Source organism: Pleurodeles waltl, chromosome 11 (assembly GCF_031143425.1).
Source record: "Pleurodeles waltl isolate 20211129_DDA chromosome 11, aPleWal1.hap1.20221129, whole genome shotgun sequence".
Classification (NCBI taxonomy): domain Eukaryota; kingdom Metazoa; phylum Chordata; class Amphibia; order Caudata; family Salamandridae; genus Pleurodeles; species Pleurodeles waltl.
In genome coordinates, this window is record NC_090450.1 from 604537282 (window position 1) to 604681460 (window position 144179).

The 144179-nt window shown below is 45.2% G+C and overlaps 1 protein-coding gene across 1 annotated transcript; it reads left to right on the top strand.

Moving 5' to 3' along the window:
* Positions 1-134321: 134321 nt before the first annotated feature.
* Positions 134322-137445, top strand: TCIM (transcriptional and immune response regulator). The gene has a single exon (XM_069214116.1). It carries the CDS (start codon positions 136078-136080, stop codon positions 136396-136398), a length of 321 nt encoding a protein of 106 aa, XP_069070217.1. The 5' UTR covers positions 134322-136077; the 3' UTR covers positions 136399-137445.
* The last annotated feature ends 6734 nt before the right edge of the window (positions 137446-144179 follow it).

Consider the following 144179-nt stretch of genomic DNA (forward strand, 5'->3'; position numbering starts at 1 on the left):
TCAGAAGATGAAGACCAGTAACAGATCACCTTCACACGTAAAAGTACCCGGAAGCACTAGTCCCTGCCACATGGCCACCTATTACCAAGGTCCTGCGCTTCCTAACATGCCAGTCTAGCAACAACTGTACTCAAGCACTGTTCTGCAAACCACTGTCTATCTTGTCAGCCTGACCTATGATTGTCTCTCACTAACTCATTGGCAAATCCTGTCCCTCTGCACTGTCTGACACTTCACCCCAGCATGTCCAATAAAATGTCCTTTTGCACTTGTGTAGGATCACAATGGAATATGTCACTATAATGGACTCACAGTCATAGACAATGTACATATAGCACTACAGCACTTTAAAAAAAATAGCACTTACACAACCACTTTGACTCTGTGTAATGTAACACATCAACCGTGCAGTAGATCACTGAAATGTGCCTACTGTCAAATTACGTAGCTTGTCAATACAACTGTCCTGATATTATGTAGGCTGCTAACTATGCACAGTGGCCTTGATTCTACCACACTCTGCCCTTCCTGAGGGTAATATCTGAGGAAAAGATAAACTATACACCATAATGCTGTGTTGGACAGATCAACCCTTCCGCAAGGGATATCTAAACCATAAAATGGTGCCTAGAAAATGTTGCTTCAATGCAAAACTAACACATGTAACACTACCCACAAATATAAGCAAACAGTCACCAAACTGTATGAATGGAGGTGTATGAGTTTACATCCAAATAAGTAATCATGCTGAACAGTGTAACAAATGATCTATGTGAGTTATGTACACTATACTACAAGAGAACTTACTACCACTTACCTTATAAGGGTTTCCTTGGACATGAGACTGCAGTCAGACATAACACAGTGTCCCCAATCATAAATCTGGAAGCGCTGTATGTGACATTGAAAACATATATTATGAAAATAAAACACTTTGGGATCCATAGCAACTGTGATTCGTGGTTGCAATGAATGGCCTAATCTTTGCAAGGTAGCTTTGGGGTAGCTGCCAATGTTACAGCTCAGTTGGTATTTGTTAGCATCATAGGACACACAATGTAATTCAAAAGAAACACTGTACACTCATGCCAAGGCCCTGATCTACAAGCATGTCACACATACTGTAAAGGGTTACCTACATATTTATTAAACAGTAAAAACAGAAGTGAAAACTCTGGGAAAGCCTTACCTACCCTAATCTACTCTAACTACTCATTACCCACAACTGTCCCTACTAACCAAAGCTAAACTTACTTATCACATTTAACGAAACGTTCTAAACATCAACCCCCACCCCCCTTATGAGACGGGACATATGGAGAACAACAATTTTTTTTTAAACACACAAGAACCCCAACATTGGCCCCCACCCACCCACCCACACACTTAAAAATAAACGGTAGAAATATTTAGGACCCCCCCACGCCCCCACACACAAACACTAACTAAACTAACATCCTATACTAACCTAACACTAAGCCCCCTAAACCCACAAAGTATACAAACCAGGAAAGAGGAGGGAGGTGAGGGAATCATGTCCATCTAATCTGCTACAGGTTGGACCTCCAGAGGGTCCTCTTGATTGACCGCACCCGCCGGTTGACATGTCGCACCTCCTGCCGCAGTCGACTCATCTTCCGCATGACACGGTCCAATTTACGCTGCATATGTCCAAAAGCAGTAGGGTCAATGGCTGCAGCTGGGGTGGTCTAGGTGCCAGCCAAGGAAGTGTGGGGCCGTGTAGTGTCCATGGCTGTGGGCTGCCCTGCAGGTGGTGCTGTGCTTGGGCCTGGAGCACTTGCTGAGGATGTTCCTGCAACGGTCCCAGCTGCTGGTGTTGCCACCTGGGTGGTAGTGGTGGTGGTGCTGGTGGTGGTAGTGGTGAGCAAAGAAGGGCCGCCTTGTGGAAATGCCCTCCAGGCTCCGGAGGCCCATACATGCTGATATATGCGGGCCTTTTTCAGTACCCAGACGCAACGTGAAGTATGTGTTGATACCTCATTGCCCGCCGTTGAAACTCCCTGACGTGGTTGGGTGTCATATTTGCAGCTGTGAAGACAAATAGAAAATCTAACATTAGGTACTGCATTGTGTGAAATAGCACAAGAAGTAAATCAGACAATACATCTATTGTACTTGTAACAGCTCATATCATCATACAGATCATTGATTGTCCCTGAGGAAGTACATGACAAGCCAGCCTACAAAGGTCCTATCACACATAGCACATCCAAACCCTACAAGATGGGTAACAACTGGAATGATTTTGGCATCTATGTTCTGCCAGTTGTCAGCTAACAATCATGCTGCACATCCTCCACCACTGCCAGGGCACAAATGTCATTGTACGGGATGGAAATCTAGGGCCACATGATCTGCAAGTTGTAAATGGACTTGCTAGTATAGTACTCATGTGCAAAACATGAGTGTGTATACTAGGTTCAGACAAAAGATTCACTGATTTACATGTCTGTGTACCAAACTTGTATCATCAGTCCTAGGTACACTATTCACAAACCTATGCCTGTGTTTGAGGGTGGGGGGGTGGACTAACAACTAACAATTTCAAACAACAAGGACACCCAGGACGCTTAGGAAAGCTGGACATGTGTTTGGTTCAACACACACACCACAGGTAAGGAGGATCTCCAAATAGGAGACAGCAAACCCTTGACCAATCCCAGCGCCACTCATGTTTGGAAATGCAGACCTTTATCCACATCATTTACTACCAGTAAGCCATGACTTACAACAAACACAGAGATGCAAGAACGCCCCTGGCCATGAGTTGCATGCACACCTAGGCATTGCACTCAAGTGCCACATACTTGTAGCACTACATGTGGAGCTACATGCTGCTAGGAATTTCAACCTACAGTTTAATAAGTACATTAGTGAATTGGGAAGCAGAAGTCTGTGGGTAAGCATTTGGCCGCCCCATTCTGGAGAATTTGGGTCTGACTGGCTTATTAAATCATAAATTAGGTCCAGGGTGACTCTTTCTGATTCAAGTGTTATCCACATGACCCATCCCTATTCACATTGCGGGGCATACAGGACTGACCTAGAATCCCTAAATAAGACAATAGGATAAGGATTGGCCAACTCAAAGATGGTGATAAAATGATTTTCCACTCATGGAACAAAACAAAAGATTGGCCAGTGCATCACACCTTGCTATGTGTCCAACACGCAGGAGTCAATCACACATCCCCAGCAAACACAACAAATATCAGACATATCAACACTTACTGGAGTTGTCTGGATCCTAGAATCGAGCCACCTCGCCAACAGTGTAGGGTGCCGGTCCACCTGTAAGACATGTAATGGAGAAATGTGCTCAATGTCTGTGCACCGTACAACAATCCTAAAGACAAATACTATGTGTAAGATTACATAAGAAAGTAAAGCCTCTCAGACATGATGATACTGCATCCGATATAGCATGGCTAACATGTACATACCATGGGTCTCCAGTGAGTGTTACACACATATCTGCACACATGCAGTGGCCCTAACTATCATAACTATCATGTGGTGGCAAACATGCTCCTTCATTAGTGAGCAGACATAATAATGGAGTGTATTTGTCTCATCATGTGTATCCAAGAGAGACATCCAAAGCCACTTTCTGTGAGGACTGATTTACCAGTCAACCAGCCATCGTGACCATGACAAATTTATGACACACAGGTACAATGTACAGAGGTCCAGGGACAGTTGTTAGCCCTCATGTTGTTACTGTTTCTTCATTTGATGTGGCCCTGCTATGATGAGTTGCGCCAACCATAGAGATATGAACCCATGTGCATACCTTTGGCCAGCCATCCCTAAACAAAATGTGGCACTACAAACTCCAAATACCAGTCTAAGATGTTATCTGAGCGCAGCTAGGACTTGTTCCCTATGTGTCCAAATCCAGATCAGACATGTATCCGAAATGAAGGAGGGGCACAATAATCCCTGAAATTCTTGGAATTTCCTTGATCGGTTTCCTTACAGACTCACCAGACACACATGAGACATATGTTCGGGCCACATTGCTATCATCAATTGACGTGAAGCCTGCACTCATTTTCAGCATCATGTAGTGTTTCAAAAGTCAGTCTAGCTGTTGTGTCAACATATGTTGGTAATTATTTGGAAATTTCTATACCTCACAGGCAACTGTGGCCTATATCTATACATAATTGTCTCCTGATTTCTGTTGCTGTTTAGACACAAAGGTGGCACTAACTTACATAATGCAAAAGTATTCAGTAAGTTTGCGGAGCTCTTGATTCCTAACAGCTTGCAATTGTGGTCCTTAACAAAGTAGATATATGAACCTGTATGATAAAAGTAGCATTCCACACACTCAACAACATTGCCAGCAGATATTGTAAAAATCATCTGATGTCACTACAGAGCATTCAAACGTGCACATTTACATGATTTATACTCATCAACAGGGCCAACAATCACAATCCCCAGGTGGTCCAACAGATCTTGCTCCCTGGAGATAAGTCAGCCCAGCGGTGCTTCAGCTGGTGGTCGTTCCTTGGTGTCCGATAAATCCGTTGCAGATGATGCAACACCTTGGCCAATCTGAGCCTCAGTGCCTCAGTGTGATACCCCTGTATCACCTGCCCACCTGCCTCAATCATTAGGGGTAGGAAATGGCACACCAGCCAAGTAAATCCACCCAGCTCCTACTCACCCATCTTGCCAAGACGAGGCCTTCCCAACATCTTTGCAGCAACAGAGAAATAGGGGATAAAGGGGAACAAAGGAGAATAGGGGGAAAGTATAACCGGAAATACTTAAACTAAACATCTAACACAGCCCAACTATACCCAAACTAACACTACCCACAACAGACTCCCAACAAAACAAAGAGAATACTTTATAACACAAATGTACACAACAAAACACTCAGACAGTATACAACAACAAGTTTTTATTCACAAAAAGACAATAAATAGACCATACAGGAGACAAAAACACAATTTGACCAGACAAAACTCACAACACAGCCACACAGTCAGGAAGTTAAACAGACTACAAAGTGAAAGTGAAAGTACACCCGCTGTACATAATCTGTAAACAGGATATCCTATTACATCACAGTCCTCCCTAAAATGGCGGGCGTTTTTATCGTTATGTGTCAAAATAGTTTGACGCATAGAGTCTGTGCGTCATTTTTTTCGACGCACAGGAGTAGAATTGAGCCTGCATCCATATGTTTGGAAATAGTTTTACACTTAACCAATTTTCTGAGGTACAGTGCGGAAGATACAGCTCAGGGGCAATGGTTAGTTCAGGGCATTATGTGTCGTTTTTCGGGCATAAGCGTCATTTTTTGATGCTTGTGCGTCATTTTTTGACGTGCATGCCTCAAATTTTCAGGCATTAACTGGGTTTGGGTCATTTTACCATTTTAATGTTATATTACATTTGCGATAAAACTGAGATAGGCTGATTGCACCCACTTTGGTCATGATGGTGTGTGGGCACATGTGAGACATCATACTACTGCGGACCATGATCCGCTACTTCATGTACAGGATTTTCACTCTTGACTGATGCACTAGATGGCCAAACGTGTGGCCTACATATCTGTATTGCACAAACTGGGCATGTTTGGCGTCAGGAGAGGATAGCAAGGTGACGGACATAAGTACAATACCTCAATGCCTATGGCTCAATGTGTGTGCATTGGCTACTAATGTAGTTGTTGACCCACTGTGTGAGCATCACAAGATGCATCATTGCAAATATGCTTGTATGAATGTGAAGTCAATGTGTCCAACCCTCAGATGCAAGTCAGTGTGGAAATGAGAGAGGACATGTGTTAGTCATACATGTAGCAACATCTGTTGTGTGCACTTCCTAGTTTTTGGGTAACGTAAACACCACAAATGACAAAGCATGCACTGGATAGATAGCAGACGCTTGTTCATGTCAATGGTCCAAAAGTTGCCCATCACATGTCCAGGAAATTTGGATACTGCTTCCTAGGCACTTGTTGGTGAACACACCATGAGTCAGGCACATGTACAGACTAAGTGGGTACCATGTTATTAACACGGAAAGCCAAAGGTGAACCAAAAATGTAATATCACGCCACAGTTGTGGTCATATGATGAGCCACAACTCTCCTGTGGCAGTGGAGGACCAGCAGACGAAGCAGCACGTGGCCACATATTTCCAGTGATCAATTGCACAGAGGTGTATGGTTCATGTGTGTGGTCCAATGTTGATCCTGTATATTTTTAGGGGTCTATGTTGTCACAGTTACATTCAGGTCTCATCATGAGTCAGTAGCGGCTATTCCTGTATCCACTGAGTATCCTTCAGAGATCAATGGGAGTAAAGGCAATGAGAATATAAGAACCTACATGGGGATGGTCCCACCCTGTCACTGCAGACATGTTATGAGACTGTCAACAGGGCAACCTTGGTGTGCTGAGTGAGATCATATCTCAGGAGTCTTGTTCCGGCAGGTGTCATTACAATATTTGTACACAGGTTGGCCTGTAAAGTTCCCACTGAATCTGGGAACATCATAGCCTCTGTGTTGATTCATCTGACAGCTATTCAGCACGCACAGCCCATCAATATGTTGTGAGCAATGTGATTCAGCGTGTGAACTGTCAGGGTCCTAACATGTGTGGACTTTTCATGCACATTATCTGACGTTGCTGGTTCTGCTGGAGGCACCATACCCAATTCCAGCATATGGCCATGGTACACTGTCACACTTTGTCACTCATGCACACATGAGACCCAGACAAGGGATAGGCCATGATTTGGGTATTTGGAGACAATTTCCCAATTATGGTACGATAAATAAGCAGATTATGCTATACAATGTATTTGAGTATGCATTGAAGAACCACCTGACAAAATACCCCCAGAGGAATGTGAGGGTTGGGAAAGCAAGTATGATACATATGTAGCCACAAGAAACCTTTAGGGTAACGCACAGACAGGTGCCAGTCAGGCTGACAGGATGAAGGGTCAATCAGGATCCAGCAATTTCACAAGGTACATACTCAGTGCTCTGACTAAGACTGGTCAGAGGAAGAACAAGACAGTTGACATGGAAAACTGTGTTTGTCCTGTGTTTTGGAAGGTGACACATAAACCCAAGGGCTGTGTTACACAGATTATTTTTCTAGCAATGCCTAACAGTGTAATTGACAAAATGGAAGCTTCTATGCTGTTCCAAGCATCTGCAAGGGCAGTGCATGTTCAAATGGCTGGTCTGCATGGAGGTGCTCACAGGTGTGTGCTGCATCAGTTTCTCACAAGTCCTGTAGGTGAGAGTTGAGTTCAAATGGCCAACAGTGCCTTTCACATGAGAAGCAAACTACAGGTGAGAACAGGGCTTAGAGACTATTAGCCAGTGCATAATTTAACCTGACGTCCATGCAGACAGATGTACAATGATGATGGCATACCATACTAAAGGGTGAAGCACACTGGATTACTATTGTTAGTCTGTGTGTGTGTGTAGAGGAGGGAATATCTGGGTACACATATTACCATTCCAGGGACCTCTTAAGACAGGTGGGGTGAGACCAGGAGCATGGGTGTGTCAGGACTTAGGACATGGGCTGACATGTACATGGAATGTCATGTGCCAAAATGCTTCTCATAGGTGTGGCACTTGTGCTGTCTATGTTCTGCTTATATGGAATTCTAGTCACAGATAGTCCTTGCAAAGATAGGTGCTGTACGACTTACTGCTGTCAATGGTCTGGTCATACAATCCTATTACCAATGCAATAGCACATCCACTGCCTCATGTATGAGGCTTTTTTTTCACCTTATTGACTGATGGTTTCTTACTTGTGTGCCATATTCTGCGATGAACCATGTTGCCAACATGTATGGGTGAAATAGGTGTGGTCCTCTGCTATTGCCCTTCAAAGGAGAAATGTACAGGATATATGTCATTTACAGTGTGTGTGAATGTGACTGTTGTATAATACGCATCACAATTGCTTTGGAAATTTCTGTGTCCTGATGGGTATGTCAGCAATGCTCCATGAGGCTACACTCTTATTCTGATAGTTAGAGATAAAGGTGAGCAAAAATAATTACCCAGACCATGATATGATGATTATTATAGGTGTTTATTTAAATATGTTGATACAGTGGTGATGGTGAGTTGTTTCAAAAGAAATTGTTCACAATATGTTGGCACCTACGCAATCCAGCAGCTGTGTTTTGTTGGTCCCACTCATGTTGCAGGCCAGCATCCTCCTCTTCCTCCTCTTCAGGCATTTGTGGCTCTGTTTCTAATAGGGGAATGTTCCTTTGTACACAAATGTTGTGCAGGATGGCACATGTTAAAATGATCTTGCAGATCATTTCTGGTGAGTATAGGAGGCTGCCACCAGTGATGTTGAGGCACCTGATTCTCGACTTGAGGATGCCAAAGGTCCTCTAGACTACGGTGTGTGTCCTCCTATGTGCCTCATTGTAGGCACGCTCTGCTGCAGTGCTTGGGTTGCCAAATGGTGTCATAATCCATGGATGGATCCCATAACCCTGATCAGCTGAAAGAGAAAATGATTGAGATCATGTTGATGTAGCTTTCCGTATTAATATCACCTTGCATGGCAGTAGTTGTCTTGTGTTGTCTGTGACTCATTTGTGTTATTGTGTTGATTCCTAGGCTTCTAGGATGTACCATCTGCATTGGGTTGTTTCCTTGGCTGAACGAGTGTTTGCCTGCTGACCGGTCGTCAGCAGTATGTTTTGGGATTTGCAGTACAGTGTGTACTCCCTAGCATTGTGACTTTTGATACAGGTGTTCCTGTGACTTCACTGGGGGTGAGATGATAGTTCCATACACAAATTCAGTTTGACAGTGGTGGTAACACGCTAGCATCTATGTACCCTGGACATCTCATACATTTAGACATATGCAATGGATTAATTTAAACATCAGTGAGACGCTTACATTTTGCAAGGTGACAATTAGCCAAACCTCTCCATACGTTGTGATCATTGACGTCTTAACATTTGAATGTCCACTAATTTCAGATGTGTGACAGGTTCACTGCAGACCTATCAAACATGCCTAGCGGTGTCACGACCTCAGTGTGTTCCTGTTCACATGTTGCTGTTGTGGTGTATGTGTTGTTTGTCCTAGAGGGTTGCTGTACAGTGTGTACATAAGTAGGTTTCTGTACTTACCATCAAGTAGTCCATTGCCATATCGTCCATCCTGGAAGTGTTGATTGATGGTACAGTGTTGGAAGATGAATGAGTCATGGACACTCCCAGGATACTTTGCCACGAAGTTGGTGATCAATCCTTGGTGATCTACAATGACCTGCACATTGATGGAGTGTGTGTGCTTCCTGTTGCGGTATAGATGTTCAGTTGCAGCAGGTGGCACAAGGCGTACATGTGTGCAGTCAATGGCACCAAGGACGTGTGGGAATCCATTAATGAGGTAAAACCCCTGTTTTTTCTCCTGCTGCTTCTGCTGTGTGTTTGGGAAGCAGATGTGGCGGGGTGTGAGTCTGATGATGGCATCCAGTACCTTGGGCAGGAAGGCGGAGGATGATGGCTGTGAGATCCCAGCAACCAGGGCGCCAGTGGTTTGAAAGGAGCCACTTGCCAACATGTGTAGTACAGCTAGCAGCTTGGTTTCTGTTGGGATGGTGCAGGGTGTCAGCAAGCTGGGTGCCAACTGTGGCTCAATGTTGCACAGCAGCTGCTGAATGGCTAGCCAGTTCAACCTGCACCTCTGGATGATGTCATGTTCCCTGAGGCCAAGAAGGGTTGTCCTGGTGCAGAATATCCTCTCCTGCCTTCTGTGTTGCCTTTGGGGTCCCTGCTGGTGTTGTGGAAGCTGCTGTTGTTGTTGCTGTGCTCTGCGTCTGCGTGCACGCTGGATGAGAAGCACCTCCATGTCTTCCTTTTGCTGCTCTGCTGTTGCTTCTGTGTGTTTTGATTAAATACAGGTGTGTTTGCCCCATTTTAACACCTGCCCTTACGCAAATCGGCCTGTGTGTCATTTTCTGACTCCGCCTCCCGGCCTTGTGGGATTTTTGCCAAGTAGCATAAATACGACACACGGGCGTTTAAGTCATTTTTTAGATGGGAACGCCTACCTTGCATATCATTAACGCAAGGCGGTTTCCCGCATCCAGAAAATGAAGCACACAGTGGGATTTTGACGTCCACGGGCGTCAAAGTTTAAATATGGGGCAAGGTTTGCGGTGAATGTGCATCAACATTTTTGACGCACATTCGGCACAGACGGAGTACAAATATGACCCTTAATTTCATATGGAAAAAGTCTAGTAAGAGCAATACAAAATAGCCTAAGTCATGCCCTGAAGAATGGGTAATCTCTGTCTCCACAGCTACCTGTGCCATGGAGAAATGTGCCATTGGATCAATGTTCAAATAATGAAGGAGAGTTTGTGTCTCAGAACAACAGCCTGTGAACCCACATGGATATACATTCATGAAATTGTGGATTCATTTTGATATGATGGCTCATTTTGTTTCATAAGAAAGACAAGCATACAATAAAGTACCAGAGCAAATGTTAACATTGTTTAAATAAAATACATTTCCTTACTCCTGCTTCTATAAAGTTTCATAGTTGAGCGCATGTAAAACTTTCATAATTTCTAAAGTTGGAGAAGGGGCAAACTTGGTACCAATTTCAGTTGCCCTGGGAGTGACTGTAATTGCTCCAGAGTAATCAAATTCATTTCAGTAATTCTGAGTTACTCTTTGACTCAGAGTTGGCAATAATAATGCAATTATGGCTGCTAGCATAATTAAGAGTAATTTGGGGGAAAACATCCTAACGCAAGAGCACATTTAGAGAGCATGAGCAGCTGCTCACACTTGCAATTCACTTTCCGTTGCATTTATAGCAATTTCGTAGCACAACATGCATCATCATGTCCATTTTGGATCCAAGGGGGCATTTTTCCATTAAGAAAATAGCACTAGATCCAGAATTACCTTTCTTATGCAATCCCGCAATAATCTCACTGAATTTTTAGGTAATTCCATGTGATTACATACACTGAATTATGCACGTTATGCTGACCCCTAATCTTAGTGCAGGTAATTCACATGGAGTTTAGTCTGTGGAGCAGATTTCAAGTGAAGTTACAGCAAGGAGCAATTTAATAACTTTTATCAAGTTCCAATCAACACCACTACTCAGCTCATGTCTATAGGTTTACAGGGAAAAAAACGTTGTTGTTCTTCTTTTAAAAGGATATTGCTTAGATTTCTTTTGTCACAGGTTTATTCTTTTTCCAAAACAACACAATACAGTTGTTTTGATATGATCTTTTTGCTTGCAATCTGTGACCACTTTTGAAATCAATGTGCTGTATGAAATTGTGTTCCAGTGTTCAATAATTCTGTTTTTCCTCCCAATATATTGCACTTGGTAAGAAACCTTGTGCATAGAAATTACATGTTATTCACAGTTAGTGTATTGTTTCAACTACCACATTCTATTACCCTTCATAGCTATTTATTTGATGACTTCACTAAACTGGCATATAGCATATGTTCTACCACCAAATATTAGGGGAAACAATTGTATTCCGTAGGTCCATTGGTTAATATGGGGGTCATTCTGACCGCGGCGGGCGGCAGTCGCCGCCCGCCATGCGGTTACCGCCGAATGACCGCACCGCGGTCAAAAGACCACAGCGGTCATTCCAACTTTCCCGCTGGGCCGGCGGGCGACCGCCAAAAGGCCGTCCAACGGCCCAGCGGTAAAGCCCCTGCAACGAGGAAGCCGGCTCCGAATGGAGATGGCGGAGTTGCAGTTGTGCGACGGGTGCAGTGGCACCCGTCGCGATTTTCACTGTCTGCAAAGCAGACAGTGAAAATCTTTGTAGGGCCCTGTTAGGGGGCCCCTGCACTGCCCATGCCAGTGGCATGGGCAGTGCAGGGGCCTCCAGGGGCCCCACGACGCCCATTCCCGCCATCCTGGTTCTGGCGGTGGACACCGCCAGAAACAGGCTGGCTGGAAGGGGGTCGGAATCCCCATGGCGGTGCTGCAAGCAGCGCCGCCATGGAGGATTCCCTGGGCCAGGGGAAAACGGCGGGAAACTGCTGGTTCCCCTTTTCTGACCGCGGCTTTACCGCCGCGGTCAGAATAGCCCAGGAAGCACCACCAGCCTGTTGGCGGTGCTTCCGCTGCCCTCCGCCATGGCGGTCATGGACCGCCAGGGTCGGAATGACCCCCTATGTCTTTCATTTGTCTGCTGACTAAGCAATCACGGATAACTGACTCTATTTTACATACAAATATATGTGTTCTAAATTGTTGGATGCATGCATTGGGGATCTTCAGTTCTTGATGACTTTTCATATTTTGTTACCAGCATGTTGTAAGTAGTTACCTCTGTCATAGAGTTATCTGACGTTTTGGGTTTAGGCTTTATGGAGCATCTATGTTATTACTTAGTGAGATTTTATAGGAACATCTGATAATCTGTAATATATGCATCATTCCAATTTAGATTTAAGAGTCAGTTTGTTTCATAAACTTTATTCGCCATTTTCAAAATAGCCAATAAACAACATAAATAAAACATTAAATTCAACCAAATCATTAAAATCATTCTCATACACAGAAATATAAAACATCCATAATGATAAATGTTGGAAAGTAGATTACTGATAAGGGCAGGTAAGAACCTACACTTAGCAATAAGTCACTAACCCCCAGTAGGTCCAGTTAGGTCTCAAGAAATTATCCCTAGCTCAACCCTTGGTAGCTTGGCAACGAGCAACAAGGCTTAACTTAGGAGACAAAGGCCCTCATTGAGACTTCGACAGACAGAAAAGTCCACTCGCTTAAGTTCCGATGGGAAAGTTGCCACCAATGCGGCTGCCTCCCCGCCGGGGTTATTTTGAGTTTCCTGCTGGGTCAGTGTGCAGAAACTGACAGCATTGTCACCGGCTCGTAACTGAGTCGGGGGCAATGCTGTAGTGCATAGGGTGCATCAGCAAAGCAGACAGTGAACATTGCGATGGGGTTGGCTGGGAGGGCCCCAGGACTGCCCATACAAAGTGCATGGGTAGTTCATGGGGGCCCCAGCTGCTGCTCCACCGGCTGTTTCATGGCAGTGCTACAGCCATGAAACCGCTGGCAGAAAGGGGAGTAGTAATCCCCAGGGCAGCACTGTTTGCAGCACTGCTTTGGTCTTTGGTTGGCAGTCAGGTTACCCCCCTGTCCAAGCATGGACCCTCACTCTAGTCAGGGTAAGTCACACACAATCCAAATTATCCTGTGCCCTTCCTCTGGTTGCTTGGCACTGAGCAGTCAGGCTTAACTTAGAAGGCGATGTGTAAACTATTTGTGCAATAAGTCATCCAATAACACAGTAGAACTCTAACAAATACACCACACAGTGTTTAGAAAAATATATAAAATGTATCTGATAAGATGCAGGTCAAAACGATTAAATTGCAATAAGTATAAGTTGAGATATCACTGTAAAAATGATATAAAGTGTCTTTCGTTTCTTAAAAGCAATAAATGTCTCTTGTAAGCACAAAGTACCTGGTTTGCGTTCAAAATCACCACAAAGAAACGCAGAGGAAGAGATGTGTGGAAAACAGGAAGGTGTGCGTCGATTTCCCGGGCCGCACATGGCAATGCGTTGTTTATTTTCCACGCAGGGACGGCTGTGCAAGGATTTCTGGCTCTCGGTCAAGGATCCTCTTCGGGTTGTGGGGTTTTCAGTCACCCCAGGTACATTGCGTTGAAATCCGGTGCTGACAGGACGAAGCCACAAGGGCTGAGTTGATCCGGTGGGCATTGCATGGAACTTTCTACTGAACGGCAGGCGCTGCTTCGATTCCTCTCTGGAAGTCAGGCTGCATCATTCCGGCTCAGCTGTGCATCAATCCAGTGGGTCATGAGGTGAATTTTCGGTCGGTATGCTGGCGATGCGTCGATCTTCTCATTGCGAAGTCGGGCTGTGTCGTTCCGGTTTGTTGTGCGGTGAATTTTTCACTGCGATGCAGGCTGTGCATCATTTCTGGCAGGCTGTGCACCGGTTTTCACTCCACAGGGATTTCTTCTTCCAGGAATGACGTTGTTTTGGTCCTGAGACTTCAGGGAACAGGAGGCAAGCTCTATCCTAGCACTTGGAGAGCACTTCTCAGCATAGCCAGAGGGCAGGAAGGCAGCAGGGCAACAGCAAGGCAGCAGTCCTTCACAGAAAGCAGTCAGGTGAGTCCTTTGGGCAACCAGTCAGTTTTTCTTGGCAGGTTGCAGGTTCAGGTTCTCTTCTCCAGAAAGTGTCTGAGGACATGTTTAAATACCAAAACGTGCCTTTGAAGTGGGGGAGACTTCAAAGAGTGGCTTAGAAGTGCACCAGGTCCCCTTTCCGTTCAATCCTGTCTGCCAGGGTCCCAGTAGGGAGTGTGGCACTCCTTTGTGTGAGAGAAGGCCCTCCACCCTCCCAGCCCATGAAGACCCATTCAAAATGCAGATGTATGCAAGTGAGGCTGAGTACCCTGTGTTTGGGGTGTGTCTGAGTGAATGCACAAGGAGCTGTCAACTAAACCCAGCCAGACGTGGATTGTAAGGCACAGAAAGATTTAAGTGCAGAGAAATGCTCACTTTCTAAAAGTGGCATTTCTAAAATAGTAATATTAAATCCAACTTCACCAGTCAGCAAGATTTTGTATTGCCATTCTGGCCATACTAAATATGATCTTTCTAATCCTTTCAGATCAGCAGCTACCACTCCAACAATGTATGAGGGCAACCCCAATGTTACCATGTTTAAAGGGAGAGAGCATATGCACTTTAGCACTGGTTAGCAGTGGTAAAGTGTGCAGAGTCTAAAAAACAGCAAAAACAGTGTCCAAAAAGTGGAGGGAGGCAGGCAAAAAGTTAGGGGTGACCACCCTAAGGCTATCAGGTCTAACAGTCCCTGCTTACAGTTATTAGCACCCAGCTCTAAGGGCATTCAGAGCATATCTTAGGGGAGACGTATATGTAAAAATCAGGTAGTTTAAGACTTTGGAATTACTTTTAATTCCAAAGTCGAATTTGCATATAGCTTTAGCTTAAAAGCAGCCAGCAAAGCAGGCATGCCTTTAAAATGACACTGGGCACCTCAGCAATTCACCTATGGGTGCACTACCTATACAGATGCAGATTTACTCTAGACATTTAAAACATCCTTCAAAGTGATTTCAGTTCAATATTTGTAACTCTAATGTATTATTTTTATGGGGAGAAGAAAAATAATAATTTCAGGGATCCCAAGCAATACCCGTTTCGGCTACCTGAACTATATCTGATACAGGTAATAACACAACACATGTAAAAACCTTGTCAGAAACACTATATCAAGGTAAATAGTAGGGGTGGATTGTTACTGTTTTGTAAAGATAATCTCTCCGCAATTGTTTCTTTGTAGCATTAAGCGTGTTTGCTGTATGCTGCCAGGTTGAGAGTATAAATATAGAATGGGGGGAGTTAGAAGCCAGATAGCTGTAAATGATGAAATGTTTTGTGTTGATGGGCATTCTGATTGAAAATGAGTCCTTCCCATTGCCCAAGTGGAGAAGGGAACTGGGCTTCCCTTTACAGATATCCAATTGAAAAGATCTGCCCACTACCATTGCTTATGGTCCAGGTCGCGTGCTGGTAGGGACTGTGCCATGCATTGTCCAAACCTCCCTTGTGCTGCTGTTCCTGTATATGTCAAGTTTGATATTAGAGGGGATTTCTGAATGTCTTCACTGGTCCTAATACACCAGGAATGTGCTACACAGATGTATGTATCTGCATACTAATGGCCGAGCATTTCCAAAATGATGATACATGAGTGATTGCTTTATCATGCTGGCAATTTCAGATGCAGCCTGATTTATAAGCAAGCACTACTAGCCTTCTAACACACCATTCCTTCTTCCTCTCCTTGGTTTTGATGCCTGCGCCTAGGCTAGTGAGACGTCAAACTCATTAATGTAATGTGAGGTGGATTTGTAGAGCACTGCTTGTAACCCATGAGAGTATCCAGGCGCTGAGATATGTTTATTAAGAGCCATAAAACATGCTGCAGATGGTGATGGGCACTTGAAAATTATAAATATTCTCTTTTATGAGGTAATGATGGCACAGCTATTTAAATTCAATTGTCTATATATAATCTTAGAACTAGAGGTAACAGCACTGAGTTGTGAAGCACCCCATTGTGTGGCTGCATGCACAGTAGTATTTGTTCTGGAAACTGGAACAGCAGCTCCTTTTGTTACTTTTAGGGGCAAACTGACACCTTCTGCTGACTTCTAAACATTTTTCACCATGTGAAAGGAGGGTGTTGTAATTTGGAAGGGCAAGACTTTGTGTCAAGCACTGCTTCTGAGGCATTTCTACCCCCCCCCCCCCAAAAAAAAAGAAAAACAGGAACTTTTCAGCCTACCACCAAAGCCCTGCTGTGTTTTTACATCCTGTAATGGACATTGGCTGCGAATAGGTTCCAAATAAGACCTGGAAACCGCCTGTATGCAGGAGTACCCAGGCCACCCTTTTGATCCATCATGCAATATCCGCTTCTCAATGGGTTACAATGTGAAGGGAGTCAATATTGTGTGCACGCAGTGGCATCATATGCAGTCATGCTGGAACAAATTTCAGAGTGGTATGCTGCCATCAATGTTACATTACTGAAGTCACAGTGGATGTGAAAATTCAAACCATCACACAAAGAACACAAATAGCTAATTTATTGAGCAGGCAAGTGGTGAGGGAGTACTATGTAGCTGGTGATGCATTTTGGAGCACACTGTTGCAGATATATTACTAAAGTATTGTATGGTAAGGTACTGTCATTTGGAGACAGCATTTTGTTATTTAATTTGTGACTAAATTTGCATAGACATACAGTTTCACTGATGAAACTATATAGAGTACACATGTGGAAATCAGTTTCAGTGAATATTTCAAATTACATATCACTAGAGCCAGATGAACGACCTATTGTGACTTGCAATTTGCAATGTGTTTGGGAATCACAAACTGTGAGTCACAAAACAAAATGTACAACAGTGCACTATTTGTGATACCCAATGGGGTCGCAAATTACCTACATCACCAATTTGCGACCTCATTGGTAATGGCGGCACTCGCAGGGATGGTGGCCTAGTGGGGATAGCAGACCACCATGCCTGTGAGTGCTTTTTAAATAAAGCAATTTTTTTTTAATGCAGCTGGTTTTCCTCAAAGAAAAAACGGTATGCATTTCAAACAAAAAAATTAAAAGTTTTCTTTTCATTTTTTCCGAGTAACCAGTGGTCCGTGGGACCTCAAACTGCTCTGAAAAATATTTTCTCTTCCCTTCACAAAGGCGAAGAGGTCCGTGGGGAGCACTTCCCGTTTGCGAATGGGTTAGCACCAGTTTGAAGTTGGTGTTAACAGGGATTGTTTTGTGATGGCGTTTGCGGTCACAAAACAATCATACATATCACTGCAACTCACAAGTATGAAGGGACACCCTTTAGAATGCCCCTTCCTAATTGCAACTCCCAAACTCTTTTTGCGATTCGGTAAATAGATTACCGAATCACAATAAATTGGGTTTGTACATTGTAAAATGCTTTTTTGTTGTTGCATAACAGCCCGATTCTCAGAATTGGGCCGTTTGCGACAAAACAAAAGCTTTGTACATCTGGCCCTTACTCTCTCGATTTATTTGATCTTTTAGCAATGTTTATATCCAACACACTTCAGATTTCCAAACATTTGCTTTATTTGTGTATTCCTACATCCTGATATATTCTATTTGCAAATTTTAAATGGTGCTGTGTGTTAGAAAAAATTATACACTATGGTCTTTCCTTTTGCACTCCATATGCACAAAGAAGATTGTCACATATTTCACTTTACAAAATCCTTTCACGTTGCAGGCAGAAAAAGAGCAGTAAACACAGAAGCAGCAATTTGTCAGTAGGCATTACCTGTCTTTTGACATCTGTCTTTGAAGCACATCAAATGTGAAAACATAAGCTCAACATTTAAAGGCATGGTTATTGTATCATTGACCTTCTGAACTCCAGCATGGATTTCTGGGGGTATTGCAGCACCCCCAGACCCCTTACTTCCAGCAATGACCATATGTGTTGACAGGCTTACATCCCTTCTAGTGGTATCTTACTTGGCTGTCTAGCGTTGCTGTGTATTAGAACCTGCCCTGATAGTCTCTCAAGAAAATGAAGATCGTTGTGCTTTCAGAGTTCATTCCAAATATGATTACGGTGTGTTCCTATCACTAAGTGATGGAAAACGCACAGGCAGTTCTAAAGAAATACGCCAGTATCAAAATTCGAATCTGCACGTAGACCGCAGGATACTGAGAGGAAGAACAAACCATTTCCACACTGGGATTCCCTGATGGGCCAAAAAAGGCGGTGTGGCATGGTTATCGGATGGGACCAATCCAGTGGGCTGTTCAGAGACAATGGACAGCCAGCAAGCGATGAACGTGGGTGTGGAGACACCAGGAAAAGGGTGGCTATAATTGTCTGTTTCCTTTTCTGCTTATGATTCCAAGCTCCCCTCGAAGCTTCTGTTTTCTGGAAGCCCGGGGAAGTTTTACTTACGCTCCGACCTACACACGAATCCCAAACAAAAATTGAAGGTTTTGAAATAAAAAAAGTTGAAGTTATACGTTTTTATCTGTTTCTAATCAGTTGTCAAGCAATTACATTTATCTTTTTCACATCAGAATGCTGTATAATAAACAACACAAAATCAATGTTTTATGGTATTTCATTGGTTATGACTGCAAGCTTATTAATAAAGAACTTAAAACGAATAGTCACTAAATTGTGGTTATTTTGTTTCTTTTTTAATGTTTTCTTAGTATATGAATGTCTAAAAAAATATCCAGGGGCATATTTATACTCCGTTTGCGCCGAATTAGCGTCGTTTTTTTCGACGCAAATTCGGCGCAAAACTAACGCCATATTTATACTTTGGCGTTAGACGCGTCTAGCGCCAAAGTATGGGCAAATAGCGTCATTTTTTTGCGTGAACGCCTTCCTTGCGTTAATGAGATGCAAGGAAGGCGTTCCCGTCTAAAAAAATGACGGCGTATTTATACTCCCGGGCAAAAATCACGCCCGGGAGTGGGCGGGGCAAAAAACCCCGCATTTGCGCCACTTTTTAACGCCTGGGTCAGGGTAGGCGTTAAGGGGCCTGTGGGCTCAAAATGAGCCCACAGGTGCCCTCCCCTGCCCCCAGGGACCCCCCCTGCCACCCTTGACCACCCCAGGAGGACACCCAAGGATGGAGGGACCCATCCCAGGGACATTCAGGTAAGTTCAGGTAAGTATAATTTTTGTTTTTTGTTTTTTGGGGTGGCATAGGGGGGCCTTATTTGTGCCCCCCTACATGCCACTATGCCCAATGACCATGCCCAGGGGACATAAGTCCCCTGGGCATGGCCATTGGGCAAGGGGGCATGACTCCTGTCTTTACTAAGACAGGAGTCATGTAAATGGCGTCTGGGCGTCGTTAAAAATGTCGCAAATCGGGTTAAGACGATTTTTTAGCGTCAACCTGACTTGCGCCATTTTTAAGACGCCCTAACGCCATTTTTCCCTACGCCGGCTCTGCATGGTGTACGTGGTTTTTTTCCACGCACACCAGGCAGCGCCGGTCTGCTTGCGCCGCTAACGCCATTCAATAAATACGGCGCCCGCATGGCGCTTCAGAATGGCGTTAGCCGGCGCAAAAATTTTTGACGCTAAACTGCGTTAGCGCAGTTTAGCGTCAAAAAGTATAAATACGGGCCCCAGTTTTTACTGATAAGTGGGTTTGTAATGAGCAACAAATGGTAAAATATAAAAAGCTATTTAGGGTACTATTTTTAGCATAGATGTAATGAATTAATCCACAGTGACTTACAGTGAATTATTTGTTGATTTTTAAACTCAGTATCCAATAAATCACACAGGTAAACTGGTGTTTGTGGACTTCTTGCAAATATGTGGGTAGCCTTTTGCAGAAGGTTTGAGTAGATACATTCCGTTACCAGGAGGCAAAACTTTAAAACTCACCCCAATTACTTGTCCTAAAATTTGCAGTTATTTGCATGGTGCGAAATATCAAGCTCATCGGCTGTCTGCATAACTAGGGGGGCAATTTGACCTATTAATACTCCTGCACTTTCTGGAATGAGAGCTAAGGTTTCTTATTGTGTCCTGTGAACCACTGAAGACTGGTTGTGTGAAGTGCTAGAAGAGAAGCCCCTGTCAGCATAAATATGGCAGAAGGAACTTAGAGAGATCAAGCTTTAGTAATAAATTAGCAGCATAGAAGTACCATATGACAACTAATAAGTCTGCAATTTAAACGCCTAGTAGAGAAAAAACCATAGAAATGAAACTGTGCGCACTGCCTTTCGTATTTCTGACACCATATTGAACATGAAAATATTTTGCATTAATTTTTTATTGAATTAACAATGAATATTAACATGAGAGTAATACTTTTAGGTAGACACAGTAGAAATAATACATATTTGAATAAATACATTGATTTCATTATGAAATAAGTGTTTAGAAAAATAAGTACACGTTTAAAAACTGATTTGACATAACATGAATCCTGTAACCAGAGAATGATGACAACAAACATTAACTGTGAACTTTTCTGTAAGTATCAGAATTTAGTGGTGCCACCTACAGTGGTTGGATGCTGAAATCAACGTCCAGTGTGTGCCCACCAGGAGAACCAATCGAATTAATTTTGGTTATTTTAATTAGTGAAGAACTTTAGATCTGAAGTCAGTCTTCTTCAGTCTTCTCCCCTGCTTGGTACTGTTTAGAACTCTGTTGGCGTTTGTCTATTCTGTTTAAGTCTGTTCCCTCACAGTGTCTCTGAGTTTCCCTATGAGTTTTCTCATCATAGTCTTAACTGCCCTATTCTGTTATATGATTCAGTACTAATAAGGCCAACTAATTCTGAACTGCTGATCTGTCCTATGTGTAGCTCGTGTTCTGCACTGTCCTGATGCTGCTGACAACTGACTCCAGAAGATGATGAATTCCCTGATTGATGAATTAATGCCGTCTGTTGACCCATGAGGAGAGTTATAACTAAATGTGGTTTCTTGTTTCCATGTTTGCTTAGCAACCTACACCAGCATATTTTTATTGTTAGTTATCCTAGTTAGATGTTTTCCAAATGATTTTTGCCTTCTTTTATTTTTATGTTTGCCCGCATGTGTTAGCCCATTCTCAGACTTGTAGATCTCAATTCTGGTTAGAGTTAGGAATGACCCAGCTCTGACATTAATTGTTAAAACTGCATTTTGATGATTTACTGATGTCACTGAGAGAGCGTAGTTTAAATATTATATACATTAGATGTGAAATGCTTATACTTAACAATCCTGCATTAATAATCATAAAATATTATTCGCTTGGATGTATTCTAAACATACTTATAAGTGAGAAGTTATTATTGTACACATATATTAATGTCGAAAGTAAGAAAATAATTGCTTACATTATGATTAATTGAAAATGTTAACACCTACGAAGAATGCATCTATATTAAAACTCATAGGCCTTAAGTTAGCGTGAGCCGAAAACTTAGCTGGGTAGCCCTCATATTAAAGCATATTTTTCTGTTTCTCCAGTGTGCTGATTTGCAAAAGGACATGACCCAGCATATTCTTTTCTTTGTTTTATGTTGCAAGTTAGGTTTCTTCTCATCCACATGCTAGATGCTTTAGTATAAGTTTTATACGTTTTTGCAACAATATTTGAAACACTCAAGGACAGTCAACCATGGAAAAGAGAACTTTTGGCCTGAAGAACATGCCAGAGAATGAAGTAACCCGGAATGTGCCACCTACGAAGACGTCAATTATGAAGACCAATCAAAACGTTATAAATTATTGTGAAGTGTCAAATTGGATTACCTAATGTATAATTTGATAGGTTGAAGATAGTGGGGTATAGCAATTATCCAATAGAATTTTAGGGGAAGGTATTGCGAAAAAGGCATAAAAACCTATGACACAGAAGACTCGAGAGAACTAGGTAGGGAATGATATCGATTGCATCCAGAAACTCTGTCACTCTGTTTGGTGATTTGAGACTTAAAACCATCCTCATCTATAGAGTGCCCCATTACACTTTTCCTCCTTATGAGGGAAGTGTCCCCCGTCCCTTAGACTAAATAGATTTACGGCGATCTAACTGATGTCCTGAAGACGAAGAGTGATCCTGTATGCTGACTCATTCAGAGGAGGGTAGTTAGGACAATTGCTAACGTAATTTGTCTATCTGCCTTTCCTTTCTAGGTACCAACTGCTGTATTTTTTTTGGGATAGAGACCCTAGTTAGATGTTTTCTAAATTAGTGTTCTAAATTGTTTTGCATGAAGTCCAACATGCTGATGCTAATTAGTGGTTAGATTAGGCGTTCACCTTGACTGATGCAACAGACGTGACTGGCTTTGTGCTATGCTGAACTAAGACGTTTATGATGTTCTATGCACTCTGATCTGTGTATATCTTACATTGGTGCTTTTATGTTTGTGATCTTTGCATTATCAAAATCTCGTCACAGTTGCCATATCGTGACTATGCTCTTTTGCTTCTTGGTTTTGAGATTGATACTCTTATTATTAGATTGTAATCAATAGGGAATAAAATTAATAAAACTTCAATAAAGGTGTGGTTATTCATGACTGAAAGGTCATGGTTGCGTCGACAGTTTAATCAATGTCTAAAGTAACGTATATTGTGGTGATATATGTTGATAATATCATTGATATATTGCTTGACATATTGATCAGTTATCACGTCCTACGGTGTCTCACCACTGGGTCAAAAGATTCATCGGCCTAAAACGAGTCCTAATGTGTATAAATTGACATAAAGGGACGCGTTAACAGTTCTGGTAGCAGAGCGATGGTTTGGCCCTTGGGGGCCCTAGGACGGAGATTCATTGCTTAATTTGTTTTTCTGTGATAATGCAATTCGGAGGTATGATGGGTTTCTAATTTCACCATGGCTTTCCTGGGATCTCGGAGCCTGCCTAAATGAGTTGGGAATGTTTTCGGCGCCATAGTATATGTGGTTAGGGTTCTTGCGCTTGCCTAAGCTTATGCGTTTTGCAGATGATTGTGAAAAATCGGTGTGTATTTAGGCCAAATTAAGTGTTATTTAGTAGGAGTGGGCGTACTCTACAGTATGAGAGTAGGGAAGTCGGCGTATTTCATGTGAATGTAGTGCTTGATGCTCAAAATTATTCACGTGGTTGGTTGTTGTGTACGGACCTGTTGAGGTCTAAGACTCCGGAGTATGAAGATAAATGTGGTTTATGTTGTAATCTGTATGGTTTAATAGGTCAATCGGGCGTGGTTGACAAGTCGAGTTTGAGCTATAATGTGTGTATGAAACCTTTGATGGAGATTTGACAAATTCTAAAGTGCACTAGAAGGAGTCATTGACAAGTCGAGAGTAGAATTTGCGGGTCGAATTCTGCTTACGTATGCGGGAACTGAGAAGGAGAGAGTAGCGGCTGAGGCTTCAAGTGAAATCTCTGTAAAGTTCTGAAGCGAATGTGTTACCCTTCCTGTAGTAAACCAACAGATTTGTGTTGTCATTTTAAGGTGCTCGCAATAATTTGCATTAGTTTGTGTGAGTTGTAGGGGTTCAGTGAGGAGCGGACAAGCCGCAAGACTTTGTCAGCTGCAGTGTGTGTGAGTGTGACGTCAGTGGTGCCGCGCAGAGATAGGTCAGATGTCGAGAGGGGTCGCGGACAGATTGGCTGCCGTCCGTGAGAGGCAATAGGTTGAGAAAGGCAGGTGAAGAGTGTCCTGGGAACTAAGCCATTTCTGATTAAAAACAAAATAAGAGAATCGCAAAAATGAATTTTGTCAAAGCATTCAAGAGCGCTTTAAAGGGAGATGTATATATTGTTGCAACCTATGGGGTACCTACACCACCTGAGGGTACTCCAGCTTATACAGTTATGGAAAAGAAAGGTGTTGCGCCTTGTTTATGGATGAAACAGTGGCGCAAATTAACAGAGAAAGAAGGGTGTCTAGTGTTCCCAGAGCATGGGACGTTTAACCCAAAGGTGCTAGAAAATTTGAGGTGGATGTTAAGTATGCAGAAACAACCTCCGAGACCGGCACCATATGAGGCTTTGGCGATTTGGGACTTGATGGCTCTTAAACATAGACAAGAAAGGTTTCAGAGAAGACTGAGGAGGGCAGAAAAATCCTATGCAGAGGCTAGATGGGATAATGAGAGCAAAATGTGGAGACGGGGAATTGTAGACGGGTTGAAGTTATTCCCAGCGATAACACAGGGAGAAGAAACGCAGGGAAAGAAAGCCTCCTGTAAAACCGACAAAGACTCAGGCGAATCTAAAGAGAATAAAAGATCCTGGGAAGAGGAAGATGATTCAGACGATGAAGAATTTATGGATAGATTGTTACATGATCGCCCGCCACCATATGCGGTGAGCGACAGTGCTCCAAGTACTAGCTTGGATCCTGGGAACCAGACGCAGGAAAAGGGAGTTACTGATAAGGTACAGACTAGAGATAGAGCTTTGATACAGAATGGTGTCAGTGTACCCACTGCACCAGACATGCCGATACAGTTACAGCCTCCACCGCAGATAAAGAGAATCTACCCTGATGTTCCACTACTTGAGACTACTACAAATTTGATAGTGCCGCCGAACCCGATATATACAAAGCCAAAGCTGATACAGATTGAATCAACTCCGAAATTAATGTCTGAACCACAACCACAGTTGATACCAGGATACAACCCTATAGCAGGACCACCATTAGTACCTGTTCCGGGTACATTGGAACAGACCTATGGTGTTGAGGCTCCAAGAGGTCTGGGTCCACGTCAGACACCTGCCGCAATATCGTTACCCATTACTGTTGGTCCCCCAGTGCCATTATATGCACAAGGTAAAGCAGGGGTGTGTGACCAGGGACTGATGACTCAGGAGGCGATAAGAGGAGGGTCTATGGGAACTCCACAGATAATGGCCCCTGGAGAGCAAGTAAATGAACCACTAAGACCCTTAATGGACCTTAGTCTGGTAGGGGCACCTCTCGAAGCAATGCGTCAAGCAGGTCTGGGAGTTTTAACTCCCCAAACTATGAGTACGAATACTTCACATTCTCCAATGATACATGCAGGGAACATTTCACTGCAGGGTTTTACAGTTCAACAGTTAAATGAATGGTTAGAAAAAACTTATACTTCACAGAAGACTGCAGTGGCTACAGTTGAATCTGAGAAAGAAAAACAAGATGAATACCTGAACTTTGTACGACTAGGGGCGGAAACTGCCGAGTTAGTAGAAGGGACAATGGTAGTAAATAGATTGGAGTCATACACAGAGGCAGAATTGAGATACTTGTGTCCCAAGATTACCTAGGAAGTAGGCAAAGTACATCAGAGATTAGAAAACTTAGCAGACAAATACAATATTGATATCGGAAACACTAAGGGCCTTATTTATACTTTTTGGTGCAAAACTGCACTAAGGCAGTTTTGCCCCAAAAAGTTTTGCACCGGCTTGCACCATTTTTTAGCACCAGCTGGGCACCATATTTATGGAATGGTGCAAGCCGGTGCAAAGGGTAGGCTAGCTTAAAAAAAAATTACGTTAGGCAGTTTTGAGTCAAAATAAATGATTCTGACCAGATTAGCATCATTTTTTTACGCTAAGGGGCATATTTATACTCTGTTTGCACTGAATTAGAGTAATTTTTTTTTAAACTCTAATTCAGTGCAAAACTAACTCCATATTTATACTTTGGTGCTAGACCCGTCTAGCACCAAATTTATGGAGTTAAAGTCATTTTTTGGAAGTGGAAACCTACCTTGCCTTAATGAGATGCAAGGTAGGCGTTCCCGTGCAAACAAATGACTCTATGGCCTTAACACCATATTTATACTCCCATGTAAAAATGGTGCAAGGGAGGGAGGAGGGGTCAAAAAATGGGGCAAAGCTTGCTTTGCCCCATTTTTTAAGACCTGGGTCAGGGCAGGTGTTAGGGGACCTGTGGCCCTATTTCCATGGTGGAACACCATGGAATGAGCCCAGAGGTGCCCTTCCTAGGCCCTAGGGGCACCCCCACCCACACTAGAGGGACTGCGAGGATGGGGGACCCCATCCCAGGTAAGTACAGGTAAGTGCATTTTATTTTTGAAAGTGCCATAGGGGGCCCTGAAATGGGCCCCCATACATGGCACTGGGTGCAATGGCCATGCCCAGGGGACCCCTGTCCTCTGTGCTGGCCACTGGGGTGGTGGGCATTACATCTGCCTTTTCTAAGGCAGGAGTCTTATGGCATGGTAGGTTTAGCACCATAAAATGACGCTAATCTGGTTAGTCATTTTTTTTACTCTAACCTGCCTAAAGCCATTTTTTGGTGCTAAGCCCTCTTCTTCTATACTGCCAGCCCCACCCGACTAAAGTCATTTTTTAAAACTCTAGCCTACCCTTTCCACCGGCTTGCACCATTCAATAAATATGGTGCCCAGCTGGTGCACAGAAATGGTGCAAGCCGGTGCTAAACTTTTTGGTGCAAAACTGAGTTAGTGCAGTTTTGCAGCAAAAGGTATAAATAAGGGCAATATCTTGTAAGTTTGCGCCACTTTTGTGCCATAAAATGACGTTAATGCGGTGCAAAAAAAGTTTAAATCAGGGCATTGATGCTAGATGGGTCTAGCACCAAAGTATAAATATGGAGTTAGTTTTGCACCGAATTAGAGTAAAAACAAAATGACACTAATTCGGTGCAAACAGAGTATAAATATGCCGCAGAGTATAAATATGCCCCTAAATATGGTGTTAAGGCCATAGAGTCATTTTTTGCACGGGAACGCCTACCTTGCATCTCATTAAGGCAAAGTAGGTCTCCACTTTCAAAAAATGACTTTAACTCCCTAAATTTGGTGCTAGAGGGGTCTAGCACCAAAGTATAAATATGGAGTTAGTTTTGCACCGAATTAGAGTAAAAAGAAATGACACTAATTCGGTGCAAACAAAGTATAAATATGCCCCTAAGCATTTGAAAAGGAGTTACAGACTAGATTTTGACTCAAAAGATTTTGAACATATGAGATCTGCAGGCATGAAAGCACATCTGAGAGAGCTGTTGCAGAGTGCACAAATTTGGGGTGCATTGGAGAAATGGGAAGGCCGAAGGGCAAAGAAAAGAGATAAGGGAAAGGGTAATAGCCTAGGACCTAATCAAGCAGGAACCTCACCTGATTTGGAATCGGTAAAAATATTACCTATGAGAGAGACAGCTGGTGGTGTTTTAGTACATGTGCCATGGACTAGAGGAGATATTCTATCCTTTACTAATGATTATCCCAGATTGAGAGAGAAACCGATCGAGAGGTATCAACAAACAGACAGGTTTGTGAAACTTGCAAAGTGTCTCTGGGAGGACCTGAACAATTTATTTGAGATTATTGTTCTGCCTGATTTGTGGCTCGAGTGCAAGAGAGGGGTAGATTGGCCGACGAAGGAGCCGGCGAGAGATAAGGTGACTGGAGCACCTTCAGAAGAGGTGATGAAGTATTATCATAAGGTGATTGAGTTTTTGAAACAAAAGGTGTAGCCGAAGGTAACCGACTGGCAGAAAATCGACCGGACTTCTCAAGAGGTTAAGGAGTCAATACATGCTTATTATGAGAGATTGTTGAAAGCATTTAAGCATTACAGTGGTACTGAGACTATCGAACCGAAGGACATGAACCACCTTGTGTTTAGATTTGTCGAAGGATTGAGACCAGAGGTTAGCCAAATGATTAAGAATCATTTGATTTGTTGGCAAACTAAACCTATTGATGAGGTGTTGCAGTATGCAAAGTACTGTAGTGATGAGATTGAGTTGAAGCAGAAAAAGCTGAAGGGAAAGGTGATGGTGATGCAGATAAGGGCTGCACAGGCTGGAATACAGGGAAATGGTGTTCAGCAGATGATACAGCAACAACCACAAATGAATGGTGTGTTTCTGGCACAGCCGAGAGGTTGAGGCAGAGGGTTTGCAAACTGCGGTTTAGACATGAATAACGTTGTTATTCAAAATGATGTTCAAGGAGCGAAAAAGACTTCACCATGTCACGCGTGCGGGGGCGTGGGGCACTGGAAACGGGAGTGTCCGAATATGGTGCAGGATGGTGCAGTTCAGCAAAGCACTAATGTTGGTACCTTACAAAATTCACGAGGCCCAAAAATAAGACATCAAAACCCGAATTTCCAGAATAATCTGGTACAAATGCAAGGGATACAGCCCATGCAGCAGATGCAAATGCCACATTTTCAGTCAATTCAAATGCAACCAGTACAACAGCAGATTCCTATGGTGCCTAGACAGCAAATGCAATTACCAATGGCTCCAATGGGACAGCAACAGGTGATGCTTCCTCAGCAGGTCACAGGTCAGGTAATAAATCAAAACAACACTGTACAACAGTTCCCACTACAAGGTGAAAATGGGATGAATGAGGATTGGTCAGACGATAGTTCAGACAGCGAAGAGTGCAGACTTGCAGCATCCCTAGAGGTAGATCAGAGAGGCCCATATGTAGAGGGAAAGGTGATGGGCTATAAGGTTTCATTCTTGGTTGACACAGGAGCTACACGCTCCACAGTTTGAAGTGCAGAAGTCCCAAGATTGCCTCTCTCGGGGCGTACTATACGAGTGGTTGGAGTAGCAAATCGGTACCTGACTAACCCGATTAGAGATCCAGTGCAAGTTGAAATTGGCAACTTTCAAGGGCTACATAGATTTGTTGTATGTGATTCAAGTCCGGTATCCCTTCTGGGAAGGGACTTACTGTGCAAGACAAAATGTTCAATTACCTGTTCCAACGATGGAATTGAAGTACAGACAAATAGTGACGATGAGGGAGACGAAAGTCAATTTTTAGAGGAAGAAACAGGGACAAATGAAGATTACCCTTTGATTACTCTATTCCCAATGCATACTTTGATTGATCTGCCTGTTGAACTGCAAGGAACGGTCACCAAGAAAGTATGGGATTTGACCGGAAAAGAAGTAGGATTGATAAAGGGAGTAGAACCAGTCAAAGTTCAGATAAAACCGAATGCAGTGTTCCCACAAGTGCCACAATATCACATGACCCAAGACGTTCTCATTGAAGTGTCACAAATAATTGCAGACTTTCTCAGACAGGGAGTCCTGAAAGAGGTTTTGAGCAGTCCATGTAACTCTCCCATAATGGGTTTAAAGAAGCCCTTTGGAAAAGTTCGAATTGTGCAAGACTTGAGAAAAATAAATGAAATTGTGTTAAAATGTTGCACTGTGGTACCTAACCCAGCAGTAATAATGTTCCAGGTTCCCTGTGATGCTGAATGTTTTACTGTAGTAGACCTATCACAAGCCTTCTTTTCAACATCTCTTCATGAGGACAGCCAATTTTTGTTCAGTTTCAAATTCCTGGATAAGGTGTACAGTTGGTGCAGAATTCCTCAAGGGTTTTCTGAATCACCATCCATCTTCAATCAGATATTGAAAAAGGATTTGGAACCTCTTGTGCTGCCTTTTAATTCAACTCTTGTGCAGTACATTGATGATTTGCTAATTGAGTCCAAAACAAGAGACAGTTGTAAATACGATGCCATTGCATTACTAAATCATCTGGGAAAGAATGGGCACAAGGTGTCACCCAGAAAGTTACAATATTGTCAGAAAGAAGTAAAATACTTGGGACATTTGATTGAGAAAGGGTCCAGAAGAATATCAAAAGAAAGGATAACAGCTGTTTTGCAAATGAATCCCCCAACAACAAAAAGAGATGTCAGGATGTTTTTGAGAATGGTGGGCTACTGTCGCCAGTGGATACCCAACCTCTCAATCATTTCGAAGCCATTGATAAAACTGACAGGTAAAGAAATTAAGGATGAGCCATATACTATAACCCTATCAAAAGAAGAACTTGAGTCGTTTTTGGAGTTAAGAGAATGTATATGCAGGGCACCAGCATTAGGAATGCCAAACTACGAGAAACCTTTTCTGTTGTTTTGTCATGAATGTGATGCTTGTTCTTTGTCTGTCTTAACACAGGTCCACGGAGATGCAAATCGCCCTGTAGCTTATTTTTCAGCTACCTTGGACCCTGTCGCAGCAGCCTTACCGGGTTGTTTGCGTGCAGTTGCAGCAGTTGGTCAGAGCCTTTTACAATGTGAAGGCATAGTCATGGGATACCCTCTGACAGTAATGGTTCCACATTCATTTGAGATTCTGTTGACTCGAACTAAGACTCAGCACATGACAAATGCACGTCTGACTAGGTATGAGAAGATCATACTGGGCTCACGGAATGTCACTCTTAGAAGATGCACTGTACTAAACCCGGCAACTTTGCTTCCAAATGAAAATACAGAAATTAAAGATGGCGAAGAATTTGAACATGATTGTCTTGAGGTGACTGAGCTGTGCACCAAACCTCGTCCAGATGTTCAGGACACTCAATTGAAAGAAAATGACTGCATTATGTTTGTCGATGGGTCCTGTCTAAGAGATTCTGCTGGAACACTGAGAGCTGGTTATGCAGTATGTACTATAACTAGCATTGTCGAAGCCTCCTGGCTCGAAAAAGTGTTTTCTGCACAAGTGGCAGAATTGATTGCTCTAACAAAAGCATGCCACGCAGCTGTAAATTTAAAAGTCACTATCTATACTGACAGCAGATACGGATTTGGAATCGTACATGATTTTGGCCAGCTTTGGTCACAGAGAGGTTTTATGACCTCCTCTGGTTCTCCTGTGAAAAATGGTGAACAAATTTGTTACAAGCAATTCAGTTACCTCTCGAAATTGCCGTGGTGAAGTGCAGTGCTCACATCAGATCACAAGATTTTGTGTCTATGGTCAATGGCTATGCAGATCAAGTCGCAAGATTTTGTGCATTAAACTGTATATCATTCAAAGAACAATGGGAATTGTTACCACAATCTGAGAATGATACGTGTTTAAACTTAGCATTACGGGTGGTTGACACCTTAGATGAACTAAAAACATTACAAGGTCATGCGAGCAAGGAAGAAAAACGCTTGTGGCAAAGAATGCAATGTGTACAAAGAGCTGATGATCTATGGGTTTCAGAGGAAGGAAAATTGGTCTTGCCAAATAGCCTTCTGTCACAGTTTGCCCGGCTCTATCATGGGCAGGCACATCTGGGAAGGGATGCCATGATCAGGTCCTTTAAAATTGATTGGTTTAATCCAAAATTCCGACATGCCGCAGAAATCACTTGCCACAGGTGCGTCATCTGTCAACAGATGAACGCCTGAAAAGGAAGTGTGGTAACTTTGAGCCATATTGGGAGAGCTGGAGGTCCGTTCAACAAAATGCAAATGGATTTTATCGAAATGCCTGTTTGTGGAGGATTGAAGTACGTGTCAGTGATTGTGTGTGTTTTCAGTCATTGGATTGAGGCATATCCCACACGTAGAAATGACAGTCTTACAGTTGCAAAACTACTACTTAGGGAACTGATACCAAGATTCGGGTTTCCGGTTTCTATAGAATCAGATAGGGGTAGACATTTCGACAATGAGGTGATTAAACTCCTGTGTGCCGCACTCAACATTGAACAAAAGCTGCATTGTAGCTATCGTCCTGAAGCATCAGGACTAGTAGAGCAGATGAATGGTACTTTGAAATCAAGGATGGCAAAAATGTGCGCAGCAACTAATATGAAGTGGCCAGATGCCTTACCTCTAGTGCTGATGTCAATGAGAAACACCCCAAACAAGAAAACAGGATTGTCCCCCCATGAAATCCTCATGGGCAGAGCTATGAGATTACCAGCAGTACCTGCAAATGCTCTAGTGAATATTACAGATGATATGGTGTTGGATTACTGCAAAGGTTTGGCTGACGTGATTCGCTCTTTTTCTCACCAGGTGGAAGCTAACACGTTACCGGCGATCGGCGATCCAGGCCACTCTCTACAAGCCGGTGATTGGGTGGTTGTCAAGAAGCATGTGATGAAATCGTGTCTAGAACCACGTTGGAAAGGGCCATATCAAGTAATATTGATGACTACTACCGCTGTAAAGTGTGCTGGAGTTCCCAACTGAATACATGCCAGTCACACGAAAAGGGTAACGTGTCCTGTTGAAGAGGAACTTGAAGTTTCCGGCACAGCAACTTTAGAAGGAGAGGTCTCAGGGTCAGAGAACAGTCAAGAAGGAACTGAGACTACCGGAGGGCCCACTGAGAACAGCCTTGTCCCTCAAACAATCAATAAATTCGAGAGGGGTGACAGAGTGCCTATCTCAGTAGAGGCAGCAGGAGAACTAAGTCAAGGAGAGGTTCTCCCAGAAGTAGACGGATACGGGTTAGAGCCCGAACCCAACATAGAACCGGAAGAAGAAAGAGAAGGAGAAATTGTAGAGAAAAGTCAAAACGTGTCAGGATCTCCTGAACCAGTTGCAGGTCCGTCAAGTGAAAACACCATATCACAAGAGGAGGGTGCTGTCCAACGTACTGAAGGAAAACGTCGAGAAAAGATGCATAGAGGCGACAATTGGCCAGACAAGCAACTCCTTAAAATAAGGGAGGTATCAAACGACACAATAATAGAAGAGAGTGATACTTCTCAAGCAGATGATCTGATTGAAGGAGAACAACAAGGTGAACGAAGGTTAAAAAGAAAAAGAATCGCAAATAGAAGATATACAGGTCCTGAATGGGCATACGCTACAACCTCTGAATGGCAACAAGAATTCCTAGCATTCTGTTTTGATCGAGAAGTACCAGGCCAATATTACGGTACCTGAAAGAGTTCAAAGGAAAACTTGGCTAAATTTGAATTTTTTAAAACTGAAAAGAGAGAGACTTTAGATACTACTGGAAGTGACACCAAAACCGGATTTGACTTTTGAAGAAACCTGATTACGACAAGCTGCTAACGTGAATTGACAAAAGAGGTCCTGGAGTGAGTGAAGACGCTGTAATATACGAAGAGAAAAAAAAAAAGGGGGGGTTTATCCTCAAGTTGATTGTTGATCAACTATTCTGATTCTATACAAACATGGCTTATAATAGAAACAATAGCAAGGGGAGTAAGGTGTGTGGTTGGTTAAGTCTTATAATAGGTGTTGTGTGTACAGTGATCATAGTGGGAGTGATTGTGGGAATGCCATGGAGAGAGAAAGAGACTATTAACGCAACTTCAAAACCTGAAACTACTACACTAACACCGTGGGAGAGATTTGAGCTGGATGCAAGACATATGCATGAAGGGACTAATGCAAAGGGAGAACTTTCTACTAAAGTCTTCTATCGCTTACTAAATGAGTATGTGGAAACCATGAATGCGAAAGATTGTTATGTATGTACTAAAATTCCTTCATCTGTGCAGGAGGGAGTTACCTATCATAGTCTCCCTCTTACTTATGGAATTAGTTGCAGCTTGCTACTAACAAGATTCTATAATCAAGAGCATGTGCAATACTTCTATTCGAATTTGGATGTTGTGTTTTCTTTTGTGCCTGTGATTGAATTCTTAAATAAATTAGCTAAAGAGCACGATATAAAAATAGTTAGAGGATTCTTTGAGCCAACACTTACATTTGGAACTGCTTATGCACATCGCAACAATTTGACTTGCTTACTGTCACCAGTAGAGAAAAGCTTTCTAGATCACACAGACGATAGACGCAAAGCATTGAAATAAAGGCTAGAAAAAGGATTAGAGAAACGTACATATGCAAATGATTATGCTTACACTGCAATCAAGACGCAAGGGAAATTAGCTTTAGATGCATTACACGTAGGTAGGCTTTGTGTACATAGGCCAAAATCTCATCAAGACAATTTGTTTGTGGGTACGAGTGAGTGTAGGCATGTGTTTTTGTTTCAGAGCAAATGGACCTTTATGCTGAATGGACAAGATCCAGCAATCCCTGGAATCTATTACATCTGTGGACTAAATGCTTATTACCGTCTCCCTAAGGGGTGGTATGGGACATGTTATTTGGGGATAGTATTCCCAAAGATATACCAGATTGATGACTTAAAACAAATACCTAAAACATCTGAATTACAACATCCTAGACAAAAACGAGAATCAGTGGCGGCTGTCTTTGGTGATATATTTGGAGCCATAATCCCATCAGTAGGGGTTATCTTAAATTCCATGAAAATTCAAAAGTTGTCTACTATAGTGGATAACATGTTGACAAATTTTACAGGGGCAATACTCCTGATGGATACTGAACTTGCTGCAGAAAGAGCTATGATTCTTCAAAATCGGCTTGCTTTAGACATTCTTTTAGCTAAAAGTGGAGGGGTCTGCAAGATGCTTAATGAGCGTCATTGTTGCTCATTTATCCCGGATAACAGTAAGAAAATTAGAAGCATGCTTACTAACCTTACTAGAGATAGTACAGATTTGAAGGATTTGAAAGAACTTGGTGTTTGGGAGAAATTTGGAAAGGGAATTGCCCGAGTTGGAAGCTGGTTTACCAACATTTGGAATGGGGTACTTGAAAAAATTTGGATGGGTTTACTAATTGTATTGGTTTGTCTATTGGGATTATGGGGGGCATGTAAAATTAATGACAAAATAAAAAGAAATTGGACTAAAAGAACCAGAAGAAATGAAGAAAGTGAAAGAGAGAAAATGTTCAATGAGATATGGGAAAGCTCACATAAAGGGCAAGATGTTGAAATGCGTATTATGCGCAAGGTGAAATATTAGATCAAAGAAAGATTTATGTGATGACGAGCGTCATCAGAGGAGGGACTGAGAGAGCGTAGTTTAAATATTATATACATTAGATGTGAAATGCTTATACTTAACAATGCTGCATTAATAATCATAAAATATTATTCGCTTGGATGTATTCTAAACATACTTATAAGTGTGAAGTTATTATTGTACACATATATTAATGTCGAATATAAGAAAATAATTGCTTACATTATGATTAATTGAAAATGTTAACACCTACGAAGACTGCATCTATATTAAAACTCATAGGCCTTAAGTTAGCGTGAGCCGAAAACTTAGCTGTGTAGCCCTCATATTAAAGCATATTTTTCTGTTTCTCCTGTGTGCTGATTTGCAAAAGGCCATGACCCAGCATATTATTTTCTTTGTTTTATGTTGCAAGTTAGGTTTCTTCTCATCCGCATGCTAGATGCTTTAGTATAAGTTTTATACGTTTTTGCAACAATATTTGAAACACTCAAGGACAGTCAACCATGGAAAAGAGAACTTTTGACCTGAAGAACGTGCCAGAGAATGAAGTAACCCCGGATGTGCCACCTACGAAGACGCCAATTATGAAGACCAATCAAAACATTATAAATTATTGTGAAGTGTCAAATTGGATTACCTAATGTATAATTTGATAGGTTGAAGATAGTGGGGTATAACAATTATCCAATAGAATTTTGGGGGAAGGTATTGCGAAAAAGGGATAAAAACCTATGACACAGAAGACTCGAGAGAGAACTAGGTAGGGAATGATATCGATTGCATCCAGAAAATCTGTCACTCTGTTTGGTGATTTGAGACTTAAAACCATCCTCATCTATAGACTGCCCCATTACACTTTTCCTCCTTATGAGGGAAGTGTCCCCCGTCCCTTAGACGAAATAGATTTACGGCGATCTAACTGATGTCGTGAAGACGAAAACTGATCCTGTATGCTGACTCATTCCGAGGAGGGTAATTATGACAATTGCTAACGTAATTTGTCTATCTGCCTTTCCTTTCTAGGTACCAACTGCTGTATTTTTTTTTGGATAGAGACCCTAGTTAGATGTTTTCTAAATTAGTGTTCTAAATTGTTTTGCATGAAGTCCAACATGCTGATGCTAATTAGTGGTTAGATTAGGCGTTCACCTTGACTGATGCAACAGACGTGACTGACTTTGTGCTATGCTGAACTAAGACGTATATGATGTATGCACTCTGAGCTGTGTATATCTTACATTGGTGCTTTTATGTTTGTGATCTTTGCATTATCAAAATCTCGTCACAGTTGCCATATCGTGACTATGCTCTTGGTTTTGAGATTGATACTCTTATTATTAGATTGTAATCAATAGGGAATAAAATTCATAAAACTTCAATAAAGGTGTGGTTATTCATGACTGAAAGGTCATGGTTGCGTCTACAGTTTAATCAACGTCTAAAGTAAAGTATATTGTGGTGATATATGTTGATAATATCATTGATATATTGCTTGACATATTGATCAGTTATCTCGTCCTACGGTGTCTCACCACTGGGTCAAAAGATTCATCGGCCTAAAACGAATCCTAATGTGTATAAATTGACATAAAGGGACGCGTTAACATCACCATCAATTGCTTTTTTTAGACCTGGCATCCTTGGTGTGATCTCCCCTAACGTTTTGCCTCTGCTTCCCAGGTTTGTTGCTGTGTGCTGGACTCTGTTTTTGCTGTTTTTGTTACTCTGGGCACTTTACCACTGCTGACCAGTGTTAAAGTGCAAGTGCTCCCTATGTAAAATTGTTTGTGTAATTGGCTTTTCCATAATTAGCATACTTGATTTACTAGTAAGTCCCTAGTAAAGTGGAATAGAGGTGAGGTGCATAGGGCCTGTAACTCAAATGCTACTAGTGGGCCTGCAGCAGTGATTGTGCCACCTACGAGTAGCCCTGTAAACATGGCTCAGACCTGCTACTGTGGTGTCTGGGTGTGCAGTTTTAAACTGTCAAATCGAGTTGGCAAGTGTACCCACTTGCCCGACCCGTACCTTCCCATTTTAGACATGTAAGTCACCCCTAAGGTAGGCCTTAGGTAGCCCCATAAACAGGGTGCAGTGTATGTTAAAGGTGGGACATGTACTGATGTGTTTTACGTGTCCTAACAGTGAAATACTGCCAAATATGTTTTTCACTGTTGCAAGGCTTATCTCTCTCATAGGTTAACATGTGGGCTGCCTCTAAAGTGTAGTTTCCCTTTGAGAGCAGATAGAGATTTGGAGTTCGGGGTCTCTGTACTTACAATTTAAAAATGCATCTTTTAGTGAAGTTATTTTTTAGAATATTAGTTTGAAAATGCCACTTTTAGAAAGTAGGCATTTTCTTGCTTAAACCATTCAGTGACACTGCCTGTTTGTGGATTCCCTGTCTGGGTCAGACTGACAGTTGGGCTGTTTGTGAATCTCCTCTAGACAGTGACTCAACGGGAGCTGGGTTGCAGCCTGCATATCCTGATGACCCATCTGGACTAGAGTGGAGGGTGGAGTGGTCACTTACACCTGAACAGGCTGTGCCTGCCCTCATACAATACAGTCTCCAACCCCCTGGTGTGTGTCTGGGGCCTGGCTTGGGTAAATCAGGATCCTGTAAACAACAGAAACTTTTCTTTAAAGTTGGGCAACTTCAAAGGCAGAAAGGGGTGTAGGTATTGGACCGTATACCCCAGACTTCAGATTTCTTCAAGAATTTCTTCTGGAACCATTAGGAAACTCTGCCAAGGAGAAGAGCTGAAAAGCTGAGGAGAAGTGCTGCCCCTGCGTGTGACAGTGCTATGTTGCGCTATCCTGTATTTGCTGCTTCTGCCTGTGAAAGGGGACAAAGACTGGACTTTGTGGTATATTCTTGCTTGAGAAGAGTCTCCAAGGGCTTGGACTGATCTTGTCCCCTGTTCTGAAGTGTCAGGGCCATCAAAGACTTCCAATGCCAGCACCTGGACTCTCTGCTGAGCCTCCTACACTGCCAAGCGGTGCCTAATCCAGCCCCTAGGCCCTTGAAAGAAGCTGGTGGAAAAACCAAGAAAAAAAGTAAACCAACTTTTGCTGCCGAATCCTGTGACACCTTGTGCAACCGCAGCTGTGGTCCTCGCTGGAGTGCGATGACCCCGCATGCTGATGCTGCTGCAGCATCACTGAAGAGCGCGACCCCGTGGAAGTCACTGCACCTTGTCATGACCTCCAGATACCGACTCCGTCAGAAGTGCGCTAAACCAACGTTTTGCACTGACGCAGCCTCACCTCCACCACTCTGCAGCAAGGACCCAATGCCTCTATGTAACGCCTCCAGTCTTTTGCTCAGCAGCACTGAGACCGACGCTGCCTTGGATCCAGCGATGCCACAATCCCCGACTCCGTGCACCGGCTTGTTTCCTCATTTTCACAAGGTACTGTACCTGGGGGTCCGTGTGACCCCGTGACCAGCGCCATTGGTGTTGGATTGTTGGGAATGACTCCGTCACGATGCCATGATATCACCTAATTGAAGCATTTGTGTTTCTAAGCGCTATATTGTAGTTTAATCATTAAAAATTAATAACTTTACCGGTGTATGTTGGATTTTTGTTGTTTTGGTCTTGTTTTCCTAAGATAAATATTTGCTATTTTTCTATTCTGGTGTTGAGTCATTTGGTGGCATTTTCACTGTATTACTGTGTGTGTTGGTTCAAATACTTTACACATTGTCTCTGGGTTAAGCCTTTCTGCTTGTGCCAGGCTACCAAGGAGGTGGGCAGGGGTTAACCGGGTGTGTTTCTCCTTTGCCTTGACTAGAGTGAGGGTCCTTTCTTGGACAGGGGGTAACCTGATGACCATCCAAAGACTCCCATTTCTAACAGCTTTGAAATCTGGTAATAATGTTCATACTGTGGTATTGCTAATCTACATTATTCTTTTGAAGTGTTTAACAGTATTGATGTTTAGTAGGTTGAAAGTTTTCAGACACTTTGGTCAGCCTATGATCTTCATGTATGTTTATCATTTAGTTTTGCACACCATTTATGTGACATTGATTTTGGGATTGTAATAAAGCTTTGAAACTTCATTCAGTTTGGAGTTTTGTTTTAGTGTTGAAATATTCATTGTGTCTATATTGTTTATTGGGTTTATGTTATTGTTTTGTGGTTGTTTGATCCTAACTACTGACTTTGTCATCAACTACAAAAGTTCGGTAAACCACTGTGGGTGAGTATTTATGATGATATCTCACCTCTGAATGCTCCATCAGAACCACTCCTGTGTCATCCTTCACTACATCTCTGATGCATGATCCCTGTGTGTGATAGTCCTGAAATGCTGGCAGGGTGCAAAGTTGATGTACAGCCCCCAGGCCTTTGTTAGAGAAGTGGGGCATGGATTGCAGGTCTCTTTAAGGAGCACTTTGGTGCTTTGCTGTCTCCCTTTTCCACCACCCACTTCTTAATAAGGGCAGCACCTGTATTACCATGTATTAATTTTAGCAGGATGAAAGATGATAGGTTGTAAGCACGACTACTACTACAGTAAGGGCCAGATGTAGGTACAAAGCAAATTGCGACTTGCAATTTGCGAGTCCGAGCGACTCGCAAATTGCAACTCGCAATTTGCCATGCAGAAAGGTGTCTCAGACACCTACTGCGACTCGCAATGGGGTCGCAAAGACCCACCTCATTAAAATAATGAGGTGGGTCACAGTTTGCGACCCCATTGCGAGTCTAGGAACTCACGGGGATGGTGGCCTGCTGGAGACAGCAGACCACCATGCCCGTGACTGCTTTTTAATAAAGCAGTTTTTTTTTTCCATCTGCAACCCGTTTTCCTTAAAGGAAAATGAGCTGCACTTGGAGAAAAAAAAACGATACCTTTTGTTTCGGATTTTTTCAGAGCAGGCAGTGATCCATAGGACCACTGCCTGCTCTGAAAAAATATTTTTGTGTACATTCACAAAGGGGACCCCTTCCCGTTTGCGAATGAGTTACCATCCACTTCAAGTGGATGGTAACTGCGAGTTCATTTGCGACCGCTTTTGCGGTCGCAAATCAACGTGCATTGCGTTGCGAGTCGCAAATAGGAAGGGAACACCCCTTCCTATTTGCGAGTCGGAAACGCATTTTGCAAGTCAGTTCCGACTCGCAAAATGCGTTTCTGCATCGCGTAGAGGCTTTTGCGCCTCGCAAACGGCGTTTTTCACCGTTTGCGAGGCGCAAAACCCTTGCTACATCTGGCCCTACGTGAGGTCAGCTTACTGACATTCTCTAAAGATGGTCGCCAAAAAGAATATGGAGGTGGATTTTCAAAGGCAATTAGGAGTATGGACCTCTTACATACCCCTATAAATTTTTGTGAATCACCCCTGAAAGGTCAAACCACCTTTCAGTAAAAAGGTAAAGAGGACACAGTCCTTTCTTGTTATAATAATTTTGTATGAAAATTCCATGCATATTCCAATTTTATTACCACTTCAGATGATTTGGGGCTAATTGACAAAGGTATGGAATATTATGAAAAAGAGTACTGCACGACTAGTACTTTACATACTGCAAAATACCTTTATGGCTAGGCCCCAGTGGTGGTAGATACCTTCTTTCTGGGTCCTAGCTGGCAAAATATGTGTTCACCTAATATATTTGCCAACTGATCTTGCTTCTACCTACTTATAGGGCAGGAGGCTAGGCAGCCCTGTTTTGAAGTGTATACTCTGCTGGTAATTAGTAATACGAATCTAACAGCATGTAAAGAGATTTCTGATCTATGTGAGCAAAGGCTGCAACTACAACTAGTCCTGGAAATTCAAAGTAAGTGAAAAAGAAATAAAGGGCTGCATCTACCATAATGCATTGCTGTGATAAACAGTTGTGAAAATCATTTTGAAGGTGTACAGCAGTGATATTCAAAGTACGGCCCTGGGGCCGCATGTGGCCCTCCTGACATTTATATGCGGCCCCCAGGTCAACAGCAGCACTGTGCTGCTATTTATTCGACTCAGCACTGGCACTAAAAATTGTTAAATAAACAGGCAAGTATTTATTTGGAGTCTAATTGAAGTTAAAGAAAAGGAGTAACTAGTAAGTAAGCTGGAACTCTTAACTTAAGAAACACCTTCATTATTAACGACATCTTGCAGCAAAAATATAAAAGTATGATCTGTGTAAAATTCAAACAGTGCATTTCATTAACCTGCAGAACCATTTCACCTTAGTACACAACATTATATCCCTGTATTGAGAAGTATTTTTTAAAGTGATAGTTTTCAAAAATGAATTTAGAAACTTTCATCCCCTTCCATCCTATACACCCTGACAACAATGTGAACTGTGAACTAAAATACAAGTCAGTTGTTATGTGAACTCTTTGGGAGTGCTGGGTTTCTATGAAACATGATCAACATTATAGTTTATTAAATCAGACACAGAAAGTTTCATACAGCATACATCCTGAAGACATATTTCAAGGTTCTTATATGTGTTGATGAAGAAAAATGAAAAAAGGAGGTAAAGTGAAATACAACATTTGCCTAGGATCACACAATATGGTTAAGTGGAGAAGCTGGGATTTATACCCAAGTTTCTGGTTTCACATTGGGCAATTCAGACCCTAGATGTATGTGCTTCACTTCTCCTTCACACACTTCACCACTACCCCTCCCTACCACCAGCCCCCCGACCGCCACTATGCTGGCAGCAATGCAGCCCTCGGTCACATCAAAGACCAAATTGTGCGGCCCCTGGGAAAATATTTGTGAATACTCATGGTGTACAGAATGAAAACTGCAACATTTAGATAAACCCAATAGTTGGCATTGTGCACTGAAACATCAAATACCGAGACTAGGTTTGACCCACACTGGTGCTAATCCAGACCTATCAATATAACTAAAAAACACTTCTTAAATTGGAATTGATGGGTTGTTGTTATTTTTCTGTTAATTAAAAAATGCATGTTTGATTGTGTTTATATTGGATAACAAGAGTTGTGTAATTAAAAATGTTGCAGGGTTGATAAGGCTTTAGAGTGCTGCTGATTCTCTTACTTAAATGTATAGATGAATCCTACATGACAACAGTTTGTGTAAGCGATGCATTTATGTTGAGATATTCTATAAAGTAGGGCAGGGAGGTCTCGGTGAGTTTTTTCTGTACAATTGAAAGCTTCTGTGCTGCTGCAAGTGATCAAAGTTCAGTATTACATGATTTCTATGGACTGGGGGACATATTTCTAGGGATGTGTGCAATTTCCTTAATGTGCATTTGTATAAATAAGTGAAAACTTCGAAACAATTGTGTGAAATTATGTTAAATTATTCAAAATGCAAAAACGATATTTGGCCCCATGTTTTAGCGTGAGATGCACCCTCATCCATTTTGGATGCAAGAATGCGTTTGGAAAGATTAGGGCAAAAATCACAAGTCCTGCAAAGAGTAATCACTCATTCTGATAATTTCCATAGTTCCCAATCGCTTGCACTAAATTTGTGCACCAAACAGAGCATAATTATGTGACGTGGCATTTTAGCATAATTTAGAAATTTACGTGTGACAAGTGCATGGTGAAAGTACGGAAATTAAGTAAAATTACTTCAGCTTAATGTAAATGTTACCTAGACCTACCCATTTCATGATAGCTAGGACAGAACTGGTTATGTAGCTTTTTGTGCCTGTGGTTAACACCCATAAATAAACAAATAACTCTGGGAAAATTCCAAAATTCCGGGGATCTGTCAGTGCTGAGGCCAAACCAAATGTCCCTTTAATTAGAAATCATTTATTGTTTAACCTCTTAAGTGCGGGCGTCGGCCACTGGCCGACGCCCACACACCCTCCCTGGTGCGGGTCACGACCAGTGGCCGACACCAGGAAGGGCATTAATAAATCCTCGGGTGCGTCGCACCCGAGGATTTATTTGTTATTTTTTTTTCCCCCCCGGGAGACACGGAAGCTACCGTGTCTCCCCCCGCCCCCCACCCGCCCCTTTGTGACGTCGGCGCGCTGACGTTGCAAAGGTGTTTTCCCCATGAAAGCAGGAAGCAGCCTTGCGGCCGCTTCCTGCTTTCATGGGGAAAACGGCCTTTTACACGTTCGGGAAGGCCTCGTAAGAAAGGGGAGAGTCTCCCCTTTCTTACGAGGCCTTCCTGAAAGTGTTTCCTGGCCCCCGATCGCAGCACAGCTGCGATCGGGGGCCAGGAAACACTTTCAGGAAGGCCTCGTAAGAAAGGGGAGACACTCCCCTTTCTTACGAGGCCTTCCTGAAAGTGTTTCCTGGCCCCCGGTCGCAGCTGTGCTGCGATCGGGGGCCAGGAAACACTTTCAGGTTTCCTGGCTCCCCCGATCGCAGCACAGCTGCGATCGGGGGGGTCAGGAAACATTTTGAAAAGGCCTCGTAAGAAAGGGGAGACTCTCCCCTTTCTTACGAGGCCTTCTGAAACTGTTTCTGGCCCCCGATCGCAGCTGGGGTCAGGAAACCCCACTAGACACCAGGGATTTCACTTTTGGGGGGCGGCCCCCCCCGGAAAACGGGCCGCCCCCCCCCCCCCCGGCATAATTTTCTTTAAAAAAAAAATACTAAAAAAAAAAATGAAATGACAGGGGGTCGCCCGTGGGCAGGGTGACCCCCTGTGGGGGCAATTTTTTTTTTTGATGTTGTAGGGTTTCCCTGGGGGCCATTTTGGCCCCCAAGGAAACCATACAACAACTAAAAAAATATATATGTATATATCTATATATATATATATCTATGTAGATAGATATATCTAGGTACATGGATATATCTATAGATATATCTATGTAGATATATATTTATATATATATATATATATAGGTAGATCTGTATCAAAGAGATTTATAAAGCGCGCTACTCACCTGTGAGGGTCTCAAGGCGCTGGGGGGGGACGGGGGGGAGGGAAAGGGGCTAGGAGGTTCACTGTTCAAAAAGCCAGGTTTTGAGGCCCTTCCTGAAAAGAAGTAGGTTTTGGGTCTTGCGAATGTGGGTTGTGAGTGCGTTCCATGTTTTGGGTGCAATGTAGGAGAAGGATCTGCCCCCGGTGGTGGTGTGTTTGATGCGGGGGTCAGAGGCGAGAGAGAGGTCAGCTGAACGGACGTTTCGTGTGGGGGTGTGGAAGGTGACTCTCGTTGAGGTAGGCAGGGCCTGTGTTGTGGAGTGATTTGTGTGTGAGGATGAGGATCTTGAAGGTGATCCTTTTGTCAATGGGGAGCCAGTGGAGGGATTTGAGGTGTGGAGAGATGTGTTCATGTCGGTGGAGGTCGAGGATGAGTCGTGCTGCTGAGTTCTGGATGCGTGTAGTTTGCACTTGAGTTTTAGAGTGGTGCCGGCGTAGAGGGCGTTTCTGTAATCAAGCCTGCTGCTGATGAGTGCATGAGTGACAGTTTTTCTGGTCTCTGTGGGGATCCATTTGAATGTTTTTCAGTATACGGAGTTTGTTGAAGCATGAGGAGGTAAGAGCGTTGATTTGTTGGGTCATAGAGAGGGAGGAGTCTAGGATGATGCTGAGGTTGCGTGCGTAGTTGGCGGGGGTGGGTGCAGGGCCTAGCGTGGTGGGCCACCATGGGGGGTCCCAGGTTTTTTTGGTGAGGGCCAAAGAGGATAATTTCAGTTTTGCTTGAGTTGAGTTTCAGGTGGTTGGCTGTCATATATACATCACTTTTGTCAATATGTGTGTGGTTTCCCTGGGGGGAAAAGGGTCCGACTTGTCTAGTGGCAGTTTTAGTGCCATAAAGAAGCGCAGAAGATTTATATGCCTACTGCAAAGGGCACATCTGTATTTTATGTAAATAGCTGAGTACATTAGTAAAGTCTATGGAGAGATGAAGGGCACTTTTGCTGGGTGGTAATGAGGGAATCCGAGGAGGAGGGAGTGGGAGCACCAATAATGATTGTTGGACTGGGCGCAGGAGGTGCTAAAGACTGTGACGAATGGTATGTGACAAGGTGTTTTTTGAGTGTCTTGAAAGTACGTGCTGATTGAGGGAAGAAGCGCAGGTAAGGTGGCCTCTACTGTTGCACGTATCTCACACACACCATCGATTTTGTGACTGTCTACGTAGGCTAGTGTTTTAGAGCAACAGTTTAGCCAATAGCAGAGATGGCATCTTGATGGATGACTGCTGCCTGCACTCGGGTTATAGAGGACCGCTCTGACATAGGATCAGAGACTGAGACATCAGATACTGAGACAGCATCTGAGGGATAGGACAATGGCGCAGACTCTGGGAGTGATTTTTCAGTCAGAGGAGTCCCATTCGAAAACTCCTCTTCCAGTACATTATGAGGGAGGTGATGAGGACAGTCCTGCTGTCCCTTCGCAAGCTGTTCGTGCAACTGGGTAATAGTGGGTTAGGCCAACCCAGAGAGCAGGTGAATGCGGCGGCAAGCAGAGAGAGAGTGCTCTCTTGGGAGCTCACCAATTTAGTTCAGCCCCAAATTCCACCACCCAAATCATATTGTGGAGACATCAAAATAGTCTATGGCAAAACAAACTGGTTTTGTAAGGCAGGCACCTGTGTTTTTGGTCCTGGATTCGGCGGCCATATAGAGAAACACACTAAACCCAAATATTTCTGGAAACTAGACATTCAGGGGAGTCCACAGAGGTGTGACTTGTGTGGATTCCCCAAAGTTTTCTTACCCAGAATACCCTGCAAAGCTGAAATGTTGAAAAAAAACTCTATTTTTCTCGCATTTCTGTCACACAAACTACAGGAATATGCTGGGATCCACAACATTCCTACCACCCAGTGACTCCTCACCTGTCCTGATAAAAACACTACCCCACTTGAGTGCCTACACCTAGTGCCTGTGTCAGGAATGGATCACCCCAGGGTCAACAGCTGCCTCACGTAAGGACCAACATTGACCGTTGTGTGATCTATTCCTGTCGCAGGCACCAGGCCTAACCACACAAGTGAGGTATCATATTTATCGGGAGACTTGGGGGAACGCTGGGTGGAAGGAAATTTGTGGCTCCCCTCAGATTCCAGAACTTTCTGTCACCGAAATGTGTGGAAAACGTGGTATTTTAGCCACATTTTGAGGTTTGCAAAGGATTCTGGGTAACAGAACCTGGTCCGAGCCCCACAAGTCACCTCATCTTGGATTCCCCTGGGTTTCTAGTTTTCAAAAATGTGCTGGTTTGGTAGGTTTCCCTATGTGCCGGCTGAGCTAGAGGCCAAAATCTACAGGTAGGCACTTCTCAAAAAACACCTCTGTTTTCTTCCAAAAATGTGGATGTGTCCACGTTGCGCTTTGGGGCGTTTCCTGTCGCGGGCGCTAGGCCTACCCACACAAGTGAGGTATCATTTTTATCGGGAGACTTGGGGGAACGCTGGGTGGAAGAAAATTTGTGGCTCCTCTCAGATTCCAGAACTTTCTGTCACCGAAATGTGAGGAAAACTTGTTTTTTTAGCCACTTTTTGAGGTTTGCAAAGGATTCTGGGTAACAGAACCTGGTCCGAGCCCCGCGAGTCACCCCTCCTTGGATTGCCCTAGGTCTCTAGTTTTCAGAAATGCACAGGTTTGGTAGGTTTCCCTAGGTGCCGGCTGAGCTAGAGGCCAAAATCTACAGGTAGGCACTTCTCAAAAAACACCTCTGTTTTCTTCCAAAAATTTTGATGTGTCCACGTTGCGCTTTGGGGCGTTTCCTGTCGCGGGCGCTAGGCCTACCCACACAAGTGAGGTATCATTTTTATCGGGAGACTTGGGGGAACGCCGGGTGGAAGGAAATTTGTGGCTCCTCTCAGATTCCAGAACTTTCTGTCACCGAAATGTGAGGAAAACTTGTTTTTTTAGCCACTTTTTGAGGTTTGCAAAGGATTCTGGGTAACAGAACCTGGTCCGAGCCCCGCGAGTCACCCCTCCTTGGATTGCCCTAGGTCTCTAGTTTTCAGAAATGCACAGGTTTGGTAGGTTTCCCTAGGTGCCGGCTGAGCTAGAGGCCAAAATCTACAGGTAGGCACTTCTCAAAAAACACCTCTGTTTTCTTCCAAAAATTTTGATGTGTCCACGTTGCGCTTTGGGGCGTTTCCTGTCGCGGGCGCTAGGCCTACCCACACAAGTGAGGTATCATTTTTATCGGGAGACTTGGGGGAACGCCGGGTGGAAGGAAATTTGTGGCTCCTCTCAGATTCCAGAACTTTCTGTCACCGAAATGTGAGGAAAACTTGTTTTTTTGGCCACTTTTTGAGGTTTGCAAAGGATTCTGGGTAACAGAACCTGGTCCGAGCCCCGGAACTCACTCCTCCTTGGATTCCCCTAGGTCTCTAGTTTTCAGAAATGCACAGGTTTGGTAGGTTTCCCTATGTGCCGGCTGAGCTAGAGGCCAAAATCTACAGGTAGGCACTTCTCAAAAAACACCTCTGTTTTCTTCCAAAAATGTGGATGTGTCCACGTTGCGCTTTGGGGCGTTTCCTGTCGCGGGCGCTAGGCCTACCCACACAAGTGAGGTATCATTTTTATCGGGAGACTTGGGGGAACGCTGGGTGGAAGAAAATTTGTGGCTCCTCTCAGATTCCAGAACTTTCTGTCACCGAAATGTGAGGAAAACTTGTTTTTTTAGCCACTTTTTGAGGTTTGCAAAGGATTCTGGGTAACAGAACCTGGTCCGAGCCCCGCGAGTCACCCCTCCTTGGATTGCCCTAGGTCTCTAGTTTTCAGAAATGCACAGGTTTGGTAGGTTTCCCTAGGTGCCGGCTGAGCTAGAGGCCAAAATCTACAGGTAGGCACTTCTCAAAAAACACCTCTGTTTTCTTCCAAAAATTTTGATGTGTCCACGTTGCGCTTTGGGGCGTTTCCTGTCGCGGGCGCTAGGCCTACCCACACAAGTGAGGTATCATTTTTATCGGGAGACTTGGGGGAACGCCGGGTGGAAGGAAATTTGTGGCTCCTCTCAGATTCCAGAACTTTCTGTCACCGAAATGTGAGGAAAACTTGTTTTTTTAGCCACTTTTTGAGGTTTGCAAAGGATTCTGGGTAACAGAACCTGGTCCGAGCCCCGCGAGTCACCCCTCCTTGGATTGCCCTAGGTCTCTAGTTTTCAGAAATGCACAGGTTTGGTAGGTTTCCCTAGGTGCCGGCTGAGCTAGAGGCCAAAATCTACAGGTAGGCACTTCTCAAAAAACACCTCTGTTTTCTTCCAAAAATTTTGATGTGTCCACGTTGCGCTTTGGGGCGTTTCCTGTCGCGGGCGCTAGGCCTACCCACACAAGTGAGGTATCATTTTTATCGGGAGACTTGGGGGAACGCCGGGTGGAAGGAAATTTGTGGCTCCTCTCAGATTCCAGAACTTTCTGTCACCGAAATGTGAGGAAAACTTGTTTTTTTAGCCACTTTTTGAGGTTTGCAAAGGATTCTGGGTAACAGAACCTGGTCCGAACCCCGCGAGTCACCCCTCCTTGGATTGCCCTAGGTCTCTAGTTTTCAGAAATGCACAGGTTTGGTAGGTTTCCCTAGGTGCCGGCTGAGCTAGAGGCCAAAATCTACAGGTAGGCACTTCTCAAAAAACACCTCTGTTTTCTTCCAAAAATTTTGATGTGTCCACGTTGCGCTTTGGGGCGTTTCCTGTCGCGGGCGCTAGGCCTACCCACACAAGTGAGGTATCATTTTTATCGGGAGACTTGGGGGAACGCCGGGTGGAAGGAAATTTGTGGCTCCTCTCAGATTACAGAACTTTCTGGCACCGAAATGTGAGGAAAACTTGTTTTTTTAGCCACTTTTTGAGGTTTGCAAAGGATTCTGGGTAACAGAACCTGGTCCGAGCCCCGCGAGTCACCCCTCCTTGGATTGCCCTAGGTCTCTAGTTTTCACAAATGCACAGGTTTGGTAGGTTTCCCTAGGTGCCGGCTGAGCTAGAGGCCAAAATCTACAGGTAGGCACTTCTCAAAAAACACCTCTGTTTTCTTCCAAAAATTTTGATGTGTCCACGTTGCGCTTTGGGGTGTTTCCTGTCGCGGGCGCTAGGCCTACCCACACAAGTGAGGTATCATTTTTATCGGGAGACTTGGGGGAACGCCGGGTGGAAGGAAATTTGTGGCTCCTCTCAGATTCCAGAACTTTCTGTCACCGAAATGTGAGGAAAACTTGTTTTTTTAGCCACTTTTTGAGGTTTGCAAAGGATTCTGGGTAACAGAACCTGGTCCGAGCCCCGCGAGTCACCCCTCCTTGGATTGCCCTAGGTCTCTAGTTTTCAGAAATGCACAGGTTTGGTAGGTTTCCCTTGGTGCCGGCTGAGCTAGAGGCCAAAATCTACAGGTAGGCACTTCTCAAAAAACACCTCTGTTTTCTTCCAAAAATTTGGATGTGTCCACGTTGCGCTTTGGGGCGTTTCCTGTCGCGGGCGCTAGGCCTACCCACACAAGTGAGGTATCATTTTTATCGGGAGACTTGGGGGAACGCCGGGTGGAAGGAAATTTGTGGCTCCTCTCAGATTCCAGAACTTTCTGTCACCGAAATGTGAGGAAAACTTGTTTTTTTAGCCACTTTTTGAGGTTTGCAAAGGATTCTGGGTAACAGAACCTGGTCCGAGCCCCGCAAGTCACCCCTCCTTGGATTCCCCTAGGTCTCTAGTTTTCAGAAATGCACAGGTTTGGTAGGTTTCGCTATGTGCCGGCTGAGCTAGAGGCCAAAATCTACAGGTAGGCACTTTGGAAAAAACAGCTGTGTTTTCTATAAAAAAAATAGGATGTGTCCATGTTGTGTTTTGGGGCATTTCCTGTCGCGGGCACTAGGCCTACCCACACAAGTGAGGTATCATTTTTATCGGGAGACTTGGGGGAACACAGAATAGCAAAACAAGTGTTATTGCCCCTTATCTTTCTCTACATTTTTTCCTTCCAAATATAAGAGAGTGTGTAAAAAAGACGTCTATTTGAGAAATGCCCTGCAATTCACATGCTAGTATGGGCACCTCGGAATTCAGCGATGTGCAAATAACCACTGCTCCTTAAAAGCTTATCTTGATCCCATTTTGGAAATGCAAAGGTTTTCTTGATACCTCTTTTTCACTCTTCATATTTCAGCAAATGAATTGCTGTATACCCAGTATAGAATGAAAACCAACTGCAGGGTGCAGCTCATTTATTGGCTCTGGGTACCTAGGGTTCTTGATGAACCTACAAGCCCTTTATATCCCCACAACCAGAAGAGTCCAGCAGACAAAACGGTATATTGCTTTCAGAAATCTGACATCGCAGGAAAAAGTTACAGAGTAAAACATAATGAAAAATGGCTCTTGTTTTCAGCTCAATTTCAATATTTTTTTATTTCAGCTGTTATTTTCTGTAGGAAAACCTTGTAGGATCTACACAAATGACCCCTTGCTGAATTCAGAATTTTGTCTAGTTTTCAGAAATGTTTAGCATTCCGGGATCCAGCATTGGTTTCACACCCATTCCTGTCACTAACTGGAAGGAGGCTGAAAGCACCAAATATAGTAGAAATGGGGTATGTCCCAGTAAAATGCCAAATTTGTGTTGAAAAATTTGTTTTTCTGATTCAAGTCTGCCCGTTCCTGAAAGGTGGGAAGATAGTGATTTCAGCACCAGAAACCCTTTGTTGATGGCATTTTCAGGGAAAAAACCACAAGCCTTCTCCGGCAGCCCTTTTTTCCAATTTGTTTGGAAAAAACTAAATTTTCACTGTATTTTGGCTATTTTCTTGGTCTCCTCTAGGGGAAACCACCAACTCTGGGTACCATTAGAATCCCTAGGATGTTGGAAAAAAAGGACGCAAATTTGGCATGGTTAGCTTATGTGGACAAAAAGTTATGAAGCCCTAAGCGCGAACTACCCCAAATAGCCAAAAAAGGGCTCAGCACTGGGGGGGGAAAGGCCCAGCAGCTAAGGGGTTAAAGAACATTGCACTGCCAGTACCTAGGCAAGAGAGATTTGTTTTGAAGTTAATCCAGGGTTTTTGACGCAATTTTACCTCGATTGACTTCAGCACTTGCCATAGGTTGTTTAGTATCACTCAAAGACCACACTGGGGCCAATTATTGTCCTGTTCATTGCTGTTCATCAGAGTCTTGCATCTGTTTCAACGCTGCGGGACAGAATTAACCCTTCCTAGTTAAGTTTCATCTACTGAGGATAAAAACAATCATTTATATAGCACTGACAGCACAGGGATAGTACTGTACCACTATTGACCTAAATTCCTTCCCTGCCACTTTTGAAAGTGCTTAGTACTATTGTGAGAAAACAGGGCTGATTGCAGAGGCCCCATAACTTTTTGCCCCCATTTTCCACTTTTTGCTGGTGTTTTCCTGACTTTAAAGGTGCCCTGGGTACTGCTAACCAGTCCCAGGGCCTGTGCTCTGTGTAAAATGGATATGCAAATTAGGCTAATTATAATTGGCTAAGTTAACCTACCTATAAGTCCCTAGTATATGGTAGGGCATGTAGGTTTAGGGACCACAGCATAGGTGGTGCATACCTAGGTGCATTGCTGAGGTGCCCAGTGTCATTTTAAAAGCAAGCCTGCCTTGCTGGCTGCTTTTAAATTAAAGTTGTATGCCAATTCGACTTTGGAATTAAAGGTACTTCCAAAGTCTTAAACTACCTTATTTTTACATATAAGTCACCCCTAAGGTGTGCCCTATGTGCCCCTAGGGCTGGGTGCCATGTAACTATAAGCAGGGACTTTATAAAAATAGATTTATAAGCCCTGGTGAGGTAAAAACAGCCAAATTCGTTTTTCCCTCATTGAAGTAAATGGCCTTCATAGGCTAGAATGGGCAGACTTTATTTTAAATTTTAAAGTCTCCTTAAATGTTACATACCAAGAATTTGGTATCAAATTGATTGTTGTAATAAATCCCACAACTTCCAGTTGTTGGATTTAATATAACTTGTCCAGGTAAAAAGTTTAGACTTTACCTAAAAAGTTGCCAATTTCAGCTCTCCATTGTTTTTGCTGCTGTACTCTGATTGGCCAGCCTGCAGCAGCTTCTGCCAGGCTGCCTTGATGAGGTGTGAAGTGGCCAGGCTTCACACAAAGGAATGTGCTTGGGGGAGAGAATCTCCCCTCAGCAGATGGTGAGGCAGGAAGGGGGAGGGCTGCCAAACTGGTCTTCAAAGGCAGAGAAGGACATTTGCAGCACCCAGCAACACCCCCACATCCTGCAACCCCAGACAATTAGGTGCCCCCTTGATTAGATTAGGAGAGGGCAGGAGAGGGGTGTGTTTATGATTTTTAGCCACACCAGTGGGTGGGCTCAGCCAGATGTAACCTCCAAAAATCAGATTCATCCATGTTGGATTTTTAGAGACTGTTGCCTCCTGGGATGGATTTTTGCCACACTTCCCAGGAAGTGGTCATCACAGGGGGACGACCCTGTCCCTGATTGGAGAACCAGGGCCCCCCTGCTTTTCACCCAGGAGCAAGGATAAAACTGGCAGACCTGCACCCACGCCTCAGATCCCCTCCAGAATTCAACAAGAAAGGAACTAAAGAAGAAGAAGGACTGCCCTGCTGGACCCCTGGCCTGCACCTGGACCCTGCACTCCGAAGGACTGCACCAGCTGCACACTTGGGCTTCACCACAAGAAGGACTTTGCCTGGCTTCAACTGGTTCAAGGAGGGACTCCCTGTTTGCTACAGGTGAAAAATTGCTAAACCAGAGTCCCCTGCACCAACTCCTGAAGAAAGCGACCAGCTGACCACTGTCCAGTGGCCAAAAAGGAGTTTGTGCCAGGTGCATTCTGGGAGTTGAAGTCCGCACCCCCCAAGGACCATCACAGAACTTCTGGACCCTTGGGGTGAGCTGTGGACCCCAAAAGAACCTTAAAAGAACATCTGGGTGAAGCCCCAGAAGTTTGGAAAAGATTTGAGAATTTTTGGAAAAAAGCTCCAGAGAGGGACCGACCAGCCGCGGAAATTCTAGCCGGCTTGCCTCAACCGCGACCCGGCCTGACTTCGTGGTTCGTCCCGGTAAAGAAAAACATCCAAAAAAGAGACTAAGTCTGAACGTAAAAAGTTGACCGGAACCTCCCAGCCATCGTATCCGAGAAGGGCTCCATGGACGTCGGATCAAGATCCAGGTTTACCCTGGTCGAAGGATTTTCATCTCGAAAAAACGACTAAGTCCGAAGGTAAAAGTCTCCACCGAGGAAACCCACATTGCGTATCCGGACAAGGGCTCCAGGAGGTCGGATTCAACTGGCAGGTTCGTCCCGGTGAAGAAAAACTTCAAAATAAAGACTAAGGCCCTCATTCTGACCTTGGCGGTCTTTTCGCAAGACCGCCGAGTTACCGCCGCGGTAAAGACCGCCGACCGCGGCGGTATGCCGCTGCGCGTATTCCGACCGCTGGGAGCGTTCCGCCGGAATACCGCCAGCAGCCACACTGGCGGTCGGCGGGAAAGTGGAGACTGGTCAACCTCCACCGCCACGCCAGCAGAACACCGCCCCCAGAATTACGACCCACATTTCTGTGTGGCGGTCTTCTGTTGGCGGTCTTCTGTTGGCGGTCACGTCCCTATGGCTCCCGTCGCCTCCCGGAGGACCAACGCACAAGGTAAGTTGATCGTCCGTGAGGGGAGGGGGTGGGGGGGTGTTGTGTGATGTGTGCGTGCATGGGGGTGTGCGTGGGAGTGTGTAGAGGGGGTGTGTGAGTGCGTGCATGCGGGCGGGGAGTGCTGCTGTGCCTATGGGCAATGTGTGTAGTTCGGCGGGTGCGCATGTCGGCATGTATGTGTGCGGGTATGTGTCCCCGTTGTGTATGTGTGTGTGTAGGGGGTGTGTATATGTGCATGTTGGGGGTGTGTGCATGTCGGGGTGCATGTATGTGCATGTCGGGGTGGGGGTGGGGAGGGGGTTCGTACCACCTCTGGGGGGTGGCAGGGGGGTGGAGGGTGTGGGGGGAGGACTCAGGGGGGCAGTGGGGGGTGGGGGAGACCCCTATCAGTGCCAGGGAAGGAATTCCCTGGCCCCGATAGTGCCTACCGCCATGGTTCGCATGGCGGTTCCCGAACGCAAGAAACCGCGGCGGTAAGCAGGGTCATGATAGCGTTGGCGGTCTTGGGTCGACCGCCGGACCGGAGTGCGCAGACTCCAGCCCGTCGGTCATGACCGCCGTGGCTGTCGGAGTGGGGAAGTGGCGGTCGGTCGCGGCGGTGACCGCCGCGGTCAGAATGCCATTTTTAATACCGCCGGTCTGTTCGCGGTCCGACCGCCGCCTCTCCGCCGACCGCCAAGGTCAGAATGAGGGCCTAAGTCAGAAGGTAACTTTTTAACCGAGGCCTCCCGCGACCTGTAGCCGAGCAGGGCTCCATCGCGGTCGGCCTGAAAGCTTGACTTTGCCCCGGTCGAGGTGCAACCAGATGACCCCATTGGCGATTTTTGTTTCTAAGCACTAGAAAAGTAATAATTCTTTAAAAATTCATATCTCCGGTTCCCCTGAACCGATTTTAATCGTTTTTGTGTCATTTTAAAGATAAAAATATAAACTATTTTTATAAATTGGTTTTGGATTTTTAAACTGTTTCCTATGTTTTATTTAATTACTGTTTTTTGATATTTGAATGCTTTACACTTTGTCTCCTAAGTTAAGCCTTGACGCTCGTTGCCAAGCTACCAAGGGTTGAGCTGGGATTAATTTACTGAGACCTAACTGTACCTAGGTGGAGGTTAGAGGCTTGTTGCTAGGAGTAGGTACCTACCTGCCCTACCAATAACCCATTTTCCAACAACTATGCAAACCGATTTTAGGAACTAGGTGGAAACTGGACATTAATATTTACAAGTTATAGTTTTGTTTTTAGTTTATTGAAGAAGAACAGTACTGTTAAAATATAGTACCTGTCTGGTACTATGTAGGATAAAATAATTTCTTTAATATTATGGAACAGACCAGCCAATGTCTCAAAACAAACAAAACTAACATAGAGTTTATAATTCAGAGTCGCTGTTTCTTTCCACGTTTCCCTTTCTATGTATCATTCAGTTTGCTTTCAGGCATGAATGTCACTCTTTTTTGTGGTGAGTGTGTTTTAAGTAGCACGAAATATGAACACAGAAATAGCTTCAAAGTGCTTGACCCCAGACTTGACCCAAGTGAAAATATTCACATCAACAAATAAAAAGACAACATTATATTTGTTGGTCCTCATTACCGCATGGTTAAATACCAAGACGGAAGGTTTGTGTTTTTCCACATGTGATGTTACCTAAGCCTGGGTGGAATTTAAATAACTACGGAGTAATTGGAGTAATTTCGGCAATTCTGCTTTACTCTTAGACATAGAATTACAGTTAATTAGAGGATTATTCCTGCTTGCGTAGCTTTGGGGGACAACCTATTGCAAGAGCATATTTAGCCAGCATGAGAAGCTGGTTGCTCTCACTATTCATGTTCTGCTTCATTTAGCGATTTTTCTTAGCACAAAAATGCATTCTAGCATCCATTTTTGAGGCAAGGGTTCATTCTGCACCAAGAAAATAGCACTAAATGCCAGGAGGAAGTTGGGGAAATCCTACTCCAAGAGCACATTCAGTGAGCACGAGTGGCTGCTTGGACTCTCTATTCATGTTCTGTTGCATGTAATGCTATTTCTTAGGGCAAAATGTACCCTCGAGTACATTTTGGATATGAGATGGTATTTATGTGCTAAGAAATAGTGCTAAATGCAGAATTACTCTTCTGGCTTAATTTTTCATAAACTTGCAGAATTCATAGGTAATTCCATGTGAATATGCTACATGGAAATACATGAGTTCCTCCTACCCCTAGTGTTACCCTTCCTTTCCAATTTCTGCTTGTCTGAGTGAGTAATGATGCAAATAATACACAAGCTTTTCCATGAACTACACTCTGAAACGTAGGACCATGTTTATGACCTCAGTTGCCTCACACTTACCCCACGCAACGTGGTGCATGTGTGACACAACTAAAAAATTAGACTTATGAAGCCACGCTTGGCCACCGTGCATGGCCCTGAGTGGCTTTGTAAATCTCGAGATAAGCAAAGAATCGCAAATCACTGCATTGCCTTACTCATACTAGGGAGGCATTCCATGGCAGTTGCATGGGTGTTACCACGCAACCTCAGTGGATTTTGATGCATTCATAGATTTACCAGAACTGGTAGACATGGGAATGTGCCAAAAACCTACACCTCCCCAGGTGAGGTGTAACAGAGAAAAATATCTTTATTTCTCCATGCTTTTTTCCCCTTTTGCATGTCCTGTATTCTGTAGCCCATGCAGACAGAGGAAAAAGCCTCAGAAGATTGTTTTTGTGCAGGAAGGTGCCCATTCATGCACAAAAACAATCTTACATGCAACAGAGGCATCTTTGCACCATGGTGCATGGTTGCCTGAATTTGTGCAAGTCAGTCCATTATGCGCCAGCACTGAGGAAAGGACAGGAATGCAGTGTATTAGGATAAACATGACACATTTCTGTCCTTTACCTGTGACTGTAGCACAACAAGATGGCTTGGTGTGTTGCACCACATGGCAAGAAATATAGCCCTTAGAATCTTTGGGCCCAAATGTATTGATGTAGGGCAGCACGGCAAGCCTTCTAACAGCACTGCCCTATGCCAATGTCAAAGGGCACGAATGCACCGTATTCATGAAATAAGATGCATTCCCTTCCTTCCCCCCTGTGCTGGCACACAATTGATTAACTAGTGCCAATGCAAGCACATCTGCACCATGGTGCAAGGGTGTCTGCGTTACATGCAGGATTGTTTTTGTGCAGGAAGGGACACCTTCCTGCACACAAAAAATCCAGAGAGGTGCTTTCCTCTTTCTATATGTGCATGGAAAGAGATGAAAACAAGGAGAAATGAAAATATTTCTCCTTGTTAAGCCTGCTCTGGGGAGGTATAAATTTTTTCCCCTGCCCCAGGTTTAAGTGATTAAGTAAATCTGGGGCAGCGACAAAATCTATGGACATTGCATGAGAAAACCCCTGCAACACCCATGGAATGCCTCCCTGGCGCAAAGTAAGGCAGAGCAGTGAATTGCGCTGCTTTGTCTTACACCAGATCTATGAGGCCATACAAAGCCACACTAAGTGGCCTCATTGATATGGTTGAGAAGTTTGCATTGCCAGAGTGCCAAAAATAGTGATGGTCCAGTGGTTCAGGCCCCTCATAAATATGCCCCTGTGTTTGTCTCCTTCACATTTTTCTTTTCAGCAAAAAGCCGGTGTGTGGTATTTGTGCACCACTACGAATTCCACTTTTAGTGCAAGCACTCACTTTTGTAGAAGTCAGGATTACCACAGGTACTGTGAAGAGTTCCTGTGCATGCAAATTCTCTCAGATATTTTCAATGTAGATAGCAAACGTTTACAATAAAACTTCAAGCCCTAAAGAGGCAAAAAACTTTGTACACCCATACTTATTTGTTCATATAACAGCATAACATTCTGCCACAATCTGAGAGTAAAGACCTATTTTGGGGATCAATCTGTTGGTAATGTAGATCAGAACTTTCTTTGAAGAATGATATACATACACGTCAAAATGAGCAATTGAAGTCAGAGAATTTGAAAGATTAACAAGCATTTGCAATGCAACGGGTCTCACATTAGGTCGAGTTAGAGCTATTAGTGTTGTAAACTCCTAACCAGACTTTTCTTCGACATTAAATGAAAAAAAAAATACAAGTGCAACACCGTTGTGTAAAACACAGTGCGATTGCACTGAGAAATAAAGAGAAAAAGTAGCCCAGAAACCAAACGGAAAACATGGAGCCTCATATGTTTTCAGTAGTTTATTGGTGCTCTCCAGGAGGGCTAAACACCGGAAAAGTCATGATATATGCATGCCTTTCACTAATGAAAGCACGGCCACAAACCAATGAAAGTGCCTGACGTAACATGGCCATGGTTAAAATCCCCCTAAAGAGGGATTAGAAGAGGGATGGATCACTTTGCGCTCGCCACTAAAGACGGACTTAAGAACAAGTGGAGCTGCGCACATTCTCCCAGTCCTGCAGATCAGACTCAGGCTGTGACAGGAAATAGGCCCAGGCATCAAAATAAAATCGGCCTTCATTAGTGAATTAGATAGCTACAAAAGTGGCCCTTGTTTGCAAATTGCAGTGTTGAATATTATCTGATATGCCCTTTGAGTTAACTTGTAAAGATACCCCTTGGAAGTGTTTTGCAAGACATGGAACAGTGCCTGGCCTGTAAGGCAGTCTGGCGGAGTCCGACAGGCTGGTCCAGCAGATCATTTTGTGGGCCAGCATCCAGTATCATTCCTGGTTGTCTGAGTAGCTGCTTTGGTAAGGCTGCAGATCTGCACCATTGGATGAGTTGAGCTTTCACCTTTTTGCTAGGGTTGTCTATGACACATGTTTGCAAGTTGCCTCACCCGTACATTGAACCACTTAAAGCAGAGGTTCATATGAGTGTTTCTCTAGGGCTGCTGGTGCCTAGTCATAGTCATGATCTGCCGTGGTGAGGTTCTGGAAGAGCTTGAAAATTGCTTCTCTTTTATCGTGTAGCAATAGCGACCTCTGGACCTCAAAATCCACATCCACAGCCTGGCTCCGGCTGTAACTGTAGACACCAATTCACCGAATGGTGGAATTGAACATCTACTGCAGTTATCTCAGTTAATTGGATTGTTCTGTGGTTTTACTCCACTGCCTTTACATGGTGCAGTGACACAATTGGGCATAGGAGTGGGTATGGGATCTCAAGCCACCTCTGGCCGTTGCCCACCCTGCCTGTTGTCTTGCAACTCAGCTCTCATTCTATAGGGGGCTTGTACATGTGAGTTGGTAGGTGTAGATGGACATGTGACTAGCATTCACTAGCTGCTACTCCTCGAAGAGAGAACCATGCAGTGGCTTGCTGTACTAGATAGGGGTTGAGACGTAAGGCACTGATGCACTAACATTAATGACTGATGCTCCTTGAGGTCACTGGAATATAACTCTTTTTCCTAGCTGAATGCATTAAAGTTGCAAGGGGAACTTCTTCATTTTCTCTATCATAGGCTTTTAGTTTCTAATTTGTGACTGTTAGCATTCAAATTAAATGCCACACCATATTCATGTGACAGAAAATGACACCCAAATGCAGGAGGCAGGCCTGTAATTTTTCTTCAGACACTTGGTGAGGGTGTGCATACATTCTGGAGCAAATGGCCACTATAACACTATGTTAGAAATGGGGTCTTTGGTTGACAGTCAGGTTACCCCCTGTTCAAGCAAGGACTCTCACTCTAGTCAGGGTAAAAGAGAATCACCCTCAGCTAACCCCTGCTTACCCCCTTGGTAGCTTGGCAGAGCAGTAGACGTAACTTTAGAGTGCTAGGTGTAAAGTATTTGTACCAACACACACAGTAACTTAATGAAAACACTACAAAATGACACAACACCAGTTCAGAAACATAGGAAATATTTATCTAAACAAAACAAGACCAAAACGACAAAATTCCAACATACACAAGTCAAGTTATTAATTTTTTAAAGATTAAACTAAAAAATAGCGCTTAGAAACAAAAATGCTTCGATGAGGTGTTAACACGGCGTCGTGACGGAGTCATTCCCAACAAGCCGACACCAGCGGCGCCGGACACAGAGTCGCGTAGACCCCCAAGTACAGTATCTTTGGTGAAGAGTGAAAACAAGCCGATGCGCGAAGTCGGGGATCGCGGCGACTGTGCGAAACGTTGAATCCGCGCACCTCGAGCGGCGTCGGTCACGACGTGGTGCAGCGACTTCCACAGAGTCACGGACTTCAGCGAGGCTGCAGCTGCATTGGGCCTGCGAAGAGCGTCGCGTTCCAGCAAAGGTCACGGTGTCGGGTGCAGGCGGTGTCACCGGATTCAGTAGCGGCGTCGGTCCAAAGTCGTCCAAAGTCGATTTCCTTGGATTTCCACCAGCTTTCCTTTCAAGGGCCTAGGGACTGGATAGGGCACCACTTGTCAGAGCAGGAGTCTCTCCAGAGACTCCAGGTGCTGGCAGAGAGAAGTCTTTGCTGTCCCTGAGACTTCAAACAACAGTAGGCAAGCTCTAAATCAAGCCCTTAGAGATTTCTTCACAAGATGGAAGGCACACAAAGTCCAGTCTTTGCCCTCTTACTCTGGCAGAAACAGCACTGCAGGAAAGCTCCACAAAGCACAGTCACAGGCAGGGCAGCACTTCTTCCTCAGCTCTTCTCCAGGCAGAGGTTCCTCTTGTTTCCAGAAGTGTTTCTAAAGTCTGTAGTTTTGGGTGCCCTTCTTATACCCATTTTAGTCTTTGAAGTCACCTTTCTTCAAAGGGGACTCACACCTACTTGTGAAATCCTGCCTTGCCCATGCAAGGCCTCAGACACACACCAGGGGGTTGGAGTCTGCATTGTCAGAGGCAGGCACAGTCCTTTCAGATGAGAGTGACCACTCCACCCCTCCCTCCTAGCAGAGATGGCTAATTAAGAAATGCGGGTTACACCCTAGCTCCCTTTGTGTCACTGCCTAGTGTGAGGTAAAAAACAACCCAACTGTCAAACTGACCCAGACGGGGAATCCACAAACAAGGCAGAGTCACAGAATGGTTTAAGCAAGAAAATGCTCACTTTCTAAAAGTGTCATTTTTAAACACACAATCTCAAAACCAACTTTACTAAAAGATGTATTTTTAAATTGTGATTTCAGGGACCCCAAACTCCACATGTCCATCTACTCTCTAGGGGAATCTACACTTTAATCATATTTAAAGGTAGCCCCCATATTATCCTATGAGAGAGACAGGCCTTGCAACAGTGAAAAATGAAGTTGGCAGTATTTCACTGTCAGGACATATAGACCACATTACTATGGGGGTCATTACAACATTGGCGGTAAAAGCCGCTTACCGCCGTGCAGAAGACCGCCAATACACCGCCGCGGCGGTGGGAGACCGCCACAGCTATTATGACACACATCACGGATTCCGCCGAAATTCAGACACCCACACAAGTCCGCCACACCAAAGGTCAGCGATAAATATGCGGAAACAAATCGTCCACACCAACAGAAACACGCCCATGCTATTACGACACACGAATCCACGCGGCGGTCTTTCAACCGCTGTATTCCATTGGCGGTACAAACCGCCGCGCTCAAAATACACACACAGCTCCAAAACACCGCCACATTGGACAATTACAAATACACACACCTGATACACATACACACACCACTCCCACACACCCAACACAATATAAAACACACACCCACATCACCCACAAACCCCTACGACCACAAATTAGAGACGAAGGCCAGAGAGAGACAGCAATGTCCAGTGTGGAGTTCGTCATGCCACACACCAATGTCCAGTGTGGAGTTCGTCATGCCACACACCAATGTCCAGTGTGAAGATCGTAATGCCACACACCAATATCCGTACCAGAACCGCCATGGCAAAGCACCGCTGAACAGGGCAAAGACCGCCATGGCTAAGCACTGCTGAACAAGGCCAAGACTGCCATGGTGAAGACCGCTGAACAGGGCAAAGACCGCCATGGTGAAGACCGCTGAACAAGGCAAAGACCGCCATGGCAAAGCACCGCTGAGAGACTGTGACTTTGCACTCCCCAGGATGTGACAGTGGGCAAGCCACCCACTGTAGAGACTTGAGAGACTGTGGCTTTGCACTCCCCAGGATGGCACAGTGGGCAAGCCACCCACTGTAGAGACTTGAGAGACTGTGGCTTTGCACTCCCCAGGATACATCAATGGTCATGGAGCCCCGTCGTGGATCTGGCTTCGCATTCATGTGGCTGAGGTGCCCCCCCTTCCCTTCCCCCTGAGGTGCCTGTATTGTTTCTATCTGATGCCCCGGCAGTGTTCTCTCGGATTTTGGTCAGGTATCTATTGTGGGCGTCGGCCATGCATTTTTGGACTGTTGGTGCACGGACATTGTTGTGTACATCTCTGCACTACTTCTTGTATTGTACATTTATTTTTGACAGATTTTGTGATATATATATCCGTATATTTTTAAATGAGTAGTATATTGGCACAATACAAAGTTTGACCGCTATTCGCTTTGTCTTTGCATTCTTCCGGGGGGATTGTGGGTTGTTACTGTGATTTTTGTGACTGCATTGGTGTGTATGTTGTAATATGCGAGGGTGGGGGTGGGGGTGTTTGGTGGGTGTCCCCGTAACTTTTGCCTCCCCCCTCCCCCGTGTCGTAGGTGCTGTACTCACCGGTTTGTTCTGCGCCTACGTCGCTGTTGGTCGTAGATGAGCAGGAATGGAAGGGCAGGTAAGATTTGTAGTTCCGGCTCCATGGTGTCCTCGTTCCTCGTGGGATGTGTTGAGGTGAGCGTTTTCCCTTAGCACAAGCTGTTTCCGCCGTGTTTTTATCCACGGTGAATCCGCCCCGGAAAAGGTGGCGGATTAGTGTGTTGTGATAGTGTGGGCGGTACATTGTCTTCCGCCTGTCTGTTGGCGGTGACCGCTGCGCTGTTTGTCTGTAACGCCGTGGCGGGTGATGTGTTAAAGTGGCTGTCTTAGTTGGCGGTTTCCGCCAGGGTCGTAATTCCCTTTTTTTGTCCGCCGGCCTGTTTGCGGTATTACCGCAGCTTTAACACCATCCGCCAGGGTTGTAATGAGGGCCTATATGTCCTACCTTATCCATACACTGCACCCTGCCCTTGGGGCTACCTAGGGCCTACCTTAGGGGTGCCTTATATGTTGGAAAAGGGAAGGGTTAGGCCAGGCAAGTGGGTACACTTGCCAAGTCGAATTTACAGTGTAAAAATACACACACAGACACTGCAGTGGCAGGTCTGAGACATGATTACAGGGTTACTTGTGTGGGTGGCACAACCAGTGCTGCAGGACCACTAGTAACCTTTGATTTACAGGCCCTGGGCACCTCTAGTGCACTTTACTAGGGACTTAACAGTAAAACAAATATGCCAATCATGGAGAACCATTTACATACACATTTTAAACAGGAGCACTTGCACTTTAGCACTGATTAGCAGTGGTAAAGTGCCCAGAGTAATAAAAACAGCAAAATCAGAGTCCAGCACACATCAGTAACCTGGGGAACAGAGGCAAAAAGTTAAGGGAGACCACACCAAGGATGAAAGTCTAACACACTACATTCTGCAAAATGTTTAAAAATATATATATATATTTAAATTTTTCTGTGATATACAACAACAACAATGTGTGAAAACACTCCAGGGTATTCCCAGGCTGTTCTCCAGGGATATTTAATTAAAAAAGATCTTTTACTAAGCATTAAGGGGACATCACTTGTGTTGTAGTGCCCAACATGACTGCGCTAGCTCTAACCCTCGGGCTCACCCATTACTTTGCAAATTAAATGTTTGGTATGGACCCCAGTAGTTCTGTGGGTGGTTCTGTGGTGGGGGTTAAGAAGTTATAGGCGTCTGTTTCAGTATTGTAATACATATTATCAGCATGCCATTCTTTTAGGGTAGGCAACGGGCCATGATCCCATCTTATTACTACTCTACACTCTGCTAAAAGAAGGCCCATTGCAGACAATCTCCTAACATCCCTGTCCATGTCTCTATCATAGCCAAGGAGCACCAGGTGAGGTGTAGCCACCAGTGATGTTGTTCAACTCTGCAAACACTTGTAACCAAAACTGTTGTCTCTCAGGACAGTTACATGCCATGTGTAGAAAGCCTGCCTCCCCCTCGACACATCTTGGGCAGTTAGCTGTAGTACACAGACCATATTTATATAGCCTATATTATATCCGATTTATTTATTCAAAATTAATTCATCTCTGCCTTCCCTAAAGAAAGAGGGAGCGGGTCGCAGAACAGTAGTATTGCCACTGTGTATCTGCTAAAGCTATGTCTAGGTCACTTTGCTAATCCAACCTAACATTTATTATTCCTGGCCTACTCACTTTTTGAGCACAGGCATATGGACTGGATACCAATTTGCTATATGAGGTCTCTTCTGTGACCATAGAGAGTCTTCATGTCCAGCGGCTATAGTAACTCATCTCCCAGGAGGTTATGCATTGCATGCCTTGCTCTATAGTATTTGTAATGTGAAAGTGGTGTGGGTACCTCTACTTGTTAAGTGATTGATTCCCAGGGCCGCACCTGCCCATCATGAAAACAAATCCACAAGTTTCTCAATACCCATTTTCCGCAGTGCTGAGATTGCTCCTCTATCCTCACTCAAGGGAAACCGGGAGCACCACTCAAGTTTTACTTGGGCTGAGTATAGGAAAGGCAGGGACTGTTTGGTCATAAGATTATGCAACGCATGTGTGGTGGTGTTCAAAGAGTCAAACACACTGTGCTGTCTCTTAGAGGATGTTAGAAATGGGGTTTCTGTTTGGCTAGGGTATGCACCTATGCCAGGCAGAACCCACCCACTCTAGTCAGGACACGTCCAAGATAACCCCTGCTCATCCCCTTGGTAGCTTGGCAGGAGCAGTCAGGCCTAACCCAGAGGCAATGTGTAAAGCGATTGCACAACATACACAACACATGTGACGCAATATATACTCCACAAAGTAAACACAACACTGAGCGATGTAAAAATAAAGGCCCGTATTTATACTTTTTGACGCTAAACTGCGCTAACGCAGTTTAGCGTCAAAAATTTTTGTGCCGGCTAACGCCATTCTGAAGCACCATGCGGGCGCCGTATTTATTGAATGGCGTTAGCCGGCGCAAGCAGACCGGCGCTGCCTGGTGTGCGTGGAAAAAAACCACGTACACCAGGCAGCGCCGGCGTAGGGAAAAATGGCGTTAGGGCGTCTTAAAAATGGCGCAAGTCAGGTTGACGCTAAAAAATCGTCTTAACCCGATTTGCGCCATTTTAAACGACGCCCAGACGCCATTTACATGACTCCTGTCTTAGTAAAGACAGGAGTCATGCCCCCTTGCCCAATGGCCATGCCCAGGGGACTTATGTCCCCTGGGCATGGTCATTGGGCATAGTGGCATGTAGGGGGGCACAAATAAGGCCCCCCTATGCCACCCAAAAAAAAAAAAAAAAAAAATGTATACTTACCTGAACTTACCTGAATGTCCCTGGGGTGGGTCCCTCCATCCTTGGGTGTCCTCCTGGGGTGAGCAAGGGTGGCAGGGGGGGTCCCTGGGGGCATGGGAGGCAGCCTCCACTGGCCCTCTAACAAAGGCGGGGGGGCACAACAATGCCCTAAAAGAACAAGGGGAAGCCACCTGCTTTCCGCAGAGGCCCACAACCAAAACAGGAGGACCGCACCGGGCTGGGAGCCTCCGGCGAGGCTTCCACCCTGCCCGCATCCTCCTGGAACTCTGGGGTTCGGTTGGGACAGGGGGAGCCTCTGATGAGGCTTCCTTACCCCTGCCCGTCGTGAGCAGCAGATGTGAGGGACTCCAGTGGGGCTGGGAGCCTCCAATGAGGCTCCCTTCCATACCCAATGTCCTCTGCTTCCAATTGGCCTGCCCGAGCCGAGATCCTGTGCAGGCACCAAAGTAGGTGCCTGCTTTTGCCCCGGGGGCGCTCCTCAGATCACGTTTCGCACTGGGGGCATGGTAGGAGCTCACTCACTCCTTTAGTTACTTTCAATGATGCCCTGGGGGGATGTAACACAGCGCATTTCAGATGCACCCAGCAATCTCCAGATGCCCGGACACATCAATGAGCCCCGGATTGCGGTGGTGAATCTCCGGCATGCCAATGCGCATAGAAGCGCAGGGGGAGCACAAAGGAAAAAGCACTTTCCAGGCGCTTTATGATGAGATGCAGCACTCATCATGCTGTGGATGGTTGCAGGGGTCGGACGCCACAGGACCCTGACCCTGGAGACAGAAAAGGGGGGATCACAGGACTAGCAGGCCCCAACAACAGGCCAGCACAAGGGATGCAGATGGTGGCAGTTCCTCCGGGTGACCAAGCAGGTCACAGGTCAGCACAGCAGCAGCAGTCCAAAGTGGGTCATGGGGAGTCCATTCAATAGCGTCCTGTGTCCTGAAGATGTTCTAAGAATGTCTCTTCATGTCTAAATTGTGGGGAAAAATCCCCTGTACTTATATTCAGTTTACAGTGTGTTTCACAAAGAGGGGGAGACGAGGTTCCAACCAGTTACAACTGTTTCTGGGAGTGCGCCCTTCTCTCCTCCAGCACAGGCTCCAAACATCAGTGGGGGTTAAACAACCCTATTGTGTGAGGCAAGGGCACAGCCTTTACAAATGCAGGTGTGCCCCGCCTCTCCCTTCTCTCAGCCCAGGAAGACTATTCAGTATGTAGATGCACTTCTATGACACCTCCACCCTCCCTGTGTACAGGCTATCTGAAATGTATGCACAAAGCCCAACTGTCAGTCTGCCCAGGTGTGGATTGGAGTCATTCTGCAAAACACCAGAGGTATAAGCACAGAGAAATGCTCACTTTCTAGAAGTGGCATTTCTGTAATGATAATAAAAAAACCACCTACACCAGTAAGCAGCATTTTCTCACTACCATTACTACCATACCAAACATGCCTACGCTACCCCTCATAAATCAGACAATACCCCCTACACATAAGGCAGTGCATTTCCAATGCAATCCTATGAGAAGGTGGCACTCACAGCAGTGAGAAACCAAATAGGCTGTTTGTCACTACCGGGGCAGGCCACGCTACTAAGCACATGTCCTGCCTTCTACATACATGGCACCGACCCATAGGGCTAGCTAGGGCCTACCTTAGGGGTGACTTACATGTAGCAAAAGGGGAGTTCTGGGCCTGGAAGTAAATTTAGATGCCAGGTCCCTGTGGCAGGAAACTGTGAACACAGGCCCTGCGCCAGCAGGCCTGAGACAGGTTTGAAAGGCTACTTTATTGGGTGGCGCAAGCAGCACTGCAGGTCCATTAGTCGCATTTAATTTACAGGCCCTGGGTATAGAGATACCACTGTACAAAGGACTTATAGGTACATTAAATATGCCAATTAGGTATAAGACAATCATACCAAGTTTACAAGGGAGAGCACATGCACTTTAGCACTGATTAGCAGTGGTAAAGTGTCCAGAGTCATAACGTCAACCGAAAAGGGTCCGAAAAATAAGGGTGAAAAGACAAAAAAGTTAGCAGAATGACCCTGTAAAAAGGCCAGGTCCAATAGGGGATACAAATATTTGACAGGGCAAAGGGTGGGGTGCCACCATGTCTTGCTCTATATGTAACAGTGGTGTGCCGTTGGGGCCATGAATCCACTTGTTTGCAAACATAGATTGGGCTGCCCTATAGTAGTTTTCCAAATCAGGGACATGTCATACAGGAGTGCAAACATGGCACTGAACCCTTGGTTGTTTTCCCACCCACGTCAGTCTGATAAAGGATAATGTGGAGAATACATGCTTTGGTAGTAGTATGGGGATATTCTGAAAAAGGAACAAAAACCTCTGAGGGACCATCATTTTAATAATGGCAACACACTCTGATAATGAGAGTGAAAGTTTCATCCAACTTTCCACTGCTTCGGTTAGTTTTTGTAGAGCTCTCACTTAGCTAATCTGTCATGACAACCACAGGGTCCATTGTGAATCTGTATCCCCAGATAACGCACAGAATCCTTCTCCTATTTGAGGGGGGAATCTAATGGTATTGGAGTCATGGCTGGGGAAATGGGGGAACAGATTCTAATTATTCCTGTTAATTTTCAAACCCTAGAAGCCACCAAAACGCACAACCTCCTGAAGCACAGGCATGAGGTTTCGATTTGGATCCCAGGTATATAACAAAGTGTAATCCATGTAAGCGGATAAAATCAACCTGTAGCCCAGAAAGCTAAGACCCCTGTGACTGTGGTACTTGCACAACGCGCATGCCACAGGCTCCGCCACTTGTGCTTACAGCAAGGGTGAAAGCTGGCAGCCCTGTCTTGTGCTTCCAGAAATCGTTATTGGGTCAGAGATTCTCCCATTGACTCTCACTCGAGCCATCGGGGTGGCATATAAAGTCTGTACCGATTGCAGGAACACCTCACCAACCCCCATGTGGTGCAGCACCTCGAACATGAAGACCCACTCAATGGAGTCAAATGCCTTTTTGGCATCTAAGAAGACTGCCACCGCTTGCACCGTAGGGTCTATGTGTTGTATGGTGTCAAGCAGAGTCCTAAGATTCAGCCTGAGACTACTGCCTGGAACAAATCCTGCCTGTTCCGCCTTTACCTTCGGCAGCAGCAGCCAGTCTATTCGCTAGGATCCTGGCATACATTTTTGTGTCTATGTTAATCAAAGAAAAGGGTCCCTAAGAGGAACATTGCTGTGGGGCTTGCCTGGCTTGAGCAGTGTAACAATTAACGCCTCTCTCATAGAGGGTGGCATTTCTTTTTCCCCAGCCATTTCCTCCTACCAGGTGTGGTATCAGGAGGTCCTGATATGACTTGTAGAAAACTACTGTGAGCTCATCAGGGCCCAGGTCTTTTGCCTTCACCATTTCTTTAAGGGCCTGGAGTATCTCCCCAGGTTGCAGAGTGCCATTAGGTGTTCTCTGTTTGTGTTAGTCAGCCAGGGCTGAGTTATGTGTGTTTGAGATAATCTAGTGTTTAAGCTGGGTTAGAAAGTTGCTTTGGAAGTGTATAGTGCAGTTTAGTAATCATGAAATCAATCAGTGATGTCAACTGGCTATCAGTAGCCTGCCCCCCACATCTTGTATCTCCAGCATCATGTCCATTTCTCTGTTGGGGTGTAGAAGGGCCTCCAGTGTCATTCCTGGACCATCCCCTTTCCTCTATGTTCAGCCCACAGCAATACTTCCCCATGTGCTGAACCTCAGTGTATGCTGTCTCTCGAAATTCCATTAATTTCTCCTGTATAAGGCTGAGCAACCGAGCCTACCTTTGTGCAGAAATATTCTTCTATGGCTTGGATGAGGTCCTGATGGAAGGCTGTGTCTTGGAGTGAGTATGGTGGAAAGCGCCACATGAACGGAGCCACATGGTGACCCCACACCTTTAGTGAGTGCTGCACTGGTTCATGGTCTGAATATGTCCTGGGTCAGGGACTATGTACGTGGGCTCTGGATCCACCAGCCAGTAATCAATGCATGTGTGCAAATCATTGACTGCAGAGTAATGAGTGTAACCGCCCTCCATAGGAAATTTGTGTCTCCAAATGTCAACCAGTCCAGTGTCTGCTGCCATAGTGGTTCTCGTCTGAGCAGCAGCAGAGGGCTTTCTGGGGAGACCACTGGAACGATCCACTGTCAGGTCCAACACACAGTTAAAATCCCCTGCCCATATTTGTGGGAAGCCTCCCCACACAGCCAGTTTTGAGGACAAACACTGGTAAAGCTGGGGATCATCATAATTTGGTCCATAAAGTCCCACCAACAGAAAAATAAGATCCCCTTTAGTACAATGTGCTATAATGTACCTGCCACTGGGGTATTTTGCTAGTTCCTGTAGATGCACCCTGAGTCCCTCGCCACCCATATCAATACCCCTTGCACGTGCAAGGTAAAACTCAGAGTCAAAAACTGACTTCGAAGTCTATGTGTGGTGAGAACAGTGCGATCTGGGGACCAGGTGTGCTCCTTGTAAAATTGCCAGATCCATACAGTGATGTCTTAAGTAGGCTATCACCTTCAGCACCTTCCTATTATCATTAAACCTCTGACACTCCACGTAAGTAGCTTCCGAATAGCAGGTCTCTCCGGGCCAGCAGGGTCTACCTCATGTGCAGCCATATGACAAGTAATGGGTGGGCCTGGTCCGACCAAACAAGTTATCATCCATTGTCGTTTAACTGTTACAAAACTATAACAATTCCCAACTTACTTGCTGGTACCATCTGGCCACCCACAGCAGGCGTATCCTCAACCCGCCTGTCTTGACATACAGAATCATGCACGAACCACCTATCCTCATCATGAGGAACCCCTTCATAGAACAGTGTGGAGCACACATTGAGGTAGATGTTGCCAGGCCGCACCCCCTTACTGCTCCCATTAGGCTGCCTTCATGGTTGTTTTTACACTCCTACTATATGCAGGAGTGAGGGCTCATCTTGGCGGGCAGCACAGACCCCGATCTCGTAGTCCTGGCTGTCAGTCCACTGTGCTATAAAACACAAAAGCATAGAAAGCACCTGATAATACAATTTAAGGAGTTCAGCAAATATTCCTACCTAGTGTCCCCATGCAATGATATACATATATGCTACTAGTTAATCAGTTGTGTCCTCTACATCTGAGTGGGAATGTGGGAATATGATCAGTGATAAAGTACTTCCCGTTCCCACCCTGCCCTCATCAGGTAAGCAAGGAAACAGAACCATCTATAAAGGAAAAACAGTTAGTGAAAGCAAACTAATGTTAAACAACCAGTTGTATTCTCCTCTCCCATCAAAGATCTGAAGCAGGCGAATCTTGTTGGCTGTTCATGGCAGCCCTGTGTTTCAGAAATTGGGTAAGCTGTGTGTAGTCTGTAAAAACCTTTGGCTTCCCATCTACCATGATTCACAGCTTAGCCGGATATAGCATATGATAGCCCAGACCAAGATCCCCAAGTTGCCCTTTTGCCAAGATAAATAGTTGTTGTGCATTCTGGACTTGCTGTGTAAAGTAGGCATAATAGGAGATATCTAATACCGCATGTGTAGGAAGTTGGCTCTGTATGTACTATCTCAAAGTGAGAGATAGTGTGCACAGAGTCCAAGGGTTTGCCTTGGAGGTTGATAGTGGCAAAATTAGACAAAACTAATGCTCTATTTTATGGTAATGTGGTCAAGCAGTAGGCTTATCAGAGGGTAGTGTTAAGCATTTGTTGTACACACACAGGCAATAAATGAGGAACACACACTCAAAGACTTAACTCCAGGCCGATAGGCTTTTATATAGAAAAATATATTTTCTCAATGTATTTTTAGAACCACAAGATTCAAATTTGAGGTAAGTACGTAAAATGCAGGATACTTCACACAGAGAAGTATAGAACTTTGATTTAAAACAGCAGTACACACAGTTTTGGTTAAAAAGGCAAATAGCTATTTTAAAAGTGGACACTGAAAAAAACAACAGTTTCAGGGGGATTTACGTTTTGGTTAATTTCTCAGGTAAGTAAAGCACTTACACAGTCTCCTGGGCATAGGCATCCTACCGTTGGGGGTTCAAGGCAACCCAAATGCCACAGCACCAGCAACACAGGGCCGGTCAAATGCAGAGGTCAAAGGAGGGCCCAAAACACATAGGTGTCTTTGGAGAACAGGGGTGCTCCGGCTCCAGTCTGCTAGCAGGTAAGTACCTGCGTCCTCGGGGAGCAGACCAGGGGGGGTTTTGTAGAGCATGGGGGGCATACACACAAGCACACAAAACATACCGTTAGTGGCACAGGGGCGCTTGGTCCAGGCGTCAGGTTCCTTTGTCACCAGGCAGTCACGGTCAGGGGGAGCCTCTGGATCGTCTCTGCAGCCGTTGGAGTAACTTGGGAGTCCTCTCTGCAGTGTTTGTTGTCCTGAACTCGAGCCGGGGGTGTTGGGTGCAGAGTGTGAAGACTCACTCTTCTGGCGGGAAGTGAGAGTCTCTTTAAAGTTGCTTCTTTGTTGCAATTTTGTTGATGTTTCTGGACAGAGCCGCTCTCTGTGGGAGGTTCTAGGTCCTTTAGGAGCAGGTCAGTCCTCTGAGTCCACTGAGGTCGCTGGTCCCACTGGATGCGTCAATGTGCAGGTTCTTTGAGTCTGGAGACAGTCCGGTAGGGCTGGGGCCAAGTCAGTTGTCGTCTCTGTTGTCTCTGCGGGGCTTCCAGGTCAGCAGTCCTTCTTCTTGTTGTAGGCTGCAGGAATCTGATTTCCTGGGTTCAGGGTCACCCCTAAATACTGAATTTAAAGGGGTGTTTAGGTCTGGGGGGCAGTAGCCAATGGCTATTCCCCTGGAGGGTGGCTACACCCTCTTTGTGCCCCCTCCCTGAGGGGAGGGGGGCACACCCCTATTCCTATTGGGGGAATCCTCCAAAACCAAGATGGAGGATTTCTTAAGACAGGGGTCACCTCAGCTCAGAACACCTTAGGGGCTGTCCTGACTGGTGGGTGACTCCTTGTTTTTCTCATTATCTCCTCCGGACTTGCCGCTAAAAGTGGTGGCTGTGTCCGGTGGGGTGGGCATCTACACTAGCTGGGATGTCCTGGGGCGATGTCACTTTGAAGCTCACTGCCAGGTGTTACAGTTCCTGCAGGGGGAGGTGAGAAGCACCTCGACCCAGTGCAGGCTTTGTTCCTGGCCATAGAGTGACAAAGGCACTCGCCCCATGAGGCCAGAAACTCGTCTGGTTGTGGCAGGCTGGCAGGAACTGGTCAGCATAACACTAGGAATTGGACTGGTATACAGGGGGCATCTCTAAGATGCCCTTTGTGTGTATTTTTCAATAAATTCCACACTGGCATCAGTGTGCATTTATTGTGCTGAGAGGTTAGATACCAAACTTCCCAGATTTCAGTGTAACCATTATGGGACTATGGAATTCATAATTTACAGACTCCCAGACCATACACTCTTTATGGCTTCCCTGCAATTACAATGTCTAAGGTTTGGCTTAGACACTGTAGGGGAATAGTGCTCATGCAACTATGCCCTCACCTGTGGTATATTACACCCTGCCTTAGGGTTGTAAGGCCTGCTAGACGGGTGACTTACCGATGCCACAGGCAGTGGGTTGAGGGCATGGCACCCTGAGGGGAGAGCCATGTCAACTTAGTCATTTTCTCCCCACCAGCACACACAAGCTGTGAGGCAGTATGCATGTGCTGAGTGAGGGGTCCCCAGGGTGGCATAATACATGCTGCAGCCCTTAGAGACCTTCCATGGCCACAGGGCCCTTGGTACCAGGGGTACCAGTTACAAGGGACTTATCTGTGTGCCAGGGCTGTGCCAATTGTGGGAACAAAGGTACAGTTTAGGGAAAGAACACTGGCGCTGGGGTCTGGTTAGCAGGGTCCTAGCACACCTTCAATCATAACTGGCATCAACAAAAGGCCAAAAGTTAGGGGATAACCATGCCAAGGGAGGCATTTGTCTAAAGCATGCGACAGAGCCTTAAGTTCCTCTGCTTTTCTTAAGACCACATCTCTTTCTCTATAGCTTTGGCAGTGCAGTGCAGTGAGTGTTTTGCCCATCGTTGATTGCGTTGCAACCATGGTGACACGTTCATCCTGTATGTCAGAGTTTCTGGATTGGGTTGTGTCAAGGCGTTCTGCGTGTTTATCAAGCCTCTCGGTCATTATGTCCATTCTAAAAGACAATGCATCTATTTTGCTGTTGATTGTGGCAAGGTTATGCTGCATCGCTCTGAGAATTTATTTGAGATCAGGCTCTGCTTCAGAGTGCAAATCACCTGCATCGTGTCCAGTGTTGTCATGTCACTCCTTACACGTTCTCTGTGATTTACACTGTTCAAAATGGAGCCTGGCCTGGGTCTTATCCACCTTACGCATTGTTCTAGTCACGCACTGCAACTTTAGGTGCCTGCAGGTGGTGTAGTGTAGGCAGAGATTGTATGTCCTTGTGCATACAAAAATAAAACAGCTCTTGTGCCCCAGTCCGATCCCAGTGCTTTATTGATGCATATTGTGCCCTCACAATACACATTTTGTCTGAACCAATCTTTGCAGTTCAAAATTCTAAATAATTCTACAAACATTTCCATCCATGACATTTGTACCACATACTAGTAAGGACATTCATGATCTGTAAACTATATACACCTGCTGAGCCAGGGGATAATGCAAGCCCCTGCAGTCTCTGCAGTTTAGGATAGAGCCCCAACCCTTCAAGAGGCTCCTGAACCTTCAGTGGGCCCCCATTCAGCCCATGCCCAGTGGATATTTCTGGGATATGGGAGCCTCAAGGCCCTTCATCCCATTCTGCAAGGGAGCCCTTATAAGGAATTCACTGAATGTTCCCACAGGAGTGAGCTGGACACATGCTGCTGAGTCCCAATACCTACAATAAGCTAATGTTGCTTATTAATATCAAGGATAATCAAGGCAACTGGAAATCAATGGGGGAAAGGGAAGTGGGAGTAAAAAAGACACAGATATGGATCCTGGTACCTTCCTTGAAAGACTGCTGCCTGGAAATAAACTGGGTGTCACATCCTGGAGGATGAGATTAAGATTAGTGATGTGAAATGTACTGATATTCCAAATATAACCCAGTGTTTAACTTGTTGGCACCAAGGATGTAACGGTTACATCCTTGACTGCGGTGCTGAGGTGCCAAGGACGTAACTGTTACATCCTTGACCTGGCTCTCTCCCCCCATGAGCCTCACCCCCACCTCACAGGACACGGATGGAAGAGGAATTGCTTCACCTTCCACCCCCAACCCCCCATCTAATGATATCAGCGAACAAACGTGCGCTGACATCATCATCAGAGGGTGCTGGTCGTGCTGCAAGCCATTTGCTTTCAGCGCATCCAAGGAGAAACGGGCAAGTTTCTCCTCCGGCCAGGGAGAGGGGGCAATTGGAAAGAAAGAGGCATATGGGAAAATAAAGGGTTTTCCTTTCCCTCAATGTCTCTTTGCAATCGGGCTGCAGGAATAACCACTAGACACCAGGGATTTGTTTATGCTTTTTTATTATTGTGTGTTTTACTATGGGGTAGTGGCCCCTTAGGCAAGGGTCGCTCCCTTTGGGGGGCATACGTATTATTGCCGTTTCTGCACCCTTAGGGGCAGATTGGCTCCTTATTTTTAGGTCGATCTGACCCCAAGGTGGGCAGAAGCCACTGGAAGTAAGGGATTGTGTTTGTGAGTGTTTTTTTGTGTGGGGGCGGTCCCTTGGGCAAGGGTCACCCCCCCCCAAAGGAGGCTAAGCACTGTTCGGCAGTTCAGCCCCTTTAGGGGCAGTACCGCCTATTTTTTTCAGGCCCATCTGCCCCCAAGGGGACCAGGGATCTTGTATTTGTGTGTTTTGTGTGGGGGGATGGCCCAATATATTTTATGGATCAGTCTATTGTTTTTAGGCCCATTTGCCCCCAAGGGGGCAGAAGCCACATGAAGCCAGGGTTTGTTTTTGTGTATTTGTTTTTTGTGTGGGGGGCACAGCACTGTAGGCCATTTCTACCCCCCACCCCCCCCCCGCTTGGGGCAGATCAGCCTTTTCTTTTAGGCCCATCTGCCCCAAGGGGGGGCAGAAGCCACTAAAGCACCATGGGAAATTTCTAAATGTTTGGTGGCGTGGTGTTTGTCAACTAGCAAAATATGTGCATTTGTGATTTTAAAGTTTTATTTCTCCTTTTTGTTCTAGTTTAAAGCTTTTGATTCTGTTCCTGTGACTCCTTGCGGTTTTGGCAGTGGTTGACCAGCAGTTTGCGTAGTAGCATGTTTTGGGTAAGAAAAAACTATTTCCTCCAAATTGCTATTGTTGCCACGCATGAATGACATTTTGAAAGTGGTGTACTAAATGTAGGATTGTGTGTGAAATTGTCCTTAGATTAGTGCACAATGATATTTGTGTTGTCTTATGTCTAATTTTCTTTTCTTTTTTCTTTTTAGTGGGATATCATTGGTGATTGCTGTGGCTGTGCAGAGTAGTTGCAGGTGAGTCTAGCTTTTTCAGGCAAGTGAGTGGTATAGTTTTTGAGTTTATAACTCTTAGTGATAAAACCACACTTTGTAAATTACTTATCTTATACAATTCTGGTGGTTGGTGGTGCATTTGTCCAGTTACTTTTCATAGGAAGGATCATGGCTAACTGTAAGATGACCGCTCAGCAGGTTGTTGGTGTGCTTTTTGAGTCATCGTCTGAACATGTTCATGAGACTGACTCTGCATTTGAGGCAGTGGAGGAAGTGCAAGATTCTGGAAGTGAATTTTCTGTCAGAGAGGAATCATCTGATGATGAAGCCACTCTCAGTGCTGATGAAGTGTCTGTTTTAGAGGAGGACACTGGTGTACCAATAGATCAGCAGCCAGCGGCTGAAAGGCTTCCCATTGGAAGTCCTAACCTCTGGGTTGACAGCCAGAATTGCCTGCCTTTACTGGTCTCCGAGGTGTAGAGTGAATACGGAAATCTTTTTGCCTTTCAATTTCTTTCAGTTGTTTATGGATGATGTATTTTTGGAAGAAATTGTTGAGCAGACTAATTTGTATGCAGAGCAGTATTTGAGGGACAACGCTGCCAGACGTAGGCCACATTTGAGAGCTAGCTGGTGGATTCCCACAAATTTGGAAGAGTCGAAAAAGTTATTGGGTTTAACTTTTTTTAATGGGGCTGATAAGGAAGCCATCACTGTCTTCATATTGGTCTACTAGTCCCTTGATGGCAACTGCTATATTTCCTGAAACCATGAGTCATAACCGGTATAATCTTCTTCTTCTGATGCTGCATTTTGTTGATAATGCTTTAGCCTTGCCACTAGATCACTCTGATTCTGACTGTCTTTTTAAGATTAGACCTCTCCTTGACCATTTTGTAGATGAGTTTTCAGAGGTCTATGTTCCAGGCAAAGAAATAAGTGTGGATCAGTCTTTGGTCCTGTTCAAGGGTCATTTGTTTTTTAGGCAGTACAATCCTAGCAAGAGGGCAGGGTATGGAATTTAATTGGATATGCTGTCTGAAATTAGTACAGGATATGTTTATAATTTCCGAGTCTACACCGGTAGGGATTCCAGTATTGACCGCCCTGGTTGTCTGCCCACTTTTGGAGTTAGCAAGAAAATTGTGTGGGAACTTTGTAGATGACTGTTTAACAAAGGTCACCATTTGTACATAGATGACTTCTACACTGTAGTTCAGCTGTTCAAGGAATTGTTCAGAGTAGACACTGTTGCTTGTGGCAAAATCACTTCTAACCACAAAGGCTATCCAAGGGAGCTTGTCTGATAAAAACTTGAGAGGGGACAGTGCAATGTCTTACGGAATGATGAACTGCTAGCTCTGAAATTTGCAGACAGGAGGGATGTCTACATGCTAACTGCCATCCATGATGAAAGTACTTCCCCTGTGATTGTTTGTGGTCAGGTTGCCGAAGTGCGCAAACCTATGTGCATTTTGGACTACGATAAGCACATGGGTAGTGTTGATAGAGTAGATCAGAGGTTGGAACCTTACACTCCTGCTCGTAAGGCTTATGTTTGGTATAAGAAATTAGCGGTTCACCTGTTCCATTTGGCAACTTTTAATGCTTTTGTTGTGTTCAAGAATAGTTCTCCAGAGTCAAGGATGACATTCGTGAAATTTCAGGAGTCTCTCATAGCGAGCCTTGTTGTGCTGGAACAGGCAAGAGTTACTACAGAAGCAGTGGTGGAGGATGTGGATAGATTGAAAGATCGCCACTTTGCTGAGCACATTCCTCCTATGGCTCACAATCATGTTCCTGCTAAGAGATGTGGAGGTTGTACTCGAAGAGGTACCTGGAAGGAGACTTGTATGTACTGCCCCAATTGTCCTTCAAAGCCTGGGCTGTGTGTGGGTGGCTGTTTCAGGAGTTACCAAGCTCAGAAAAATTATCGGGAACAACCGTGAGCGTAAACTGTTTTTTTATTTTTAAATGACCTGGGGGAATGCTGGGTGTAAGAAAATTGGTGGCTCCTCTCAGATTCCAGAAACGTATACCACCTAAATATGAAGAAAAAGTGTTTTTTTGCCAAATTTTGAGGTTTGCAAAGTATTCTGTGCAAAAGAATCTGGCAAGAGCCCTACATGTCACCCTATTCTGAATTCCCCTAGGTGTCTAATTTTAAAAACTATATAGGTTTGCTTTGTTTCCCTAGGTGCTGCCTGAACTAGAGGCCAAAATCCACAGCTAGGCACTTTGCAAAAAATTTCTGTTTTCTTTGGGAAAATGTGATGTGTTCATGTTGTGTTTTGTGGCATTTCCTGTTGCAGGCACTAGGCCTACCCACACAAGTGAGGTACCATTTTTATCGGGAGACCAGGGAAAACATTGAGTGGAAGGAAATTTGTGGCTCCTCTCACATTCCAGAACTTTCTATCACCGAAATGTGAGGAAAAAGTGTTTTTTGTCACATTTTGAGGTTTGTGTCAACACCAGGGGCGTGCGCGCTCTATTGGTGACTAGAATGCAAAAACCCAGCACTCTCAAAACAACGTAATTGATGCATTGTGCTGATATGTTGTTGTTTAACCTTTTGCATTGCAGAGTTCAATCCTGAAGACTTATTTTTAATGTGCTTACAAAAGCTGTTCATTTGCAATGTATTGCTGCAGGCTTTCAGAGTGCGTTAGGGTGTGGTCCCTTTCCACTGTGGGCTGGGCCAAGACTCTATAAAAAGGAGCCAGCCCAGCTCCATGTGCTCACTATTCAGAGGTCCCAGTGCAGAGCAGCAGCTACTTCCTGAACTCCTGTCCCGATGGCGTATTTGACCTTCCAAACATCTGACTTTCATTCTTCATTTGGAGATCCTTGTTCGGGGCGGTAAGCCAGTGGTTGGGCTGGCATCCCGGCGCCGTTATCGAGAACTCTCATGTTCTTGGGCCTAATTCTTTTATGATTTGACAGAGTACTTTGCGCGTGTGAAATATGCGCTTGAGTGTTTGTGACATTTGCAGGGTGACTTGCGAATCGGCAGGATGCGCAATTCGTTTCATGATAATTTAATCTTGTTATTCATTGCACGCTACCATTTCTTGACATTTGCATGGTGGCTTAAGAATCGGCAAGACGTGCAATTCGTTTCATGATAATTTAATCTTGTTATTCATTGTACGCTACCATTTCTTGACATTTGGATGGTGGCTTAAGGATCGGCAAGACGCGCAATTTGTTTTATGGTGTTTTAACTTTGTTGTTCATTGCGCGCTACCATTTCTTGACATTTACATGGTGGCTTAAGAATCGGCATGAGACGCGCGATTCGTTTCATTGTACTTTGATCTTGTTGTTCATTGTGAGCTGTTATTTCTTGGCATTTACATTGTGGTTTACGAATCGGCAAGACGAGCGATTCGTTTAATGATGATTTGACTTTGATATTCATTGCGTACTATCATTTCTTGGCATTTTACATGGTGACACTCGAATCGGCAAGACGCACGATTCTCTCCTCGAGTTTAATTCATGTTGTTTATTGTATGCCACTATTCTAAGATATTTATCATGTAATATTCGAGTTGACAAGTTATGTGATTTGTTTTCCTGAATCCATATTGTGTTATTCATGGTGCACATTCCTTTTATGGTGTTTACTACATATATATATATATATATATAAATCTACAATATTCACAATTTGTGTTGAAACATTTTAAGAGTACACAGAAGATCAGAGTTTCTAGATGCAATATTGTATGGTTCTAGTATGCATTCTCAAAAAAGGATTTATATGACTGGTTTAAAATTTAGTCAGAATGTTTTTCTGATTCTCATGTAAGGAAAGTACTTGAATAGGAAAGTTTTCATTTAATTCATCTTGATTCCCTTACAGGTATCCGGTCATCTTGAAACGTAATCATTTTAAACTTAATTCTTAGATTGTTCATGTTTTCAGAATGACTATGCTTAGAATCATAGTCTAGTATTGATTTCAGGAGATATAGGGGGTCATTCTGACCCCCGCGGGCGGCGGGAGGCGCCCGCCTGGAGGGAGCCGCCATATGGCCGCTCCGCGGTCGAAAGACCGCGGAGGCCATTCTGGCTTTCCCGCTGGGCTGGCGGGCGACCGCCAGAAGGCCGCCTGCCAGCCCAGCGGGAAACCCCTCCCCACGAGGAAGCCGGCTCCGAATGGAGCCGGCGGAGTGGGTATGTGCGACGGGTGCAGTGGCACCCGTCACGTATTTCAGTGTCTGCAAAGCAGACACTGAAATACAAAGTGGGGCCCTCTTACGGGGGCCCCTGCAGTGCCCATGCCATTGGCATGGGCACTTCAGGGGCCCCCAGGGGCCCCACGACACCCCTCACCGCCATCCTGTTCCTGGCGGTCGGAGCCGCCAGCAACAGGATGGCGGTGAGGGGGTCGGAATCCCCCATGGCGGCGCAGCTTGATTCCCAGGGCAGCGGAAAACCGGCAGGAGACCGTCGGTTTTCCTGGTCTGACCGCGGCCAAACCGCCGCGGTCAGAATGCCCTGCGGACCGCCGGGGTCGGAATGACCCCCATAATTTTCATATTGTGTGTTCTAACCTTTTTCTTACTACAGGTCTCCTTCCCAGCTGTTTCCCTTCCTAATCCCCTCTTCCCCTCTTGAACTCTCTTAGCCTCTGTGATTTATCTATCAGAGTCTTGGAGCTGTTCAGTGGTGGACGTGTTAGGAACGTGCGCAGACCCCGAGGATCTGGTGACTCTGACAGTTTCCAAAGGATTTTGGGTAACAGAACCTGGTGAGAGCCCCACAAGTCACCCCATCCTACATTCCCCTAGGTGTCTAGTTTTCACAGATGCAAGGTTTGGTAGGTTTCCCTAGGTACCGGCTGAGATAGAGTCCAAAATCCACAGCTAGGCACTTTCCAAAAAATACCTCAGATTTCAATGTAAAAATGTGATGCCTCTATGTTGCATTTCCTTTCGTGGGCATTAGGCCTACCCACAAAAGTAATGCACCATTTTTATCGGGAGACTTGGGGAAACATAGAATAGTAGAACAAGTGTTATTGCCCCTTGTCTTTCTAAAACATTTTCCCTTTCTAATGTAAGACTGTGTAAAAAAGAAGTCTATTTGAGAAATGCTCTAAATTCACATGCTACTATGGGGACCCCGGTCTTCAGAGATGTGCAAATAATCACTCCTTCTCAACACCTTATCTTGTGCCTATTTAAGAAATACAAAGGTTTCCTTGATACCTATTTTTCACTCTTTATATTTCACCAAATTCATTTGTGTATACCGGGTACACAATGAAAACCCATTGCAAGGTGCAGCTCCTTTATTGCCTCTGTGTACCTAGGGTTCTTAATTAACCTACAAGCTCTATATATCCCCACAATCAGAAGAGTCCAACAGACGTATCAGTATATTGCTTTTGAAGATCTGACATCTCAGAAAAAAGTTACAGAGTAAAACGTCGATAGAAATTTGTTGTTTTCTCCTCATTTTCAATATTGTTTTATTTCAGCTGTTAATTTCTGTAGGAAAACCTTGTAGGATCTACACAAATCCATTTCTGGATTCAGAATTATGTATACGTTTCAGAAATGTTCAGCTGCCCAGGATCCAGGATTGGTTTAAAACCCATTTCTGTCATTAAAAGGAAGGAGGCTAAAAGCACAAAAAATAGTAAAAATGGGGTATGTCCAAGTAAAATGCCACATTTTTTTTGAAAAATGTGGTTTTCTGATTCAGGTCTGCCTGTTCCTGAAAGCTGAAAGGATATTGGTTTTACCTCCACAAACCCTTTGTTGATGCCATTTTCAGGGAACAAACCACAAGCCTTCTTCTGCAGCAATTATTTCCCATTTGTTTTCAAAAACAAACTTTACGCTGTTTTTTGGCTAATTTCTTGGTCTCCTCCATGGGATCCCACAAAGTCTGGGTACCTCTAGAATCCCTAGCATGTTGTAAAAAAAGGAAGCAAATTGAGCGTAGGTAGCTTATGTGGAAAAAAAGTTATGGGGGCCTAAGCGCAAACTGCCCCAAATAGCCAAAAAAAGGCCTGGCACCTGAGGGGGGAAAGGCTTGGCAGTGAAGGGATTCAAAGGTTATACCTGGTGCATCCTCTTTCCCCATCTATCTGAAGATTTCTCAAGAGACATCTAATGGCAAAGATAGGAAGGGACAGGAACCCCTGTAGCTGGACAAACTGGATATATATGTACAGGCAGTGAATTGTTAGACCATCTACCACAGATATATATACTGCACATTCACTAAGGCAATATGAAACTATATACATATCACAAGGCATGCCAGGAAGAGCCCTGTACCTAATAACCAATGTCTTGTAGAAAATGAAGCTAGATTACTACAAACATAAATGAAACCTGGACCGATGCACTCACATTCTATAGTGTTCATGCATGCTGTAAACCTTCAACGTTCTTGAAATAAGGCAATCAGTAACTAGGTAAGCTACTTCACTCATCGTTCACATAGTGTGTCATTAATGTAAACAATCATGTAAACATTTATTCATGGCAATAACAATCTTCCCAGAAATGTTTTTAGAACCTTTTATATGCAGTAAATATATCATCAACGATGGCAGAATATCTTTGTTTTAAGAGCACAATTCCATTGTCATATTTCTATCTATCAGTTTTGTTGCAGCAAGAAAGCTTGTTGGGACTTCAGGAGGATGAACATTCCCCAGCACAGGTAATTATCTCTGAGGTGTGAGTGTGGTTACTGCCTTCAGAGTTTATAAGAGTTTGTACTTTTTCAGTTCTCAGTTACAAGACATGCTGCGGTGAGAACATTCGGACAAAGCAGGTGTAGAACTGCAGCCAGGAATGTCAAGGGATCCGTGAATCAATTGATGGCAATCTGGAAGACAAGAGTGGTGGAAGACTGCAACAACAAATGTCTTTTCCAGCTTCCTCCACATCTAAATAATGCCCCCATGCAAGATGGCCACTGTCTCGTGAAACTGAGCAGGACTTCGGCTCTACAGTGGCCCACTGTTTCTGTTGTTTCCTGCATTGCCCAGATCCCGTATGGGTATGCACTGCCCACCAGGCTCAGTCTGCAGTTTGCCGTTACTCTCAATGGACCCAAGGTAGGGCCTCCATGTAGAAAGGCATGGGAGCATGTAGGAAGCTGGCCCTTTATGTGGTATGTGAATACAGTGTAAAGGGTCCAAGGGTTCCCCACTGAGTGGACAGGGCTTGCTATGCCCCTTGCTAATCACAAGGGGCTCTTTTTAGGGGTAGTGTGGTTGAGCAGCCTTAGGCTTAACACAGAGGAGTGCAAGACATCTACAAATATACACAATAGTCTATAAATGAGACACACGACTCAAGAAGGAGATCCACACCAATTTATAAAAATAGCAGATATCTTTATATATGTTTAGGCATGAGATAAAAATCGATCAGGTAAGTATGTAAATAGGAATTCTTTTCACTTTAAAAAGTGGACACTGCGAAATGTTATTCTATGGGAGTAAACACAAGTTCTGCAAACAGATAGAGTACAGTGACTTACAAGACCAATCTCCAGGTGTTAAGGTGACTACTGGGCAAGCTCCAAGGCAGCACTCATCGTACATCCTCAGCGGCAAGGGGTGGCTAGATGCAGAGTGCAAAACGGCGTTGGGTGTCCAATGTGTTTCTATGGAGATAGGTCACTGTGAAAAGAGGCTGCAGGCTAGGACTAGGCTTCCACTTTGGGTGAGGCACCACATGGGCTAAGGTCTTGCGATGCTAAGGGACGTAGGGACACCAATGGTCCTCTTCTCTTTGGTCTAGAGCATTTGGATGAAGAGGGTCCTTAGACCATCAGGTGTCCGTCACCGGTAGCAGTAGTGGTGGAGGGAGGGCCCACAGAACAGGCTGCAGCAGTGGACTGGGGAACCATTCCGGGTATACCAAAATGTGGGCTCAAGTCTCACAAACCTGGGAGACACAGAGACACCAGTGGTCCTCTTCTCCTCAGGCCGGGACATCCGGCTGCAGAGGTGCAGTGGACCGTCAAGGTTGGCATCACCTGACGGGGTTCCAGTTGAGGGAGGGCCGTGCACAAAGAGATTGCAGACATTGAAATGAAGGTTGCAGTGGGGAAGCCCACAATGGACCCTGTCTCTTAGGAGGCTTGGGACCAGATTGGCACCAATGGCCCACTTCAACATGGGCTTAGATACTTGAGTGCAGTGGTGCTGTCTGGCGGCACTTATGGCTGTTCAGAGACCTCTTCGGTTGTTCTTGGGTGCATGCATGGATGCAGAGGAGCAGCTCCACTACTCCATAGGAGTTCCTTGTTCTGGGGTGAAGGCTGGCAGTCTTCCTTGGCTTTTGAAAGTTTCAGCAGCTGGACTACGATGCATCTTTTTTTGCAAAGGTGATGTCCACAGTTCGGCTGGCAGGGTTGGTGCTAAGTCCATCACAGATCTTCAGTTCTTGCAATTTGCATCTCTGGACTGTCCTTCTCCTTCAGTTCAGTAGGGAGCACGGATCTGCTTCCCTGAATACTGACTTTAGGGGCATTAGGGGTGTGTAGGGTAGTAGCCAAGGGGCTACTGACTCTTGGGATCACCACACCCCCTATATGACCACTTCCTGTGGAAAGTAGACATAACCCTGTCCCAGAATTCCTAAGTATCCCATCTCAAGGATGACTACTTCTGAAAAATCATGTCCACCTCACAGCAGCCCATCTTAGGGATGGTACTAGCCTGGAGGTGGAACTCCTACCTGACTAGCTGATTTTCGCACCTGTCCAGGTGCCAAATGGGCTCTGGATGGGGGTGGGGTGGCTTCCACTCCTATGAAGGGAGACAGATTCGCATTCCAAATGCTTCCCACCTTAAGAAGCCTAATTAGCAGGTCATCCTGTAAGAGAGGGTGTTATACCCTCTTTCTGAACAGGCTTTTCTTCTGGGCTGCCTGAGAGCAGTAGGCTGTCACCCTAGTGGGCCAGAATGGTGTCTTGAGAGGTAGGCTGGCAGAAACCAGTTAATGACAACACCAGAGGCTGGTAAGGCTTCAGGGGGCACCTCTGAGATGCCCTCTAGGTGCATGTATTGGACAATCCAACACTGGCATCACTGTGGGTTTCCCAATACCAGATGTTTGATACCAAACACCTCTGTCTTCAGTAAAGTCATCATGTAGCTGGGGAACTCGTATTGAACAGTGTCCAGCACATGCATTTAAAATGGCTTCCCTGACCAGTTACTATGGTTGAGAATTAATATAGACATAGCAAGGGCACATCTGTGCATGCAGATATACCTTCACATGTAATTTAGTGCACTGTGTCTTAGGGCTGTAAGGCCTGCTAGAAGGGTGACATAGATATATTGAATAAGGTGTTAGAGGACATGTGTGCCATGTCATGTTTTCATTTTTGTCTGCACCACGACATGTAACCTGCAATGGCAGCCTGTCATGTGCCTGGTGATGGGTCCCTTAGGGTGAACCAATTCATGCTGCAGCCCTTAGGGACCCTTTTTAGCACCTCAGATGCTAGGTACCAGAGGTGCTGTTTATTAGGGACTTACAAAGGGTGGTAAAGGATTTGCCAATTGGAGAAGCAATAGCACAGTTTGGGGAAAAAGAGCCCTGGCACTGGGGACCTGGTTGGCAGGGTCCGAAAGCACTTCAGTCAAAGTTGTATCAAATACCAGGCAAAAAGTGGGGATGATACTGCAACAAAAACCCAAGTTCCTACACTGCCATGTCACTTTCTGTTACGTCATTGCACTAAGCACCTCTATGTCAAAGGCCCAAGTGGAAGGTGTTGGGATGGGTATACCTCATGGATGGTAATCTGACCCGTAGCCCTGCCAAGAGTAATCTGAATACATGTGAAAACTAGTATACTTTTTATTTTGTCCTATAGATGTTCATTAGGAGCTACACAGCACTAAGGTCACACCCATGCAGCATATGTCAGGGTCCACCCTGTGCCTGGGTCACAATGCAACATTCCAAATGTCATACTGCTCAGACAACAGCATTGAGGGGGAGGACACATGTAACTGATCACTGAAATACACCTGCACAGTCAGAGGAGGAAATAGGACACTGCTACGACTATCAGGGCAATCCAATCTCCACACATTCCCCAACATCAGCTGTACACATTACTAATGCTGTCATCCATATCGGGCCATAACAATGCTATGCGTAGTATATGCTATATTTCAACTACATATAAGTGGATGTGAAAGATCAGAGGATGGGGCAGGTCCAGATTGTTACGTGTGCTGCTATTACCATCAGAGCACCCACAGCCAGTGAAAGGTCTCACCATGAGAATGGAAGTAAACTGAGGGTTGAGATGGACAAGAAGGTGGCAAATCACTAATTGGCCAAAACCAACACCTAGTGGAGATGATGCCGACAAGTCTAATAACTTACCACAATGAATGTGACTTGCAGGTGGGGCATAGGCCTGGGAGAATGCCCATCTGAAAGACTTGAGCAATGAACAGGAAACAAGATCACAATGTGAAATCATCACAAGGCAGGCATGTCACATCACCACTGCCACAACACAGACACACTAATTGTACCCGATTTCAGTGCAGAGGACGGTGGATCTCCTGCGGATATGCCTGTCCAGGACTACCCTGATGACATGGATGATGAGCTGACAAACATCAGCCACCAGACTCTCCAAGATGTCTTTGGAACCCTCCAGACCCCACCTTCAGTCACAAGGAGGAGCACAGAACAAGCAGCCATCCCAGAGGACCCACCGACCACCCCAATTGTAAGACCTGCCAGCTCCAAAACAGCCAATGACTCAGATGACACAGGCACCAGCTTTGAGAGAACTATAGTCGGAGTACAGCGGGAGCTGGCCAAGGAGGTGCGGGTGGGGATGCAAAATATGCCAGCCAGCCTAGTGGGGGTGCATTCGTGCATGATGTCAACTGAAGAACAGGCAGCAGCTATGCAAGGGCGAACAACTATCTTGCAGGAAGTAGAAAAAAGGCTGAAGGAAATCAGCACAGCCGTAATACAGTTGACCCAACACCTACAACAGCAATCCTGTCAATGCGTGCACAAATGCAACATTGAACCCCTCAGGGCCGACCTGGCTGCCTACCATCGTGATGTGGCTGCTATTCTTAAGAACCAGTAAAGCCTCCTTGCAGCAGTACTGCCCTTAAGACCCTCACAGGTAGCAGCTACCAGGATGTCTGACTCCACGTCTTCAAACACTGAGGTGTGTGTTGCCCATTCACAACCACCACCATCACCAAGGACAGAGGAGGCAACAGACACATCAGAAGAAGAAGACATGGAACAGATCACCTTCACACGTAAAAGTACCCGGAAGCACTAGTCCCTGCCACATGGCCACCTATTACCAAGGTCCTGCACTTCGTAACATGCCAGTCTTGCAACAACTGTACTCACCGACTGTTCTGCAAACCACTGTATATCTTGTCAGCCTGCCTTGTGATTGTCTCTCACTTACTCATTGGCAAATCCTGTCCCTCTGCACTGTCTGACACATCACCCCAGCATGTCAAATCCATTTTCCTTTAGCACTTGTGTAGGATCACAATGGAAGATGTCACTATAATGGACTCACATTCATGGACGATGTACATATAGCACTACAGCACTTTTCAATAAATAGCACTTTCACAACCACTTTGTCTCTGTGTAATGTAACACATCAACCGTGCAGTGCACCACTAAATTTTGCCTCCTGTCAAATTACATAGCTTGTCAATACAACTGTACTGAAATAATGTAGTCTGCTAACTATGCACAGTGGCCTGGATTCTACCATATTCTGCCCTTCTTGAGGGTAATATCTAATGAAAAGAGAAACTATACACCATAATGCTGTGTTGGACAGAATAATGCTTCCTCAAGGGATATCTAAGCCATTAAATAGTGCCAGAAAAATGTTGTCTTCATGCAAAACTAACACATATAACATTACCCACAACTGTCCCTAACTAACCTAAGCTAAACTTACTTATCACATTTAACGAAACATTCTAAACATCAACCCCCCACCCCCTTTATGAGACGGGACACATGGAGGACAACAGATACTAAACTAAACACATACTATCCTATACTAAACAAATTTATATATTTTTTGTTTTTATATATTATTATTTTTTAAACACTCAAGAACCCCAACATTGCCCGCACCCACCCACCCACACACTAAAAAAGAAACAGTAGAAATAATCCAGACTCCCCACCCCCCACCCACTAACACTAAGTAAACTAACAGCCTATACTAACCTAACACTAAGCCCCCTAAACCCACAAAGTAGAAGAATAAGGAAAGAGGAGGGAGGGGAGGGAATCATGTCTGGCCCTCCGGAGGCCCTCCGGAGGCTCCGCTTGATAGACCGCACCCGCCGAGTTATATGTTGCACATCCTGCTTCAGGCGACTCATTTTTTGCAGGGCATGGTACAATTTATGCTGCATATCAACAAAAGCAGCTGGGTCAGTAGCTACCGCTGGGGTGTTCTGGGTGCCACCTGAGGAAGTGTGGGGGCGTGTAGTGTCCATGGCTGAGGGCTGCCCTGCAGGTGGTGCTGTGCTAGGGCCTGGAGCACTTGCTGATGTGGTTGCCAGAACGGTCCCAGCTGTTGGTGGTGCCACCTGGGTGGTAGTGGTGGTGGTAGTGGTGGTGGCTGTCGTGAGCAAAGAAGGGCCGCCCTGTGGGAATGCACTCCAGGCTCCGGAGGCCCATTCGTTCCTGTATCTGCAGGCCATTCATCGGCACCCAGACTCTACCTGAAGTATATGCTGATACCTCATTGCCTGCCTTTGGAATTCCCGCACCTGGATGGGTGTCATATTTGCCGCTGTGAAGACCAATCGAAAAAATAAGATTACGAACTGCATTGTGTGAAATGGCACAAGAAGTAAATCAGACAATACATCTACTGTACTTGTAACAGCTCTAATCATCCATACAGATCATTGAATGTCCCTGAGGAAGTACATGGCTACAAAGGTTCTATCACACATAGCACATCCAAACCCTACAAGATGGGTAACAACTGGCATGTTTTGGCATCATAGTTCTGCCAGTTGTCAGCTAACAATCATGCAGCACATCCTCCGCCAATGCCAGGGCTATAAATGTCATTGTACGGGATGGAAATCTAGGGCCACGTAATCTGCAAGTTGTAAATGGACTTGCTAGTATAGTACTCATGTGGGAAAAATGAGTAGGTTCAGACAAAAGATTCACTGATTTTCATGTCTGTGTACCAAACTTGTATCATCAGTCCTAGGTACATTATTCACAAACCCATGCCTGTGTTTGAGGGTGGGGGGGTGGAGTAACAACTAACAATTTCAAACAACATGGACACCCAGGAAGCTTATGAAAGCTGGACATGTGTTTGCCTCTATACACACACCACAGATAAGGTGTATCTACAAATAGGAAACAGCAAGCCCTTGACCAATCCCAGCGCCACAAATGTCTGGAAATGCAGACCTTTGTCCACATCATATAGTTCCAGTAAGCCATGACTTACAACTAACACATAGATGCAAGAACACCCCTGGCCATGATTTGTATGCACACCAAAGCCATTTCACTCAAGTGCCACATACTCGTAGCACTACACGTGGAGCTACATGCTGCTAGGAAGTTCAACCTACAGTTTAATAAATACATTAGTGAATAGGGAAGCCGAAAACTGTGGGTAAGCATTTAGCAGCCCCATTCTGGGAGAATGTGGGTCTGACAGGCTGACTAAATCACAGATTAGGTCCAGTGCGACGTTTGCTGATACAAGTGTTATCCACATGACTCACCTAGAATCCCTAAATCAGACAATAGGTTAAGCATTGGCCAACTCTAAAATGGTGATAAAATGAAATCCCACTCATGGAACAAGACAAATGATGGGCCAGCGCATCACACCTTGCTATGTGTTCAACACACAGGAGTCCATCACACATCACCAGCAAACACAACACATAACAGACATATCAACACTTACTGGAGTTGTCTGGGTCCTCGAATCAAGCCACCTCATCCACTGTGTAGGGTGTGGGTCCACCTGTAAGGCATGGAAGGGAGAAATGTGCTCAAAATCTGTGCACTGTACAACAATTCCAAGGACAAATACTATGTGTAAGATTACATAAGTAAATAAAGCCACTCAGACATGATGATACTGCATCCAATATAGCACGGCTAACATGTACATACCATGGGTCTCCTGTGAAGTTTACACACATATCTGCACACATGCAGTGGCCCTAACTATCATATGGTGGCAAACATGTTCCTTCATTAGTGAGCAGACATAATAATGGAGTGTATTCGTCTCATCATGTGTATCCAAGAGAGACATCCAAAGCCACTTTCCTTGAGGAGTGCATTACCATTCAACCAGCCATTGTAGCCATGACAAATTTATTAAACACAGGTACAATGTACAGAGGGTCAGGGACAGTTGTAAGCCATCATGTTGTTACATTTTCCTCATTTGATTTCGCCCAGCTATGATGAGTTGCACCAACCATAGAGATATGAACCCATGCGCATACCTTTGGCCAGCCATCTGTAAATGAAAGGTGGAACAACAAACACCAAATACCAGTCTAAGATGTTAGCTGAGGGCACCTTGAACTTTTTTCCTATGTCTCCAAATCCAGATCTGACATGTATCCGAAATGACGAAGGGCCACAATAATCCCTAAGGTTTTGGATTTCCGTAATTGCTTTCCTTACACACTCACCAGACACACAAGCCATATGTTTGGGCCACATTGCTATCATCAATTGACGTGAAGCTTGCACTCATTTTCAGCCTCATGTGGTGTTTCAAAAGTCAGTCTAGCTGTTGCGTCAACAAATGTAGGTAATGATTTTGAAAATCTATACCTCACTGGCAAATGTGACCTATATCTATCCATAATTGGCGCCTGATTTGTGTTTTTGTTTGACACAAAGGAGGCACCAACTTACATAAAGCAAAAGTATTCAGTAAGTTTGCAGAGCACTTGCTTCCTAACAGCTAGCAATTGTGGCCGTTAACATAGTCCATAAATGACCCTGTATGTTTCCAAAGCATTCCACACACTCAACAACATTGCCGGCAGATATTGTACAAATCATCTGATGTCACTACAGAGCATTTAATCGTGCACATTTACATGATTTGTACTCACCAACAGGGCCACCAATCACAATTCCCAGATGGTCCAGCAGATCTTGCTCCCTGGAGATGAGGTCAGCCCAGCGGTGCTTCAGCTGGTGGTCATTCCTTGGGGTGCGATAGATGCATTGCAGGTGATGCAATACCTTTCCCCACCGGAGCCTCTGTGCCTCGGTGTGATACCCCTGTATCACCCACCCACCTGCCTCAATCATAAGGGGGAGGAATTGGCACACCAGCCATATGAAACCCCCAACCTCCTCCTCAGCTATCTTGCCAAGATGAGGCCTAACCAACATCTTAGCAGAAAAAAGGGAAATAGGGGATAAAGGGAAACAAAGGAGAATAGGGGGAAAGTAGAATATGAAAAAAGTAAACAAAACAACTAAAACAGCCCAACTATCCCCAAACTATCACTAACCACAACAGACTCCCAAAAACAACAAAGACAATACAATACTAGACAATTGTACACAATAAACACTCAGACAGGAGACAACAACAATATTTTATTCACAAAATGACAAGTAATGGACCACACAGGAGACAAAAGCACAATTTAACCAGACAAACTCTCAACACAGCCACACAGTCTAGAAGAATCACAGACTGCAAAGGGAAAGTACACCCACTGTACACAATCTGTAAACAGGATATCCTATTACATCACTTCCTGCCTAAAATGGCAGTCGTTTTTATCGTTATGCGTCAAAACATTTTGATGCATACAGTCTGGGCGTCATTTTTTTCGACGCACAGGAGTAAACATGAGCCCGCATCCATATATTTGGAAATAGTCTAACACTTAAACAATTTTCTGATGTACAGTGTAGAAGAGTCAGTGGTGTTTTCAGGGCATTATGCATTGTTTTCCGGGCATAAGCATCATTTTTTGAAGCTTGTGCGTAATGTTTTGACATGTATGCGTCAAACTTTCAGGGCATTAACTGAGTTTGGGTCATTTTACCATTTTAATGTTATGTAACATTTGTGACACAACTGAGATAGGCTGATTGCCCCCACTTTGGTCTTGACGGTGTATGGTCACATGTGAGACATCATACTGCTGCGGACCATGACCTGCTATTCATTAACAGGATTTCCACTCTTCGCTGACGCACTAGATGGCCATATATGTGGCCTACATATATGTATTAGACAAATTGGGCATGTGTGGCATCAGAAGAGGATAGCAATGTGACGCACATAAGTACAATACCTCAATGCCTATGGCTCAATGTGTATGCATTGGCTACTAATGTAGTTGTTGACCCAGTGTGTGTGATTCACAAGATGCATTATTGCAAATATGCTTGTATGAATGTGAAGTCAATGTGTTCAAACCTTAGATGCAAGTCAGTGTGGAAATGAGAGAGGACATGTGTTAGTTATACATGTAGCAACATCTGCAGATTTTGGGTAACATAGACACCACAAATGACAAAGCATGTACCGGATAGATGGCAGACGCTTGTTGATGTCAATGGTCCAAAAGTTGCCCATCACATGTCCAGGAAATTTGGATACCGCTTCCTAGGCACTTGTTGGTGAACCCACCATGAGTCAGACACATGTACAGACTAAGTGGGTACCATGTTATTGACAGTGATCAATTGCACAGAGGTGTCTGGTTCATGTGTGTGGTCCAATGTTGATCCTGTATATTTTTAGGGATCTATGTTGTCACAGTTACGTCCAGGTCTCATCATGAGTCAGTGGCGGCTATTCCTGTATCTACAGAGTATCCTTCGGAGAGCAATGGAAGTAAAGTCGATGAGGACATGAGAACCTACATGGGGATGGTCCCACCCTGCCACTGCAGACGTGTTATGAGACTGTCAACAGGGCAATGTTGGTGTGCTGAGTGAGATCATATCTCAGGAGTCATGTTCCGGCAGGTGTCATTACAACATTTGTACACAGGTTGGCCTGTAAAGTTCCCACTGCATCTGCGAACATCATAGCCTCCATGTTGATTAATTTTGCAGCTATTCAGCACGCATAGGCCATCAATATGTTGTGAGCAATCTGATTCAGTGTGTGAACTGTCAGGGTCCTAACATGTGTGGACTTTTCATGCATATTATCAGAGGCTGCTGGTTCTGCTGGAAGCACCATACCCAATCCCTGCATACGGCCCTGGTACACTGTCACACTTTGTCGTTCATGCATACATGAGACCCAGACAAGGGATAGGCCATGATTTTGCTATTTGGAGACAAGTTTACAAGTATGGTACAATAAAAAGCAGGTTATGCTATACAATGTATTTGAGTATGCATTGAGTAAGCACCTGACAAAATAGCCCCTGAGGAATGTGAGGTTTGGCAAGTGTGGTACATATGTAGACACAAGGAACCTTTAGGGTAACACACCGACAGGTGCCAGCCAGGCTGACAGGATGCAGGCTCAATCAGGATCCAGCAATTTCACAAGGTACATACTCAGTGGTCTGATTAAGACTGGTCGGAGGACGAACAAGACAGTTGACATGGAAGACTGTGTTTGTCCTGTGTTTTGGAAGGTGACACATAAACCCAAGGGCTGTGTTACATGGCTTATTTTTCTATCAATGCATAACAGTGTAATCAACAAAATGGCAGCTTCTATGCTCTTCCAAGCATCTGCAAGGGCAGTGCATGTTCAAATGGGTGGTCTGCATGGAGGTGCTCACAGGTGTGTGCTGCATCAGTTTCTCACAAGTCCTGTAGGTGAGATTTGAGTTTTAAAGGCCAACAGTACCTTTCACATGGGAAGCAATCTACAGGTGATAACAGGGCTTAGAAAGTACAAGCCAGTGTATTAATTGACCTGATGTCCATGCAGTCTGATGTACTATGACAATGGCATACCATACGAACACTGGATTACTATGGTTAGTCTGTGTGTGTAGAGGAGGTATTATCTGGGTACACATATTACCATTCCAGGGACCTTTTATGACAGGTGGGGTGAGACCAGGAGCATGGGTGTGTCAGGAAATTATGGGACTGTACAACAGAAAAGGGATAAAATCCTTTGACAAAAGGAGAAATCACACCATTGCGAGCCATTCTTACTATTACCCAGCCACTTTGTCACTCTGCCTAAAGACTTTGCTGTTGACTCTTCAAACCATCCTCACCCTTACCTTGCCTGTCCTATACTTCTCCTCCTTATGAGGGAAGTGTCCCTTCTTACCCCGTCTTGCTGAACTTTGCTGGGTTTCCTGGCTGATGGCGAATCAACTGAGATCCTGAGGATGAATATTGACTCTGTGTGCTGACCCATTACGGAGGGTAACTATATGATAATGAAATTATAATAGGCTGTTTGCCTTTCCTTTCTAAGTACCAACTGCTTCTTTTGACAGAGACCTTAGTTAGATGTTTTCTAACTTTGTGTTGCTAAAACGTTTTGCATGAAGCCCAACATGCTAATGCTAATTTGAGGATAGGTAAGGAATCCACTAGACGGACGCAAATAGACAAATGACTGAATCAATGCTTTGTTGAATAATGTGCTAATGATACTCTGCTAAGATTAATCCATGCTGGCATCGTGCTATGTTCTAATGTTTATGATTCTTGTTTTGATGAAATCTTATTCGAGTTGCCATATTATAACGGTGTTGATGTGTTCAATGGTTTTGAGACTAATAAACTTGCTAGTAGATTGCAATGAATAGGGAATAAAAATCAAATCCTTACAAATTCGGTGTGGTTATTCATGACTGAAAGGTCATGGTGTGTCCCGATTCTCATTAATGTCATTGAATTGATTTGTTACGGTGGATATTGACGGTGTTATTGACTTATTGATTGACAGGTTGATTAGTTATCTCGTTTTAAGGTGTCTTCAATCAGGGTCAAAAGATTAATCTGCCTAAAACGAGTCCCAGAGTGAATAAAATATCCAGTAAGGGACGCGTTAGCACTCCTATGTGCCTCATTGTAGGCACACTCTGCTGCAGTGCTTGGGTTGCCAAATGGTGTCATAATCCATGGCTGGATCCCATACCCCTGATCAGCTGAAAGAGAAAATGATTGGGATCATGTTGACATATCTTGCCCCATTCATATCACCTTGCATGGCAGTAGTTGTCTTGTGTTGTCTGTGGCTCTTTTGTGTTATTATGTTGATTCCTAGGCCTCTAGGATGTGAAATCTGCATTGGGTTGTTTCCTTGGCTGAACGGGTGTTTGTGTTAATGAGGTAAAATCCTTTTTTGTCTCCTGCTGCTTCTTCTGTGTGTTTGGGAAGCAGATGTGGCGGGTGTGAGAAAGTAGCCTCTTTCTAGCCTTGTTACCCCCACTTTTGGCCTGTTTGTGAGTGTATGTCAGGGTGTTTTTGTCAAAGCCCAGCTCACCTGAGTTCTTGTTCAGTTCTGATGGAGGTTGAAGACAATCCGACCCCACCCTGAAACTACTTGTTCCAGCACACTAGTTTTTAAAACAGTGCACTAAGAACAGAAGCTCAAGGGAAGGGGGGAAGTGGATAAAATAAAAAAGAGAGACAACACCGTTCTTGCGTTTCCACTGTTGAAGTGCTGCACAAATCTGCGGCCCTTTCTGACTTCTGTAGAAACTGGTGCCTAATGAAACATAAACAAAGAACAGATAAGTGCAACCTATTCCTAAATGGGTTCCTGACTATCCCTTTATTTATTAGAAATTCTCTTCTAAAAGTACCTCTTGGATCCTGGTCTCTAGTTTCCAGGTTTGGAATGTGTTACTGCTCTGGGATGTGTTTTCTATTACTGTAAAGCTTCTAAAACATTAAACAAATACCGTTATCAGAATTACCAATATCAAACATTCATCATAATATAACTAAAGCCTAAATTCCCAATAGCAGACACACTTTTCCCATATTTCCAGAATCTTTTATAAAACAAATACTGTACTTTTACATCAAAATACAGCATGTAATTTGTGCAAGTCCTTGATTTACTGTTTGCCTTGCTGCTAATGGTTTCCACTGTTCGATTCTTAAAAGTTCCATGAGAAAAAACAATGTTTGCTTCACAAAGTTCTGCAAAATATTCTTGTATCAAAGAGTTTGAATCACAATGTTCGTGGAAGGTATTTCGTTTCAAATTGTCTATACACGAATCCAGAAATTGTTGTCAAAGTTCTTTCAGGTAATAAAAAGTTTTGCACTTACTTGTTGCTGGCAAGAGATACTGATCAGTCTAACCTTGTCTTCTTTCTCTTTTGCAGGTTACTCATAGGAGAGAGGCTGAAGCAAGGAGGAACCGGAAACCGGAAGAAGGAAGAGCCAGAAGCTGCGCCCATTGAAGTCAATGAAAGTCTGTAAAGAGCAGGAGTGCCAGCGCCGAGGGATCTGTTCTCAGGTAAGCGGGAGGTAGACGAGCACAAGCACTGGGTGAGGCTCGGGGGATGCCTTTTATAGACAGGGCTGGGTGTGGTTTGAAGGGCTGGGTGTGGTCCTCACATGCTGCACATGTTCTTGGAAGGTGTGCAGAGCTGGGTGTGGTTTGAAGAGCTGGGTGTGGTCCTCACATGCTGCACATGTTCTTGAAAGGTGTGCAGAGTTTCAGTTATTATGCAAATGAGTTGGATTAACACATGGCCTAGGGAGGAGTGTTTTAATGAAGCCTTGGTAAAAGCAAGGCCCAATGTGTAAACAAAACAGCACATTAAACAACATACACAGAAGCCTGGGGGGGGGGGGAAGGTGAGATAACAAGAAAGGCTTTCAATAGTAAGTTTAAAAGGGAGCTATTACAGAACCCACTAGTGCAGTGAGAGGGGACATGCTCTTTGCTGTGTACAAACCCTAACATTTGCCCCCCTCAAGGGCCCTCCTACAGGACGGGGTTTTCCTGGATTTTTTAAATAAAACCGTCTAATCAGCTGTGGGGCATGTACATATGATGCTGGTTCCCATGAATTCTCAGATTCATCATATCCTTTCCATTCTACTAAATAAAACAGACGTCCACTAATTCTTTTTGAGTCTTTTATGCTTTTCACTTCATATTCCAGATTTCCCTTAATTGGTATGGGTGGAGGTGGTGGTTCAGGTCGGGTTTTTGAGTTGTACGGCTTAAGCAAGGACACATGGAATGTAGTATGTACTGGATATTCTTTTGGTAAATCTAATTTTACTGTTACCGGGTTTACTATGGCAGTTATACTAAAGGGTCCAATGAAACGTGGTTGCAGCTTTCGGGATCCCTCTATGTTTAGGTTCTTTGTGGAGAGCCATACCTTGTCACCAATTTTATACATTGGGGCCTCAGACCTGTGTTTGTCTGCTTGTCTTTTCATGCTTTCCTTGTACTTTAATAAATGTTTCCTGGCTTTGTCTTGTATGTCACCTAACCTCGTTAGTCTATCCGTTACTGTAGGCAACAGGGAATCTTCTAACAAAATGGGTATAGCTCTTGGATGATACCCCTGCAAGAAATAGAATGGTGAGCAAAGTAGAGCTGAATGCTTAGTATTATTATAAACAAACTCTGCTACAGGGAGAGCTTCCAACCATTCACTAGAATAATCAGCCAATAAACAACGTAGCGTTTGAAGTAAGGTTTGGTTCAGTCGTTCAGTCTGTCCATCTGTCTCTGGGTGGAAAGCAGTGGATAAGGCCACATCTATTTTCAGTTTTTCACATAATTTTTTCCAAAATCTGGAGTTGAACTGGCTCCCTCGGTCTGACACCACTTTGCTTGGCAAACCATGTAAACGCACAATTTCCCTTATAAAAATATCGGCAAATTCTGCCGCCGTGGGTAATTTCCGTAATGGTACAAAATGTGCCATTTTAGATAAAAAAATCCACTATAACCAACACCGTTGTGAAGGATTTTACAGGTGGTAAACCTACAATAAAGTCTACGCTCACAGTGTGCCAAGGTTGTTTGGGTGTTGGCATTGGTATTAACAAGCCGTCAGGAGCCTTATGAGAAGATTTATGTCTTGCACAAATTGGACAGGTAGTGACAAATTGCTTAATGTCCTTTCTTATAGTGTCCCACCAAAAGTGTTTTTGCACATTTTCCAGGGTTTTTACCCAACCAGGATGACCTGCCAACGGTGAGGTGTGATGCCAAATTATCACCTGTGTTTGTAATTCAGAGGTTGGCACTAACAGCATGTTGTCGTGATACAATAAACCTCGTTGTATTGTGTTATTGGAATCCTTTAACCAATCCTGAGGTGCTATTTGCATGTGTGCATTATATAGATCTGTGATGAAATCCTTCTGTTGTACTGGTGCCAACAACTTTTGGGGAGGAATAATGGGTTCTCCTATTTTATCATGTTTCATGTCTGAGGTATGTCCGTATCTAGATAACACATCAGATTGAATTTGTTGTGCACCTGGTCTATAGGTTATAACAAAGTCAAATGTGCTAAAAAAAATTAACCAGCGCATCTGACGTGGTGTTAGTGCTTTAAGTGATCCAAAAAACTGTAGGTTCTTATGGTCAGAAAAGATTGTAACTGGGTACTTGGCTCCCATTAAATGGTGGCTCCATTCTGAAAAGGCTACTTTGATAGCTAGTAGTTCCCTTTCAGCCACAGTGTAATTTTGTTCAGCTGGCAATAACTTTTTGGAATAGAAGGCTATAGGATGTAACTGGCCATCTACTGGATCTCGTTGAGAGAGAACTCCTCCTAAAGCTACTTGTGAAGCATCCGCTTCAACAAAAAAGGGCAAGTCAGGATCAGGATGTTTCAGAATTGGGGCTGAAGTGAACTTTTGTTTTAGGAGTTGAAAGGCGTGTGCCGCCTCATCAGTCCAAAGAAATCGTTGCCCTTTCCGCAACAAGGTAGTTATTGGGGCCGCAATGTCTGCAAAATGTGCAATAAACCTCCTATAAAAATTGGCGAAACCCAGAAATTTCTGAATATCTTTTACAGAGGATGGTTCTGGCCAATCAGCAATAGCACTGATTTTCTTTACATCCATAGTTATTCCTTGAGGTGACAGGCAGTATCCTAAAAAGTCCACCTTGTTGACATTAAAAGTACATTTTTCTAATTTAGCAAAAAGATGATTTTCTTTTAACTTTGATAATACTGCACGAACATGTTGGGTATGTTCTTCTGAGTTCTTAGAGTAAAGGAGGATGTCGTCTATGTATACTATGACACAAACGTCCAGGAATTCGTGTAGGACCTCATTTATAAAGAACTGAAAGGCTGCAGGGGCATTACATAACCCAAAGGGCATTACTGTGTACTCAAATAAACCAAACTTTGTCTTGAAAGCTGTCTTCCACTCATCCCCCTCTTTTACTCGGACCAGGTGGTAAGCTCCCCGCAGATCTAGTTTAGTGTATACAGTAGAATGTCTTAATTGATCCAACAACACAGGTATTAGAGGAAGAGGATATTTATTCTTTATTGTAGCCTTATTTAGTCCTCTATAATCGATACACGCGCGCAGGGATTTATCCGGCTTCGGGATAAAAAAGAGTGGAGATGACACCGGAGATGTGGAATGACGGATGAACCCAGACTGTAGTAGGTCATCTAGGTAGGTTCTTAAGTATTTGGTTTCTTCGTCAGTCAAAGCATATACTCTGTTATTAGGTAAAGGGGCCCCTGGGATAAGATCTATACAGCAGTCATAAGACCGATGTGGGGGCAGCACACTAGCCTTTACTGGATCAAAGACGTCTTTAAAGTCAGAATATTCAGGAGGGAGACTTGGTTCATCTTGTGTAACACTAGCAGAGTGTAATACTGTGCTCTGTTCTGTACCTGCTTCTTGATAACAATTGGTTCTACAGAAAGAGGAATCCAAAGTAACAGTTCTATTCACCCAATCAATTTTTGGGTTATGAGTTGTTAACCAGGGTACCCCGAGAATCAAACCAAAATTAGGAGTATCTATCAGATCAAAGCTAATCACCTCTGTGTGCCCGTTCTGACAGACCATAACAAGTGGACTTGTTTGTTTTGTGATTAATCCAGAGGTCAATTCTGACCCATCCACTGCACATACTGCTTCTGGACAATGCTTTAGGCACATAGGAAGTCCTAAGATTTCAGCTAACTTATTATCCACAAAATTTCCTGTCGCGCCTGAGTCCAGTAGGACAGGGAGAGAATGCCTCACTTGGGTAGTAACAATTAAAACGACCTGAATTATGAAATGTCTAGGTATGTGCGGTACCCTGAAGGCTGCAGCATTAGAGGTTTGATTAAGATGTTTTCTCGAACAAGTAACCTCTCCCCTTGTCGAGCTTAATCGTTTCCCGATTCAGTTGAGGAGGTGGAGGAAACAGCACCCTTTCGTGGAGTTTTAGGCTTTACTGGACATTCTCTGGCAAAGTGACCTGCCCTGCCACAATATAAACATAATTGAAATTTTTTCCTTCTTTCTTTTTCCTCTGATGTGAGTGGACCTCTGAGTGTCCCTATTTGCATAGGCTCTGGTTCAGGGAGTTTATTATCTGTGTCTTTCTTCTCGTGTCTAATAAAAGTTAACCGTGATTCCAGTTTGTGTTTATCTCCCTTTCTTTCTCCTAGTCTATGTTCTAATTTCACAACTAAATCTACAAAGTCCGAATAGTCTTTTGGCAAATCAACGATATGAGCCAGCGCGTCTTTTAACTCGTCTCTCAAACCTTTATAAAAAAGGGAGACACGCTTTTCTTCTGGCCACTGTGTCTCGGTGAGTAAACGATTAAAACTAGTGAGATAGGTCAATAAATCCTGGTTACCTTGTTTAAGATTTAAAAGCTCATTATCACTTGCCTGCATGAAAGTGTGTTTTGCAAAAAGGCTGGTCATGGTACGCTTAAATTGATTCCAATTATGGAGGATGGGATCATCTCTATCCACGAAAGGAATTGACCAATTGGCTGCTGTGCCACCCAAATAAGACAAGACGAATGCCACTTTCGTATCATCAATAGGGAACTGTTGTGGCTTACAAATGAAATGTAATTGACAGTGATTGATAAAAACATGGAAAATTGTTACTATCTCCATGAAAACGTTCAGGTGCTGCTAAGGGCACAACATTAGGAACATTAACAGTAACCTCAACTGGGGAAGGCAAAGTTGTATGTTTTGATTGCGGCCCTGTCTCTGAGGAGGTTTTAAACAAAGGCGTAGAAGCTGTGTTCCACTGAGATCCCCTAAATTTATACCTGCTTAAATCCTGTTTTAAAGAGGTATTCTCCATCTTTAATCTCTCTATTTCCTCTTGCATATGTTGCAAGATGCCAGACACTGATTCATTATGAGCCAAGTCCTCATTTAGGGCCTGCGCCATATCCGTGACGTCAATGCCCTCTATATCTTCCCCGGTATTCATCGTCCACCAGAACTGAAATTTTTTAAGGCTTGTGCTTCTGTCAAAGCCCAGCTCACCTGAGTTCTTGTTCAGTTCTGATGGAGGTTGAAGACAATCCGACCCCACCCTGAAACTACTTGTTCCAGCACACTAGTTTTTAAAACAGTGCACTAAGAACAGAAGCTCAAGGGAAGGGGGGAAGTGGATAAAATAAAAAAGAGAGACAACACCGTTCTTGCGTTTCCACTGTTGAAGTGCTGCACAAATCTGCGGCCCTTTCTGACTTCTGTAGAAACTGGTGCCTAATGAAACATAAACAAAGAACAGATAAGTGCAACCTATTCCTAAATGGGTTCCTGACTATCCCTTTATTTATTAGAAATTCTCTTCTAAAAGTACCTCTTGGATCCTGGTCTCTAGTTTCCAGGTTTGGAAAGTGTTACTGCTCTGGGATGTGTTTTCTATTACTGTAAAGCTTCTAAAACATTAAACAAATACCGTTATCAGAATTACCAATATCAAACATTCATCATAATATAACTAAAGCCTAAATTCCCAATAGCAGACTCACTTTTCCCATATTTCCAGAATCTTTTATAAAACAAATACTGTACTTTTACATCAAAATACAGAATGTAATTTGTGCAAGTCCTTGATTTACTGTTTGCCTTGCTGCTAATGGTTTCCACTGTTCGATTCTTAAAAGTTCCATGAGAAAAAACAATGTTTGCTTCACAAAGTTCTGCAAAATATTCTTGTATCAAAGAGTTTGAATCACAATGTTCGTGGAAGGTATTTCGTTTCAAATTGTCTATACACGAATCCAGAAATTGTTGTCAAAGTTCTTTCAGGTAATAAAAAGTTTTGCACTTACTTGTTGCTGGCAAGAGATACTGATCAGTCTAACCTTGTCTTCTTTCTCTTTTGCAGGTTACTCATAGGAGAGAGGCTGAAGCAAGGAGGAACCGGAAACCGGAAGAAGGAAGAGCCAGAAGCTGCGCCCATTGAAGTCAATGAAAGTCTGTAAAGAGCAGGAGTGCCAGCGCCGAGGGATCTGTTCTCAGGTAAGCGGGAGGTAGACGAGCACAAGCACTGGGTGAGGCTCGGGGGATGCCTTTTATAGACAGGGCTGGGTGTGGTTTGAAGGGCTGGGTGTGGTCCTCACATGTTGCACATGTTCTTGGAAGGTGTGCAGAGCTGGGTGTGGTTTGAAGAGCTGGGTGTGGTCCTCACATGCTGCACATGTTCTTGAAAGGTGTGCAGAGTTTCAGTTATTATGCAAATGAGTTGGATTAACACATGGCCTAGGGAGGAGTGTTTTAATGAAGCCTTGGTAAAAGCAAGGCCCAATGTGTAAACAAAACAGCACATTAAACAACATACACAGAAGCCTGGGGGGGGGGGAACGTGAGATAACAAGAAAGGCTTTCAATAGTAAGTTTAAAAGGGAGCTATTACAGAACCCACTAGTGCAGTGAGAGGGGACATGCTCTTTGCTGTGTACAAACCCTAACAGTTTTCACTGTCTCACTGGGATCCTGCTAGCCAGGGCCCAGTGCTCATAGTGAAAAACCTATGTTTTCAGTATGTTTGTTATGTGTCACTGGGACCCTGCTAGTCAGGACCCCAGTGCTCATACGTTTGTGACCTATATGTATGTGTTCCCTGTGTGATGCCTAACTGTCTCACTGAGGCTCTGCTAACCAGAACCTCAGTGGTTATGCTCTCTCTTTACAAATTGTCACTAACAGGTTTGTGACCAACTTCACCAATTCACATTGGCATACTGGAACACCCTTATAATTCCCTAGTATATGGTACTGAGGTACCCAGGGTATTGGGGATCCAGGAGATCCCTATGGGCTGCAGCATTTTTTTTGCCACCCATAGGGAGCTCTGACAATTCTTACACAGGCCTGCCACTGCAGCCTGAGTGAAATAACATCCACTTTATTTCACAGCCATTTACCACTGCACTTAAGTAACTTATAAGTCACCTATATGTCTAACCTTTACCTGGTAAAGGTTGGGTGCTAAGTTACTTAGTGTGTGGGCACCCTGGCACCAGCCAAGGTGCCCCCACATCGTTCAGGGCGAATTCCCCGGACTTTGTGAGTGCGGGGACACCATTACACGCATGTACTATACATAGGTCACTACCTATGTATAGCGTCACAATGGTAACTCCGAACATGGCCATGTAACATGTCTAGGATCATGGAATTGTCACCCCAATGCCATTCTGGCATTGGGGAGACAATTCCATGATCCCCCGAGTCTCTAGCACAGACCCGGGTACTGCCAAACTGCCTTTACCGGGGTTTCACTGCAGCTGCTGCTGCTGCCAACCCCTCAGACAGGTTTCTGCCCTCCTGGGGTCCAGCCAGGCTTGGCCCAGGAAGGCAGAACAAAGGACTTCCTCAGATAGAGGGTGTTACACCCTCTCCCTTTGGAAAAAGGTGTCAGGGCTGGGGAGGAGTAGCCTCTCCCAGCCTCTGGAAATGCTTTAATGGGCACAGATGGTGCCCATCTCTGCATAAGCCAGTCTACACCAGTTCAGGGATCCCCCAGCCCTGCTCTGGCGCGAAACTGGACAAAGGAAAGGGGAGTGACCACTCCCCTGACCTGCACCTCCCAGGGGAGGTGCCCAGAGCTCCTCCAGTGTGCTCCAGACCTCTGCCATCTTGGAAACAGAGGTGCTGCTGGCACACTGGACTGCTCTGAGTGGCCAGTGCCAGCAGGTGACGTCAGAGACTCCTTCTGATAGGCTCTTACCTGTGTTACTAGCCTATCCTCCTTCCTAAGTAGCCAAACCTCCTTTCCTGGCTATTTAGGGTCTCTGCTTTGGGGAATTCTTTAGATAACGAATGCAAGAGCTCAAAAGAGTTCCTCTGCATCTCTCTCTTCACCGTCTGCCATGGAATCGACCGCTGACTGCTCAGGAAGCCTGCAAAACCGCAACAAAGTAGCAAAGACGACTACTGCAACCTTGTATCGCTGATCCTGGTGCCTTCTCGGCTGTTTTCCTGGTGGTGCATGCTGTGGGGGTAGTCTGCCTCCTCTCTGCACTAGAAGCTCCGAAGAAATCTCCCATGGGATGACGGAATCCTCCCCCTGCAACCGCAGGCACCAAAAGAACTGCATCACCGGTCCTCTGGGTCCCCTCTCAGCACAACAAGCGTGGTCCCTGGAACTCAGCAACTCTGTCCAAGTGACTCCCACAGTCCAGTGACTCTTCAGTCCAAGTTTGGTGGAGGTAAGTCCTTGCCTCCCCACACTAGACTGCATTGCTGAGAACTGCGTGTTTTGCAACTACTCCGGCACTCTTCACGGATTTCCTTTGTGCACAGCCAAGCCTGGGTCCCCAGCACTCTAACCTGCATTGCACAACCTCCTGAGTTGTCCTCCAGCTTCGTGGGACCCTCTTGCGTAACTTCGGGTGAGCTCTGGTTCACTCTTCTTCGTAGTGCCTGTTCTGGCACTTCTGCAGGTGTTGCCTGCTTCTGTGAGGGCTCCCTATCTTGCTGGGTACCCCCTCTGTCTCCTCACGCAATTGGCGACATCCTGGTCCCTCCTGGGCCACAGCAGCATCCAAAAACCCTAACAGCAACCCTTGCAGCTAGCAAGGCTTGTTTGCAGTCTTTCTGCGTGGAAACACCTCTGTAAGCTTCTTCACAATGTGTGACATCCATCCTCCAAAGGGGAAGTTCCTAGTCCTCTTCGTTTTTGCAGAATCCACAGCTTCTACCATCCAGTGGCAGCTTCTTTGCACCCTCAGCTGGCATTTCCTGGGCAGCTGCCCAATCTCGACTTTGTCGCGACTCTTGGACTTGGTCCCCTTGTTCCACAGGTACTTTCATCTGGAAATCCATTGTTGTGCATTGCTGGTGTTGGTCTTCCTTGCAGAATTCCCCTATCACGACTTCTGTTCTCTTTGGGGAACTTAAGTGCCCTTTACACCTACTTTTCAGGGTTTTGGGGTGGGCTATTTTCCTAACCCTCACTGTTTTCTTACAGTCCCAGCGACCCTCTACAAGCTCACATAGGTTTGGGGTCCATTTGTGGTTCGCATTCCACTTTTGGAGTATATGGTTTGTGTTGCCCCTATACCTATGTGCTCTCATTGCAATCTATTGTGACTGCACCTTGCTTGCATTACTTCCTTTTGCTATTACTGCATATTTTTGGTATTGTGTACATATATCTTGTTTATATTTGCTATCCTCATACTGAGGGTCCTCACTGAGATATTTTTGGCATATTGACATAAAAATAAAGTACCTTTATTTTTAGTATATCTGTGTATTGTGTTTTCTTATGATATTGTGCATATGACACCAGTGGTATAGTAGGAGCTTTGCATGTCTCCTAGTTCAGCCTAAGCTGCTCTGCTAAGCTACCCTTTTCTATCAGCCTAAGCTGCTAGAACACCTCTTCTACACTAATAAGGGATAACTGGACCTGGTGCAGAGTGTAAGTACCCCTTGGTACCACTACAAACCAGGCCGGCCTCCTACAGCGGGGTGTGAGTCCAATGATGGCATTGAGTACTTTGGGCAAGAAGGCAGAGAATGGTGACTGTGATATCCCGGCAACCAGGGCGCCAGTGGATTGAAAGGAGCCACTTGCCAACATGTGAAGTATAGCTAGCAGCTTGGTTTCTATTGGGATGGTGCGGGGTGTCAGCAAGCTGGGTGCCAACTGTGGTTCAATGTTGCGCAGCAGCTGCTGAATGGCTTGCCAGTTCAACCTGTACCTTTGGATGATGTCATGTTCCCTGAGGCCATGAAGGGTTGTCCTGGTGTGGAATATCCTCTCCTGCCTTCTGCGTTGCCTTTGGGGTCCCTGCTGGTGTTGTGGTAGCTGCTGTTGTTGTTGCTGTGCTCTGCATCTACGTGCACGCTGGATGAGAAGCACCTTCATGTCTCCCTTTTGCTGCTTTGCTATTGCTTCTGTGTGTTCTGATTAAATACAGGTGTGTTTGCCCCCTTTTAACGCCTGCCCTGACCCAGACGTTAATTTTTTACGCAAATCGGGCTGTGCGGCATTTTCCGACTCCGCCTCCTGGCCGTGCAGGATTTTTGCCTGGAAGCATAAATATGACGCACAGGGGTTTAAGTCATTTTTTAGACGGGAATGCCTACCTTGCATATGATTAATGCAAGGCGGTTTCCCGCATCCAGAAAATGACACACACAGCGGGTTTTTGACATCCGCGGGCGTCAAAGTTTAAATATGGGGCAAGGTTTGCGCCAAATGTGCGTCAAAACTTTTGACGCACATCCGGCGGAGACGGAGTATAAATATGCCCCTAAGATTGAGCCCAGGGCACCAGAGGCACAAGGATTCATTTCCCAAACCGTTTCTAACAGGAGGTGATTAGGAACACATGGAAGCCCCTGGTTAGTAGAATAAAGGTTAGTCAGGACATTCATTCCCTAGCTGAATGATGAAGGTTGGATTTCACAAAATAAATATGAAATGAATCCTAAAAAAATATCAGTGAGGCTAATGCATTTGCTGTTATTAAGGATCCTGGATCTAATGCAAGCAAGAAAACTAGCTCCTAAATGAGCTGGAGTTGGCCCAAGATGAATAGTCATATTTGAAATGGTGGAAAATAAGCAATTTTACAACATAATTGATAGCACAGTTTCGGCACTTGGGCACCTAAAATACATTTTGACACAAGATAATGCAGCTACTGCGGATAAAGCTGGTCCGTGGCTTTCATTGTCTTTTAAAAAGGGGACGTGCAGTTTTCACGGGATGCCCAGTCTTTAGTTGAGTAAATGGTTGGAAAGTGGGCTGGCACAGGTTGGTAACCCTTTGATGTGCTGGTAATTATTGCCTCCCGCCCGTCCGATTGAATGTCTGTTTGGATTACAGGGCGTAGTCTAAACATTCTTTCGGTTTGTGTGGTCAAAATCACGAACTCTTTTCTAAAGTAAACGATTGGCTGCGTGAGAGCGATCAGTGTGTGTCCTGTTGCAGCTTAGGGGATCTGAAATTGGGTTTGAAGATTTGGGAAAGAGTAGATAATGAAAACATAAAAGCCCGCCTTCTACAGCCTACTTAATACCAAGGTCCATATTTGGTAAATAAAGAATTCCTAGGCCAAGAAGGTATATTGGCGTTCTGATGATCGCAAAATGTAGTCAAGCGAGATAGCTAGGAAGAGAATGACTCGTTCAACAAAAACAACTAAATCATTCAAATATTTGCCTGTTTAAAACTAACAGGCGTGCACTTATGGCGGAAATACATGTAATGACAGACAGTGTATATAGAAACCAATTGTAGTAAGAGAAATAATCTACCAGTTTCTCTGCACTTTGTATAACACACACACTATGTAGCGTCCAACTCAGTTTTTTTCTTGTTTTTAGGTTGTGGATAGCAGGGCCAAGCGCTTCTTTCTGTCATGCTGGTATCTGTGTGTTCTTTATACCACCCACACCACACGCCCATCACTTTCACTCGTTCTTGGGCTTGCCTTTCAAAAATCCTTTGATGACAATGGTAAATGCTTTACATTTGTCCCTCCTTGGGCGGTTTTGTTATCGTCTTGGGGACCGACCCTGATACATGGATAATTGCACAACTGCTGACACGTTTGACCGCGAGCATCTTTTTACATTTGTGTTACTCCTTCGCACTCATGATCATGGCGGCAGTGGCACTTTGAATTGATTTGCTCATATCACCTATTTTGCTTTTCATTTTCAATTTATGTGGCAAGAAAAGTCCAGTTTGGAATTTACAAAACTAATAGCTCTAAGTCAAGCAAACGCGAGACTCATTGCATTGCAAATGCTTGTTCTATAGTTACCTATTTGACTTTTGTTAGCATGTCTGACCTTAATAAGTAAACTTACAATGGGACGCAAAGAGGTCGATGAACCTTTTGACTTGCAATTAAGATGTTCTTACCATGGCTCCAGTACATGCAAATCAATAATCAATAACCAATACACAACATCAATAATCAACAACAATCAATAACATCAAGAATCCATAGAGTCAGTAATTGTCACGCACCATGACCTTTCAGTCATGAATAACCACACCTTTTAGTAAAAGTTAGAATATTTATTTCCCTATATTAACAATGGTAAGGTCATGTAGATTAACCTCAATATCAACTTAAACACATACAGAAACAATACTGACTGTCCAAAGCGGCGGAAGAAACGTAATCTAATCAAAGTTCGAACTACAACACATTCTAAGGTTACGGTACAAATTAATAACAAAGTCAATTGTGACAAAGTGATTACATACATTCGAAGTCAGCAGAGAAATTCATCAAGAATTATTCCGTATTAGCACAGTTTCATTAGTGAGGATCCTTAACTAACACCAGATTAGCATCAGCATGTTGGGCTTCATGCAAAACAATTTAGGAACACCAATTTGGAAAAACATCTAACTATGGACCTATCAAAACAGTGCAGTTGGTACCTAGAAAGGAAAAAACAAATATGCATAATAATCAACAGTCTAAATCATAATACCTATCCTCAATGTGGATCAGCAAGCAGAGTCAGTCTTCATCCTTAGGACATCAGTCGATGAGCAAGGAATCAGGATTCAGCATCAAAGTTCAGAATACTCGTAAAAGTTAAGCACGTCTCTTGTCAAGACGCACAAGACAATATTGACATTTCGGACAGCAAGAAAATGGGCAACAAACCTGTCTTCTCTCAGTGCAGTGTTGTCAAATCAAAACCAGTAAAACTATTTCCCAAATCCCTATTGGTCAATTAATCGCATGTTCACACTTTGACCAATAAAACTAAAACTCCAAATCTATGAATTCTACTATTACTCCGTTCACATGTCGTTGATTGGTTGTCTTGCAATGTCCTCATCATCTGGCTTGTCAGGTCACAATATTGTTGCAGGTTCTACTCCAGTCAGTATCTCCATTGTTCTCCTCTTGAGAAAGTCAGTCTCACATGCATTACACACAAAATGTTACATTAGCAAGAACAGCATCTTCTAGCAGTCGGTTGTCATGAGAACTTTCAGCTACGAACACATTTAAACAATGCAAATGGAAAATCACAGTTTAATTCTCTAGGACAGCCATTTATTGATGTTGCCCCACTAATCCAGTTGGGAAGAAGATCCAAACTGTAAATAATATGTGATGAGTATTATCAATGCAGACAGTGTCTTAGGCAGCCTGTATGCACTTTAGATTATGATTCACGATGAGATGACACATTCTCTAAAAAAACACATCATTTACTAATTTGTTTCAGAAAAATGGCCCTTGGGTGAACAGAGTGAAATGTAAGACTGTTCAGTATCTAGCCTTTTTAAGGGGCCTAACGGTGTTGCCAGAATATCGTTTCCAGAATGTTGCCCAACGTAATTATTGTGCCCTACGTATTGTTTACCAAATTATAACACCATTGCAGTTAATAACAGAAACTCTACACCAAATGTGATGATATTTTGTAAACATTAGCTGGAATATTACATCTGCTGTCTGCTTCTTTAGATAATATTCTGACAATTATCTAGACATATAGGCCCTCATTATGACATTGGCGGTAAATGCCGCTTACCGCCACACAGATGGCCACCAACATACCGCTGCGGTGGTGAATATCCGTTCACCAAATTATGACACACACACACACACACCAGTCCGACAGAATACAGTCACATACACACAACCGCCAGCCCAATGGTCAGTGCAAAAGTGGCGGTCCCAACACCCATACTGTTATGTCAAAAAAAAAAAGGCCCACCACATTATGACCCACAAATCACCATGGCGGACATTCAATGGCGGTAAACCATTGGCGGTACATACAGCCACGCTCAGAATGGACACTCACATAAAAAACAACACTACATTGGCCAATACTAAAGATACACACCTGACACTCATACACACACCCACACATCCAAACCACTTTAAAACACACACCCACATTAACCACAAGCCTTTAAGAATACAAATTATTGCCACCAGACTGACACCAAGACCACTGCCACAATTAGACACACACACAACTTACACCCATACATCCCTCACATACCCCACAACTTATACCCCACCACATTACCCAACACACTCTCACCAACACACACCACACAAAACTCATGTCCCTACAAAGGCACCCCCGTTTCACTGTTGAGGAGTTAAGGGTCATGGTGGAGGAAATTGTCAGGGTAGAGCCACAGCTGTTTGAAGCACAGGTAGGGCAGATATCCATTGCCACGAAGATGGAGCTATTGTGGAGAATCGTGGACAGGGTGAATGCCATGGGACAGCACCCAAGGACAAGGGACGACATCAGGATCGACCTACATGGGAAGGTACGTTCCATAGCAGCAGGATACCAGCTCGCTATACAGAGGACTGGCGGTGGACCCCCACCTCCTTCCCCACAGCTCACAGCATGGGAGGAGCAAGTCTTGGCAATACTGCATCCTGAGGGACTCGCTGGAGTAACTGGAGGACTGGACACTGGTAAGTCTACATTTACTACTTCTCACCCCCGTACCTGCATGCCATCACATCCCCTCACCCTCACTCCCATCACTCCACTCCATCCCACATACTGCACCTACACATAGACTAACTCCAATGCCAGGCCCTGCATGCAATACTAATGCATGGAGAGCCCTCCTACCCCTGCATGGACACCCATCACAAAAGCATGCACAGCATAGGGAAACTAACAATCCCACAATATCTCACCATACACAAAGGTGGCAGAGCAACACCAACAATAGAGGGGAAGTCAGGGATGTTAAAATGTCATACACATTAAGCATAATACATCACTTACATCCCCACAGGCACTCCAGCCACTGTCAGTGGAGAAGAGGTGCCATGACTATCCAGTCCCTCAACAGAAGATGCCCCCAGTGATGACAGTAACTCTGGACTTCAGGATTTGGATGACCTACCTGGCTCATCATGGACCACTGGACAGCCGGTCACCCAAGCCCACTCACAGACCACCACAGACCCTCCCCCTTCAGTATCCCACACCACAACACCCACTCAGCATAACCACACTTCTGTCCCCAGGACATGTCTATCAGCAGAGTGCCCACCTGTACTGGGACCTCAGGCCACACCTTTCACCCAAGACAATCAGGGACCTGGGGTCAGTGGCAGTGGGTACACGGTTCAGGAGACAGAGGCACAGGCCCACATGGACACTGGGAGGACTGGTGTGCACCAGTGGGAGGACAGGACCAGGGAACCGACTCTCTAGGAGGCACTTTCTGAGATCCTGGAAGCCTACCAACATTCCCTGATATGATGGTCCAGATCCTTGACAACGTGCAGGAGAACAGGCGGCTGCAGGAGGACAGTACTAGGGGATCAGGGAGGGCTTTCAGGACATCAACAACACCCTGATCTCCATTGCAGGAGTGCTTGCAGACTTGGCCAATATAATGAGGGAGGCAGTCACACAACAGCGGGCCCCTGCCACTAGCCAGACATCAGAATAGCCTTCCACCTCTGCTGCCGCTAGTGGGCATGAGGCCCCGCCACAGGACCCACGGGCCACCAGCATCCCTCCTCCTGCAGAAGGTGAACCACCCCATAAACGTTCCCTGTGACCCAGACAGAAGCCAAAGATACTTGCCAAGACCACCGCCAGGAAATGAGACTCTCCTAATTGTACCCCTTGTGTCCCATGCTGTCATCTTGTCCACTTTGAACTGCCTTTGCTCCCCTTCCAGTGGCCCCATGGACACTGCATCTGTGCTGCAAACAGACTGGAACAATACCCTGGACTTTCCTCTATCATCACCCCATTCCATTGCACTTTCCCCTCAATTTCTTAGCACTACAGTAAACACCCTTGAACTCAACTCAACTACTATTTAATGTATGTGCTGAAAATGTGTATTTATGGCATAGTCAGATCCATTGCACATGAAGTGTACATTGTGAGAGCATATAAATAATTACTTATAGCTGGCTGTAGTCAGCACATCAGTACACAGTTGTTATAGCACCAACATCTGTAAAATGGCAAACCATAGGTGACAGTAAGTTGAGATAAAAGAAAGTTAATGCCATCATGCTACAGCCACACAGAATACACCAATAGTCATAGGAATGTGCAGTTGCACTGTCTCACCGGTGTGTCATTGGAGGTACTGATGGATAACTGATGTTTTGTTGTCCTCATCCTCAGCCTCTTCATCCTCACTGTCATCAGGGTCTACTGCTGCCATAGGAGCATCTTCTGTCTCCTCCTCTTGCAGAAAGGGTACATGGTGCCAGAGGGCCAGGTTGTGCAACGTGCAGCATGCTACAACTATCTGGCAGGCCTTCTCGGGTGAGTAGCATAGGGATTCACCTGTGAGATGAAGACACCTAAACCTGGCTTTCAGGATGCCGAAGGGCCTTTCGATGATCCGTCTGGTTTGCCCTTGGGCCTCATTATAACGTTCATCTGCCCCTGTCCTGGCATTCCTCACAGGGGTTAGCAGCCACGATAGGTTTGGGTGGCCAGAGTCACCTGCAAGTATTGAGGGAGCACATTTAGCCACACACAATCCCATGGGGTTAACACCAGGGGCATACACTAACACACCGTGGGTGGGAACCAAGGCTCACCTATTAGCCACACCCTGTGCCTCTGTAGTTAGACCATCACATTTGGGATGCTGCTATTCCTCAGAACAAAGGTATCATGCACCGAACCAGGATATTTAGCTTTGGCGTGGGAGATGTACTGGTCCGCCAGGCACAACATTTGCACATTCAGTGAGTGGAAACTCTTACGATTGCTGAACACCTGTTCATTCTGACATGGGGGGACAAACGTAATATGTGTACCATCAATCGCCCCAATAATATTGGAGATATGTCCCATTGCATGGAGTTCGGCCTTCATTGTGGCCAAATCTTCCACCTGGCGAAAGCAATGTAGCTGCACATGTGTTTTACCAGGGCAGAAAACGCTCTTGCCAGCACGATTGAGAACATTGGCTGTGACATTCCTGCTGCCAAGCCCACTGTCACTTGGAAAGAACACGTTGCCAGGAAATGGAGCACTGATAGCACTTGCGCAAGAGGGGGGATCTCCGTTGGATGATGGATAGATGAGATCAGGTCAGGTTCCAATTGGGCACACAGCTCTGTGATTGTGGCCCTGTCCAGTCTATAGGTGAGAATAATGTGCCTGTCCTCCAGTGTAGCTAAGTCCACCAGGGGTCTGTACACAGGGGTATGTCTCCACCTCCTATTCGTCCGCAGCAGTAGGTATCTAAGGGACTCAAGAGTGAGTAGGCTGTCACAATCGGAACAATGAAACCACAACTGCAGTCCACATGGTGCACTTATGTATTGAGACAGTGTTAATGGCGAAGTATTTGCCAATCTAATCTGTGACACAGTAATTGTTCATATGACTGTTTCACCCCCCCTGAAATGGAGACCGCCTGTCCTGTATGTAGGAACAGGTGGAATTGAGGTAATTCCGCTGACGTTGGGTGTCGTGGTGGAAGGCGGTCTTGCACCACAGTGCAATTCCTCATTGGATAATATGGGGTTCTATAGAGTACTGTGGCGAATGGGGATCTACAACGGCGGTGACGGTGTACACCACCATGGACATGACTGACATTTTCTATCTGATTCCTCACTTGTTTCCTGACCTTCAACAGGAGAACACCTACACTGCGTGTGCTGCTGTGACCTGTGTCTGAACCTACCATGGCCCGTGTGACCGGGGAAAGGGCCCCAGCCCAGGAGTTAGAGCGACTGGTGGATGGGGTCCTACCCCAGTACAGACAGCTGATTGGGCCTCCAGACCAACAGGTGAGTACACTTTGGGCACAATGCATGTGGGAAGGATGCAAGGAGATGTGTGTGCAAGCATCATGTAAGGGGGAGGGGAGAGGGGGATGGGGGAATGTCTTGTGGCGGTGAACATGATGTGCGCTGGGCTATGTGTGTGCCAATAGTGATGGAAACGGGTATGGTGGGCCATTTGTGTGACAGGCTTGACTGTTTGTTTAATGGTGTTCTCCTGTCTGTATTGCCTCTGAAGGTCATCAAAAAATGGGGATAAGGTGTGCCATCGCCAAGGATGTGCGGACACTGGGGGTCTATGGCAGGCGGAGCACCCACTGTCGGAAACGGTGAGAGGACCTGAGACGCTGGGCACGGAGGACCACGGAGGCCCAGCTGGGGATGGCCTCCCAATGAGGAAGGGTTGCCCACCTGACCCTGACCCCCCTGTTGGCCCGCATACTGGCAGTGGCCTACCCTGAGCTGGATGGGCGCTTGAGGGAATCACAGCAGCCCCAAGGGGGTGAGTACAATGGGTATCATTACATATTTTGGCTGTTGGGATGGTATCTGGGTGGTGGATGTGTGTTAGTACGTGGCCTAAGGCCAGGCCAGACATTGCAGCGTAGGTCATCTGGAGGGTATTGGGTGTACGGCAAATACAGGTAACCTAGCTTGTTAGCAGTCCATTTCAGCAAGGGAATCGTGGGTGCCAGAAATGCAGCAGCTGGCAGTGTGTGGTCCTCATCTTGCCTTAGTGACTATTATATCACTGGTAGTGCAATGCATAATGCTTAAGCTTGTTCCCTGTGTGTGACGGTGATGTGTATGCCAATAGTGGTGCTGTTGCAGTCATTGACCCAGTGTATCCTTTGTCTCTCCCCCCCCTTTCTTGTTTTGTCATCCTGTCCTTGTGTGCATTAGCATCATCTGGCGGAGGAGCAGGGGCACTGGTGACAGAGGGAGCTGCATCCCACAGAACCCAGAAGGCAGAGTCCACCGACGCCGAGGGAACCAGTGGGATGGAGGTCGAGGGAAGCACAACGGTGTAGGAGGCTGGACTGGCTTGTAGTGAGTACCAAGGGGTACTTACACCTTGCACCAGGCATCCCTTATTAGTGTATAGGGGTGTCTAGCAGCTTAGGCTGATAGAAAAGGTAGCTTAGCAGAGCAGCTTAGGCTGAACTAGGAGACGAGTGAAGCTCCTACAGTACCACTAGTGTCATATGCACAATATCATAAGAAAACACAATACACAGATATACTAAAAATAAAGGTACTTTATTTTTATGACAATATGCCAAAGTATCTCAGTGAGTACCCTCAGTATGAGGATAGCAAATATACACAAGATATATGTACACAATACCAAAATATGCAGTAATAGCAATAGAAAACAGTGCAAACAATGTATAGTCACAATAGAATGCAATGGGGGCACATAGGGATAGGGGCAACACAAACCATATACTCTAGAAGTGGAATGCGAACCACGAATGGATCCCAAACCTATGTGACCTCGTAGAGGGTCGCTGGGACTGTAAGGAAACAGTGAGGGTTAGAAAAATAGCCCACCCCAAGACCCTGAAAAGTGGGTGCCAAGTGCACCTAAGTTCCCCAAAGAGCACAGAAGTCGTGATAGGGGAATTCTGCAAGGAAGACCAACACCAGCAATGCAACAACGATGGATTTCCTGACGAGAGTACCTGTGGAACAAGGGGACCAAGTCCAAGAGTCACGATCAAGTCGGGAGTGGGCAGATGCCCAGGAAATGCCAGCTGTGGATGCAAAGGAGCTGCCACTGGATGGTAGAAGCTGAGGATTCAGCACGAACGACAAGGGCTAGAAACTTCCCCTTTGGAGGATGGATGTCCCATGTCGTGTAGAGTCGTGCAGAAGTGTTTTCCCACAGAAAGACCGCAAACAAGCCTAGCTAGCTGCAAAGCTTGCAGTTAGGGTTTTTGGATGCTGCTGTGGCCCAGGAGGGACCAGGATGTCACCAATTGCGTCAGGGGACAGAGGGAGCACCCAGCAAGACAAGGAGCCCTCTCAGAAGCAGGCAGCACCCGCAGAAGTGCCAGAACAGGCACTACAAAGTGGAGTGAAACAGTGCTCCCCCGAAGTTGCACAAGAGAGTCCCACGCTGCCGGAGGACAACTCAGGAGGTCGTGCAATGCAGGTTAGAGTGCCGTGGACCCAGGCTTGGCTGTGCACAAAGGAAATCTTCGTGGAGTGCACAGGAGCCGGAGTAGCTGCAAAACACGCGGTTCCCAGCAATGCAGTCTGGCGTGAGGAGGCAAGGACTTACCTCCACCAAACTTGGACTGAAGAGTCACTGGACTGTGGGAGTCACTTGGACAGAGTTGCTGAGTTCAAGGGACCTCGCTTGTCATGCTTAGAGGATACCCAGAGGACCGGTGATGCAGTTCTTTGGTGCCTGCGGTTGCAGGAGGAAGATTCCGTCGACCCACTGGAGATTTCTTCGGAGCTTCTAGTGCAGAGAGGAGGCAGACTACCCCCACAGCATGCACCACCAGGAAAACAGTCGAGAAGGCGGCTGGATCAGCGTTACAGTGTCGCAGTAGTCGTCTTTGCTACTTTGTTGCAGTTTTGCAGGCTTCCAGCGCAGTCAGCAGTCAATTCCTTGGCAGAAGGTGAAGAGAGAGATGCAGAGGAACTCTGATGAGCTCTTGCATTCGTTATCTAAAGAATTCCCCAAAGCAGAGACCCTAAATAGCCAGAAAAGAGGGTTTGGCTACTTAGGAGAGAGGATAGGCTAGCAACACCTGAAGGAGCCTATCAGACGGAGTCTCTGACGTCACCTGCTGGCCCTGGCCACTCAGAGCAGTCCAGTGTGCCAGCAGCACCTCTGTTTCCAAGATGGCAGAGGTCTGGAGCACACTGGAGGAGCTCTGGGCACCTCCCAGGGGAGGTGCAGGTCAGGGGAGTGGTCACTCCCCTTTCCTTTGTCCAGTTTCGCGCCAGAGCAGGGCTGGGGAATCCCTGAACCGGTGTAGACTGGCTTATGCAGAGATGGGCACAATATGTGCCCATCAAAGCATTTCCAGAGGCTGGGGGAGGATATTCCTCCCCAGCCCTGACACCTTATTCCAAAGGGAGAGGGTGTAACACCCTCTCTCTGAGGAAGTCCTTTGTTCTGCCTTCCTGGGCCAAGCCTGGCTGGACCCCAGGAGGGCAGAAACCTGTCTGAGGGGTTGGCAGCAGCTGCAGTGAAACCCCGGGAAAGGCAGTTTGGCAGTACCCGGGTCTGTGCTAGAGACCCGGGGAATCATGGGATTGTCTCCCCAATACCAGGATGGCATTGGTGGGGCAATTCCATGATCTTAGACATGTTACATGGCCATATTCGGAGTTACCATTGTGAAGCTACACATAGGTAGTGGCCTATATGTAGTGCACGTGTGTAATGGTGTCCCCGCACTCACAAAGTCCGGGGAATTGGCCCTGAACAATGTGGGGGCACCTTGGCTAGTGCCAGGGTGCCCACACACTAAGTAACTTTGCACCCAACCTTTACCAGGTAAAGGTTAGACATATAGGTGACTTATAAGTTACTTAAGTGCAGTGTAAAATGGCTGTGAAATAACGTCGACGTTATTTCACTCAGGCTGCAGTGGCAGGCCTGTGTAAGAATTGTCAGAGCTCCCTATGGGTGGCAAAAGAAATGCTGCAGCCCATAGGGATCTCCTGGAACCCCAATACCCTGGGTACCTCAGTACCATATACTAGGGAATTATAAGGGTGTTCCAGTATGCCAATGTAAATTGGTAAAATTGGTCACTAGCCTGTTAGTGACCAATTTGGAAAGAAATGAGAGAGCATAACCACTGAGGTTCTGATTAGCAGAGCCTCAGTGAGACAGTTAGTCATAACAGAGGTAACACATACAGGGCACACTTATGAGCACTGGAGCCCTGGCTGGCAGGGTCCCAGTGACACATACAACTAAAACAACATATATACAGTGAAATATGGGGGTAACATGCCAGGCAAGATGGTACTTTCCTACACACGGCAGAGACTGGAGAAGACAACACAGACTCAGATACCTCCTCCGATGGGAGCTCCCTAGAAGTGGACACCTCTGTGACCAACCCAGCTGCAGGTACAGCCGCCACCCCATTACCACCACTGCCCTCCCAGCAGCCCCTCAGCGAGTTGCTCGTGCCCGTTCACCCAGGAGGGTGGGCATCTCCTTCGCCCCAGGCACCTCAGGCCCTGCCCAATGAGCCCTGCTGTCCGGAGTGAGGAGGCTATTGACTTCCTGAGATCCATCTCTGTAGGGCAATCAACCATTGTGAATGCCATCCAGGGGCTTGCATCCCAGATGCAGCAATGCAATGCATTCCTGGAGGGGATTCATGGTGGATTAGTGGCCCAACAGTGATCAATTTAGGCTCTGGCCTCCTCTCAGATGGCAGCCATTGTCCCTATTTCTACCATTCCCCCCTCCAACTACCACTTCCCAGTCCCATTCTCCTCAACTCCAACTCATCCCAGGCACACATATAGATGGCCATGCACACAAGACAACACCGTCACAGGCAAACACAAACATCCCACAAGCACTCACGCAAACACTATACAGTTGCAGACACAACAAAATCCACCTCCCTCCCAGTCATGTCCACACTCACAACTGCATGCACTACATTAACATCCACCACCAGCATCACCACACCAAGCAGCACACACAACTCACTAGCAGACACCTCTGCAATAGCCATGCACGCGTCCCCTCTGTCCTGTCCCACCCTGTCTGTCCCCCCTTCCCACAAACGCAAGCACTCACACACCCAACAGCCATCCACCTCACATCAGCATACAGCCCATGCACTTGCACCCAAATCCAGCAGACATACACCTCCTACAACCACTCCCTCTACCTCCACTCCCATCACTCCTACCTCCTCCCACCCCACCGTCCCTAAAAAGATTTTCCTTGCCCAACTTGACCTCTTCCATCCCCCTCCCCTCCGTCCTGCACTTATGAGCAGGGTACCAAAGATCCATCCAAGCACCTCAGCCAAACAGTCCATGGGGACAGTGGTGAGACCACCTACTCCTGGTGGTAAGGATACCACACCTCCATTGAAGAAGGGGAAGGAGCCTGCACCTCCATCGAAGAAGGGGAAGTACTCTGCACCTCCATGAAAGAAGGGAAAGGAGTCTGCACCTCCATCAAAGAAGGGGAAGAAGCCTGCACCTCCAGGCAAGAAGAGGAAGGAGCCTGCACCTCCATCCAAGAAGGGGAAGAAGCCATTCACCCCTGCGAGGAAGGGTAAAGAATCCACACCCCATGTAATGGAGGAGATGAAGCCCTCTACTCCAGTGGAGGCTGTCAGGGTGACACCTCGATGACCACCAGCTGTCACGGGGCCCCCAGCACCAGCTGGGGAAGTGCAGCCATCACCAACTGCAGAGCCTGCCCAGGAGGTATCTCCATCCACCACCACATGGCAACCATCCCCAACTGCAGAGTCTGCACAAGAGGCACCTCCATCCACCACCACACTACAGCCATCAGCAACTGCAGAGTCTGCCCAGGAGGCACATCCATCCACCACCACACTGCAGCCATCACCAACTGCAGAGTCTGCCCAGGAGGCAACTCTATCCGTCAACACACTGCAGCCATCATCGCCAGCGGTTGTCATGTAGGCCATCTTCCAGAGGCTGCTGTATGAGGGCCCCCCTACAGAACCAGTGGGAAAGTCACCCACTCAAGAGACTGTGGCCTTGCATCCCCCAAGGACAGAGCAATGGGCATGAAGCCCACCTCCAGAACCAGTGGGCTTGTTCCCATATCCGGCTGAGGGGTCCCCCCCAAGGTGCCTGCCCATTTGTAAACTGATGCCCCTGCAGAGTTCCATCTGGATGAAGTCAGGTTTCGAGTTGGGCCTTAGACTGTGCCCTGTGGCCATGTGGGCCCTTTGAACATTGGACTGGGCAGTATCCCTTTGAGTACATGTGTACATATATGTTTCATTGACAAATCGATAAATTATTTTAGATGTTGATTTGAACACAATCACTTTTGTTTATTCCTGTTGTCCTTGCATTATTCTGACATGTATGGAGGGCATATTGTTTTTCGTATGCAGCTGGTTGTGTGTATGGTGTGTGGGTGTCTGGTGTGTGTTGTGTATGTAGGTGTCACTGTCGTTTTTCTCCCTCACTTGTGTGCTAGGCGGCTGTATTCACCGTCATCGTCTTCGTCGGCATTTGTGTTCCAGGTGGAGCATAACATAGAAGATCATCGGGAAAACTTGCAGTTCGGGTTCCATGGTGGCATTCTTCTCCCTGTGTCTCCGATGGTAAGTCCTTTCTCTTCTGTGATGCGTTTCTGCCAGGCTTTTGATGGCGTTGGTACCACCCTGGAAAAGGTGGCGGTTTGCAGTGGCTTAATATGGTGGGCAGTACTTTGTCTTCCACCTGGCTGTTGCTGGCTACCGCTGTGGTCAGTGGTGTTAACACCCTGGCGGTTGGTGTGGTACATTGGCTGTCTATGGGAGTTATCACTGCCATGGTCATAATTTATCAGTACTTACCACCAGCCTGTTGGTGATATTAGTGCCACTTTATCACTCACCGCCAGGGTCGTAATGAGGGCCATAATCTACTGGTAGAGGCATGAGTTCTCTGCTGCTGCAAAGTATTAATGCTCATTGGGGCCGATGGCAGGCCTTGAAGTTCTGAATGATTGTTTGAACTCTAACTCAGTGCTGTCTCTACATTTTTGGCCCTTAGGTCATTATTGTTCAAAACCGAGCTGTAAAAGGCACCATGGCCTGTTCACAACAATTTCTTAGAAATATCCCCAAAGAGGCACAAAATTGTATACATTTGGCAGTGCTTTTTGTGTCACTGGAGATCGCAATTGACAAAATGGCCCACTACAAACACTACTGTTTGCTGTGTCTCAGGGAAGGGTGCCATGCTTAATTTGTGCTGTTTGTTGCTTAAGGTGGGCACACTCAATGTTCAGAATGGGACTTATTTTTCATGATCAGACTAAGGGGGTCATTCTGACTCCCGCCGGCGGCGGTAACCGCACGCCTGGCGGGAGCCGCCGAATGACTGCACCGCGGTCATTCTGAGTTTCCCGCTGGGCTGGCGGGCGACCGCCAGAAGGCTGCCCGCCCGCCCAGCGGGAAACCCCCTTCCACGAGGATGCCGGCTCCGAATGGAGCCGGCGGAGTGGAAAGGGTGCGACGGGTGCAGTTGCACCCGTCGCGATTTTCAGTGTCTGCTATGCAGACACTGAAAATCTTTGTGGGGCCCTGTTAGGGGGCCCCTGCAGTGCCCATGCCATTGCATGCATGGGCATGGGCACTGCAGGGGCCCCCAGGGGCCCCACGACACCCGTTCCCGCCAGCAAGGTTCTGGCGGTCAAAACCGCCAGAACCAGGCTGGCGGGAAGGGGGTCGGAATCCCCATGGTGGCGCTGCCTGCAGCGCCACCATGGAGGATTCCTCAGGCCAGGGGAAAACCGGCGGGAAACCGCCGGTTTCCCTTTTCTGACCGCGGCTTTATCGCCGCGGTCAGAATTGGCCTGGATGCACCGCCAGCCTGTTAGCGGTGCATCCGCGGTCCCCGGCCCTGGCGGTCTATGACCGCCAGGGTCGGAATGACCCCCTAAGTGTGGGAGAGAGAGAGAGGAGGGAAACACTGAAAGAAGAGGGAAGAGAGAGAGGTGACACAGGAAAAGGGGTACCAAAGGAACTTGAAAGATTTAAAACAATTTAGAAGTGTAGGGTGACAGAAGACACATAATCAAGAGTAGGAAGATTTGGTATTCAGCAACTGTGACATTTGCCATCCTCACTAGGATCCTGTGAAAAAATGTTGGTTTCTGCATGATAAGCACTACAGGAGAGAACCAAAAATGCTTTTGCAATGAACCTCAAGTCTCACTCTTTATAAGTGAGAATCACACATTTGACAGTTGGACTGAGGTTTCATTCAAAGTAGGGTATATGCCACACCCTGTGGGAAGGCACAGAACTGAACTCTAAATTGAAATCTTTTAAGAGATCTGCTGTGTGTATGGAACATTCTATGAATTGCAAAGGCTTCAGGGTCCTTTTCCATAATTTTTTGTAACCAATGCATTCCATTGACTCCAGCATTTGTGTGACATAACGTCATGTAATTTAATCAAATATGCTAATTAATTCTCAGTCTTACGAATTGTCAGCACTTGAGTGCTCTATGTTGCTGTCATCCATGCCTGAGTTGACTGTGGCCTAAGAACCAAAAACACTCTTTTTATTTAAATGGATAGTTAGAATTAGCAAACATTTTATGCAAATGATGACTTTTCTAGCGAAGTGGTTTAAGTTGACTCATGTAGCAGGGCAAATACTTGTCTTGGCTGCTTAATGTACTGTCTGGTACAGGAAAGCCCTGCATGCTGGCCAAATCCACACACAAAGTTATTAAATGTATCAGCGTTCCACTTCAGAATGGACAATGTGGTTAGCCTATAATTTCCCAATTTCCTCTCTGTATTTTACAGACAATTATGTATGTAGAACAGAGAGAAAAAAACTCACCCCCCAATTGTGGCCTTCCTTAAAAACTATGGCCCTCATGTAGAACATGGCGGTCTGGACTGCCATGCTGGCGGTGGCGGTAATTGCCACCAACGGCATGGCGGTCCAGACCGCCATATTGTGAACGTGGCTGAACTGCCACGGTTAAATGCCGCCACCGCCAGGCTCTCGCCACCAGGCAGACTGGCGGTGGCGGTTTTTCAGATCCAACAGGGCAGCGCTGCCCTCCCGATAATGAGTCAAATTCCACCAGCCTTTGAAAGGCTGGTGGAATGAGTGACTCACCCCCCTCTGGGGCCCCTGCACTGCCAATGCACTTGCCATAGCAGTGCAGGGGTGCCCATGCACAACCCCGTTGCGCATTTCACTGCCCAAATTATGGGCAGTGAAATGCGGGACGGGTGTTGTTGCACCCACCGCACTGCCACATTGCCGCCATCTCCATCAGGGCCGAGGAGGTGACATCTTGCTGCTACACCACTGCCGTTTGTTCCCAAGCCCGTGGGTCATTCACATCTCCCCAGGTGGTCAGAAGCCTGTCTGAGTGTGTACACCTTTATGAGGGTGCTGGACAAGCAGAGCACAGAAGGGCAACTTTTTAAAATCTATCCACTATTAATAGTGATATTAATTCTGACCTGGGGATCAGGTTACATTTAGTGCCACAATTAATTTGATACCTCACTTGACCCAATTAGATAGTCCTAGTCAAAAGTTATCTGGGTGAGGATGTCATGCAGTAATGCTACACTAGCCTATGGGGATATCAACTTTACCCTCAGCAAAACAACAGTTTGGAAGTATTGCTGCTAAGGTAGATTGCAAAACATATATCTTACTTGGCAAAATAGTGCTCTCTGCTATATGACTTGAAACTCCTTCTGTTGGACGTTTTTGCTTATGCAGGGTCATCCCCAATCTTTTTGCCTCCTACCTCCTATTTTGTCTGACCTGTTGCTGTTGGCTTTTGAACTCAGAGCACTTTACCACTGCTAACTAGTGCTAAGGTGCATATGCTCTCTGTGAAAATGGTATGGTTGATTGGTTTATCCATGATTGACATATTTCATTTACTAAGTAAGTCCCTAGTACAGTGCACTAGAGCTGCCCAGGGCCTGTAAATCAAAAGCTACTAGTGGGCCTGCAGCACTGGTTGTGCCACCCACATAAGTAGCTCTGTAATCATGTCTCAGACCTGCCCCTGCAGTGTCTGTGTGTGCAGTTTTTAACTGTAAATTCGACTTGGCAAGTGTACCCACTTGCCAGGCCTAAACCTTCCCTTTTCTTACATGTCAAACACCCCTAAGGTAGGACCTAGGTAGCCCCAAGGGCAGGGTGCATTGTATGGTTAAGGTAGGGCATATAGTAATGTGTTTTATACCACCATGGATTCCAAGTTAACTACGAATGCCCAAGTGGACAAATAAGCACGAATAAGCTTCATCACCTTGAAGATTTACGACGCATCTTCCCCCATCTCGGATTTCCACACAAGGTGCAAGCTACTATCTCGCTTGTACTATCCAAACTGGATTATGCCAATGGCCTCTACCATGGATCATCTCTATCTGTTATGAAAAAACTACACAGTATCCAGAATTCCGCAGCCAGGCTACTATTACATGTAAAGCCGCAAGCCCACATCTCCCCTGCCTTGAGAGCACTACACTGGTTACCCGTTGCCAGAAGATGAACTTTCAAGATGCTTTGTATCACCCACAAAGCTATACATGGAACAGGACCGCTTTTTATCAGAAACAAAATAACCAAATACATCCAACAAAGAAACCTCCGCTCAAGATTAGCACCCCGCCTTAGAACACCACCATACAAGAAAAAGACTATAGGTGGTGCATCCTTCTCCGTTCAAGCAGCCAAACTATGGAATTCATTACCCCCAACTATAAGAGCCACAGATAACTTTCTTGTCTTCAGAAAACTACTCAAGAGTTGGCTCTTTCCTTCACAACCACCATATTCAAACAACTATGAACTGCATATGCCTATGTTGATAAATACTTTTTTCAGATTATGTGTATATTTCTAGTTATGTATAGTTTCTTTCGAAAATATGTATCGCTACTATGTCATAACAATAAAATACACACACACTCTTTAAACCTGTTTGACTAAGTATATTTTACCCATGGTTCTAATTATGTATTGTATGTGCATATGTGTGTGTATTCATGTGTGAGTGTATTTATATATATATGTATGTATGTATGTGTATATGTTGTTTCTGTGCTTGGCATGTTTGTAGGTCATTGCATGGTTCCTGGGTGGGTTGTTATAATATATATCTATGAATTCCTGCTCTCATCTTATCACACTTATCTACCCATCATCATATGTCATGTCTCTATCAAACTATCCTCCATTCTCACTCTGACTCATCCCAAATCCTTTCTACTACTTTCATCTCCTAAATAACTCTGCCTAAGCTCTTCCCTCCGCTTCCACATCTAACTCACCAAACCTCACTCTACTACCGTGACCTCCCACACAACCCTACTAAATTCTCCCGCATTTATCTCACCCTGCTACTATGCTCTCCCTAACCCTTCCACATACTCTTCCCTCCTCCATCTTCCTTTACTCATCCCAAGCCTTTGGGTTGAGTAAATTAAGGATATACTCCCAATTAACACTTCTGGATTTCCTTTCTCCTCCACCCCTCCATTACTCCAGTCAATCTAACTAACAAACTCTCATATCCGCGGCTCAAATTAACTTATATTAATACTAAAACTGTACTCATTATTTCCCGATACTAATCCATCACTAATTCTTGTTGGGTTCCAGAGTAGCGTGCTACTCACCGATAAGCGCTTCGACGCCTCGTCAGGTGTAGTAAGCGCTTTATACATATGATTACAATACAATACAATTATATGTCCTGACGGTGAAATTTTGCTAAATTATTTTTTTCACTGTTGCAAAGGCCTGTCCCTCTCATAGGTTAACGTGGGGGCTACCTTTAAATTTGATTAAAGTGTAGATTCCCTTTGGGGGCGGATGGACATGTGGAGTTTGGGGTCTCTGAGCTCACAATTTAAAAATACATCTTTTAGTAAAGTTGATTTTAACATTGTGTTTTTGAAAATGCCACTTTTAGAAAGTGGGCATTTTCTTGCTTATACTATTTCTGTGACTCTGCCTGTTTGTGGATTCCCTGTCTGGGTCAGGTTGACAGTTGGGCTGGTTGCACCTCACACTAGACAGTGACACAAAGGAAGCTGGAGTGTAGTCTGCATTTCCTGAGGAGCCATCTGTGCTAGGAGGAAGGAGAGGAGTGATCACTTACACCTGAAAGGGCTGTGCCTGCCCTCACACAATGCAGTCTCCAACCCCCTGGTAAATGTCTGGGGCCTGGCCTGAGCAAGGTAGGATTTCACATTCAAAAGAGACTTTACTTTGAAGTAGGCCTACTTCAAAGGAGAAATTGGGTATAAGAAGGGCACCCAAAACCACAGACTTTAGAACACTTCTGGAAATAAGAGGAACCTCTGCCTGAAGAAGAGCTGAAGAGCAGAGGAAGAAGAGTTGCCCTGCCTGTGACTGTGCTTTGTGGAGCTATCCTGCAGTTGCTGCTTCGGAGTAAGAGGGCAAAGACTGGACTTTGTGTGCCTTCCATCTTGTGAAGATCTCCAAGGTCGTGATTTAGAGCTTGCCTTCTGTTGTTTGAAGTCTCAGGGACAGCAAAGACTTCTCTCTGCCAGCAGCTGGACTCTCTGAGAAACTCCTACTCTGCCAAGTGGTGCCGATCCAGTTCCTGGGACCCTGAAAGGAGAAGCTCGCGGCCTAAGTGGAGGAAATCCACACACAGAGCGCCGTGCGGAGAAAAGATCGACGCAACTCCAATCTGCGGCTGAAGAAACGACGCGCCGCCGGCTCTGCGGCTGAAAACTGACACTTGCTGGAAACGTGACCAAAGAATCGACGCATGGAGCTGGAGAAATGACGTGTAGCATCGCTGACGGAGACTCGGAGATCGAAACCGACGCTGTGTTTTTTTTAATCATCATGCGGTTGGATTTGTGACGCAAGTACCGCTGGGCGTGTAAAAACATTGCAAGGCCTGCCCGAACCCGAGAGTGCTGACTGGATCACCGCATCGTTCTCCTGTGGAGGGAAGAACCAACACGCCCGACGAAAGGAGAAACGATGCAAGGTCTCGCTCGTGAGTGAAACCAACGCATCGCAAGCCCTTTTTGGCACACACTCACCTGTGCAGGATTATTTTTGAAGTACCCAAGGTACATTTTCACGCTAACAGTGTTAGTGTGGGTTTTGAACTACATTAAGACTTTTTTTTTGCTTTTGAATTGATAACTTGACTTGTGAATGGTGGATTTTTGTTGTTTTGGTCTTGTTTTGTTTAGATAAATATTTCCTATTTTTCTAAAACTGTGTTGTGTCCTTTTGTAGTGTTTTCATTAAGTTACTGGGTGTATTGGTACAAATACTTTACACCTAGCACTCTGAAGTTCGGCCTACTGCTCTGTCAAGCTACCAAGGGGGCAAGCAGCGGTTAGATGATGGTGAATCTCTTTTACCCTGACTAGAGTGAGGGTCCTTGCTCGAACACGGGATAACCTGACTGTCAACCAAATACCCCATTTCTAACACCTTCCTTAGGGGAGAATCACATATAATGTTAAGGTATAGGGTGGCTTTGCCATAGGTTTAAATGGCATAGTCAAACTGGTAGTGCAAGCACTACCCTTCTAGTCTGAAGTGGCAGGCTGGGAGCCATTTTGTACGTTGTCACATGAAGGGTGGCACAAACAGTGCTTCAGCCCTGAGTGGGCACTCTGTCTTACATGCCCTGGGAATCCTGGGTACCATATACTAGGGACTTATAAGTAAGTCAGGCCCTGCCAATTGGGTGTATCCAATTCAACATGCAATTTGTATGGGGTTAAGACACTGAGGGAATGTATGACAGAGGGCCTCATTACGAGTTTGGTGATCTGGAGATTTCCAAACTCATGGTGGCGGTCGGAATGTCACAGTCCTGGTGGTCCATCCGCTAGATTACGACCCTGGCAGTTGGACCACCAGGGGATCACCGCCTCCGCCAGGATCATGGATACCGACAGGTTGGCGGTGGTCAGAGTTGTGGTCAGCCACAGCGGTGCTGAGTTCAGCACCTTCCTGCTGATCACAACTCTCCTTTTGCCAGCTTTTTCATGCTGGGGTCCCCACCATAAAAAGGCTGGTACAAACGCAGTGCTGGGGGCCACAGGGGAGCCCCTGTTTCGCTCATGCCCATGTTGTGAGGCCCCCCTACCCAGCACCCTCAGAATGCGCACTGTCTGCTACGGCAGATAGTGCTCATTCCCAAGGTGCTGGGGGCACCCTCTGTGCAACAGTATTGTCCTCGGCTCCTTGTGGAGCTGAGGCCATTGCCGTTGCACTGTTTGCACTGGGCAGATCAGCTGAAATCTCCTAATACAGCGGTCTCCTCCCCATGGGTCTGGAGGGCTAAACGTCAGCCCACCTAACTTGTAATGAGGCCCAGAATGTCCACTCAGGGCTGCAGCACTGATTGTGCCACCCTTCCAGTGAAAAGGTACAAGATGGCTCCCAGCCTGCCACTGCATACTAGAAGGGTAGTGTTTTCACTGCCAGTTTGACTTTGCCATTTAAACCAATGACAAAGCCACTCTATCCATAAACATTATATGTAAGTCTTCCTTAAGGAAGGCCTATACAGTCATGACAGGGAGCATTATTTTGCTAAGTAGGACATGTGTTTTACAATATGCCCTAGCAGCACCACTTCCAAAATGCCTTTTTGCTGTGGGTAAAGTTGGTAGCGCCATTGGCTAATCCAGAGTCACCATGTGGCATCCCAACCATACTAAATTTTTACTGGGACTACCAAACTGGGTCTTGTGAGGTATCAAATGAATTGTGACCTTAAATGTGACCTGATGACCTGATCAAATTTAGTGTCACTAGTAAAGGAAGGCAGCTTTTAGAATATTGCCCCTCTGTGCTCTGCTTATCCAGAAGTCTCACAAAGACATCTTTCTGGCCACCTGGGGAGATGTGTGAATGACTCCCAGGCCCAGGAACAAAGGCAGTGCTGCAGCAGTGAGATATAACCTCCTTTGTCCGGATGTCCACTCAGGGAGCTAGTCCAGAGGCGTGCTTCTAAGGGGAAGCCACCTTTGATGAGCCGCCAGGCCAAACACCCCTTAACAAGATGCCTTTTTTTTCCTGTAGACAGCTTGGAGACAGGGCCAGAGAGAGAGACAACTCACCCCCAAGCTTGTTTTACCATGGACCTCTTGTCCTCAGGTAGCCACCCCTCCAGGTGGGCAACCCTGCTCCCCATGTTCTGAGAATGTGGCATTCTGAGATAGCCAGATGCCACACTTCACAGGAACTTCATTACTAGGTATGATGGGACTCAGTAGCCCATTGGCTGGTGACCCCGTGGTCCACTCAGGGCACGTCCTGGGTTAAATATGGCACCCCTGTCATATTGGTCCTTGGTACTCACTGAACTTGGAAGAAGGACGTGAAGAAGAGCACTTTGTACCTGGTTCCTGGTCCCAGTCCAAAGCAGAGACTTCACGGGTCAGTTGGCTGGCCCCAAAGAATGGCACCGGGGACATCAAGTTGAAAGAACCCATGGTGCACCTCTGGTAACCCCCGCTGAAGTTTTGCCGCTACTGGACACCGGGCACCCCAAAGGACAATTTGGAGATAGCCAAAAGGTGCATCAGTGTCTGATGGTCCTGTAAGTTTTGGTTGTGACTGGATTCATCATCCAAATGTGACACCAGCCTCCACCAAATATTTGCTCCAGGAAAGCTGTCTTGTAATAGCACAAGGTCTGCTTTGTCAGCCCTCTGAACCCTGCAAATAGGAATTTGGGGGGCTCTAAGGTTCACGGACAGAGTCACCCCACTCACCTGTGGACCAAGAGCTCAACCGGACACTCAGGTGGTGGGTAACTGTCCAAAATGTCCTTTCTGATCCCCTAGACCTCTGTCCTTTCGGACTTGGCCACCCAACTTGGGCCGGAACTGTTGAACTAACTTTTATAACTTTTCTAAAGTTTCCAAACTTTTTGTTGGCCAATGCTTGTTTGTGGTTGATATAAAAGTTATTTATTACTTCTAAAATCTGTCTCTCTGAAACCCTCTGGTGGATATTGATGATTAAGGACTCTACAATTGTGTAAAAATTGTCTCTATTTTTATAAGTTATTGTCTTGCTTCTTTGTGTTGGGCGATGTTCTTAATCTATTGTTTAGTGCTGTTAAATGCATTACACATTATTCCTAGGTTAAGCCTTACTGTTCGCAGTCACAGCTACCCAGGGCTGAGCTTAATGTTGAGTGCACGTACCTGGCTGAACTCAAGATGGTATTTGTGACTGTACTGCAAGGTAGGGCTTCCCAGACATACCATATAATGCACCCAAATCCTCACATTTATTTATTTGCAAATTAATTAATTTTTGATCAAATGTCTATTCTAATTCTTGCATTCCACTGCAAACAATATCTTTCTTTAGCCTGATCTCAATATACCATCATGTTCTCAACTAAAACATTGAACCTTGTTTGTCAACATTGAATGGCTCCTCTCAGTCAAAACTTGGCAAGTTTGTAATTCGAAAATATGCTGCATGCTGGAAAGATCTTGATGTGAACAAGACAAGAGGTCCACAGCGAACGTAAGTTCAACTGGAAGTTTATTCCTTAACGCGACCTAACGTCCAGCCACTCCGGAGAGAATGGAATAACTGTCATCTCCAAAATGTTTAGACGCCTGCGTTCTCAAGAACGCACTAAGAACCAACACATAACATATCCTCCTGTCTTCACATTAAGTAAATAATAAAGAATGGTAATGAAAAAAATACAATAAATAAACCATTTAAAACAAAAAATAGCTACAAAGAATAGTCAAGTTGTTACTTCATAACATAGTCCTTAAGATAATTAGGACACTTATGGACTCTCATCAGTTGTTTACGAATAGTTATCTCCGTTTGAGGTTTCTCTCCCTCTTGAATTGCACTTGTGCTTTGTATCTCACACTCTCCAGCTTCTTCACCGGTACCATGACTCACACCAAAGGTAGATGCTCAAGAAACAACATCCATCCTACTCCCATTCTCCAAAAAGAAGGAACTAGAGCACTCATCTTCCACCTGACTTCGGACACACTCTCCACCTCTCTGATACAAAGCCACATTCCTCACATTCCACTTCTCCCCTCCTTCAATCTCAACTTGAAACTTACCCACCTTCTTCACACAAAAAGGGCCTCTGAATTTTGAAACAACCCCCTTAACTCTACTTGACTTGACCTTGACCCAGTCTCCCACCTTCAATCTATGACTGTGATGAGAGAACACAACTTTGTCACCACACAACGTCTCGCCCCACCAGAAGCAACCCACTCCTGAAGCCAGGGAGGAATCAATTTTGACCCCATCGATCGCCCCCTCATCACTCGGAAAGGAGACTTTCCAGTCACACTGTGAATTGTGGAACAATATGCTTGTACTACATCAACCATCATTTTCCGCACACAACAATGATTAGCAAGAGCTAGTTGTAACGTCCCCTTGATTAATCTGTTGATTCTTTCTACAATTCCATTACCCTGTGGGTAATACAGGGACGTCCTGGCGTGACGCACTCTACAATTCCTCAAAAACAAACGCATTTCATTTGAAGTTAATTGAGTGCCATTGTCCGTAATAAGTCCAAGGGGATACTGTTTTCCATAAAAATGTCCTCCAAAACTTTTATGGTCGTGGTCACATCACGTGCAAACCTAACCACCAACCATCTTGAGTGTACATCCACCACCACTACTGCAAAACGCATCTGAAGTGGAAGTTCCAATAGTGGACCGATAAAATCTAAACAAATTGTGTGACAGGGTTTCCCAGGATCTTCAATGTGTCCTTCCACCCTGCCCACTCCGACTTTCAACCTCTTCTCACTCTCCTTGCACAGTCTACATTGTTCCACCCAACTCTTAACTTGACCATCTAAACCCGGCCACCAAATAAAATCTTTCAACCTCCTGCTTGTCATCCCTTGACTCAAGTGACCCTCATGGGCTAGAGAAAATAGTTTAAACCTCAACCCAACTGGTGGAACAAAACATTCCCCCCGCATCAATACGCTGTCCCCACAACACGACAATTCATCCAACACATCCAGAAAAGGTCTAACCGACAACGGAAGAGCACTCTCTCTTCTAGCCCCTAAAGAGACTAGTTTGAAGACACATCTAAGACAATCAACAGCTGCCATTTCATTCTTCCATTCCTCCAGCGTAAATGTACCTAAGCCTCACTCAACCACATCACAAATGGAGGCTACAGCATCATCCGTATCGCAAGAATTTACCGACTGAGTATCAACTTTCTCCCAGTCAAGGGACAATTTGGACAGGCAATCGGCCTGGACATTTTTCCAACCTTCAACATACTCAACATGGTACAAATACTCCTGCAACCTTGCAGAAAGTCTGGCCCACCTCGCTGACCACTTCCCCGTACCACAGGCAGACAATATTCTCAACGACAGTTTGTGATCACTCCTCAAAGTAAACTCTAACCCCCACAAACACGTTCTGAAGTATTCTGTACCCCAGACAGCTGACAGGGCCTCCCGTTCAATAACAGAATAGTTTTGCTCCGTCTGTGTCAAAGTTCGAGATGCAAATGCGAATGTCTTCTCTTGACTCCCATGTATTTGTGATAATACTGCTCCTAAACCAGTACCACTGGCATCTACAGTCAAGATAGAGCGCAACTTAATGTCAAAAGCTGTTAAGATACCTGCTCCACAAATGTCATCTTTGATTCTGTCAAAGCAACTCATCTGCTCATCAGACCAACAAAACTTACTCCCATTCCTCAACAATTTTCTTAAACCCTTAGTCTTGCTTGCAAACTTATCCACAAACTTGGAGTAGAACTCCAAAAGTCCTAAAAAGGACCTCAATTGATCTTTGTCAGTTGGTGTTGGTGCCAACTTAATGGCCTCTAAAAGACTTTTCTTTGGTGTGATACTCCCTTTAGCAATAGAGTACCCTAAATAGTCAACTTCCTCAACTAAGAAAGTGCATTTCTCCTTATTTAAACTTCGGCCAGCTTCTCCAATGATCTTGAGCACTTTCCTGAATGTCTCATTATGCTCATCAACAGTTTCACCCTTCACAAGTATATCATCTTGAAAAAATAATACATCCTTTACGTTTCCAAACATCTGGCACATCATGCGTTGAAACAAACTTGCAGCGGATGCCAGACCAAAAGGCATGCGGGTAAATTGGAAGGTACCTTCCGGAGTGACAAACGCTGTGATGTGCTTGGACTCAGGATGGGGTCTAATCTGATGATAGGCACTTCTCAAATCTAATTTCGAGAAGAACCTACCATTTTTGACCACTATTAACAATTCATTTGTATTAGGCAAGGGGTAAGTATTGACCACGATGTTCTGATTTACAGACCTTAAGTCCACACATAACCTCACCTTCCCATCTGATTTCCGCGTAATAACAACCGGAGAAATCCAAGGAGAAACCTCAATCGGTTCAATAGTACTCTCCACCAACATGTTGCTTATCACCTTCTTGACTTCCTCCCTCACCAGAAATGGTATTTTGCCAACCTTGTGTTGAATAGGATGAGCATCCTCTCTCAACACTATCTTATGTACGTAACCTTTCAAGCATCCTAACTCTTTCTTAAACACATCCTTGGCCCCCTCCAAGATATCTTCCAATTGTATGTTATCTATCAACAAAACTTGACTTGGCGCTCTGGGACTGATGACGATGTTGAGATCAAATTGATGCATCCAAACCAGAATAGGTGGACCCTCAACAGCCACATAGATTTTTCCAAGAATTTTCCTTTTTCCAAACCGAATTTCTTTCAACATATAACCAAGCAATTGGGTTTCTACCCCTTGGTAACCACCCAGGGATATGTCTTTTGGTAACAATTTTTCTTTCTGCCAATGGCGTTTAAAAAGGCTTTCAGGAATTATGGTGTACAAAGAACCAGAGTCCACCATGAGATCTACCTTGACTCCCCCAATAAAGAAAGGAGCTGATGGCCTAGAGCATCTGCGATCACCCCCACTCACTCTCATGGTCACATGATTCTCAACTACGAGTACCCTGTCTTCACAAGAAGATTGACAGCATTCCTCAACTATATTTATGCTCGATTTAGGCTCTTTAGCAAAACGGTTACTTTCTCTGCACACATGAGCATAATGCCCCCTGCGACCACACTTACGACACTTCTTATTAGTAGCAAAACATTTCTTGGAGTCCCCTAAGTGAGATGTACTGCCACAATGAAAGCACTCCCTCCGCTTGCTCCTGACAAACACCCCTTTCTTTGATGCAGTTCCAGTTTCTGGTTGGAACACTGTAGAATCGTTCGACAAAGCCATAACATCCACAGTTTTCTCTTTCCTTTCCAATTCCTTTATGCAGCGTCTCGATTCCTCCATCACTTTTGCCAGATCAATTGCTTCTTGCAACGTGGGATCCTTTGCCGCCCATAGCCTCTCCTGAATCTTTTTATCACAGCACTGAACAATGAGCTGATCCCATATCAGTTTATCCGTCATGGTCCCAAACCTGCACTTGACAGACAATTCTCTCAACCGTGACACAGAATCATCAATAGATTCATGATGATCTTGGGGTTGAGTATAAAATTTATACCTAGCAAATACTAAATTAGTCTCTTTTGCGAACCTGTTCTCCAACCTTTTAATGGCTTCTTTAAAAACATCATCCATAGGCTGACCATTGGGCCCCATGAAAGGGGGAAGATATTTAAAGATTATTTGACCTTCACACCCCAGATTACTTAAAAGAATAGCTTTTTTCCTTTGTGGAGAATAACCTTGTACATCCAAAGCAACAATATAATTCTCAAGCATTTCTATCCAATCCTCCCAAGGGAGAGTTGGAGTACCTGGAAGTGGTAGGAATAATGGTGGTGGAGAAATATTGGTGTGAGTAGCCATAATAACAGTACTTAGACAAGCAATAAGGATACAATATAAATACAACACAATACAGAGCAATGTCAGGGTACGGTGCCACCACTAGACAATATCCACAAAACTAAAATAAAGAGCACAGTATATGCTCCTCCAAAACCCTCACTGTGTCTTATTTTCTAGGCTGAAGTACACCACTTGCTCACCAGCACCCAGAAAGTGTTAACTCCTCTCCAATGTCTCGTAGAAATTCTCAGAGTACACCGTCTTTTTTGTCTTTTATTTTTTTTTAAACAAGATATGTCGTCCTCTTCCTCACTGTTCCAGGGGTACCGCCCCCGAAATCCGCCTCCTCCAATCGGAGCACTCGCTAGTGTGGCCAGCCTCCAATCAGAGCACTCACTAGTGTGGCCAGCCTGAAGGTGTCGTCCCCCGAAATCCGCCTCCTCCAATCGGAGCACTCACTAGTGTGGCCAGCCTCCAATCGGAGCACTTGCTAGTGTGGCCAGCCTGAAGATGTCGTTCTCTGGTGTCGTTCTCCTCCTCTATGCTCGAGGGGTGCCGCCCCCAAAATCCGCCTCCTCCAATGGGAGCACTCACTGAAGTGACCAGCCTGCTCCCCCGGAAATACACCAGAAAGTGTGCACCAATCGATATTGGCGGTCAAAAGGAAAACCAACTGGCTGTTCGTCACACCGGCGGTTCCAAGGAAGAACGCCAGAGACCTCTAGGCGTCCGTTAGAGCCGGACCGGCAAGGTGTGAACACCAATAAAACACCACCGGATCGACACACGGCATGGCAACAACAGGAAATAAACGCTGCCCCAGCTGCAGTAACAAGCTGGGAATCAGAGTTGCTCCCGCTTGAAAAACTGGAAGAAGGCACTCCTGCACCCCACCGCGAGCGGTGACGCAAAGCAGGTCCAAGTAATGAGCAGGGCTGACCTAGGTTGCGTAGCTGGATTCCCAAAACACTTGTCACCAAGTTTGATGTGAACAAGATAAGAGGTTCACAGCGAAGGTAAGTTCAACTGAAAGTTTATTCCTTAACGCGACCTAGCGTCCAGCCACTCCAGAGAGAAAGGGATGTCATCTCCAGAATGTTTGTACCCCTTCGTTCTCAAGAACGCACTAAGAACCAACACATAACAGATATCAATAGCACAATTTTATGTTTTAATACACTACATAGACATGGTCAAAATCCAAAAATAAGGCTAGAATATATGTGTGTTATCTGCAAACTCACTTATGCATCCTATAGGTCAGCTGTATTGGACAGCTTTTATCTTTCAAAAGTGAATAGAATTTGCGGCTGGCCACGTCGCGCGAAGCGCGACAATAGAGGGGACAGCACATTAGCGTGCTCCCCTGCCAGGAAGGCATATGGGCATAAGGGGCCACCATATACATGGTGCAAAGAACACCAGACAGAACAGCTCGAGCTTTCTCAGGATGGGTGTCGGCCAGCTTTAACAAACTCATCTCCGACACCGGGATCGCCCGTAAGCTAACCCAACCTGTGTAATCAATAAACTTGCGACATATTATACCCACAATTGGTGTCCCAGGTGTCTCATTATGTCGCTTGCAATGTATTGTTGTGATCTCCAGCGCGCGCGCTTCAAGGGCTAGGGGTAGCAGCGCTAAGTATTATTGAAAACACATTAATGAGAACATGGAACAAGAACTAAACAATGGCCCTATGGATTTCAAGCAACAGTGTAACATTTGTTCTATTATCAGAACTTCATAATTGTCTCTATTTTGTTTGCAAAGCAATGAAGCGAGCACAATAGTCCCGCGTCACTGCAACGCTCTTCAACGGATCAGCTCATAACTTTCGGAAAAGTTCGAAAGGGTGGATCTTTTGCTGGCAACAGCAGCCTCTAGAAGGGTGGGTGTTGGGCTGGAACGGATCCCAGGCCTGATGTCGTCACTGTAACTCGATCTTTGAGCCGTTGGGCTGCCTTTAAATCCCGTCAAAGCCGGTGTGAAGCTCACAAATCCCTCTACAGCCAGAGGAGCTCGCAAGCAAGCGCTGATAGTACATGAAAGTACAGAGCCGCCGACGTCTCTTCGCCATGTCCACTTCTCTGAGAGTTAGTCCTTCTATTCACGGCTACCACTTCGACACGGCTGCGCGCAAGAAAGCCGTGGCCAACATCTTCGATCGCATCGACGAGGAGTCTCTTCAGCGGCTCTTCAAAAAGTCTGGTGACAAGAAAGCCGAGGAGCGCGCTAAGATCATCTTCGACATCGAGCAGGATGTGGACGAGAAGGCGAGGGCGCTGATGGCGCTGAAGCAGCGCACCAGAGACAAACTGGTCCAGTTCTTGAAAATGGCCAAGCATTCCCTGAAACTCATCTGAGAGGCTTCCAGAAGGAGGAAAGACGAGAGACAGCAGAGACCGTTCGGCATTCCCGTAATGCTTTGTATCTGGCATGCAAGCAGCTGGGGTGAGACCCCAGCGGAATTCAGCAGACGGTTCGCACAGCACATGCAGACAGCACAGAGGCACCCGAGCAGTGTCTGTGCACAGAGGGCACGTGACTTCCAGCTCCCCGCCACGCCGAGACGTCCAGTCAGGGCATGGGCGCAGAGGAATGGAGCACAGAGACGTTCAGCGCTGGGGTTACAACGACACGGAGAGCCGAGACTTTCAGATAGAGCCCGAGAGCAGATGCATGCAGCTCAGAGACTTATGCAGTGCCTGGCCCCAGCATGTGGGACGTCCATGTAGTGCCTGGGCACAGCAGCATGCAGCACAGAGGTGTATACTTTGCCTAGCAGCGACGTGTGGCACAGACACTTCTCTGCAGTGCGCGCGCGCTGAAGCATGCAAAGCAACGAATCGATTTAGCAAAAACAGCAACCTGCCCTCATAAGGAGGCTTCAACATCTCTCCCCAGCTGCAGCTGGGGGCATGACTGATTGACTGATGACGCATTCTTGACTCACTAACTGTGAACGCTGCCACCACATCTCAGAAGCTGCTTGTTGGTGACAGCGGCTGCAGTGACTGGACACAACGACTCTGGCATGAAGGCATAACAAAGACTGCACTCGTAAAGGCTGCGTAAGAAAACGACCTCCATTAACTCAGCGAACTTATTTTTGCGAAGCACAACGATGCGATTTGTTGTATTTATCGTGTAGCATAGTGCTGGCACGAAACAAAAAATAATGAAAACTGAAACTGAAAGAAGCAAATTTACTGTGAAGATCTATTTGCGAATGTTTTCACTCTTCCGTTGCAAACGTCTTGCAGCTGCCGGTTTTGACTTTAAGATGGTGTATTTGATAGTCAAAACAAGTTGTTCTGTGTTGGTATTTGAAGATTCTGCAATCATATCAAGTATAATTTATGTCGCTTGGCGTGGACCAAGGAAAGCTAATAAATTATTATAATAATGTATTCACGTCGTGCCTTCCCCATTTTATTTTTGCTTCAAGTGTCTGCATGTACATATTATTTCTGTTGTGCTTGTTTCATTCTGTGTGTCAGGTTTAACTTGAATGTGGGGGAGGGGGGCTCTGATCATTTATAAATTTGCTGCATAGGCAGCACATTGATATAAAAAATCAGGTGTCTGTAAGCAGTATGTTCTTCATTATTGGTCAATGCCTAAAAAAAGAAAAACATGGCCCAGACGTGTCGAATCCGCATCATTGTGGAAAAGATATGCCTCGGCCAAATGTGACATAATAGGAACAGTAGTAACTAGAGATGGAAAATGTTCGCAAAGTTCCAAGAGAAATCGTGCATATGTCCACTCACATACAATATTAACCCAATCTGAAACCGCCAGCTAAGAGTGCGTTAACATACAAAATAGCAGGTTCTGCAAATAAAATGTTGACTATTTAGCAAAAGCACGAATACGTTCAGGTTCACAAAGGACTAGCAACGAATACACAGGATGTGTGTACATCTGCTAAGCACATTATGACTTTTCCCTATGGCAGGACACGTTTACTATTTAGCAAAAATGGGAACAAGTTTACGGTCATCAAACGACTAGCAACGAAATAGCCATGGTGTGTTTCTGTTTACTAAAAACATTATGATTTTCCCTAGCCAGAACGTGTACATTCGCTAAATACATCACGACTTTTCCCTACATCAAGCTTGTTTAACACCGATGACTGATGGGATTCTGAAATTGCCAGTCAGCTATATCAAGGAAGCCATTGGACCTTCCCCCCTGCATTCTAATCGTTTCTCTCACGTTACACCTGGGGCATAATTTACTTTGTACTCTGAAAACTCGGCACATGCCTAATGATGGTTTATTTTGAAGCCCTTAAAATTGCAGCGTTTGAAAGCAAAACCTGTTTGGATACAGCCTAGTAGCAGCACCGCTTAAGATAGATGCTACCAAAATGCCTAGAATCAGTTTTAGGTGGCAAAAGTACTTGAACTCACACAAATATTCCATACATTAGCTCACCCTGGCCACTAATCACGATTCACCAAAATTGATAGTCTGTGCCTAAAGAGCGATTATATCTATTGCCGCCGGTAACATAACTGTTTTTCCCATAAAAACATCTCCATTTAAAGTCTTAGAGAATTTGTGTGGGAAATATATAAAATACTAGGCTTGGCATTTTGGAACAGGGAAAAACATGCAGCATTATTGTGCTATCCTCCACACTGCGGTGCAGAACTCTACAACGGACTGATAATACCGCACCTGGTAAATACTGCCCCAGTGGAAATATTACCGCCCTATACAAGAAGAAGACCGAGTAAGCAACAGGCCAGCCCAGGAATCAAGGTGAGTATAACACAAGGGATGATGCATGGGCCACAAGGCCATGGGGGAGGCTAGAAGAGATATTTAATACAGTGTCAGGAATAAGTACCCAATACTGGTAAATGGATAGATCGCCATTATCATTAAATGAGAAGTCCCAGGCACTGACAAGAGACCAGAATCCGAGTGACATTTAATTAAAGTCCGCAGACACTGGCATTAGGCCACAACAACATTGTATTTAACACGAAGAGGCCAAAGAGTGGCAGGGGTTGAACCTCACTAACATCAACACTGAGAGTCTGTAACACCAGTGTTGAACTAGCTTTTAGGCAGTCTGGCACTGCCAGATACTCCAGCTTGAAAGGGCCAGTATGAGGCCTGTTTTTATGGTCCCATGAAGGCCCACAGGTGAAAAAAAAAACGTCGTGAAAGGTGAGTTCAACCTTGTGTAACATGGACCGTCACCTCACTGTCATCATACCTTGAAACCGTAGACGGTAATTAATTGTGGTAAACACGATTAACACTGGACCTGATATCTTAGAACATGAACAGCAGGATGGAACCGCTTTTAAACTGAGGTTGCCAGATGCTGCCAGCTGTACAGAAATCCTGAGGTCTTTTTCAGGTTGCATGCTTATAGCTGAGCAGAGTTGCTGGAGATCTGTCATTTCAGAGGCCACAGTACATATATTTCAGGAGGGATGGCACCACGCCCGGTTCGGGGGTGGGGGGGTGGGGGAGGGGTGGGTCTGCAGCTGTCCCAGGCCTTCCCAATGTAGCTCCGTGGCCTTCTCAAGATGTCATTTACAATTAGAAATACATAATATGCTGCTTTTGGTAATGACCCACGTGTCTGCTGCCTCGTTTTCTCAGCGTAATTGTTTAACTTTATACCTTGGCCTATTTGAAGTGACTTGGATAGGTGTGACATCAGTGGGGTTTATGACAGTTTTGCACATGTGAACAGTGGAAGTACATGTGACACTCCTTTACATTTAAAGAGACCACTAACTAGCTCCATTAACACAGTACTTAAGAGACGCCATATGGCAGACACAATCTGAAAGGATTTTGACATTTCAGTTACGTTTCTTGAAATATCAAATTCGTATCAGATACACAAACACATACGCACACATACACACACATATTAGTTGTGGTTTGTTTTATTTTCTTCCTGCTATGGTGCTATTCTTAAATTGGGGCACTATATAAAAACCCTGCAATTGCCACAGGTTTTGACTTTTCTGAAGGGAAAATATTTTTGAAAAATTTCACCAATGCTGAACACCGATACAGCAGGAGCAGTGCAATTTCCCATTATGCAAAGAAGAGAACTTGATGCTCTCCTGTGGCAGCACTGGTAATACATGCTGCCACGGTACAACACACTCTGCCTCTTTCCTGCCTGCTCTCATTTTCCTGAGGCACTTGCAGAATGCGGAACATACTACTATAGTTAGAAGAAGCATAACACACAAACACCTTACTTTAGGGCAGTGGTGAATATGTATTCATTGCCCTCCAACAAATTCTCTCTTTTAAATGCATGAGTAGACGGAAATGGATCACAGCACTGCTGTAACTCCTCTTGTCCTAAACAGAAAATATAGTGTGCTAATGCAGTTGCAGCTCAGATGTCCCTACAAACTGTGGCCTTTAAAAGTTCAAATTTTGCAACCCAGTCTTTCATTTCCAACACAAGAGTGAGACAGCAAGCGTTGTGAATAACATTTATGTCCTGCCATTGATATAACAATTCTGAGCTGCAAGGTGTCACTGTTCCAGCTGAACAAACGTATTTGGGCTTCAAATAAATGTAATGTTTTGGGGAATTTTGAAAGGTAGCGCAGATAACTGACATCACTAAATGTTGTTCCCTGTCAATTAACTCACAGATGTGAATGTGGTGTCGTCCTTTATATTGGAAGCCCTGAAAAAGGTAGGGCCAAAATTCTCACAAATGTTGCTTCAAAGGGCCGCAGACGCAGTCAACGATTCTAGCTTTTTGAATAGAGGATTTGGAGATGGGATACAGAGATGAGAAATGAAAGGTGATTATAGGAGAGCATGAGGATAGAAAGGATGATATTACAGAAGAAGAAGAGGAAGAATAAGACAAAAGAATAAGGAAAGAAGTCTATGAAATGAGAGTAAAGAAGTGAGATGAAGATGAGAGAAGAAATATGATAGAGAGGGTTGATAAGAGAAGAGTAGGTGGGTAATGGGTGCCAACGTATAGAAGGCGATGGGTAGATACAGACCCATATTTGATGTTTAGTAATTTCTGCTCAGATTGCCAGCCTTGTTTGCTATTCAAGTTGTTATCACACCTTCTTTGAGTACATGTACTGCTGCAGGAACTATACACACCTTAAAAAGTTGCACAGCATTTTATTGTTGCTTTACAATACATATGATCCGCGGGACTTTCTAGCTCTCGTGCATGTCCATGAGCACACTATATATAATACATGGCTTGGTGTCACAATTGTTCAAATGTTGAAAGCTGCTAGTGAGGAACATGTATAGAGCAACAGGAGTGCAAGGTCCGATTATGCACACCTGCTCACCCACACAACTACACGTGCATCTGCTTCTGCAGTAGCAGTCCAAACCTCCTTTACAACACAAAACTGGTAACCCTATATACAGTGACAGTGAAGAAGAGTCTGACAGAAAAGGGCGGCGGTTTAGTGAGTCAGAGGTCAGGTGGAGAAAGAGGAGGATGAGGTGGATAAAAGATAAGGTGAAGCAGGGAGAAGGGAGCATAATAGGATAGTTAGAGGGAGATAGAGGGACGAGAGAGGGAAGAAAATGTGGAGGATATAAGGAGGAGGGTAAGTCTGAAAGACAGAGGTAGAGAGTGAGGAGGATGAGGTAGAAAAAGAAGGGTGAGGTGGAGAAAAAAAGATGAAGCAGAGAGAAGGGAGGGTAATCAGAAGAAGAGTTGGGAATAGAGAGCTGTAGAGTGAGGGAGGATAGTTATTAAGAGGAGGAAGGCTAGTGGGATGGAGAGAAGATGAAGGGTAAGTCAGGAAGGCAGAGAGGGTGAAGCAGAGAGCATGTAGGATAGGGTGGAGAGAGAAACATGAGGTGGAGACAGAAGAGTGAGGTGAAGAGATAGGAGAGTGAGATGAAGAGAGAGGAGGGTGAGGTGAAGAGGGTGGGGAAAAGGGTCAGGGGATACATCTGAGGTGAAGGGGTGGGAGAACAGGTGATACAGAGGGTGAGGCGAAGAGATAGGAGGGTGAGCTTGAAAGAAAGAGAGGTGAGGTGAAGATAGCTGAAGAGATGAAATACTCAGGTGCACCCCCCCAAGAAACAACTAGTAAGGCATCTTCCATGCCCAGAGCTGGGTCTATAACTCCTGGGAGACACTAGGTAACCCCATTCCTCTTCATTGCCCTCACAGTTTCCGAATCGGGGTGCCAGTCCTAGATGGAACTCATTTTGAGTTATGCAGACAGCAGAGGGCAGAGTTATTGTTGAGATCTGAGGTGTTGCCAGTAAGGGGCTGGGTCACATGAAGTGCATTAGGAATGTTTCTACATCTGCCAAGTACCTTCACTTTCCACCTAAACAAGCTGATTTCAGTGAAACATTCTTGCTTCAGCTGCCATTATATGTAATCAGTGCTTAATTTACAATAGAATGCGTGCTGGTGCCCAAAGCTCTGCCCAGAAACCACAGCCGGTACTTTAAATGTCAATGCCCCAAATGCCAAGGATTCATAGTTTTGAATCAACCTCATGACTCTTCCATCCACTATCAGACAATGGTAGCTCCTACGCTATGGCTAAGGAGCATCACACCCCCATCAGCAGCAGCAGCTGCAAACCTCTTACTAATAAAGTGATAATAAACTATGTTTATTATTGTTTTATTGTAAAAGGGATGGAGGGGCACATGTGTGTTTGGCTGGCCGTCTCGGGCACACGTGCACACTGGGCTCTCTCCAACCCGGCACTGTGTTGTCAGGTTAGAGAGAGCAGGCAGGCTCCCTCTCTGCCTCAGAGCACCAAGCTAGGGCACTTCGGCCAATTCTAATGCTGCTTTCATGCTGCCAACAGCATGAAAGCAGTGTTGGGGTTGGCTGCAGGGCAGACTAGGAGCCTGTGGCTGCTGTCAGGACCAAGGAGCGGCGCAATGGAGGCCGCAAGAAAGATAATTTAAAAAAAAGATTATTATTTTTATTTGACATCTCGCAATGCGCCGCCCTGCCTGTTCCCCCCTTGTAAGCCAAGACTGCTATCAGACACTCCCCGCCCTTTTTTCTCACTTGTGCAGGTTCCTGCTTTCTCATTTTGTGAACGTTTTCAGCCTTTCTTTTCCTACCACCTTCCCCTTTGTGCGTTTTTCCCTCTTTTGCTCACGATTAATGTCTGATGAGGAAAAATAAGTAAGGGTTGGTCCACAAAAGTGAGTGCTGGTGGGCCCCACTGGCAACCACTGGCTCAAAAAACACTGCTTATAAGATCGCACTTGCAGCCTTGACACTTTAGGAGTATTGTGAATGTTGTGAGAGCCTTAGACTGGCCCACTATCAGTGAAAATGTAAGGAAGGTGTAAGGAGGTTTTTGCCTTGCCACAATATGAATGAATACATTTTGTTGCATTTTTATGGTTTTAGTAACAAACAATATATCACAGAATATCACCAAGGCATATGATACAAACCCAAAACTGAATCATTTGAAAGCACCTTATTTTTTAGAATTAAGGGAATCACCATATGAATTGAATTAAACAAGATCAAACACCTACTTCAAATAGGGAGGCAGTGTTTCAAACGTGGGTGTCCCCGCTCCTAACTTTGCCACTTTCCTATTTATAATACATTTCCTCCCATGTGACTCTCTCAATCCAATACTTTCAACATTCTATGTACCAGTTTGGAATCTTTTTTAAATTTACAGCGACATTTCCTAACCCCTTGCACGCCATGGACATAATGGTTAATTGTCACTCTCTGGAGGGCCAAATTGTTTCTAGGTCATTTCTGCCCCCGGGGAGACAGAAACAACTAGACACCAGGGTATTTTTTTTATCACATACTTACATATAAGGGGAGTGGCCCCTTGGGTAAGGGCCGCTTCCCAGGGGGGCAAATATTTTTTAGGCCATTTCTTTCCCCCTGGGGGCAGATCGGCCTAATATACATAGGTTGATCTGCCCTCAGGGGGGAAGAAAACCCCTAGACACCAGGGATTTTTTGTTGTTGATTTTTTTTTGTTTTATGTTTAGGGAGTGACCCCTTCAGCAAGGGTCGCTCCCTGGGGGGCCAAATTGTTTCTAGGTCATTTCTGCCCCCAGGCGGGGGCAGAAATCACTTGACACCAGGGAATTTTTTTTATCACATACTTATGTATAAGGGGAGCGG

What these genes read in the sequence shown, in the direction of transcription:
- TCIM (XM_069214116.1), top strand. Translation starts at nt 136,078, where the DNA reads ATGAAAGTACAGAGCCGCCGACGTCTCTTCGCCATGTCCACTTCTCTG.